This window comes from Cydia amplana, chromosome 27, assembly GCF_948474715.1.
Source record: "Cydia amplana chromosome 27, ilCydAmpl1.1, whole genome shotgun sequence".
NCBI classification, from domain to species: domain Eukaryota; kingdom Metazoa; phylum Arthropoda; class Insecta; order Lepidoptera; family Tortricidae; genus Cydia; species Cydia amplana.
The window spans coordinates 479,873-590,570 of NC_086095.1; the positions used below are offsets into that span (position 1 = coordinate 479,873).

General features: G+C 40.3%; 3 protein-coding genes and 1 long non-coding RNA gene across 6 annotated transcripts; all 4 read left to right on the forward strand.

Moving 5' to 3' along the window:
• The first annotated feature begins 33,606 nt into the window (after positions 1–33,606).
• Positions 33,607–45,241, forward strand: LOC134660576 (26S proteasome non-ATPase regulatory subunit 13). The gene is made up of 7 exons (XM_063516351.1): positions 33,607–33,762; positions 33,845–33,958; positions 35,292–35,427; positions 37,399–37,547; positions 39,708–39,867; positions 40,994–41,179; positions 45,078–45,241. The coding sequence occupies exons 1-7, from the start codon at positions 33,647–33,649 to the stop codon at positions 45,234–45,236; spliced, it is 1,020 nt and encodes a 339-aa protein (XP_063372421.1). The 5' UTR covers positions 33,607–33,646; the 3' UTR covers positions 45,237–45,241.
• A 9,499-nt stretch (positions 45,242–54,740) lies between these two features.
• On the forward strand, positions 54,741–61,833 carry LOC134660575 (uncharacterized). The gene is made up of 2 exons (XR_010097893.1): positions 54,741–54,843; positions 61,721–61,833. It is a non-coding gene; the product is annotated as an uncharacterized LOC134660575 (long non-coding RNA).
• LOC134660592 (uncharacterized) lies at positions 55,136–59,050 on the forward strand. The gene is made up of 2 exons (XM_063516370.1): positions 55,136–56,131; positions 58,942–59,050. Exons 1-2 carry the CDS (start codon positions 55,306–55,308, stop codon positions 58,953–58,955), a joined length of 840 nt encoding a protein of 279 aa, XP_063372440.1. The 5' UTR covers positions 55,136–55,305; the 3' UTR covers positions 58,956–59,050.
• A 2,524-nt stretch (positions 61,834–64,357) lies between the features above and the next one.
• LOC134660473 (protein bric-a-brac 2-like) lies at positions 64,358–104,088 on the forward strand. 3 transcript variants are annotated; one of them, XM_063516233.1, is made up of 12 exons: positions 64,358–64,569; positions 72,426–72,685; positions 73,370–73,542; positions 74,432–74,541; positions 75,507–75,632; positions 76,715–76,869; positions 78,196–78,241; positions 94,238–94,350; positions 99,110–99,211; positions 100,336–100,493; positions 103,167–103,224; positions 103,940–104,088. In XM_063516233.1, the coding sequence occupies exons 2-12, from the start codon at positions 72,614–72,616 to the stop codon at positions 104,039–104,041; spliced, it is 1,215 nt and encodes a 404-aa protein (XP_063372303.1). In that variant the 5' UTR covers positions 64,358–64,569; positions 72,426–72,613; the 3' UTR covers positions 104,042–104,088. The 3 variants fall into 3 exon arrangements, with proteins under 3 accessions (XP_063372303.1, XP_063372304.1, XP_063372302.1); XM_063516232.1 differs by lacking the exons at positions 94,238–94,350; positions 99,110–99,211; positions 100,336–100,493; positions 103,167–103,224; positions 103,940–104,088 and adding exons at positions 80,195–80,777; positions 81,371–81,699 and having other exon boundaries at positions 64,408–64,569; XM_063516234.1 differs by lacking the exons at positions 94,238–94,350; positions 99,110–99,211; positions 100,336–100,493; positions 103,167–103,224; positions 103,940–104,088 and adding an exon at positions 88,470–88,897 and having other exon boundaries at positions 64,364–64,569.
• Positions 104,089–110,698: the final 6,610 nt, after the last annotated feature.

The window sequence follows — 110,698 nt, forward strand, 5'->3', positions numbered from 1 at the left end:
AAAATAAAATCGAATATTCGTCTTTTTTGCACGTATAATTAGTAGTTTTGCTTATACAAGTAACTGTTACTGACCTTGAGTTCCTGTAGAATCTATTTTTTTAAATAAATAAATTGAAAGAGAATACAAAGTTTTTGAAGAAAAAACTTTGTATTTTTACAGTATTTTTAATTTTTAACAAGCAGAAACGTCTGCTATCGATGCTATTAAGCTTAAAATAAATTTAAAAGTGTTAGTAGTGATAATAGTGATATAGGTCAAGGGGACCCTTGACTCATATGATGGAAAGATTTTCTGGCTATGGATGAGGTCTTGGTGGCTCAGATGGCAGAGCGCTGGAGTATCGATCCAGAGGCCGTGAGTTCAAGTCTCACCTAAGACAGTAATTTTTCCCCTTAAATTTATTCTATGCTTAAAAATACAGTAGTCAATAGGATTATTTAAACTGTTATTAATTTTCCGTAAAACTAGTGCCCACGCCAATTACTGGGATTAGTTGCCAAGCGGACCCCAGGCTCCCATGAGCCGTGGCAAAATGCCGGGACAACGCGAGGAAGAAGATTAATTTTCCGTAAATCCACATTTGTTAAGGCGTTTAGAGTGCTCGTTCAGATATTGTGAACGCCTTGGCCGCTCCGATATATCTGATGGCGACTGTAACTACCACAAAAATGCAAGCTTGGTTAATTAAAACACGAAAAAACTAGGGTTTTCAAAGTAACCCAGGAGACCATAACCATGGCAACGAGTGACAAGAAAAAGTTGATTCACCCGTATTATGTTTGTAGGTTTAAAAATTATTTTTTTGTTCATGATAAAGTAAAATACATTTTACAAATTAGGTAGGGTTAGTTGTTGATCAATGAAACACTAAAAGTTTAAGCCTTCCTATCTCTGGTGTTTTTAAAGTTATGAGTGTGATATTTTGTATGAAGATAAACAATTTATTTAGCTATCATATGGCGTTCTTGGTTTCTACTTATTTCTAACAGTTTCTGTATTATAAAGCTTTTTTTGAAAAATGAGTTTTGTTTCATTGTGTACTTGTGCATGTTTTCAATGAAACACTCTAATTTTTACAGTGAAACAGATGTAATATATATAGTCTACCATGAAACATCCTTAATAAACATTGAAACGTTGTAATAAATAAGTTACATTAATACATACATCCTTTCAATCAATTAATGAGAAAGGAAAGGAGAAAATAGTGGTAGGCTGAAATTTGTTATTTAAAAGGTTTCCAAAATATGGAATCGTTATAAGATTGCTGAAATATCTAAAAGCGAAAGACTTGTTTCATTGTACGCACACCTAAGTTTCATTGTGAATCGAAAATCTGGTCGGCACTTACGGCATGCTGCGAGAAAGGCGCCTTTTATATCCACGGAGCATGATTGCCAGCTAGGTGGACGCGGGAGGGTTTTAAGCATCTCCATGCTTGATATCATACACTTTCTTGCAACATAGTGATTATAAACGACTGTTTCAATGTTAGACATGTGACCTTAACCTTGACCTCAATGAAACATTCAACATATAAACTATCCTATCTCAGCTATTTCTAAAGTTAAGTATCTTATATTTTGTCATATGATAGACAAATTATTATAAATTTTCATGGTATTTTAGTTTCACAAATTTCGCACATAGTCTTTAATTAATTAAAAAAATAATGAGTTTGTTTCATTGTATACTAATACTGGTGTTCAGTGAACATCATGTTTCATTGTTTACTACATAAATATGTTTCATTGTGAGACTAGGGGGTGTTTTTTGAAACAATTAAAAAAAATTGCACCAAAGAGTGAAAGAAATTTAAAAATATTTAGCTCCAAAGTAACTTTAATACACATAGTACACAACAAAAAATTAAATAACGCCAAACTAGACTCTATATCTTGGTAAAAAATTGCGAAACATAAATGAAAAATATTACTTTTGTCACACGAATTCACAATAACGCTCGTAGCAACGTGCTCCTTCTCCGAGGCGCGCTCGCGTATTGGGGAGGTGCTGGGGGTCCTTGAGCCTGCCCTTGTTTGACAGACGGCACTAGCTGATAACACCTAGTTTCCGAGATATCGCAAAGTTTCACTGTGTACGATTGTTTCAATGTTCGACAACTGACCCTACATAAAACTCGCCAAACTGTGGTTTGATGGCGAGGTACGCTCTTTTTTATGCTAATAACTTAACCTATTTGGGTCATACACATTTTAGAGTATAGTATATTACCTCGTCGCTCGCGTCTCTCCTGTAGACATCACAAGCTTAAGTAGGGTAATTCGTCAATAGCTGGCCACTGTTTAGTAACTGTACGGTTACCATCAGTTTTTCACTGACATAAACGCTGTCGAGAACGTAATTTACTTTCTATACATCCCGTTTGCACGAATATGCGAGTGCGAGCGAGATGTATAGAAAGTAAATTACGTTCTCGACGGCGTTTATGTCAGTGACAAACTGATGGTAACCGTACTGGCCGCCCTAAACTAAAAATGAATTCTATTCACCTATAAACAGAATTCAGTTTAGTATAAGGTGGCTAGTTATTGAAGGGTGGCCAGTTATTGAAACCTTAAAACGAATTATGTTTATATGTGACAGAATTCATTGTAGTATAAGGTGGCTAGTTATTGAAGGGTGGCCACTTGGCCAGTTATTGAAACCTTATTCTAAAATGAATTCTGTTTATAGGTGAACAGAATTCATTAGGGTTCCGTACCAAAAAGGTACAAAAGGAACCCTTATTATGGTGCGAGTCTGTCCGTCCGTCCGTCTGTCTGTCACATTGCTAAATATCTCGAGAACTACTGAAGCTATAGATCTGAAATTTGGAATAGTTATGAACAACGCAAACACATTGGAATTGGATTTATTTTATTTTATATTCATCAATTATGGAAAATGCCCATTATAAAGAGGGGGCAAAATTATAATTAATAGGTCGAGTGGGATATCATTTGAAAGAGCTATATGGATAGGTCTTCAAAAATGATATTGAGGTTTCTAATATCATTTTTTTCTAAACTGAATAGTTTGCGCGAGAGACACTTCCAAAGTGGTAAAATGTGTGTTCCCCCCCCCCCCTGTAACTTCTAAAATAAGAGAATGATAAAACTAAAAAAAATATATGATGTAGGTGCAAACTTCCACCGAAAATTGGTTTGAACGAGATCCAGTAAGTAGTTTTTTTTTAATACGTCATAAATCCCCTAAATACGGAACCCTTCATGGGCGAGTCCGACTCGCACTTGGCCGCTTTTTTTTCATAGAGAAAACGATTTACCCTAACCTACTAGTCAGTTAACAGCTGACTAACCTCGAACTTCGTAAATCAATAATGCACAATATAACGTACAGTGAACGGTCTGCTGACTCCTAGGTGCGCCTACGCCGTGGAACAGTCTATTTTCTAAAGGTGATAGTTTGTATGGAGGCCGTGTGGAGTTATGACCTTTTGGTTGGTGTGAAACGGTGCCGCTCTGTCTGGGGTACACAACGCAATAGACTTGTATAGATTGACTAATCTATAATACTTTTGTGCTGTCGGATAGTTTCCAAAATTGCGAAGTATAATATCTACATTGAAAATGTTTGGAATCATTATTTAATTTAATTTAACCCTTATAGGATCACTCGTGCGTCTGTCTGTCTGTCCGACCATTCCCCCCTTTATCTCCGAAACTACTGGGTCTAAAATTTTGAAAAAAAAATACACAAAATAGTTCTTTATTTATAGATGACAGGAAAACCTATTAGAAATGTGCAGTCAAGCGTGAGTCGGACTTAACTGGTTTTTGATCCGACCCCTACGGGGTTTTTAGAGACATTTCATTCACATTCCACATAAAAAATACGTTATTAACAATTGGATAATGTATGCAGAACCCTTGGAACGCGAGTCCGACTCGCACTTGGCCTGTTTTTTTTTTTGTAAATCAAAATCAGTCACTCAAAGAAATAAATCTTGAAAATTTGTCATGGATAACATTCATAACGTAAGGAAGGTTGACTTGATAAAGTTAGCTAGTATCATCTGATACATGTGACCTTGGCTCACGAGGAACAATAGTGAGCCTCGGGGTCAGTGAACCCCGTCGCTATGACATACGACCGCAAAATGGTCCGAGTATACGTCACGAGTACAGTTCGGCGCACAACTTGCAGAGAACGGTATATTATATGTACATAGGTAGTTTTGTACAGTCAGCAGCAATAGATGCTAATCGGGCATAGTGTAGGTAGGAACTCGAGCCCGTCGAGTTTGAATTTGAAGAACTCAGCTCGCTTTTACGAGACTCGGCGCTTAAAATACTTCTTTTTATATATTATAAATGGGCTTATTGCTCATGACCACAGACTAGCTGAGGCGAATACGTGGCCTACGATGGAGCGAGCCTGCCCAGAAGGTGCCTGTTCACCCTTGATTTGAAGGTTGCCGGGTTATATGAGCTCGGAAATATAGACGCCGGCAAGGAATTCCATTCCTTGGCAGTGCGCATAAGAAACGAGGAAGCAAAGCGCTTCGTGTGAATTGGTGGAATATCTACCAAGTAAGGATGGAAACTGGCCGTGCGTCTAAAAGTCCGCTGGTAGAGTCGATGGTACTTCTGAGTCTTTTAAGTCCCGAGTCCTTTGTTGGGTCTTTTTAAGAGCAACTCAAAAGGACTCGAGGAATACTAAAAGGTATAACGGTTCATATCCCGGTCTATATTAAGTCTAGTGAAACTAACGGTGAATCATTCAAAACTGTTAAAATAAGTTACCTACGTTCTCGATAGCGTTTATGTCAGTGCCAAACTAGTGGTAGTCACACTTAACCTTCCTCAAGAATCACTCTATTGATATGTGAAAACCGCATTAAAATCGGTTCAGTAGTTTTTGAGTTTATCGCGAACTTAAATAGACACAAAAATCTTCCTCAAAAATCAGTCTATTGGTATGTGAAAACCGCATGAAAATCCGTTCAGTAGTTTTTGAGTTTATCGCAAACACAAATAGACACAACAACCTTCCTCAAAAACCACTCTATTGATATGTGAAAACCGCATGAAAATCGGTTCAGTAGTTTTTGAGTTTATCGCGAACATAAATAGACACAAACTGACAGACGCGGCTGGGGACTATGTTTTATAAGGTGTAGAGATTAAATTAGGTAATTAAATTAACCAAAATGACGGCAATTTATGGCAACTTTCGTAATTTTCAACATTTTCCAAAAAAACGAAACGACATAAAAAATCTATCTAAATACCGAACCAGCTCACTAAATTTCACGAGAATCGGTTGAGATTGAGAAATGCAACCTGCAGAGGACATAGCATTTTTGCCCAAGCTGTAACGGAGACCTTCTCTAACGCTCGGTCAATAAACAGGACTCAAGACTTCTAACCGTTTATCGTACTGTCTGGACCGCAACGCAATTAAAACATTAATATGTATATAATTATTAATTAATATTTTCCTCACGCGTGGGGCCCCACAATCTGACGTTACAATACAACCTTGTCGCAGTAAGGTGGGCATAATATTTATGCTACAATGGTAACATTATTGCAGATTTATTCATGCGACATGGTACTATAATCGTACTATGGAGTACTAAATGTTTGATCATTTGTTTGCGATGCCAAATAATTGTTGAGTCCGGAGACCTTTAAAAGAATACAAGAATCCTTTATGTATTAGGGATTTTACCAGTACGTAACTGGCCACCGGCCAATAACTGGACACCCTAAACTAAAAATCAATTCACCTATAAACAAAATTCATTTTAGTATAAGGTTTCATTTCAATAACTAGCCACCTTATACTAAAATTAATTATGATAGAATTCATTTTTAGTTTAGGGTGGCCAGTTACTAAACTTACTAACAGGTGGTCAGTTACTGGTGAAATATATTCTACCCAGAATAGGGGACTATAATCATCATTTATTTTATCGAAAAACGGAAACATTGACAACAAAATTAAAATCACGCCTGTTCGGTATTAAAACCTTTAAGTACGCGTTTTTTTTATTTACTAAATTTTAAAGGTAGTCATGTAAAAAATAGGTCACATTTTGATTTAATCTTGTATTTTATATTTAACTAACGACCCGCCCCGGCTTCGCATGGAAATCGCTTGGAAACCGGATAGATCACAACTGAATGTCGCCATCATCGTGTAGACTTTGCGTTCCAACCATCGCATGGCAATCTCGCTGGCGATGGCGCAGCGCTGGGCCATCGTGTAGAGGAGCCAATACAAGACAGACAGACAGCGGGAAGCGACTTTGTTTTATACTATGTAGTGATAAAGAACCAGTGGAACATATTTGTGTTTGGTTAAATCGTCAAAATAATTATATAAGGTCAATGTGGCTAATTCCGTCATAGGGACTATTCCGTACACCAGCGTTTTTCTTGAACAACGAACAAAATCGATAATTTCATCGACAAAGCAGCGATTGCTTTTAGTTTCAGCAAAAGCAGATGGGTTTTCCTACGATTGGAAATCAAAGAAATATACGCTCGTGGACGGAATATACCCTATGACGGAAGTAGCCTCATTGACAAGACATAGGAAAAGTACACTCAGCTCTAAAATCTCAACAAAAAAGGTTTTTTTAACTGTTAATAAAATCGCGTCGCCGCCATTTTTTTACGTATTTTCTATCAATAGATGACAATTGCACATTTATTCGCTTCAGAGGGCGTTACTTTTTCATACAACAATAGTTTTTTTTTTTCTAAATTATCTTCCACCCTTTGCTATAACCCTAATTCCTTTTACAATAGATGTGGAATCAATAGAAACATCTATAAAATCAATATGGGGCATTATCTATGAAAAGGGACCTTATTGTCGATGGCGCTTACGCCGCACAGCGTCGCGCGGCATTGTATTTATATCGGACCATCGTTAACAAAGGCGTAAGCGCCATCGACAATAAGGTCCCTTTTCATAGATAACGTCACATATAAAAGCGATACGGTGTAAAAAGATCTAAAAAATTCAGCGCGTGGTGGCGCGTGACGTGTAGTCGATATAATGTAGTGGTTCCGTACCTATATATTAACTCTGAGATTTTTTTATATAATAGTAATTTGTGCAACAATATCGCTAAATTATATTTTGTTGGTAGTTCTGAGACTTCCTCTAGCAAGTTTTTAGATTAAGGATCTTGAGCGTAGTGAGTCTCTAAGCTGAACGTAAAAAGACAGGGTCACTAGTGTCACTACTCACTTCCCACTAGGCCAGACCGGTCGTCAACCAATATTATGACGAACAAAACCGCCAATTTAGAAATGAGTGAACAAACAAACCGTTGGTAGACATACCAACTGATAAAATTAACTTACCTATGTACAGTCACCTGCAAAATAATATTACATATATGTGACACAACGAAGACCGTTAAAATATCTGAAACGATCTTATATGTAGAGTCATAAGAGAGTATCAGATATTTTTGCGGCATTCGAAAAGTAACATATTATTGCAGGTACAGTCACCATCATATCATATCTATCAGAGCGGCCAAGGCACTCATAAATATCTGAACACGCCTCTATTGTCAAGGCGTTAGCGGTTAGAGTCGTGTTCAGATATTTTTGAGCACCTCGGCCGCTCCGATATATCTGATGGCGACTGTACAAATACAAATCTTGGTTTACTTACAAGAAAACGAAACCCTAAAACTGTTCTCTTTTGAATTTTCAACCTTATTTTACCGCAATAAAGTCGATTTTAGTAGTTCCCACTCGAAATAAGTTCCTCACAACAAAACTGCATTGCCGAACTGCAGTTTTTTACGAATCAGCTGCTCAGATGGATTTATTTTAAAAAGTCCTATGCCTCGAGGTGTTTCCGTTGAAATACGTCATAGTTTGTCAGAGACAAAAAATGGTACAAAGGAGTTTTTTTTTATTTTTTGCGAAAGGGATGCTTGGTACAATGGGATTTAAAAAAAGCTTTAAAGTGCAAAGTAAAGCTTGAAAACATTGATTAACCGACTGCGGAAGCAATGTTTCTGTTTTTTGTGAAAAGTTTTGAACCCTGACATTTGAGAGAACTGACGAACATTAACATTATTTGCAGCTGACTGTACATAATTGGGATGGATATAATTAAGATTATCATTATAAAACTTTGCCTTCTAACGTAACTTTGCCCACCGAATCACAGTTCAGTATAAACGAACTAACTTAAAAGTAGTTACAGTGTGGCTACCAGCAGTTTGGCACTAACATAAACGCCATCGAGAACGTAATTTACTTTCTATGCATCTCGCTCTAACTCCCATATTAGTGCACTAGTTGACCTTAGATGTCGACTACGAAATAACTCGCGTTTTGGTAAGAAAGCTGATGTATGGGTTACCACTTTTTCTTTACTTATATTTCTATATGGTCGTGGCGCAAACGATAGCCATCTTGGCTAGTCCCCCTGTCCGTGTCCAATGCGCGTTCACATAATTTTGAGCAATCTGTCCGCTTAGCAACAGTGACTCTACCGGCCACTGAGAAACCGTGGCGAAGTGGCAAAGCAGCAAGTCGGTAACCCGTCGTTCGATAGCAGGACACTCGGTCTACGGCACGAGAGGCAGCGATTAGATACAAGATAAGATTTTTATTCGTGACGATGACAAAACATGTACGGAGTACGGACTAGGGCTTGCAATCCGGATATCCGTTTTATCCGAATATCCGTTAAATATACTATCCGGATTTTGAGTAAGTTGATATCCGGATAAAACGAATAATTCGAATACTAATTTTTTTTAATAACTGCTTAATAAAACGTTGAAAGTTATAATGTAAATCACGTTGTCGGTTGACTTTATTTATTTGGATACATTTTTACGTTATAAAAATTGTTTATTTAAATTATTACTCCTTGATTGCCGATTACACCCTTATTTTTTTAATATTTGAGAATAATCTTATGCAGATCGACCTAAAGTGTAAAAATAGAACATGTGCTAAGTATGTAAACAAAAGTTTCAATTTTAGTATGGCAGTTTGTTTCTTACATAGTTAGCAAGTTCTATTGTATGACAGTTTAGCTCCGTAAAAGTAACTTTGAGTGTACTTGTACCGTGTTCCTGTCAAACTGGTGCGCTGTCATTATTGCATGTTAGCGTCCGAGTACATGATTAACAAAGTGCGAACAGAACTAAAGTGAGTCCAACGGAGGAGAACTTCGGTTGATATTGAACTGCCAAACGAAATGCAGTAGGATTTAGCGAGATATGATGAAGGTTTTAGCATTTTGTATTTGAATAAATCTGTAGTGAAAACCTCGATTGACTTTAAATGCAATGTAAAATCTCAACAAGAAGAGACCCTTCTAACAGGTAAAAGATCTTATTTGATTCTCTAAATATTAAGCTTAGAATAAATTTAAAAGTGGAAAAATTACTGTCTTGGGTGAGACTTGAACTCACGGCCTCTGGATCGATACTCCAGCGCTCTGCCATCTGAGCCACCAAGACCTCATCCATAGCCAGCAAATCTTTTCACCATATCTTTCTAAATATTATCAAAACCATTATCAAGAAAAGAATTTTGCAGCATAGACTACCAATATTAAATGGAGGGTTGAGGTGTCGCCGTCACCATAGCCTAGTAAATAATTGCAAATATAGTTTGTGTCAGCCGTTCGAAAAACCATATCTAATCAAGCTAAGAAATCTTTGCCGTACAATGATTTTAGTTTTTGGTGAGTATAATTTCATTTTGCCATTATCACGTCACGTGGCAACTGGCAACTCCAGATAATAATAATTCGTTCTACCTTAACTAACCTAACCTCACGGTTACACCAGCTGTATGTTTGTACTTACACATCAACTTAAAAGCATCGGCGAAAAGGTAAAACGTCAAAAAATAGCTTAATACTTGCTGTTACGCAGCCTAGTATACGTAAAATTGTATTATATTATACTTTTTATTAAATACAAAGTAAGTATTCGAATTATCCGTTTTATCCGGATATCCATATCCGGATAGTCAAATAATAAATATTCGAAATATCCGGATACGAAAAAGGGGCGGATATTGCAAGCCCTAGTACGGACATAACACTTTAATCTCTCGCGTTTTGTACACATATTTAATTACACAAACGGGTCTACCGCGATATAATTTTTAATTAAGTTAGTTAGCTGTAGCCTTAGCATAGTTGTAGTTTTCGCTCCAATATGTTTTCATGATGTGCATACATGCTTTGGATGGCATTCCCGACCAAAACCTGTACTGAAAATAATTATTTCATGTAACAAATGTTATCTGTTTTGTGTGCCTAATAAAAAAAAAAAAAAAAGATATACTTTCATTGTTTTTACCTTAAATTCCGACGTTTCAGCTGAGTTGCACCAGCTGTGGTCACGGAACTCACGGAAAGACTGACGTCCCAGCAAATGTCAACGGAGATATAAATAAAACAACACTGAACTATTACCCGAACGAAATTAGTAACTTTAATGGGTAGCTGCAATTTCTTTGTCTACCCCGAATATTTTAATAAACTAATCCGAAAATGCAAAGGTGGGGAAATACCGCGGTCTCAGTGCCAAATACAGATTTGGTCCTTTCGGCGTCGAGACCCTGGGTCCGTGGGGTCCTGGCGCACTGAGTCTCTTTGGAGACCTTTCAAAGAGACTCAGGGACGCAACTGGGGACCCAAGAGCTGGCAGTTACCTCGCTCAACGCTTGAGTCCGGCAGTTCAGCGTGATAACGCAGCCAGCATCTTGGGAACCTTGCCGCAGGGGCCTTTTTAGATTTAGTTTAGTTTTATTTTAGAGTAGTTTGTATTTAGTTTAATTGTAATTTTAAATTGTATTTATTTATTGTTTTTGTACCTTAATATGAATAAATAGTTTCAAAGAAAGTGTCTCATCACATATAGTGTCATTCAATAGAACTTGCTAACTATGTAAACAAAAGTTACTAGTAAATTGACGTTCAGTGTCAATTTTAGTATGGCGGTTTGTTTACATAGTTAGCAAGTTCTATTGAATGACACTTTACGTCCGCGATTTCTCGTGGCTTGTGCCATGAAACCGGTCGTGGCGGGCGCCGGCAAAAAATGTCTGCGGCCCGTCTGCGAAAGCTGCGACACGGGGCGAGCCTTACTTACTTACCTACACCATCGCCGTCAGATATATCGGCGCAACCGAGGTGTCCACAAATATCTGAACAAACCGTCAGTTGGTTTTTATCACGTTGGTTGGTCCGATATATCTGACGGCGACTGTACAATGCAGTCATGAGTATTTTTATTTATATCAGTAGGTAACCTATGTATGCCAATCAAATCTTTAAAAAAAACCTCCTGAAAACGCAAAGCGTGATGTAAAGCTACATTATTTAATTTAGTTAGACTCCCATAAGATTAGTAGGTATTAAAACATCTACTCGAAGTCAAAAGTTAGCTGGAAGAGATCCATTATAGGGATAAGTTCGCCTGCGTACCTCTATTTCTGTCAATTTCATGTAAACCTGTGTTGTGTACAATAAAGTGATTACTACTACTACATTCTAACACATTTAGGACCGAAAAATAAAATCCACGCAATTTTTAAAAGCTTCTTTACTCTTTAAATCAAAAGTTGGGCCGATACAGACAGACTACAACTTGTATAGTTCGTTTTTATTTTGAAAATATATTAGAATTATAAATAATAATATACGATCTATTACATTCTTCTAATTTTAAAGCGTTTTTCATGATGTTTTAAGTTGCAGTCCGTCTGTACCGGCCCTTATAATATATCAGCATGAGTGATTGTCAAGGTCGTATCAAAACGAAATCAAAACTTTCACAATTGGGTATTTGACTGTATTTAAAATAAATTATTTTACACCATGCATGAAATAGAGCACCAAAAGATTAATAGAGAAACGTAGACAGCAGGTATTTTTAGACACAGTTTCTATTTCAAAACCCGTATAACAATAATAATGAGTAGGTTATTTGATTGTGACGTCACATGCTAGTGTTTCATATAAATTCCATATAGGTAGTAGCAAAATCGTTTTGACAGTTAGAAAAAACCGGCCAAGTGCGAGTCGGACTCGCGCACGGAGGGTTCCGCACCATCAACAGAAAATAGAGCAAAACAAGCAAAAAAACGGTCACCCATCCAAGTACTGAGTTACTGACCCCGCCCGACGTTGCTTAACTTCGGTCAAAAATCACGTTTGTTGTATGGGAGCCCCACTTAAATCTTTATTTTATTCTGTTTTTAGTATTTGTTGTTATAGCGGCAACAGAAATACATCATCTGTGAAAATTTCAGCTGTCTAGCTATCACGGTTCGTGAGATACAGCCTGGTGACAGACGGACGGACGGACGGACGGACAGCGGAGTCTTAGTAATAGGGTCCCGTTTTTACCCTTTGGGTACGGAACCCTAAAAAGAAACTGACTTGACTAGTAGCCAAATACCCTATTCAATAAGAGTGCTGGCGTTATTATAAAGATATCGGCCTGTCAGTTAGAACAAAAAGTTGACAGTTCCGAACAACTATCAGGCCGATATCGTCCGGCGGACTAGTAATCAGTGGGCCCCTTAAGACTGTGTTTTGATAAGAATTTTCAATTGTTTCAGCACCTATACGTGTCGCTGAAACCTACGAGTACATACCTGTGCCTGAACATAGACAACGGGGCATCACCATTGCATTTACAGGTAAATAATGAATTATTGCCTATTTATCAACCAGCTTACCTATATAGGGTAATTCGCCAGTAACTGGCCACCGACCAATAACTGGCCATCTTAAACTAAAAATGAATTCTATTCACCTATAAACAGAATTCATTTTAGTATAAGGTTTCAATAACTGGCCACCCTTCAAAAACTAGCCACCTTATACTAGTACACTTAAACATTAAGTCAAAAAGTAGCCGAAGACATCTCGCATGATTTGTGCACATTCTTTTATAGCCTGGTGACAGACAGACGGACAGCGGAGTCTTAGTAATAGGGTCCCGTTTTTACCCTTTGTGTACGCAACCCTACTACCACGTCACAGCGTTATCAGTAGTAGCACGACGTCTGCTGGACATCCTGTGGGCGCGGCCTGACGTAGCTTATCATTATCACATACATACATACATACTAGTACCGGGAACGTATAGGTAGGTATATAATTCAGGGTTAATCCCAGAGACACAGGCACCGCGATACCAAAGCCATATATCACATCACTGTCACACTAATATGGAAGTGATATAAAGAAACAAAGCGATTCGATGGCGAAGCGATAGCGATTGTCACCTTGGCTAGGCCACCAGTACTCGTTTCGATTGGCATCTTCATAAAAGATTATATGACACAGGACAGGCGCACTTATCCCTTAAGGGATCTCTTTCAGTTAACCTTTGAGTAGATGGGAATCTATGAAGAACGGTAGACAAATATAGCACTGAGTACAAGTAATAGACTAGATTAAAGTCAACTTGTCTAGGCCCCAAGTCAAGAAAAACTAATCCCTGAAATTAACTATAATTCTTGTTGATTTCAGGGGTGAATGAATGAATTACACGTTGAAGGGATGCTAATACAACCAGATCTACCTACCAATAACGAAGTGTTTTTTCAAAGGTAGGTTTAAATTTTCAAAATATACGACAAATATATTTTGCGACTTATTAATTATTAGGTATAAATAAGCACCGATGTAAAGATGTACCTAGTGCATAATTGTTTTCCATCGTATTTTCTCGGAGTATTTGTGCTACTTCAGGCAACCTCAGTACTTTGTGTACCGAGACTGACTGAAATAGCAAGACACGTTCGTACGCTTCTGTGAAAATACGATGGAAAACAAATTATGCACTACATCTGTAGGTATTTATGCTTTTCAATGTCTACATTTGAAGGGATGTTTACAAAAATCGGTTGACACTTTTTAGGGTTCCGTAGCCAAATGGCAAAAAACGGAACCCTTATAGATTCATCATGTCTGTCTGTCTGTCTGTCTGTCCGTCTGTCCGTCCGTATGTCACAGCCACTTTTCTCCGAAACTATAAGAACTACACTGTTGAAACAATTAAATAGTTTGCGCGAGAGACACTTCTAAAGTGGTAAAATGTGTGTCCCCCTCCCCCTGTAACTTCTAAAATAAGAGAATGATAAAACTAAAAAAAATATATGATACGTACATTATCATGTAAACTTCCACCGAAAATTGGTTTGAACGAGATCTAGTAAGTAGTTTTTTTTTAATACGTCATAAATCGCCTAAATACGGAACCCTTCATGGGCGAGCCCGACTCGCACTTGGCCGCTTTTTTAAGAACATTGTTAATCGTTTCAGGTGTCAACCAGTGTAGTCAGTTATGTTGTTTTTGTAAACATCCCTTCATTTGACAATTACAAAATACGAGTAATCAGTAAAGGTATTAAGGTAGGCATTTCTATAAAAAAACTGGCCAAGTGCGAGTCAGACTCGCGAACGGAGGGTTCCGCACCATCAACAAAAAATAGAGCAAAAAAGCGGCCAAGTGCGAGTCGGACTCGCCCATGAAGGGTTCCGTATTTAGGCGATTTATGACGTATTAAAAAAAAACTACTTGCTAGATCTCGTTCAAACCAATTTTCGGTGGAAGTTTACATGGTAATGTACATCATATATTTTTTTTAGTTTTATCATTCTCTTATTTTAGAAGTTAGGGGGGGGGGGGACACACATTTTACCACTTCGGAAGTGTCTCTCGCGCAAACTATTCAGTTTAGAAAAAAATGATATTAGAAACCTCAATATCATTTTTGAAGACCTATCCATAGATACCCCACACGTATGGGTTTGATGAAAAAAAAAATTTTGAGTTTCAGTTCGAAGTATGGGGAACCCCAAAAATTTATTGTTTTTTTTCTATTTTTATGTGAAAATCTTAATGCGGTTCACAGAATACATCTACTTACCAAGTTTCAACAGTATAGTTCTTATAGTTTCGGAGAAAAGTGGCTGTGACATACGGACGGACAGACAGACGGACAGACAGACAGACATGACGAATCTATAAGGGTTCCGTTTTTTGCCATTTGGCTACGGAACCCTAAAAATCGTGTTTGTTGTATGGGAGTCCCCCTTAAATATTTATTTTATTTTATTTTCAGTATTTGTTGTTATAGCGGCAACAGAGATACATCATTTGTGAAAATTTCAACTGTCTAACTATCGCGGTTTATGAGATACAGCCTGGTGACAGACGGACGGACGGACGGACAGCGAAGTCTTAGTAATAGGGTCCCGTTTTTTACCCTTTGGGTACGGAACCCTAAAAACGTATGATTTTTGAAATGACAATGTTGATGATGATTGGTAAAAACCGGCCAAGTGCGAGTCGGACTCGCGCACGGAGGGTTCCGCACCATCAACAAAAAATAGAGCAAAACAAGCAAAAAAACGGTCACCCATCCAAGTACTGACCCCGCCCGACGTTGCTTAACTTCGGTCAAAAATCACGTTTGTTGTATGGGAGCCCCACTTAAATCTTTATTTTATTCTGTTTTTAGTATTTGTTGTTATAGCGGCAACAGAAATACATCATCTGTGAAAATTTCAACTGTCTAGCTATCACGGTTCGTGAGATACAGCCTGGTGACAGACGGACGGACAGCGGAGTCTTAGTAATAGGGTCCCGTTTTTACCCTTTGGGTACCTACGGAACCCTAAAAACTATCCTATATCCAATTATTAATGGTCGGACAGACAGACGCACGAGTGATCCTATAAGGGTTCCATTTTTTCCTTTTGAGTTACGAAACCCTGAAAAATAGAATTTATAGAGAGGTGCTTAAAATCTAAAGCTACAGACAGACAGACCTACTTTTCTGACAGATTTATAAAGAAACATCTACACTGTTATATAACTGGCGCCAACTTTAATTACGGTTATATATAACCACGTTATATAACATAACGGTCTCATACATATTCATTACGCGTATTTGCATATATTATGTGACTATTAGTTTTGAATTTCTTGTTCAAATGTGTCACTATGTATCAAATTATTTATCTACCATACTCCCTGTACCTCAATAAAATGACGTGTTAACAATATTAACCCTTCTAAAGCCTGACGGAATAAATGATCACGCGCCATGTTGCGGAATTTCACTGGAACTATTTTTTTCATACTATACTGAACTGTCACCCTATGTTTATAGGCCATTGGGGAATTTATATTTATATTGTACCCTAAACTTTTTTTAAATTGGGGAATTTTTAAGTTATTGAATGTTTCGTGATTAAGTATCTCAGAATCACGAGCTTTTCCAAAATTTCCGTAGATATTTTTTTATCCGTCCATTCCGCTACCCTACCGTCATATAAGTAAAGTCTATGAAAAATGGTAACGGAATGGAAATAAAAATCTCGGAACCCTTTCTCTCCTATTCCTCTTTCTATCACATCCAATCAAATATTACCACCCTTCATAAGTGTACAGCCACAGCCTCATAAGATCTGCCTCATTATTTCTAGTTCATCAATACAGTAGGGTCAATTTCTGAACACGATTTTTTTTCTGTCCGTGATGAAAATCGCGGGTTAGCATCAGATAATACTTACCATTTTTTTTTTACATAAAGAAGTCACACTTTCACACCGAGTTCCATATGAATTCACTGATTAGTTGGTTTTTAGAGTACACATAAAAATACCTAAAGGCTCAGTAATTTGAGACTCCCGTGCCCTGTCCGGAATCTACTTTTGAGCATAATGAAAAATCCTACGAAAAATTCTACATTAGTATCACTAATTTAGTGTCAAATACTTAAACTACTACTACTTAAACTATCACTGAGCACATATACTATTAACTTCATTGTGGTAAATAACTTGTGATCGATGTTTAAATTTTGTCCGAGCGCGCGAGTAAAATTTCGTCGGCAAAACTCAAAGGGCTCTGACAGCCGACGTTTGTATTTGAACCGCCTCGTGTCCCGCCTCACCTGTACTGGCAGTATTCGGCTGTCTCTCAAAGCAAGCGGATGTAAGTCAAGCCGCGGCGTGTTCGAGCAAATCGCGTAAGTATTTCGGAATCCGGGTGGGCGACAATATTTTTCTAATTTCGATGCCCCTTATAAATTTTATTTTCCACATAGCTTTTCAATGACAATTGTCATATTTAGGAGCCCTTTATGTATCTTTATGTAAGCGATAACATAACAGTTTGGTCAAACACGATTTAAATTTTTGGCGAATTTTTTTATTACGAATTCTAATTTCCGTGCCCTAATTCCCATAGCAAATTTACCTAAAACAGCTGATTAAGTGGCACGGGAATTAGAAAGTATTACATATATTGTCAACAAATCTTTTATTCCGGCACTGTAAGTTAATTGGCAATGTTTACGTCATATTATTATTACATATATATATTGGCATTGAATATATATTATATGTAATAATAATACGACGTATATCTGTCTATTTTACATTTAAGGAAATCTTAAAGAATGCACAAAAATCTGTGAATAGTTTTTTAGTATAAGTACTATAGTACATACAGGATGGACCCGAATAACCCGGGCAATTTTAATACGTAAGGAAAGGTGGGGTAAGACGACACCGGGGTAAGACTATCACTTGTATGGAATCCTTGTACTGTTAGTCTTACCCCACCTTACCTTATTCATTGATCATATTATAACATTAAAATATTATATAAACATAAAACTATTTCTGGAATTATTACATATTATAATACCTGTACCTAAGGTTACATGAAACAAAATGAATCACATTTGCAATGTTTTGTTTTTGTAAATTTGACAGCTGACAGCGTATGCCGTATAAAGTTTAAATATCTGGGAGACCGAGCTTTGCTTGGAAAACATATACCTACCTACCTAAAAACTCAAAAATGCGCGTTTTTCCAGAGATAACACCTACCTAGATCGATTTTTCACTCCAGAAAACCCTCATATATGATCAAATTTCATCGAAATCGTTAGAGCCGTTTCCGAGATCCCCGAAATATATACAAGAATTGCTCGTTTAATAGATTAGTTGTTATAAATTAAACCGTAATACTATTAGATACCTTATTAGGGTTCCGTAGCCAAATGGCAAAAAACGGAACCCTTATGGATTCGTCATGTCTGTCTGTCTGTGATAGTCTTACCCCGGTGATAGTCTTACCCCACCTTACCTCTCTCTCTCTTCTCTCTTTAGCCTTTTTCTACCCTTCGGGTGTCCTTACCTCATATGTGGTTAAACAATTTTTTGTGTTATGAATTTATGAAGGCAGCATATTCGATTTCTTCAGATTAACTTACACAATAACTTCTTCTCTCTGTGCCCCTATTTATATCTTAGTATCATTTCCTATACGGCCATATACCAGATCATACACCTTGTACCTATCTACATGCAGATACATAATGACACTTTTTAATGAATAGTTTTGTATGTAAGGCGGACATGTTTACGCTACTACTCAAAGTATTGTTTTGAAATATGTATATTTTACTAAGAAAGAGAGATTAGTTGCCATTAAAATCAAGGAAACGATTAGTCAAATACGTAGTTTTTAGTGTATCATACTTTCGTAGATTTGTCGTCCGAAACTAAAATTAAAGAAGATATTATGTTCGATGCCGCTTCAGTATGGTTGAAGTATATTATTGTAGATTAAAATATACATAAATAATAGTTTTAACTACCAAAATAAGCTAAGAAAACAATTCCTGTGCCATGTTCTAATTTCCGTGCTAGTAAAATCTAATTCCCATGGACACACTAACTCCCGTGCCCTGACCAAAATTTTAAATTGAAATAACTTTTATAGTTTTATGAATTTTTTTACCCCATAAGAAAATTAATGTTTATTATATTTTTTATCAAATTATCAGCATATTTTTTTTTGTGTAATGTTGGTATTTCAAAATTCCATGGGAATTAGACAAAAATGCTCGTTTGGTGAAATTGACCCAGTAAATCACTACACCTTTAAAACAAAGTCCCCCGCCGTGTCTATTTGTGTGTATGTAGGTATGTTCGCGATAAACACGAAAACTACTGAACGGATTTTCATGCGGTTTTCACCTATCAATAGAGTGATTCTTGAGGAAGGTTTAGGTGTATCATTTATTAACTTTTAAAACAAAGTCCCCCGCCGCGTCTGTTTGTGTGTATGTAGGTTTGTTCGCGATAAACTCGAAAACTACTTAACGGATTTTCATGCGGTTTTCACCTATTAACAGAGTGATTCTTGAGCAAGGTTTAGGTGTATAATTTATTAAGGTTTTTTGCAACGAAGCCGGGGCGGGTCGCTAAGTTCATATTAAAAGATCATCTAGAGTTATTTGCAGGTTACCATTACCTACAGAAAACAAGCTGAGCTCGACAATTAGTCTGTATAAAGTCGATCAGCTGTCTAGACTGGCTCCCCCCCCCCCCTCCTCTCCCCTCCCACTAACACCCCCTCGTCTAGACGGCGAGCAGACTACGTTTAGTGCTGTTTTGACTACGGGTCCCGGTGGAGAACTTATTTTGAGTAGAAACAATAATAGCTAACTATTACTTGTTTATTTGTGGGCCGATTTTGTAAAATTGTTTAGTTTCAAGAGCTTCTAGTTCGCGGAATAAATATGAAATCAAAACTATAGTTCTTTTTTTAGCATTAGAAAAAAGGTAAACAATCTTGACGTGTCTTTTTATTGACAAAACACTTTTGAAAACTAAGTATGTCACGGCAAAAATATTTAATTTCACAAAAGGGTCTAACGCGATATATTTTCATTGTTTTTTTTACCTTAAATTTCGACGTTTCAGCTGAGTTGTCTTTCCGTGACCACAGCTGGTGCAACTCAGCTGGAACGTCGGAATTTAAGGTAAAAATAAAAACAATGAAAATATATCGTGTTAGACCCGTTTGTGAAATTAAATATGTGTACAAAACGCGGGACTTTAAAGTGTTATACAATAAGTCACGGCAAATAAGTATGTAACAATTATGAATCATATACGATTATTTACATTATTTTGCTTTCATAAGTAATAGTTACTAATTTTTGAACAGCGTTTTTCTAATGCTAAAAAAATGCACGTAGTCCCAAAGAAATATGCAATTTTCGTTGATTTATGAAAGTATTTTTAGGACATATTTACTGTGAAGTATATTGTACAGAATATGGAACTCTATATATTTATCCACCATTTATCGAAACCTGATGTTTTTTTTAATAAAATATTAACTACTTAGGTTAGGGAACAGTTTGTAATTTCAAATTTGTCAAATCTAATTGTAAGTAATAAATATAAATAATAACACCAGAATTGGAACTATTTTAGGGGACTGCAAGAAAAAAACTTTTAATGTCAATCAAATACCATAAATTCATTAAATTTTTCAGACATAAGTTCGTATTTTTTTTTTCCTATTTTTTACTGCGAATAATTATTTGTTTAATTGAAAACATTGAAATTGAATTGATTGGTTCAATAATGAACCGTCGTTACAGAGCCGACCGTGTGCGCTTGTTTGCCACCGTCACAAAAAGCTGCGCCTGCGACCATCTGCCGCGTTTCTCACGCGTCGCTTTTTACACTTTTTAGCGAAAATCGCGAACACCTGTTGATACTAGTATTGAGGGGATGCGTCCTTTACTGTTGAAGACGAATACTTTTTTAATGAGGTTAAATGCACAGATTATACAGACTTTTTAGGGTTCCGTACCTCAAAAGGAAACGGAACCCTTATAGGTTCACTCGTGCGTCAGTCTGTCTGTCCAACCATTCTCCCCCTTTATCTCCGAAAGTACCGAGTCTAAAATTTTGACAAAAATACACAAAATAGTTCTGTGCCTATAATGGCTATAGATGTCAGGAAAAATCTTTTTAAAGACATTTCATTCACGTTTCCACACAAAAAAATACGTTATTGAAAATTGGGTAGGTAATGTAATTTTATCAAAATCTGACTTAAAAGTATACAACGAAATAAAGACCAACCCAAAAACCGTTTTGGATAAAGCGTTAAATGCATTGTCTTTTTTAATGCTGAATCATGTTTATTTTTAGGGTACCTACGTACCTACAAATGAAAAAAACGGAACCCTTATAGGATCACTCATGCGTCTGTATGTCAGCCTGTCCGACCTTTCCCCCCTTCTTTATCACTGAAACTACTGGGTCAAAAATTTTGAAAAAAATACACATAATAATTCTTTACCTACAGATGACAGGAAAACCTATTAGAAATGTGCAGTCAAGCGTGAGTCGGACTTAATGTACGGAGCCCTTGGAACGCGAGTACGACTCGCACTTAGCCGGTTTTTAGGGTTCCGTAGCCAAATGGCAAAAAACGGAACCCTTATAGATTCGTCATGTCTGTCTGTCTGTCCGTCTGTCCGTCTGTCCGTCTGTCTGTCCGTCCGTATGTCACAGCCACTTTTCTCCGAAACTATAAGAACTATACTGTTGAAACTTGGTAAGTAGATGTATTCTGTGAACCGCATTAAGATTTTCACACAAAAATAGAAAAGAAAAACAATAAATTTTTGGGGTTCCCCATACTTCGAACTGAAACTCAAAAATTTTTTTTTCATCAAACCCATACGTGTGGGGTATCTATGGATAGGTCTTCAAAAATGATATTGAGGTTTCTAATATCATTTTTTTCTAAACTGAATAGTTTGCGCGAGAGACACTTCCAAAGTGGTAAAATGTGTCCCCCCCCCCCCCCCTGTAACTTCTAAAATAAGAGAATGATAAAACTAAAAAAAATATATGATGTACATTACCATGTAAACTTCCACCGAAAATTGGTTTGAACGAGATCTAGTAAGTAGTTTTTTTTTATACGTCATAAATCGCCTAAATACGGAATCCTTCATGGGCGAGTCCGACTCGCACTTGGCCGCTTTTTAAGGATTATTTAGGGACGTCTCTACAGTCAGCAGCAGAAGTTGCTAAGCGGGCGAGTTGTTCAAAATGATCATAACGCGACTTTATTGTTAAGAGTATAAGAGCGCGTCAAGGTAATTTTGAACACCTCGCCCGCTTACCAACTTCTGCTGCTGGCTGTACAACGTTGCTAATTTTAAAAATATCACGTCCTCCCTATGTTACCTGCTGATCAAAGAAATCGGAAGCCATTAAACGAAGATACCGTAATCATTGCAAAATTCACTTCCTTTTTTGCAAAAAAATACAAAAAACATAAAACCGTTCACAATTTGTCTCTATTGAGCTTTTGTTATTTTTTGTTTTGCTCTCACACTTTTTGGCATTGTGTTTTCTGACAAAAATGTTTTTTTTTGTTTTCTAACGGATTTTGGACTCCATCACACCTAGTATTGTTACGAGTAGTGCGTAATGCGTATAGTTTTTTTTATACGTGATTCAGCGTAAAGCTCTCCTTATATCACGATGCATTTTATGTAGGTATGAGGTATGAGCAATAGGGAATATTACGCGAAACTTTGCGGAGGGGGCGCCACTTCCACAATTGAAGGGATGTAATTATACAAAAATAAAACAACATAACTGACTACACTGGTTGTGACCTGAAACGATTAACAATGTTCTTAAAAAAGTGTCAACCGCTCTAAGCAGTTATGTTGTTTTTGTAAACATCCCTTCAATTACTCACAATCTGAGGGTCTACCGCAAACGAGAGAATCGAAATTTTGTTACCTAACCTCTTTATCACTCTTGCATATTCGAGCTAAAAAGAGGCAGCGGAGTTTCGATTTTCGCGTTTCCCGGTAGGCCCTTTGTTAACAAACCGCCTTGGTGTATCAATGACATATATTATCTTTATATGGATTATTTTATAGGCATTTTTAGATAATAGGTATTAATTTAAAGTGTGACTTAAAATCTCATTATTTCATTTCAGGTGCGGCTAAGAAAACTACAGGTGGACAATCGCCACATCCCTGACACAATCGTGACGACCAAACGCACAGGCATACCTACTGGGTAGGGTCCACTAAGGTGCCTTGGGATAACTTCGAAACTTGAATAAGTTTTCGACAAAAAATCATTTTTGGTACAAGCTTTCATCGCTGACTGTACTTTTCTTTCCACAGGCAACTAATACTCATCGAGATTCTCAACCTCAAATACAATTATTTTGCGTTGTTTTATCACAAAGTTCCCATGGCCACCTCCATCCATCATCAGATCAGCGCCACGTCATCATAATATTGCATTGTCATCCGATTTACATATAAACTTGGTCAAGCAGATCTTGTCAATAGAAAAAGGCGGCAAATTTGAAAAATGTAGGCGCGAAGGGATATCGTCCCATAGAAAATTTGAATTTCGCGCCTTTTTTTTGGTGACAAGATTTGCTTGACCAGCTATGCATGTAAATATGATGTGGATGTTTTCTATGGGATAACGATAGTTTGTGTGAAAGCTCAAAATGCAATGTTTTTTTTTTTTCAGCATTCATCAACGTGCACAAATAATTTGTGTAAGGTCAATGCGGCTAATTTCGTCTTCCATCCACGAGCGTATATTTCTTTTCACACCACCTATTCGGAAAAGAGCTTTTTCGTCCCTGCTAGAAGGGATCAAAGTGGCACTTTTCCTCCCTGCTAGGAGGGATCAAAGTAACACTTTTCTGTTCTAGCACACTATTTTTAAATTTTTTTGCACATTATTTTTTTAGCTTAAATAATCTGTTTAAGCATCAGATTTTTTATTTTCCTCATAGTTGATGTGAAAAGCAGTATGTGTCACACGGTATCAAAATTATTTCGTCTTGGGCGTTAACACTTGAATCCCTCATTACGCTCAGGATTCTACTTTAGAATACCTCACTACGTTCGGGATTCTATTGTAGAATCCATCACTTCATTCAGAATGTACGCCCTTGACGGAAATATATCATTTTGATCCCTTGTAACACAAACTACTATCGATTTTAAATCGCAGGAACCCATCTGCTTTTAATTGCTGAAACTAAAAACAATCGCTGCTTTGTTGATGAAATTGACAATTTATGTTCGTAGTTCGAGAAAAACGCTAGTAGACGGGATAGCCCTTATGACGGAATTAGCCACATTGACCTGAGTTACTACATTCTTGATTAATTCCTCGTTGTTTTAGGTATTTTATGCACTTATCATTTTAGAATATGTGTCAATTCAAGCACTTTTTATTGTGTAATTAGTGAACCTACATATTTTGTTAACTTATTCCGAACTTTTTGAAAGGGAGCTGATTGTAGTCGACACTAGAGGGCGCTATCATTTAACGTAAAATATTACATAATAATCTGTGCCAATTTAAATTATTTTTATAGAATGTTTTTTCGTCAGGTTACGATAAAAATGTATGGATAGATAGAATTCCCTTTTCTATCATTTCTATGCAATATAATCGTCAATAAATATTTAGCTTAGATGAACTCTAGTTATAAATAAAATCAGATAGACTTGGCAAATTTCTGTGACTATTCAAATCTGAATCGAATCAGAACCATCTAGACAATTTGAATCCACTAGTACAGTCGCCATCAGATATATCGGGGCGGCCAAGGTGCTCAAAAATATCTGAACACGCAGTGTAACGCCTTGATAGAGCTAGGCTTGTTCAGATATTTGTGAGCGCCTTGGCCGCTCCGATATATCTGATGGCGACTGTATCTCCTAGGCCAATTCGTTTTTTAGTTTTAGTTATTCGATCTGTTTCCGATATTAAACTGCTCTGTCAGTGACAAAAAGTGACGTTTTGGGTTGAAGAAATGTCTGACGGTTTAGTATCGTATCGGGAACAGATCGAATAACTAAAACTCGAATTGGCCAGTCCGTTGGCCCTCCGAAATAATAGTACCTACATGTTTATAGTGATCTACGTTCAGCTCTCGATTTTATCTTTTTATTTGTATTGTAATTTTATTTTCTTACTCAGCTCGACTCTAGCTTTTTCACTGTATTAAATTAAACCTACGTTTGTATTAAACCTACATTACAATTTGACAGACTAAATAATTTTCATATAGGTATTATAAAATGCATTTTTTCGGGTATATTAAAATTTTTCCTCACCGAGCACAGATGGGAATATGTACAGTCACCTGCAATAATATCTTACGCAACGAAGGCCGCAAAAGTATCTGACACATCTTATTTGTAGAGCCATAAGAGCGTGTCACATATTTTTGCGGCCTTCGAAGAGTGACATATTATTGCAGGTGACTGTACATATATGAATCATTCCCAATATTCCCTTCTATCTCCGCCTCATGTATGGCGGCGGTCACGTGGAGCCCCCGGGACAAATGGAAATAAAATGGAAATAAACCTTTTTCCGCGATTAAAGCAAAATTCAATTATTAGGTATTTTAGTGAGTATTTTTTTAATATGTTAAACAATTTCGATCCGCTGAGTGATATATAAGTATGTAGTGATATATAGTCGCTAAATCTTGAGTTATAGTCGAGTGTTTTATTTTCTTTTTAGCCAGCACTTTGGCCCACTCAACTGAAACCCGTAGATCCGAACTTGTGCGCACCGTCGATGGGGCACGCCTGCGACTATAGTCCTGGCTATGACTATTATGACTATACCTACATATTTGACCTGACTTCGATGGTCTACTAAAAAAATGAGGACTATAAATTAGTGTCTATATTGTCATTCATCGTCATATTGACTAGTAAATCTGACCATGAGTAAACTGACATAAAACTATTTCACTTGAGCTTGATTTTAATATTTATAGTCATTATGTAAGCGTCCAATGTCGATTATACTCCACACATAGGAGTGTGACTAGATTATTTATTGTGATATTAATAGTGACTTTTACAATTATAGTCACCATTTACTAGTCCAGTGCCAATTCGGTTATAGTCTATGTACAGCAAGCTGCAAAAGTACATATCCACTTTATGAATGGAATTATTTCACTATTTGGGTATGCACTCTGGCAGCTATGTATACAAGCCTATGATTAGATGTTTCATTGAGACTATCCTAGTGACTGAACAGTAATAGTCCATGTATAGTCAACCTGATGTTTAATTGAGACTGATTGCGTTGACAATTATAGTCATGCAGTCTTATGTAGGGGTGATTGGCAGTTATAGTCGTGTGTCAGCTGGACTATATAGTCGGCAGCGCGTGCCCACACAAGTTTGGTATACGAGGCCACAGTTTTGGCGGGATGTCGACGTTTCTTCATTTGTTTTATCTTTTTTTCGTGTTCTTTCTTTTTATTATCTTTTATTTTATTGTGTTTTCTGTAGGGGAAACTGGGGAGGGTTGATCACCCCTTTTGTTTTTTGCATACATTTTCTTAACTATTTGTAGTATTGAAAAACTTTATAGACCATACGATTCAGAATTTATCTCTTCATTAATAGTTTGAATTAGAACAGATTTGTGCAATAAATTAGACCATTATTTAATGAAAACCCATACTGTTGACTTTTACCATGTGTCCCCTATGTAAGGGAGACTTGTTTACCCCTGGTCGGGAGCCTTGATCCTAGGGGGATCAAGTGACCCTGGTTCTTGGGACACATGGTAAACAGATTTTTACCATGTCTCCCCATACCAGATTCTCATTGATTATATAACTCGGATCGCTATTAGCAATGCATCTATAATTTGTAAAATACACAGCAAACATATATATATTGCATCTTCCATGCTTTGAAGTTGTATTTCCGGTAATCAGATATCTAAGCCGAAGGGATCAAGTCTTCCAGATTTGGGGACACTTGGTAAAAAGATTTTAAGCGGCAATGTCATATTTCGAGGGTAGTATCTACATTAATTTTTTCACTTTATCTACAGAAAATTAATATATGAACATATCAAACACATATTAATCCATAATCTTGTACTTTTAAAAAACAATGTAATCGTATTATCCATAAAACAACATAAAATAGGGAATCAATTTTTGAACCAAAAAAAAAGTTAAAAAAAAAAAACAAACATCTAAGTTATTAACATAAAATTTCTTGTAACAAGCTAATTTTTTTAAAGTTATTATGAAGGTATTTTTAGCGTCAGATACCTACAGCAATTTTAAATTTTTTACCCATCTCTGGTCGTTATTGTTTACTATAATAAATAAGTTTAGAAATTTACTGCTCACGTTTCGAGGACGGTGGTTGAGCTGCATAATCCTAAAATCCTTTCTATGGACCGTCGGTTCTATAGTACATAAGGTCGGAAAGCCATTGAAATAGCATTTCATCCATAAAAACAAATATCGCCGGTTGAAAACCAAATATCGTTATAAGTGTTGTTTGTCGACCGAGTAACATCCCCTGTGTGTAAAACGTTTAACTTGATAAACAAGACCATGTGCGGGTAGTTCGTAAAATGTTGATGTCTACTTTAGTTAGTCTTTTCAAAGGCCACGGGGATAATTCCGTTTTCGGAGTTCGGAGTCGGTTATATAATTAAAAACTGAATTATACGCCATTAAATCCCGTTTTAATAAACAATAATGAGTCAAAAACCTTGAAAGTTTAAATCAGTGTTTCTCTGGTCGTACTTTTGCGGCATGATTTACTAAAGAAAAGAAAATATTTATGATAGCTCTATGAATCATTTTGTAAGTAAATTTATTACAATGTATACTTGATCGCTTTGGGGGTGACATGATCCCGGAATCATATCTCCCCTGAAGAAAAAGACAAAGTCTCCCCATACATAGTAAGATTATAAAACGTGCCGTACTCGAAACGTGTGTTCGCGTATATCAATGTAATCCAAGTTAATCATCACTTCAATAAACAACAAATAAAATAAGCACACTTACTAACATCATTTCCATCTCATATTATAAAATAAATCCAGTTAAAGCTTACCGAAAATTGAATATAGTACGCAGAAAATCTTTCACCGTCCGCCATTTTTGAACCACTGACTTTTCTGATACAGTGCCATGACAGAACGTGAAGTTAGGAACGAATGAATGAGTGTTACCAGCGCAAAAAATTGTATCTCGTTTGGTTTGATTAAAAATGAAGTTTACCAAGTGTCCCCTAGGGATCGACCCTCCCCACCCTCACCTAAATGATATGTTTCAGTAGCACCTAGTTTAGATTACTTCATTAATATTTCGTCGGGTGACAAGCAAAAGTCACTAAGTACTATCAAAAAATTAAAGTAACAATGCACTTTATTACACTTGTAACACGGTTTATTGTCCAATAATTTCAATGGTGTTAATTAGTGCACCCGACGATTTATAGTCGGGTTCTAATTTTCTGTTATGTTATGTTATAGTAAACATTTTTAGATACTTATGGTACATATCGCTGAAAGTACTTATTGTGTTAACCTACTACTTAAAATCATTTTGATTTGGACAAACTGCCTTAGCCATTTTAAGTTTGTGGAATTCTTGTGTGTACCTATTCATTTACCCCCCTATCCATAAACGCGCTACAAACCTTAATTAGCTAATAATCGGTTGTCCTTATCTGTCATTTTGACTTATGTATTTGTAAGAAAGGGATAAAACATAATTTAACTAAATCAGGCCAGTAAGGTTTTATGAATAAGTGGGTTATACATTAATATTAAATATTACATTTTCTTAGACTCCTTCTACATTGTAGTAGAACAATTTTTAGATAGATCAATTATTTTAATTTATTTATTAGTCGTATAGGTACTATAAATTCTCAACCAAACCAGTGATATAAGAGGTAGGATAAAGTACCCAATGATTGGTCCTATAAAAAGTACAGTCAGCAGCAGAAGTTGCTAAGCGAGCGAGGTGTTCAAAATTACCTTGACACGCTTTTAAGTCGCGTCAAGATCATTTTGAACACCTGACCCGCTTAGCCACTTCTGCTGCTGACTGTACACTTACTAAATATTAGTATGTGGGGTTAAACAACTGGCCCCCTTGTGACAGAAATAACTATTAAGTCTATTTATTAAAAAAAACAGCAGAAGATTCCAGGATGCGTGAAGAGCCAGAACGCCGCCGCAACGGTGAGGTAGTAGGTTGTATAGTATGTATTACAACTATTAGTGGACTGTGCAGCCTGCTAGCTTTCCGGGGCGGCGGCAGAACGACTGAGAACGAGACAGAAGAAAGAAGAAAAAAGAAGATAATACATCAGGAGAAGTTAGTTTATATTTTTCTTCAGTATATTTTTAACCCTTTAGCATAAGAAAGCCAAATATATATTCCAATTTATCCAGCATTGATGAAGTACTTGAAGACTAGTCTGGAAAAGGGCTATAAGGGAATTTTGAAAATTTAACTCATATGGGGATGTAAATAGGGTTGAAAGTTGTTAATGTCTTCTACACTGGTGGCGCCAAATTTTTTATAAAATGTAGCGTTGTGTTATTTCATGCGTATGTGTGTATTAAACATTTCAAATTGTAAATTTATCGCATTTTTATTATTAGAACTGAACCCTGTCTCCGTATACTGGATACAGTATTTTTCAAACAGCGTGGTTATGGTGACATATGCCAAAGCTTGCATTGAGATGACTTCTGTGACAGGTAGGTATACAATCTAAAATATCTACATTACATATAAATTATAATTTTCAGTCGCCATCAGATGTATTGGAGCGGCTAAGGCGCTCACAAATATCTGAACACGCCTCTATTGTCAAGGTGTTAGAGTGCGTGTTCAGATATTGTGAACACCTTGGCCGCTCCGATATACCTGACTGTACCTACTTTTACAAAGAGTTTTTTTTTACTAGAATATCACACAATCGGAACTTTTAATTTTCAATTTCCTATAACACAATTCAGTGAATTCGCCCAGAAAATAGTTACGCGCTTTAGTAAAAAACACGGATTTCCTTTTTTTAAACCTACAAAAAATATAAAAATACAACTAATCATACCAGGTGCAGACTAACAATGGCTACCCGTTGCACCCTTGCGAAAAGGGTTTTTTTGTCAAACTTTTTAGTAAAAAGTAGGAAATTGGTGATATTGAATATCGCAAGGGTGAGATTTTAGGGGTCGGCGGAGAATGCACTTTTTGGCATGATGCGACGGCGGTGGGGTCGCGATTTTTTAACTTTTACCTATCATTTTATTAGCATTGTTGGTGTTGAAAGTAAAGTTACTACAATAGGTTTTTAGGGGTGCAAATCACACGTAAAAATTGCCACCTACTGGTACTTAGTGAGACATGGAGCATACATAGAATTAGTTTCTAGTTCGTTGGTTAGACCAAACTTCTATGAAATTATGACGGATTTTAAATAATACTTGCACTGCGTGTGCTATCAAAATCGTTGCAAACTTATATTGGTCTGACTCTACTTAGCATCATGCTTAGCAAAGTGCGTCAGTTATTTTTTTATTTTACCCCAGACTTATATTATTATATTATTATAACATAAAATAGTAGAAATTAAATAAAATGGAACTAATACCGTAAAATGGGGTGAGTAGGGTTCGCGGGGAGAGTTGGGTTATGAATGGGGAGAGAAGGGATGAAAGGGGGGTGAGATGGGTTTTTAAGGCTACTGCTACAAAAATAATGAATTCCAATTTAAAATTGAGCTATAGTAATACTCATAATAATAAAAAATCGATCCAATAATCTTCCAAAATCACATTTGTATGAAAACCCAACTCACCCCAAACACGAGGGACTACGGGGTGAGGTGGGTTTTCCTGTTTATCGTCAAAGCCAAACTAACTACTACCCACTACCACTAACTACCCAAAATAAAATAAAAACTAAAATACAAACGTCCGGAACACTTATTAATTATATACACCATTCAGTTTGCAAATGTAAAAATAAAATGTTGTCGAGGTTTGAATGTCAGTTTTGCACCTACTCACCCCATTTTACGGTACATTTCCATACTAAATTGTTGCCGTGTTTGAGCATTTACGTCAAAAATGTGACAGTTACGTAGGAAGTAGCGCCTACCTAACTTTACTCTTTGGTGGCGCCCCTCAATAATTGTCTACAATTTCTTGTCGTACTGTACCCCAGGCCATGACCACATGCCATGCCATATTACCCAAAAGTATGTTCAGGAACAATAAGTTCGTGCGGCGCCACAGCGAAAGTGAGGACGGACAACATACTATATAAATTATAAAATATAATTTTTCACCTCAGCAGCTCAAACAAGGGTACTTTGCTACTTAAAAACAGTGAGCAAAAACGCATTTTGCTCACTGAGTGAGACAAAATGAGCAAAATGCGATTTTGCTCACTGTTTTTAAGTAGGAAAATACCCTTGTTCGAGCTGCTGAGGTGAAAACTTAATTGTTGGTATATCTTAAGAAAACATGATTAGAATAGGTAAGTGATGAAGAAGGATTACATTTTTCGGGTTCTCTAATATGTTCTCACTGCTGAGGTGAAAAGTTTTGTGAAGTACACGAGATCAAAGTTATTTACATCTCGTGCGCTTTTGAGTCCCTTACTACGCTCAAGATTCTAAATTAGATTCACTCGCTACGCTCGTGAATCTAGTATAGAATCTTTCGCTTGCACGGGACTCAAAATAAGCACTCGAAGAAATATCAAACTTTGATCTCTTGTTGTACAAATAACTAATGTCACACTCTATTTTAAGTCTAGTAGTATCTACGCCAATTTGAAGAGAGCTTTACCAGGCCATTTTATTTAAAGTTGTCCCCTACACTTTTTGACGTGAAACGTTAGGTTAGGTTAGGTGTTGGACCAAAAACCAAGTGTAACGAAAAGTGTTATTGTGCGGTGGCTTCCAAGGTTTTTATTTCCATTCCGTTACCATTTTTCATAGACTTTGTATGGCGGTCACGGAATGGAAAGATCGCAAAATGTATGGAAAATTTGGGACACTTTTTTTCTCCTATTAGGATCAAAAGAACTCGTGATTCTGAGTAGAAGTAACATAAAAATCCCAAATTTGAAAAAAGGGGATAACTTTATATAAAATGGCCCTGTGCTAAAGTGAGAAGTTAGAACGACATCAAAAACAGGTACGTACAAAAATCTATCATAACAAATATAAATATTGGTAATCAAGCGATTCTTTGCCACTAGCCAAGGGGAAATGTTCACATGATGCATTATAATAAGGCTTTACCATAATCTCTAGTACGTTTTAAAACTAAGAGAACCTTTTTGGTTTTGCTGCGCTAGTAGAGCGAAAAATGATCACCTGAGATGACTAGATGAGCACAACAAATAATGTTTTCAAATGCTACTTTGCTTGTCTTTTACGGAACTTAGTCAACAAATTATCTTAAAAGAAAATATGCTCCTAATAAAATATTATATAACTTGGTCAACCAGATCTTGTCAGTAGAAAAAGGCGGCAAATTTCGCGCCTTTTTTACTGACAAGATTTGGTTGACCAGCTTATACATATTATCATGAGTATTATCTTGAAATCGTATCAAAAATGCCAAATGTTATCCAGCATCCGCTATACAATTCATACTTCAAAGAACTGTAATTATTTTATTAAATTATACAACGGGACTTAATCGCGTATCTAAGTTTTAAGATTTACCTCCGACGTATCTCTCCAGACAACCGGCATTTTTGCCGTATGTAAAAGGGGTAACCGATAAAGTTGGCACGGTACTTGGAAAGTACTCTATAAAGACGGTGTACACTCCTTTATTCAAAGTAGCAGGGAGCCTAAGGTCACCGAAGGATGTTATTCCGTATCAGTCACCTGGCGTTTACAAAATTGATTGCAGTTGTGGTAGTTCCCCGGAGAAACAAAGCGCACAATAGCAGAAAGAGTTAAGGAACATATTGCAGCTGTCAAAAATCGTCAGGTGAACAAGTCTGCCGTGGCTGAGCATTTACTGGAGTCAGGACCAAACCACTGGATTGAGCTGCATAACCCTAAAATCCTGTCCACGGATCGTCATTTCTACAGCAGGAAAGTACGGGAAGCCATTGAAATCAAAAAACATAGTAATTTCAATCGGGACGAGGGTTTCAAGATCTCATCCACATGGAATCCAGTCATTAGTAAATGTAAGCGTAAACGAATATCGACAGTCGATAAATCGAATATCGTTAGTGTTGTGTGTCGACAGAGTGTCATCCCTAGTGCGCAAAACGTTCAAGCGGATAAACAAGACCAAGTGCGGGTAGTTCGAAAAACTCGCGCGGTTAGACGATGCTGATGTCAACTTAAGCCAGTTTTCTCCGAGACCACGGGGACAACGCCGTCCTCGAAACGTCGGAGGTAAATCTTAAAACTTAGATACGCGATTAAGTCCCGTTGTATAATTTAATAATGTGTAAAAATCGTGAAAGTTTAAATCAGTGTTATGTAATTATTTTGCTCTACAAAACCATTTTGCAAACATGAGTAACTAGTGTCGCTATCTAGCGACAAGTAGAGTTAAAACGTATACAGCTATTCGATAACAGATGGCGTAGCGTTTGCTAACTTCAGATTAGAGTCTGTGGCAATAAAGATTCTATACACGTGTGGAGCCTATAGGGAATAAAATCTAAATAATATTACTACTTTACGCCACTTGAATTAGAAATATGCACATAATACAGAATAATTTATCTTAAATAACTGAAGCCTACGACTTAATTTATGTCAATATTCATTTTATCATTTTTAAAATTATATAAAGGTATGTATACCAGTGTAATACTGCCTTTAATAAGCTGTCAAACGATTTGGAGCTAACTTCATTTGCAATGACGTTACAATTTTGAAAGATGGCGTCCGTAAAGTTTGCAGTAATTGATGTAAACGATTTTTTGTCCAAAAAACAGGCTGCCGAGCCTGCTTTGGCAGCAGATTGGGCTAATTTAGAAGAACTTTACAATAAAAAGTAAGTACATAGCCTTTGTCTTACATATTTGTCCATAATATTGCTTGTAAACAACCATAGCCTCTATGCTTTGTTTTTTTAGATTATGGCACCAAATTACGTTAAAATTGCAAGAGTTCGTGAACCACCCGGCGCTACAGACCGGCGACTGCCTTATCCAACTGTACAACAACTTTTTAACGACCTTTGAGAACAAGTAAGTCAAAATGCAAGTCACTTTGTTCCTTGGAGGATACAAGCTTTGTTCTATATTGTTTCTTACAAATATCCCGTTATATTTTCGTATGTATTAAGAAATACTCTGAAAGTGAGGAATACTACGAGCTTTAAGTACAAAATCACATAACTTCTTCATAAAACGTATGAATCGACTACTGTTTCTTTATGAACCATTGAAGTCAAGTGTTCAAAAACAACATTGCAAGTCCCTGGGTAGTCGCGTAGTGTGAACTAATTTACTAAGGTCCTTTACAATGTGTATTCCCAAGGTAATAAAGCTTTACGAGGCCCCCATAAGTGCGCGGCCGTGGGCGAGGGCCCCATTCGCGCACGGTTAGCTACGCCACTGCCGGGGTTTCAAGGTGTTAATAAAATGACACTCGTGTGTCCACTTAAGTGCTCTTATTAACTTTACACCATGTTATGTATAGGGGCATTTTCATTTTAACTTGCACTTTAAAGCGCAACTCAAGTCGTGTTTCAGTAACGTCTAACCGTTACATTCCTAACAAAATGTATGGGATTTAACATTGACCATCAGTTTTGTAACGATTGCTAACCGGTCGTCAAAGGTGCACAGTTAAGTGAAAATGCCCATAGACAATGAGAAAAGACAGACTGTCAACGCGAACCTGGACCAGTGCACGTGCTTGGACCCTAAACTGTGAGTTATATCCAGAGATAGGACAGATTGGCGTCATTGCTCGCAATAACGTGGGCATGACTCCAAATTAAATTAAATAATTAATCATTTAATTATTTTAATTAATTTTTTACCTGATATTTAATTTTGTTCCCTAGTCAATAAACAGCACTTAAATATGTTTTTGATATAAAAAATGAGTACCTACAGAAACTTTGAAGAACATACTGATTATCTTTTTTAATAAATTTACATTATAAGAAATCTTTGTGTTATTTATTGATTAGGAATCAAAATTAAACCTCAGGTAAGAAATTAATTAAATGATTAATTGTTGAATCAATTTTGGAGTCATGTCCACATTATTGCGAGCAATGACGCAAATTTGTCCGATCTCTGGTTATGTCACACCACTGACAATCCAACCTCTAGACTGAGCTTAGGCCAATTCTTTCATGAAACCGATGCTGCCAAAAATACGGGGGTGCGGGGGGACGAGGTGAGCGAATCCCGTGCCGTGATTGGTCCGTTCAAAGACGCGGACCAATCACGGCACGGGATTGACTCGAAGATGGAGTAACGCTACCGTATGTGTGGCAGAGGGGGTAGCACGACTATGCTATGTCTAGAGGTTGGATTGTCTGTGTGTCACACCCGTATGTTCCAGAATCAACCCGCTCTCGCTGGTGGAGATCTCCTCGCATATTGTGAAACAGTTCGACAACAAGAAGGATGGCATCGCCTTCCTAGAAAAGGTGGAGTGTAAGGTTAAGATGAATGACGAGGCACTGGCTCTCTGCAAGGTACAACATTCTTTATTGGATATTTGACTGTATTTAATGGGTCATTACACGAAGTATCGTAAAAAATCGCCAAAAAGATACTGCGTGTATGCACAAATTCTTTTTTGGGGAATAGACTAAAGACTTGTCTTGACAACTATAACGTAGGGTTTTAAAGTTGTGTGCACGACCCTTTAAATGACTAATTAAAGTACGGGCGTAGAAAAAATAAATTATTTTACACCATGCATGAAATAAAGCACCAGAAGATTAATGTAGACAGCAGTTATTTTTAGACACAACCTCTATTTTAAAACCCGTATACAATTATAAAGAGTAGGTTATTTGATTGTGACGTCACATAGGTAATCATAATCATTTATTTGTGGCAATCCATGGTATTACTACAGATGTTAACTGTTTCCTATAAATTCCATAATAGCAAAATCGTTTTGTAGTTCGAAAAAAAAACTGATTTGACTAGTAGTCAAATACCCTATTCTGATTGAAGTTTTTGTCTGATACGTGATGTTCACGATATGACAAATTTCCGTTTTTTTTAATTAGCTTACTTTGATGTCCCACTGCTGGGCACATTTGTTTAAATTCTGATAACATTAACAGTCTTGTAAGTCATTCTAAGTCAAAATTCAAGTTGGTCCTAAATTTTATGAAGTATTATGAACCAGGGATGTTGCGAATATCCGCATCCGCAACCGCGGAACTTCCGCATTATTTTCAACATTCGCATCCGCATAAAATCGATGCGGATTTAATGCGGATGCGGATGTGGAACAGGTCGGTACAGGAACGTCTTAAGTGCTAGACTGCTAGGTAATTTAGTCATTAACCAAAAAAACCTATTAGAAATGAGCAGTCAAGCGTGAGTGGGACTTAATGTAGGGAACCCTTGGAACGCGAGTCCGACTCGCACTTGGCCGGTTTTTTGAAATAAAAATTACTAAAATGTAACATTTGACGTTTTTTATGGTACTATCTTGACATCCGCATCCGCGGATGTGAGCCTTTAAAAATCGGCATCCGCAACATCCCTGTTATGAACATACTTGACGTACTTTGACGACCGGTCTGGCCTAGTGGGTAGTGACCCTGCCTGTGAAGCCGCGGTCCTGGGTTCGAATCCCGGTAAGGGCATTTATTTGTGCGATGAGCACAGATATTTGTTCCTGAGTCATGGTTGTTTTCTATTTATTTAAGTATTTGTATATTATATATATCGTTGTCTGAGTACCCACAACACAAGCTTTCTTGAGCTTACCGTGGGGCTTAGTCAATTTGTGTAATAATGTCCTATAATATTTATTATTATTTGTATCTCCGTTATAAAACTCTCGGGTCTTTCGAGCCCGGTCATTTATAAGGCGTGCGTGGGGATATAGATCCAACACGTAGAGGCCATTTGGAGAGATTTGATGTCATGTAGAACGCCTGCTGGAACCCATTCACGGGTACATCAATAGATACCCATGAACCGGTTTCAGCAGGCATTGGAAGCTATTGTAGAGAATATGGACAGAGTGCTGGTCTATGTTTAAAGTTTGGGTGGAAAAAAGACTGGGCTATTGCTAAGAGTTCCGGACACCTGCCATAACATTGTGTTATAGCATAGAGAAAAAAATACATAGAGTGCTCACTCCATACATCAGTTTTAGTACCAAAAAGACTATTAGCATCTAGCATCGAGTAGCGGAACTATCAGTACTGCTACTTGACAATAGATGTAGCACCGACCGGAAAGTCTTATGCTGTTGAGATAAGACTTTCCGGTTGGTGCTACATCTATTGTCAAGTAGCAGTACTGATAGTTCCGCTACTCGATGTTAGATGTAGACACTGAAATTAATAGTCTGAACTGATGTATGGAGTGAGCACTCTTGTCTTACTATATTTCTCTATGGTTATACAATGTTATCGAGGCAGGCGGTGATTATTATTTATTATTATTAAATTATTATTTATTATTACTTACAGGTGCTTCAAGGCGAGATCTACCTGGAGCAGCTGAACGACCTGGACGCCACGGAGAAGATCATCGAGGAGTTGGAAGGCTCGCTGGAGGATGCTGACGGAGTCACTCCGGTGCACGGACGGTTCTACAAACTGGCTTCCGAGTACTACAGGTATTTTAACCCTTAAATGCATAGTGATGCATTTATACACACAACATAAACATCAAATGTTATGCATTATTAAACAAATTCTATTTGTTCCTGTATATTATTTCAATAGTAAAACTAATAAATTTTCCGAATTATTACATAAATTTACGCAGTATTTTAATTTATAAAAATTACATTTTTTTATAGAAAAAATGTCGGAAAACTTGGAAAAACCTGGAAGTTGATGATTTTTAGTATGTGATTTTGGGCAGATTTTTTGGGATTTGTAATTATTTTATATTTACAAAATTTATCATAGGAACATCATAAATAGTGTACCTTTCTGATGGCAGTTAAGATTTTTCCTATACCCGTTACTAATAGCTATTTCCAAAAATATGATTTAGCCTATGCAACTTTTAACACTGATTTCGCAGTGAAAATCGATGATATCATATTTTTACTATTTTTCCTAGAAACGGCAAACAATTATGTGATACATATATTAATTTCGGGCAAAAAGAAAAAATCATGCATTTAAGGGTTAACTTGTTACACAGATGAAAAGGCCTACTTTTGAAAATCTTATTCTGTAAATTTGTTTTTATTAAAACAATTGTTATTTGACTGTACTACTTAACATGTATATCTGTTTGATAATAGGGAATATTACGCGAACCTCTGCGTAAGGCGCCACTCCCACAATAAGTCACAATGTAAAGGTCTACCCCAAACGAGAGAGTCGAAATTTTGTTATCTTAGTTTAGTTTCTTTATTGGTAAAAAGTATTTTACAGGTAACACAGGTACAATTGAAATAAGATAGTTATTTACAGTTCTAGATAAAAATAATACATTGGTCAAAGTTTACAAATCTGTAAATAATGAATAATGATCGTGCAATAATTGTTAATATAGTAAAATTTACATATTCTCTTTCATAAAGTCATCAACAGAATAACATGCTTGGTCTAGAACAGGGATGTTGCGAACATCCGCATCCGCAACCGCGGAACTTCCGCATTATTTTCAACATCCGCATTATTTTCAACATCCGCATCTGCATCCGCATCCGCATAAAATCGCATAATATGCGGAGCTTATGCGGATGCGGATGTCGAACAAGTCGGTACAGAAACGTCTTAGCGGCGGCGTAAGTGCTAGGTAATTTCGTCATTACCTATAATGAAATCGTCTAGATCCAGTAAAGTCGGCCAAGTTACTGTTTATTAAATATAACGCACCTATATTCTTGCTCAAATACTAAACGGTTCGTTTTTTTTTAAATACAAAAATACTAAAAATTTAATATTTGACGTTTTCTCAGTACCTAATCTTGACATCCGCATCCGCGGATGTGAGCCTTTAAATATCCGCATCCGCGGATGTTAAAAAATCTGCATCCGCAACATCCCTGGTCTAGAAGTAGACATTTGAGTTTTTTATTGAATATTGAATATTCTCTATCACTCTTGCATATAGCCGAGTTTCGATTTCGCGTTTCCCGGCAGGCCCTTTGTAAACAAACTGCCTTGATGTATCAATGACATATTTAAATGTCTGTGAAAACTTGTCAAAAAACAGTTATGTATAAGTTACTCTATGGTATACTTAAGTTGCTAGTGCTGCTCACTGGCGGCAAAACATTGCAGTAATACTCCCTATTAGGAGTGTGTGGTGTTCGTCCTCTACAGGGTGGCATTCAGATCGGTCAGTATGGGAAAATCTGAAACTATAAGACATACGACGATCTCTTCTTAGGAACCATGTCATCGATTTTAGTAACAAGAAAAACTGCATTCATACATTTAAATTTTTTTTATGTAAAATGTATTGAAAAAAATGGTGGCCATTTCGAAAACATACTAAAATAAATTAAAGGATATGAAAACAATGCATTTTATTCATTTCAGACATCATGTTTCATAGTAACATTTACTGCTTAAGACCTACACAATCGATATCTAAATAGAAATAATTTTAGTTTTTTTTTTTCAAAACGTCCGGGTTCGATTCCCGAGCTGAGTACACATTTTTTTTAAATGTATGAATGCAGTTTTTCTTGTTACTAAAATCGATGACATGGTTCCTAAGAAGAGATCGTCGTATGTCTTATAGTTTCAGATTTTCCCATACTGACCGATCTGAATGCGCCACCCTGTATATGTGGGTTTGCCCGCAGGGTCCGCGGGCCCATGGCGCGCTACTACCGCGCGGCGCTGCGCTACGTGGGTTGCGCCGAGGGCGGAGCCTTGCTACCGCCGCACGAGCGCCGGGCGCTAGCGAGGTCCCTGGCCATAGCCGCTGTCGTCGCACCTAACGTGTACGATCTAGGGGAGCTGGTAAGTAAATACTGTAAAGATATACTCAAATATTTTATTTATTTATAATCTTTATTTATACAAGGAATTCCAACATATCATGTTGCTTTTCGGTGAAGGAAAACATCGTGCGGAAACCGGACTAATCCCAATACGGGCCTAGTTTACCCTCTGAGTTGGCAGGTCAGATGGCAGTCGCTTTCGTAAAAACTAGTGCCTACGTCAAATCCTGGGATTAGTTGTCAAGCGGACCCCAGGCTCCCATGAGCCGTGGCCAAAATGACGGGACAACGCGAGGAAGATGAAGATACAAGGAATTCCAACAGCAATGAAATATATGGGGCATTATCTATGAAAAGGGACCTTATTGTCGATGGCGCTTACGCCGCACAGCGTCGCGCGGCATTGTATTTATATCGGAGCATCGTTAATAATGGCGTAATCGCCATCGAAAATAAGGTCCCTTTTCATAGATAACGTCACAAACATTGTCAAATATAGCAAAGTGTGAGATATCATATGCATATCGTTATAACCAGTGTACTGTGTAATATGCCATTTGGCATTAAGTCCGCCATTTGTACATTGTTGTATATTTTTTGTGCAATAAAGTTTAAATAAAATAAATATAACGATATAATAACGGTCAGTCTGAGATCTTACTAGATAAAATGCTGTTCTCAAAAATTCTTCATAATTTTAGTATGGTTTTATATCTTGTTTTGTTGTATTTCGGTTTAAAGATGTTTATTTTTCTCAAAAGAATAACAATAATTCATTTACTTGAGAAAAGAGAACAACATGCATAATTTAGCTATGATATTATGGCTTTTCCAAATAAGTAAGATCTTGTAAATACTATATATCTATCGCAAATAAAATTTATGATTTATGTATTTATCTGTAATTTTGACTTATGTATTTGTAAGAAAGGGATAAAACATAATTTAACTAAATCTGGCCCGTAAAGTTTTACGAATAAGCGCCACTTGCACCATTTCACTAACCCGGGTTTAACCGGTTAAATCACGAGTTACCATGGTTACCGGTACAATTTGACACTGGGTTAACGGTTTATCGCTTAACCCCGGGTTAGTGGAATGGTGCAAGTGCGCCTAAGGGGGTAAATCGTTATGACGTGTTCCAGCTGGCCCACCCGATCCTGGAGTCCCTGGAGAACACCCCGGACGCGTGGGCCAAGGAACTCGTGCTAGCCGTGTCGCGCGGGGACGTGGCGGCTTTCGAGGCGCTGCGGGGCGCCGCCCCCGCCCCGGAGCTGCGCCGCGCCGACCTGAGCGTCAGGCAGAAGGTCGCCATAACCTGCCTCATGGAGGTAAATATCTATAGCTGGCTTTTTTATGTGTATATATAAAAAAAAAAAAAAAAAAAAAAAATTATAGGACATTATTACACAAATTGACTAAGCCCCACGGTAAGCTCAAGAAAACTTGTGTTGTGGGTACTCAGACAACGATATATATAATATACAAATACTTAAATACATAGAAAAAACCATGACTCAGGAACAAATATCTGTGCTCGTCGCACAAATAAATGCCCTTACCGGGATTCGAACCCAGGACCGCGGCTTCACAGGCAGGGTCACTACCCACTAGGCCAGACCGGTCGTCAATGGGAGGGGAGTCACCAGCTAGTATACCCTATCCCATAGACTAGGAATCCTCTAGACTACTATTATATTATATTTAGTAACTTTATTTTTGAGTATAATTACATGGACACATATTTTATTTTTACTATCATTTTCTTTAATTTAATAAATGTTTTAATTAGGTATACAGGATTTTGACTCTTGGAGACCCTATACATCTCTAAGGATAATTTGATTAACTACTATATATTGTAATCTTTTAGTTATGATGACACTTAGAGACATTTACATCTCTAAATAATTTTAGATTATAGTTTTTGTATCTTTGTTTTTTTTTTCATTCAATACTATTGTTATTGCGTTTTTTGTAATTCGACATTTAGAGGCTTTATACATCTCTATGTTAGTTTGATTTGATATTTACGGCTTAGTTGTATTTTATAATTATTGATGTGTTTTTTTTTTGCTGTATGTAAATTCCATATTGACGTGTAAAAGTGCCCTTGTGGCCTATTTGCTGAATAAATGTTGATATTTGACGGAGTTTAGAGCAATTATTTCATGAAACCGATACTGCCAAAAATACTGGGGTGCGGGGGACGAGGCGAGCGAGTCCCGTGCCGTGATTGGTCCGTTCAAAAACACGGACGTCACACAAAGACACTTTCACTCGAGAATGGAGTAAAACTACCGTATATTTGTGGCAGAGGGGGTAGCGCTACTATGCTCAGTCTGGAGGATGTCTTGTCTGTGCCCTATCTTATGACGACCGGTCTGGCCTGGTGGGTAGTGACCCTGCCTGTGAAGCCGATGGTCCCGGGTTCGATCCCGGTAAGTGAAGTAAACACAAAGACAGCTGGATATAGACTCATTTATTATTTTTAAAAACCTACCCACACCAATACATATTTGTGAATATACTACATCTCCCTCTTAATGAATTGATTAAGCTATCTAATTATTAACAAGTTTTAACAACTTAGAATACAGTGAGCATTACACAATATAATTATAGCTAGTACATTTCACGAAGAGACTTGATTTTCAATTTTATTATTATATTATCAAGATCTAATTTCACTAGCCACCTTATCTTCGTGAGATGCAGTATCTATAATCTTAATCTTACCTAGTGGCCGTACAGTTATATCACCCACAACTTATATATTTTTTTTAAATGTGTATCTATCCTATCCTTATATATATATATATGTATATATATTTATATTTATATGACTATGCCTAACTTAATAATAACACACTTGCGTTATAATTGAAACTGATATACAAACAAAACAAAAGCTACAGAATAGTAATGTTATGTTGTTATGTAAAACACTTGCCCTTAATAGGTTTTAACTGTTGGTTTTGATACTTTCACAAGGTCCAACATAATATTAAAATTATTTATTTAGGTAAGTAGGTACATACCTCAACTATCACATGCAATGCTTAATCGTTCTTATATGGACGTTTTTTATTCTCCTATACACGAGGTTTATTTTGGAATTGCCTATGTGTTGTATTTACGGTTTTATTTTTGCTAACATGAGAACTGCAATAAAATTACGATATACTTACCTACATGATTGCTACAGGTAAATATGTAATATACCTACCGGCATTTAACATTGGTTTTTATTGCTTTAACTTTTTCTTAGCCTCGATTGCAGCAGCCCGCGGTAAGCGCTGATTGCTGTTTTCATTAGGCCCTGAAAGAACAGGCTGACCGGTCTGCGAACGCGTGTCCTGCACCGCGGTGTCGGGGGCCGTATCGAGTGACTCTCCTACGTCGTCGTAAACACTGTCATCACTAGAACACCCTGCATCATCACCGTCCAATATCTCGTGATGAGATGATGTGGGAGACGCATCTTCGGGTTGCAGCTTGATCAGATGTCGCCTATTTCTTCGGTAACGCTTGCCAGAGGCATCCGTTACGAAGTACGATCGCGGCTGTGCTGCCCGGCCCGTCACCCGCGCCGCGCGCCGCCGACCGCCGCGGCCGTCCAGTGCGATGACGTCATCACCTGGCTGCAGCTCCGGCAGTGCTCGCGCCCGCTCGTCGTGCCATTGTTTACTCCGCGCCTGATTACGCACTATATTATCATAATCAACCGTGTTGTCCCTATCCGGTACTAATTTAGTCTCGTGAACTGGTAATCGCGTATTTAATCTCCTACCCATTAGGAGTTGTGCGGGACTTGCGATTCCATCCCGCGGCGTGGCTCTAAAATTCAATAAGCCTAAATAGAAGTCTGAACCCGAGTCCAATGATTTTTTTAAGGTCATTTTAATCGTCCTTACCGCTCGTTCGCTGCGACCGTTTGACTGAGCGTAGTTAGGTGACGACGTGGAGTGCCGGAAGTCCCAGACTTCGGCAAATTTCTTGAATTCCTTCGACGAATAGGCTGGGCCGTTATCTGAGATGAGCTCCACTGGAATTCCGTGTCGGGCAAATTGATCCTTTAGTGCTAGCACTACAGCGGTTGAATTTATAGACCTTAAGGGACATACCTCGACAAAGTTTGAAAAGTAGTCGACTAAGAGCAAGTAGTTTTTACTCTTGTACTCAAAAATGTCCGAACCAACCTTGGCCCATGGTAATCCCACCGCTGCCACCATGAAGTAAACACAAAGACAGCTGGATATAGACTCATTTATTATTTTTAAAAACCTACCCACACCAATACATATTTGTGAATATACTACAGTAAGGGCATTTTGTGTGATGAACACAAATATTTGTTCCTGAGTCATGGGTGTGTTCTATGTAAATAAGTATGTTTTTATCTATATAAGTATGTATATCATCGCCTAGCACCCATAGTACTTGCTTAGTTTGGGGCTAGGTTGATCTGTGTAAGATGTCCCCTAACATTTATTTATTATTTATCCTGAGGTCTCAAGATTATACTCACTAGGTTTTAGGAATTACCTATTGACATAGAGAAAAAATACATAGAGTGCTCACTCCATACATCAGTTTTAGTACCAAAAAGACTGTTAGCATCTAGCATCGAATAGCGGAACTATCAGTACTGCTACTTGACAATAGATGTAGCACCGACCGGAAAGTCTTATGCTGTTGAGATAATACTTTCCGGTCGGTGCTACATCTATTGTCAAGTAGCAGTACTGATAGTTCCGCTACTCGATGCTAGATGTAGACACTGAAATTAATAGTCTGAACTGATGTATGGAGTGAGCACTCTTGTCTTACAATATTTCTCTATGCTATTGATAATTATGATGATTAAATTTTTTAATCGCCAAAGACATCGACTGACGTGCGCGACGATAATTCGATATCACGCGTCGCACCCCATTAACGCCCACTTGCACCATCCGACTAACCCGGGGTTGAACGGTTAAACCGTTAACTTAGTGTCAAATTGTACTGGTAACCTTCGTAACTCCAGGTTTAACCGGTTGACCCCGGATTAGTGGAATGGTGCAAGTAGGCCTAAGCGTGGCATTTAATGGGTTAAGAATCTAGAGAAACTCTTCTAAGATAATTTTAACGTAACAGCAAGGGTCCTGGTACCTACCCTGAGTGCCCCATTTAATAAATACACTCTGTATAAATGGTTTTCATTAAATAAGTATTGTATTTCAGATGGCATTCAACCGCACATCAGCGACCCGCAAGCTGACATTCGCTGAGATCGCTCAGGAGGCGCGGGTGCCTCTTAACGAAGTGGAACTGCTGGTCATGAAGGCCCTAGCTGAGAAACTGATCCGGGGACATATCGACCAAGTTAGTGTTGTATTATGATATTACAGCACACTTATTATGTATAACACAACTGCTCAGGAGGCCCGGGTGCCTCTTAACGAATTGGAACTGCTGGTCATGAAGGCTAAACTGATCTGGGGACATATTGATCAAGTTAGTGTTGTATTATGATATAACAGCACACTTATTATGTATAACACAACTACTCAGGAGGCCCGGGTGCCTTTTAACGAAGTGGAACTGCAGTTTATGAAGGTTAAATTGATCGGGACATATCGATCAAGTTAGTGTTGTATTATAATTATAACAGCACACTTATTATGTATAACACAACTGCTGAGGAGGCCCGGGTGCCTTTTAACGAAGTGGAGCTGCTGGTTATGAAGGTTAAACTGATCTGGGGACATATTAATCAAGTTAGTGTTGTATTATGATTATAACAGCACACTTATTATGTATAACACAACTGCTCAGGAGGCCCGGGTGCCTCTTAACGAATTGGAACTGCTGGTCATGAAGGCTCTAGTTGAGAAACTGATCCGGGGACATATCAACCAAGTTAGTGTTGTATTATTGTATAATAACACACTTATTATGTATAACACAACTACTCAGGAGGCCCGGATGCCCCTTAACGAAGTGGACCTGCTGGTCATGGAGGCTAAATTGATCCGGGAACATATCGATCATATTTGGGAAAACGCGCAGTTTTATATGTTCCTAAATATTACTAATTATTGTTTTCAATTAGTTAATTGTGTGAGGGCCGATTTAGACGGCGCGCGATTGCGATGCGGCGAACTCGTATGCGATTTTAGTTACATTGCGGACTTGGTTACGTCCAATTCAACGGACCGATCAATACCCTTTACACTTAGGGCCATTTGCACCATTCCACTAACCCTGGGTTAGCAGAGTTTACCCTGGAGTTACCATGGTTACCAATACAATTTGACACTTAGTTAACGGTTTAACCGCTTAACCTTGGGTTAGTGGGATGGTGCAAGTGGCCCTAAGTGTAAGGCCTGAGTGGACGCTCGCTCGGCGACGCGTGCAGCGTGGCTGTGTGCTCGCGCGTGATGTGAGCAGCGTGCACTAAGGCCGCTCCTATACGTGCGCATTTGTTTGACATGCACGCCGCACGCCCCGCTCCGCTGCACGCACAACAAGACCGTCCACTCAGGCCTTAAGCCCTTGCTACACGGTCGCCGACAAGCTTTCTAACCGTCTGACCTTGGTCAGTTTCGGTCAAATTTTGTTGGAAACAACTGTCTACTCGGTCCGGGACGGACCAAGGCCACGCGGTCTGAAGGCTTGTCGGCGACCGTGTAGCAAGAGCTTTACACCAAATGGCGTAACAAATCCCGTGTGGTGACTATAACCGGTAACCCGGGGTAAAATTGTACCGGGAACCGTGGTAACTCCAGGTTTAATCCGTTAACCCCGGGTTAGTTAATGGTGCAAGTGGCCCTTATTTGTGTAACTATATGACCTCTCCTCGCAGGTGAGCTCCAAAATTGATTTGAATTGAATTTAATTGATTCATGTACCAAATGATTCTTGTTTACTACAAAATCTAGAACCGAAACGACAGTTCTCACTGCAAATGTTGAAAATGACTCCCAAGAAAACTCATTTATTTTAGGTTTAAAAAGAGAAAATGTCAACTTGAACGGTCTTACTTGCTAGTTTAAGAAATGATTATTTAAGTACATTATCAGTTTTTGAATGAATACTAATAGTTACGTCGTAATCTTGAATGAAAAAGGTAACAGATTCCAAAAAACGCTCGCATGTAGGAATAAGGACTCTTAAAACGAATCCTCAGCCAGCAAGTAGCTACTTCTGAACCTCGACAATAATGTACTATTGTTCCGCTCAGGTGAGCTCGACGGTGGCGGTGACGTGGGTGCGCCCTAGAGCCCTGCCCCGCGCCGCGGCCGCAGCCCTGGCGGCGCGCCTCGACACGTGGCGCGCGGCCGCCGGAGCGGCGGCTGACCTGCTCGGGGCACAACCCGACCTGCTCACGCTATAGGTGAGATACTAACTTTATACTCAGGTGAGCTCGACGGTGGCGGTGACGTGGGTGCGCCCTAGAGCCCTGCCCCGCGCCGCGGCCGCAGCCCTGGCGGCGCGCCTCGACACGTGGCGCGCGGCCGCCGGAGCGGCGGCTGACCTGCTCGGGGCACAACCCGACCTGCTCACGCTATAGGTGAGATACTAACTTTATACTCAGGTGAGCTCGACGGTGGCGGTGACGTGGGTGCGCCCTAGAGCCCTGCCCCGCGCCGCGGCCGCAGCCCTGGCGGCGCGCCTCGACACGTGGCGCGCGGCCGCCGGAGCGGCGGCTGACCTGCTCGGGGCACAACCCGACCTGCTCACGCTATAGGTGAGATACTAACTTTATACTCAGGTGAGCTCGACGGTGGCGGTGACGTGGGTGCGCCCTAGAGCCCTGCCCCGCGCCGCGGCCGCAGCCCTGGCGGCGCGCCTCGACACGTGGCGCGCGGCCGCCGGAGCGGCGGCTGACCTGCTCGGGGCACAACCCGACCTGCTCACGCTATAGGTGAGATACTAACTTTATACTCAGGTGAGCTCGACGGTGGCGGTGACGTGGGTGCGCCCTAGAGCCCTGCCCCGCGCCGCGGCCGCAGCCCTGGCGGCGCGCCTCGACACGTGGCGCGCGGCCGCCGGAGCGGCGGCTGACCTGCTCGGGGCACAACCCGACCTGCTCACGCTATAGGTGAGATACTAACTTTATACTCAGGTGAGCTCGACGGTGGCGGTGACGTGGGTGCGCCCTAGAGCCCTGCCCCGCGCCGCGGCCGCAGCCCTGGCGGCGCGCCTCGACACGTGGCGCGCGGCCGCCGGAGCGGCGGCTGACCTGCTCGGGGCACAACCCGACCTGCTCACGCTATAGGTGAGATACTAACTTTATACTCAGGTGAGCTCGACGGTGGCGGTGACGTGGGTGCGCCCTAGAGCCCTGCCCCGCGCCGCGGCCGCAGCCCTGGCGGCGCGCCTCGACACGTGGCGCGCGGCCGCCGGAGCGGCGGCTGACCTGCTCGGGGCACAACCCGACCTGCTCACGCTATAGGTGAGATACTAACTTTATACTCAGGTGAGCTCGACGGTGGCGGTGACGTGGGTGCGCCCTAGAGCCCTGCCCCGCGCCGCGGCCGCAGCCCTGGCGGCGCGCCTCGACACGTGGCGCGCGGCCGCCGGAGCGGCGGCTGACCTGCTCGGGGCACAACCCGACCTGCTCACGCTATAGGTGAGATACTAACTTTATACTCAGGTGAGCTCGACGGTGGCGGTGACGTGGGTGCGCCCTAGAGCCCTGCCCCGCGCCGCGGCCGCAGCCCTGGCGGCGCGCCTCGACACGTGGCGCGCGGCCGCCGGAGCGGCGGCTGACCTGCTCGGGGCACAACCCGACCTGCTCACGCTATAGGTGAGATACTAACTTTATACTCAGGTGAGCTCGACGGTGGCGGTGACGTGGGTGCGCCCTAGAGCCCTGCCCCGCGCCGCGGCCGCAGCCCTGGCGGCGCGCCTCGACACGTGGCGCGCGGCCGCCGGAGCGGCGGCTGACCTGCTCGGGGCACAACCCGACCTGCTCACGCTATAGGTGAGATACTAACTTTATACTCAGGTGAGCTCGACGGTGGCGGTGACGTGGGTGCGCCCTAGAGCCCTGCCCCGCGCCGCGGCCGCAGCCCTGGCGGCGCGCCTCGACACGTGGCGCGCGGCCGCCGGAGCGGCGGCTGACCTGCTCGGGGCACAACCCGACCTGCTCACGCTATAGGTGAGATACTAACTTTATACTCAGGTGAGCTCGACGGTGGCGGTGACGTGGGTGCGCCCTAGAGCCCTGCCCCGCGCCGCGGCCGCAGCCCTGGCGGCGCGCCTCGACACGTGGCGCGCGGCCGCCGGAGCGGCGGCTGACCTGCTCGGGGCACAACCCGACCTGCTCACGCTATAGGTGAGATACTAACTTTATACTCAGGTGAGCTCGACGGTGGCGGTGACGTGGGTGCGCCCTAGAGCCCTGCCCCGCGCCGCGGCCGCAGCCCTGGCGGCGCGCCTCGACACGTGGCGCGCGGCCGCCGGAGCGGCGGCTGACCTGCTCGGGGCACAACCCGACCTGCTCACGCTATAGGTGAGATACTAACTTTATACTCAGGTGAGCTCGACGGTGGCGGTGACGTGGGTGCGCCCTAGAGCCCTGCCCCGCGCCGCGGCCGCAGCCCTGGCGGCGCGCCTCGACACGTGGCGCGCGGCCGCCGGAGCGGCGGCTGACCTGCTCGGGGCACAACCCGACCTGCTCACGCTATAGGTGAGATACTAACTTTATACTCAGGTGAGCTCGACGGTGGCGGTGACGTGGGTGCGCCCTAGAGCCCTGCCCCGCGCCGCGGCCGCAGCCCTGGCGGCGCGCCTCGACACGTGGCGCGCGGCCGCCGGAGCGGCGGCTGACCTGCTCGGGGCACAACCCGACCTGCTCACGCTATAGGTGAGATACTAACTTTATACTCAGGTGAGCTCGACGGTGGCGGTGACGTGGGTGCGCCCTAGAGCCCTGCCCCGCGCCGCGGCCGCAGCCCTGGCGGCGCGCCTCGACACGTGGCGCGCGGCCGCCGGAGCGGCGGCTGACCTGCTCGGGGCACAACCCGACCTGCTCACGCTATAGGTGAGATACTAACTTTATACTCAGGTGAGCTCGACGGTGGCGGTGACGTGGGTGCGCCCTAGAGCCCTGCCCCGCGCCGCGGCCGCAGCCCTGGCGGCGCGCCTCGACACGTGGCGCGCGGCCGCCGGAGCGGCGGCTGACCTGCTCGGGGCACAACCCGACCTGCTCACGCTATAGGTGAGATACTAACTTTATACTCAGGTGAGCTCGACGGTGGCGGTGACGTGGGTGCGCCCTAGAGCCCTGCCCCGCGCCGCGGCCGCAGCCCTGGCGGCGCGCCTCGACACGTGGCGCGCGGCCGCCGGAGCGGCGGCTGACCTGCTCGGGGCACAACCCGACCTGCTCACGCTATAGGTGAGATACTAACTTTATACTCAGGTGAGCTCGACGGTGGCGGTGACGTGGGTGCGCCCTAGAGCCCTGCCCCGCGCCGCGGCCGCAGCCCTGGCGGCGCGCCTCGACACGTGGCGCGCGGCCGCCGGAGCGGCGGCTGACCTGCTCGGGGCACAACCCGACCTGCTCACGCTATAGGTGAGATACTAACTTTATACTCAGGTGAGCTCGACGGTGGCGGTGACGTGGGTGCGCCCTAGAGCCCTGCCCCGCGCCGCGGCCGCAGCCCTGGCGGCGCGCCTCGACACGTGGCGCGCGGCCGCCGGAGCGGCGGCTGACCTGCTCGGGGCACAACCCGACCTGCTCACGCTATAGGTGAGATACTAACTTTATACTCAGGTGAGCTCGACGGTGGCGGTGACGTGGGTGCGCCCTAGAGCCCTGCCCCGCGCCGCGGCCGCAGCCCTGGCGGCGCGCCTCGACACGTGGCGCGCGGCCGCCGGAGCGGCGGCTGACCTGCTCGGGGCACAACCCGACCTGCTCACGCTATAGGTGAGATACTAACTTTATACTCAGGTGAGCTCGACGGTGGCGGTGACGTGGGTGCGCCCTAGAGCCCTGCCCCGCGCCGCGGCCGCAGCCCTGGCGGCGCGCCTCGACACGTGGCGCGCGGCCGCCGGAGCGGCGGCTGACCTGCTCGGGGCACAACCCGACCTGCTCACGCTATAGGTGAGATACTAACTTTATACTCAGGTGAGCTCGACGGTGGCGGTGACGTGGGTGCGCCCTAGAGCCCTGCCCCGCGCCGCGGCCGCAGCCCTGGCGGCGCGCCTCGACACGTGGCGCGCGGCCGCCGGAGCGGCGGCTGACCTGCTCGGGGCACAACCCGACCTGCTCACGCTATAGGTGAGATACTAACTTTATACTCAGGTGAGCTCGACGGTGGCGGTGACGTGGGTGCGCCCTAGAGCCCTGCCCCGCGCCGCGGCCGCAGCCCTGGCGGCGCGCCTCGACACGTGGCGCGCGGCCGCCGGAGCGGCGGCTGACCTGCTCGGGGCACAACCCGACCTGCTCACGCTATAGGTGAGATACTAACTTTATACTCAGGTGAGCTCGACGGTGGCGGTGACGTGGGTGCGCCCTAGAGCCCTGCCCCGCGCCGCGGCCGCAGCCCTGGCGGCGCGCCTCGACACGTGGCGCGCGGCCGCCGGAGCGGCGGCTGACCTGCTCGGGGCACAACCCGACCTGCTCACGCTATAGGTGAGATACTAACTTTATACTCAGGTGAGCTCGACGGTGGCGGTGACGTGGGTGCGCCCTAGAGCCCTGCCCCGCGCCGCGGCCGCAGCCCTGGCGGCGCGCCTCGACACGTGGCGCGCGGCCGCCGGAGCGGCGGCTGACCTGCTCGGGGCACAACCCGACCTGCTCACGCTATAGGTGAGATACTAACTTTATACTCAGGTGAGCTCGACGGTGGCGGTGACGTGGGTGCGCCCTAGAGCCCTGCCCCGCGCCGCGGCCGCAGCCCTGGCGGCGCGCCTCGACACGTGGCGCGCGGCCGCCGGAGCGGCGGCTGACCTGCTCGGGGCACAACCCGACCTGCTCACGCTATAGGTGAGATACTAACTTTATACTCAGGTGAGCTCGACGGTGGCGGTGACGTGGGTGCGCCCTAGAGCCCTGCCCCGCGCCGCGGCCGCAGCCCTGGCGGCGCGCCTCGACACGTGGCGCGCGGCCGCCGGAGCGGCGGCTGACCTGCTCGGGGCACAACCCGACCTGCTCACGCTATAGGTGAGATACTAACTTTATACTCAGGTGAGCTCGACGGTGGCGGTGACGTGGGTGCGCCCTAGAGCCCTGCCCCGCGCCGCGGCCGCAGCCCTGGCGGCGCGCCTCGACACGTGGCGCGCGGCCGCCGGAGCGGCGGCTGACCTGCTCGGGGCACAACCCGACCTGCTCACGCTATAGGTGAGATACTAACTTTATACTCAGGTGAGCTCGACGGTGGCGGTGACGTGGGTGCGCCCTAGAGCCCTGCCCCGCGCCGCGGCCGCAGCCCTGGCGGCGCGCCTCGACACGTGGCGCGCGGCCGCCGGAGCGGCGGCTGACCTGCTCGGGGCACAACCCGACCTGCTCACGCTATAGGTGAGATACTAACTTTATACTCAGGTGAGCTCGACGGTGGCGGTGACGTGGGTGCGCCCTAGAGCCCTGCCCCGCGCCGCGGCCGCAGCCCTGGCGGCGCGCCTCGACACGTGGCGCGCGGCCGCCGGAGCGGCGGCTGACCTGCTCGGGGCACAACCCGACCTGCTCACGCTATAGGTGAGATACTAACTTTATACTCAGGTGAGCTCGACGGTGGCGGTGACGTGGGTGCGCCCTAGAGCCCTGCCCCGCGCCGCGGCCGCAGCCCTGGCGGCGCGCCTCGACACGTGGCGCGCGGCCGCCGGAGCGGCGGCTGACCTGCTCGGGGCACAACCCGACCTGCTCACGCTATAGGTGAGATACTAACTTTATACTCAGGTGAGCTCGACGGTGGCGGTGACGTGGGTGCGCCCTAGAGCCCTGCCCCGCGCCGCGGCCGCAGCCCTGGCGGCGCGCCTCGACACGTGGCGCGCGGCCGCCGGAGCGGCGGCTGACCTGCTCGGGGCACAACCCGACCTGCTCACGCTATAGGTGAGATACTAACTTTATACTCAGGTGAGCTCGACGGTGGCGGTGACGTGGGTGCGCCCTAGAGCCCTGCCCCGCGCCGCGGCCGCAGCCCTGGCGGCGCGCCTCGACACGTGGCGCGCGGCCGCCGGAGCGGCGGCTGACCTGCTCGGGGCACAACCCGACCTGCTCACGCTATAGGTGAGATACTAACTTTATACTCAGGTGAGCTCGACGGTGGCGGTGACGTGGGTGCGCCCTAGAGCCCTGCCCCGCGCCGCGGCCGCAGCCCTGGCGGCGCGCCTCGACACGTGGCGCGCGGCCGCCGGAGCGGCGGCTGACCTGCTCGGGGCACAACCCGACCTGCTCACGCTATAGGTGAGATACTAACTTTATACTCAGGTGAGCTCGACGGTGGCGGTGACGTGGGTGCGCCCTAGAGCCCTGCCCCGCGCCGCGGCCGCAGCCCTGGCGGCGCGCCTCGACACGTGGCGCGCGGCCGCCGGAGCGGCGGCTGACCTGCTCGGGGCACAACCCGACCTGCTCACGCTATAGGTGAGATACTAACTTTATACTCAGGTGAGCTCGACGGTGGCGGTGACGTGGGTGCGCCCTAGAGCCCTGCCCCGCGCCGCGGCCGCAGCCCTGGCGGCGCGCCTCGACACGTGGCGCGCGGCCGCCGGAGCGGCGGCTGACCTGCTCGGGGCACAACCCGACCTGCTCACGCTATAGGTGAGATACTAACTTTATACTCAGGTGAGCTCGACGGTGGCGGTGACGTGGGTGCGCCCTAGAGCCCTGCCCCGCGCCGCGGCCGCAGCCCTGGCGGCGCGCCTCGACACGTGGCGCGCGGCCGCCGGAGCGGCGGCTGACCTGCTCGGGGCACAACCCGACCTGCTCACGCTATAGGTGAGATACTAACTTTATACTCAGGTGAGCTCGACGGTGGCGGTGACGTGGGTGCGCCCTAGAGCCCTGCCCCGCGCCGCGGCCGCAGCCCTGGCGGCGCGCCTCGACACGTGGCGCGCGGCCGCCGGAGCGGCGGCTGACCTGCTCGGGGCACAACCCGACCTGCTCACGCTATAGGTGAGATACTAACTTTATACTCAGGTGAGCTCGACGGTGGCGGTGACGTGGGTGCGCCCTAGAGCCCTGCCCCGCGCCGCGGCCGCAGCCCTGGCGGCGCGCCTCGACACGTGGCGCGCGGCCGCCGGAGCGGCGGCTGACCTGCTCGGGGCACAACCCGACCTGCTCACGCTATAGGTGAGATACTAACTTTATACTCAGGTGAGCTCGACGGTGGCGGTGACGTGGGTGCGCCCTAGAGCCCTGCCCCGCGCCGCGGCCGCAGCCCTGGCGGCGCGCCTCGACACGTGGCGCGCGGCCGCCGGAGCGGCGGCTGACCTGCTCGGGGCACAACCCGACCTGCTCACGCTATAGGTGAGATACTAACTTTATACTCAGGTGAGCTCGACGGTGGCGGTGACGTGGGTGCGCCCTAGAGCCCTGCCCCGCGCCGCGGCCGCAGCCCTGGCGGCGCGCCTCGACACGTGGCGCGCGGCCGCCGGAGCGGCGGCTGACCTGCTCGGGGCACAACCCGACCTGCTCACGCTATAGGTGAGATACTAACTTTATACTCAGGTGAGCTCGACGGTGGCGGTGACGTGGGTGCGCCCTAGAGCCCTGCCCCGCGCCGCGGCCGCAGCCCTGGCGGCGCGCCTCGACACGTGGCGCGCGGCCGCCGGAGCGGCGGCTGACCTGCTCGGGGCACAACCCGACCTGCTCACGCTATAGGTGAGATACTAACTTTATACTCAGGTGAGCTCGACGGTGGCGGTGACGTGGGTGCGCCCTAGAGCCCTGCCCCGCGCCGCGGCCGCAGCCCTGGCGGCGCGCCTCGACACGTGGCGCGCGGCCGCCGGAGCGGCGGCTGACCTGCTCGGGGCACAACCCGACCTGCTCACGCTATAGGTGAGATACTAACTTTAATGGAGACGGGTCTGTTTAAGCTAACACGAATATATTTAGTAACTTTGTTTTTTAATTTAATTGCAGTGAGACGCCTCATTCGGTTCTCGTATGTTTTTTTTCTCGTAATGTGTTAATCATACAGGATTCTGACTCTTGGAGACCCTATACATCTCGAAGGATAATTTGATAAACTATGTTATTTTTTAGTTCTGACACTTAGAGACATTTACACCTCTAAATAAGTTTAAATTTTGTTTTCCATGTATCTGTTTTGTTTTTATTTTAATATTATTATTGATATATATACGTCTAGCGTATGCTTGCTTGTGTGCGTGGCTGCGCCCACCACGATACCCATACGTGAATAAACCAGTGCATAACTAGCTACCGGTTGTTTCACTTGTGTCCATATCTACGTATCTAACAGTGGCGACGAATACCCACATTTAAGCAAAAAGTAACATGTCGACTGGATTATTTGGTATTTTGACCAGTTTTGACCACAATGGACAGGAGTGGAAGACATACAAAAGCCGCCTGACACAGTGGTTTGTGGCAAACGACATCACCGATGCCACAGACGCGACTGGATCTAAGCGGAGAGCTATATTGCTAAGTGCACTCACGGAGGGTACGTACAGACTCGCTGCAGATTTGGTTTTGCCAAAGGATGTACAAACGGTGCCCTACGATGATATCATAAAGAGTTTGGATACCCATTTCAACCCTAAACGAGTTGGGTTCAGCGAGAGGCATAAGTTCTACGCAGCGGTACAACGAGAAGGCGAATCTCACTCACAGTGGGCCGCGAGACTTCGTGGTCTGACGTCGCTTTGTGCCTTCAATAATGTGGAAGAAACGCTACTCGATCGCTTTATTATGGGAATGAGGGCCTGTTATGAAAAAGAAAAGCTTTACGCGCAAGAATTGGCTGGCCTTACGCTTGGCAAAGCTGTGGAATATGCCGAGAATGTTAGCACCGCGCGCGCAGCTGCCGCCGCCAGCGCGAGCGGAGCGGGCGCGTCTGCCGCGGCCGCCGCGGCGCTGGACCCGCTATTAAAGGTTTCACGCAGTCCTAGTGCCAAGGGACCGGCCGCTACAAAAAATAGCCGTATAGGGAAGCCTAAGTGTACCATATGCGGGTATACCAACCACAAAACCGCGGAGTGTCAGTATAGTGATTATGTGTGTAAGAAGTGTAACGTTAAAGGCCATCTACGTAGGGTGTGTCCATCAAAAGTGAATTACGTAGACAATGGAGCCGGAGACGAGGACTTCGGAGACGATGGTGAGGTATTTACTATACGTTCGTTGCGGGGAGAGCCAATGGTAGGCACTGTAACTGTTCGCGGATCTAAATTAAATTTCGAGATAGATACCGGTGCTGCCGTAACTGTTATTTCAAATGATATTTATAAATTATACTTTAAAGATGTGCCATTGGGTCCGTTGCGAAGAAGGCTGGTTACTTATAATGGCGATAATATCGCATGTGTAGGCGTTGTGCGGTTGCCTGTGTGCTACGACGACTACACACATTCGTTAGACATACATGTCGTACGAGACGGCGGAGTGTCTCTTCTAGGTAGGGACTTTATATCAGCCTTTCAATTGGAACTTGTACGAGTTAATCACTGTCACCAATTGTCTTCAGTTGAACAGCTACATAAAAAATTTCCTAGATTGTTTTCAAATTCATTAGGCTGTTTTAATAAACACAAAGTCAGACTGAGGCTCAAAGATAACGCGAAACCGGTTTTTATTAAAGCGCGGCCGATCGCATTTGCACTGCGCGATAAGGTAAACAAAGAAATCGACCGGCTAGTACAATTAGGTATTTTAAAACCTGTAGACCATGCCGAGTATGCTTCGCCAATAGTCCCAGTGTTAAAACGGAATGGCAGTGTCCGACTGTGTGCAGATTATTCTGTTAGTTTAAATAAGCAATTGATAATCGACCAGTATCCCTTGCCAACAGCAAAAGAATTATTTGCAAAATTGTATGGTGGCATTAAATTCACTAAACTCGACTTATCAATGGCTTACAACCAATTTGTTTTAGATGATGAGTCACAGCCGTACACTTGCATAAATACATCTCGGGGACTGTATATGTATACTCGTTTGGTGTTCGGTCTCGCCAGCGCGCCGGCCGTGTTTCAGCGCGCCATGGAGGGCGTGCTGGCCGGCATGGAGGGCGTGCTGTGCCTGCTCGATGACGTGCTCGTCACGGGCCGCGACGACGCGGAGCACGCGCGCAGGTTAAACGCCGTGCTCGAAAGGTTACAAGACGCAGGATTGACGTTGCAACAAGAAAAATGTGATTTTTATAAAAATGAAGTTAGTTATTTGGGCTATGTTATAGATAAAAACGGCTTACATAAATCACCCGATAAGGTCGAGGCAATAGTAAAGGCTCCCGTTCCGAATAATGTTAGCGAGCTCCAATCATTTTTGGGGCTAGTAAATTATTACAGGAACTTTGTACCAAATGCGTCGTCAATCTTGTGTCCTCTATATGACCTTTTAAAAAAGGGGTCTAAATGGCAATGGAAGGATGCACACCATACCGCTTACATGCAGATAAAAAAATGTATAGCATCAGATCAGGTTTTGGCTCACTTCAATCCAGGGGCTAAGCTATTTTTGACAGTCGATGCCGGGCCCCGAGGCCTGGGTGCGATTTTATCGCAACTGGACCCCGGAGGCCTAGAGAGGCCGATTTCGTTTGCCTCGAGGACATTGTCGGTAGCCGAAACGCGATACTCTCAGCTACAAAAGGAAGCTACCGCTATTATTTTTGGTGTGCGTCGCTTCCACCAATATTTGTATGGAAGATCAGAGCCGTTCGTCCTTCGCACAGACCACAAACCCCTTGTATCGATTTTTGGTCCATATAAGGGTATCCCAGAAGTGACAGCCAATCGCCTCCAGAGATACGCAATATTTTTAAGCGCGTATAATTATTGCATTGAGTATGTGCGAAGTGCTGACAACAGCGCTGATTTTTTGTCGCGCGCCAGTCTCCCGGCGCCGGCACCTGCACCGACAGACGAGCGCGCGGCCTGCGCGGGCGCGCGGGGCGCGGCGCAGGAATGTGCTGACGGCGCGGAACCGTGCGATCGCGCTGCATACGTACATTTCGTTCTAAGTGGAAGTCTGCCTGTCACTTTTTCGGACGTATGCAAAGAAACCCGTAATGACGTTATTTTAGTTAAAGTACGTAAACATATAATGGAGGGTTGGCCAAACAAAGTTAACGATTTACAAATTAAACCTTACCACTTATGTCGAACACAACTGTCATACGAAAATGGGTGCATTATGAGGGGTCATAAGGTTGTAATTCCAGACACGTTACGTGAAAAAGTGTTGTCAGAGCTCCATAAATCGCATCTTGGTATAGTGAAGACTAAGGCGGAGGTTAGGTCTAGATTTTGGTTCCCGGGTGTGGACGAAGCTGTAGAACGAATGATAGGATCTTGCGATATTTGCATACAGATGCGACCAGCACCAGCCCGAGTCAAGCCCGTTCCGTGGACACCGCCTAAGGAGGCTTGTAGTCGTGTCCATGCCGACTTCCTTGGCCCAATAAATGGTCGAATGTACCTAGTGCTGGTGGATGCGTTTTCCAAGTGGCCAGAAGTGTATGACATGGCCAACACAACTACATCCACTGCCACTATCGATAAATTGTATGAATTTATGTCCAGATTCGGTATACCGCTAACCTTGGTAACGGACAATGGCACAGCTTTTTGTTCCCAAGAATTTCAATCTTTTTGTAATCTTAATGGAATAAAGCATGTTACGTCACCGCCGTACCATCCCGCAAGCAACGGTCAGGCCGAGTCGTATGTGAAAGTAGTTAAAAAGGGAATACGGTCTAGTCTTATGTCGAGCAGTAATGTTAAACAAGCGAAAATGGAACTTTTAAAATATTTGTTTGATTACCGTAATTCGAAACATACTACCACTGGATTTTCTCCCGCGCAATTAGTCTACGGCCGTAAAATGAGGTCACGTATAGATCTCTTATCCCCACCCTCGTCGTCGCCCTCGTCTGTGGCTCCAAAGTCTGATAAGTCCGAGGTTCAGTGCTCACAGGATAATAATAATGTAACTAACCGGAAACAATTCGCAATTGGCACCTTTGTACTCTATACAAAAAATGTAAACAATAATAAAATTATATGGGGTAAAGGAACGGTACAAAAACGAATAGGAAAAGTTATGTATTTAATTAAAGACTGGGATTCTCAAATAAGTTATCGTAAACATATAAACCAATTAGCATTGTATAAAGGTCACCTGGGAGATGCTAATGTATGGGACTATGACGATCACGATATACTTACGCACTCACCGCCTACGCCGACTTCTACGTCGTCGTCGCCGCCAACGCCGCCGCCGCCGCCGCCAACGCCGCCGCCGCCGCCGCCGCCGCCAACGCCGCCGCCGCCGCCGCCGCCGCCGCCGCCACCGCCGCCGCCGCCGCCGCCGCCGCCACCGCCGCTGCCACCACCGTCCGCGCCAGCGCCGCCGCCGCCTCAACCGATAATGTTGCCATCGCCTCACCAGAATGCGTCAGGCCATCTTACTCACCCCGTGGAGGAGGAAGAGAACAACGAAGATGAGGAGGAGTTTCATGAGGCAGAATCCGACAATAGGCCGCCTCCATGCGAGACACGGAGAGTGATGCGTCCCCGTCCCAAAATAGATTTTAAGAAATACTACTAATGTCTAGTTTGAAAATTAGGTTATAGGATTAATAGTTTAATAGGTGGAGGGATGATATATATACGTCTAGCGTATGCTTGCTTGTGTGCGTGGCTGCGCCCACCACGATACCCATACGTGAATAAACCAGTGCATAACTAGCTACCGGTTGTTTCACTTGTGTCCATATCTACGTATCTAACAATTATTATAGTTTTTTTTATGTAATTCAACATTAAGAGACCTTATACATCTCTAACTAATTGTATTACGTTAGTTTGATTTGGTAGTTGTAGTTGTATTTAATAATTGTTGATGTATTATTATTATTATTTTGCTTGTATGTAAATTCAATGTTGACGTGTAAAAGTGCCCTTGTGGCCTATTTGCTGAATAAATGTTGAAGTTGAAGTTAAACCCCCTATACCTGCCGATTGTACCGTGACCTAGATTTACTCCACAGAACAAGTAGAATGCAATGATTTATAACTCAAGATAGGTTATAGGCGTTCCAAAATTGAAGCGCTTACCTTGTGACAAATTGGACAAGTTGCCTTTAGTCGCGGCTGGACAAGCGAGAAATGTGCACGTGCTAACGAGCTCCCGCACACCGGAAGAGAAAGAGACAACCTTATGTTTAACGAGTGTGACAAAGATGAATGGAATGAGAAAATACATCAAAATAACAGATTTCTTTGTAGGCACAGAAGAAAATATGGAAGTATTTTTTGTGCTCCTCAAGTATGAGTATTAACCTATCTAGGTTATATAATATCATTGGTAGAATGGCGATGCGAGCAGGGTACGTGTCGCCGCCGGTTATGAGCAAACGCTCGCATGCTAGTACTCGCCCGCGCTGACCGAAAAACGTAAACATGCCTTTTGCGCCACAATAACGTTCAGATTCAGAAGCCAGACATCAAATCTGTCTAAAGGAGGCGTATCCATTCACCAGGCACACAAGTTTTTACTACCGTTGCGCGAGAAATGTGGAAAAGAACGAGCGGCGACACCGGTTCCGATACTAACTGCGCGCGATAGCCGTTCTAACCTCTTTAATATGTTCTGTGATTTACCCCCTTAGGTCTAAATAGACGGTGCGGGAACTCGTATACGATTTTAGTTACATTGCGGACCGTTGAGGTTACATCGATTCAGCCGACCGATCAAATGACGCAATGTAATGACACTCGCATGCGAGTTCCCGTCCCGTCTAAATGAGCCCTTAGGCCCGCTTGCACCGTCCCACTGACCTATGGTTAAGCGGTTAAACCGTTAACCTAATGTCAAATTGTACCAGTAACCATGGTAACTCCTGATCTAACCGGCTAACCCTGGGTTAGCAAAATAATGCTTCCCACTAACCCATGGTTAAGCGGTTAAACCGTTAACCAAATATCAAATTGTACCGGTAACCATGGTAACTCCTGATCTAACCGGTTAACCCTGGGTTAGCGAAATAATGCGTCCCACTAACCCATGGTTAAGCGGTTAAATCGTTAACCAAATGTCAAATTGTGCCGGTAACTATGGTAACTCCTAATCTAACCGGTTAACCCTGGGTTAGCGAAATAATGCGTCCCACTAACCCATGGTTAAGCGGTTAAACCGTTAACCTAATGTCAAATTGTACCGGTAACCATGGTAACTCCTGATCTAACCGGTTAACCCCGGGTTGGCGAAATAGTGCAAGTGGCACTTATTCATAAAACTTTACAAGGATCGATTGATTTATTAATGTTTTATCCCCTTCTCGCAAATACATAAGTCAAAATATAACAAATTACTAAAAACAAATCTCGTTTTGTAGCGCAATTGTAAAAAGTTGTGTGCCCAGATATTTGTATAATATATATCGTTGTCTGTGTACCCACTGAGCTTACTGTGAGACTTATTCAATCTGTGTAAAAATGTCCTATAATAATATTGATTTTATTGAAGTGAAAACTTCTTTAGCGGCGCTGTGCACTTTTTGTGATGGGGAAAAAGTGTCAAACTCGCGAGAGAAGACGTAAGATATATGTCATTGAGTTTTCACTTCTGTCGGCACTCCCGGAGTGCAACCCGTTGTTTTTTTATTTATTTATTTCCTTTTTTGTCATTAAAATAAACACGTATTAGTTGCAATTACATATTTAACATCAATATTTTGTTCCAGATTAGCAGCAGGTCTTCAAGAGTTCCCGCTATTAATATTACCCATAGATTAATGTATTTGTATCAAACCCGACTAATGTCATGTTGCTATAAAAATAAATAATAAATAAAACAACATATAACACCGGTATTTATTTAATTAACCTTTCATATTTGTGTGAAAGAAATCATGGGTTCAAACTTCAAACATCACGTTATGCTGAATAGAGCTGAAAAAATCATCCTCGAAAAAAATAACTAAAAATTAGGTAAAAATCCATACTAATATTATAAATGCGAAAGTCTGTCTGTCTGTTACGTCTTCACGCTTAAACCGCTGAACCGATTTAGTTGAAATTTAGTATGAAGATAGTTTGAGTCCCGGGAAGGACATAGGATACTTTTTATCTCAGAACTCACCCCTTAACCCTTCGTATGTACAAGCACTGATCAGTGCGAACGAATTTAAACCTATTGTATTCAACAATAGGGGGAGGGGGTGGAAATTTGTATGGGCAATCAATAACCGCTGAAATGATTTAGTTGAAATTTGGTATGGAAATAGTTTGAGTCCTGGGGAAGGACATAGGATAGCTTTTATCCCAAAAATCTCCCTTTAAGGGGGTGGAAGTTTGTATGGGGAATCGTTAAAAAGCAGATTGGGTAAAAATAAGCTACCCAAATTACTAACTCCACGCAGACGAAGTCGCGGGCAAAAGTTAGTCCTTAATAATTTTTCAGACACAACTCTTGTCTTAAACAACTACGTAACTCTTGGAGGATATAATCAAACGGAGACGCCATGTTTGTAATTTTCTGTACAAAACAGTCTGCCGATTTTTGCGGGGGAGGGGAACGTCAAATGTATGCGTAACGTAAAAATAGCCATGTCAGATAAACGTCAGTCCATACCAGGGATGTTGCGGATGCAGATTTTTTGACATCCGCGGATGCGGATGCGGATGCGGATTTTTAAAGGCTCACATCCGCGGATGCGGATGCGGATGCGGATGTCAAGATTAGGTACTTAGAAAACGTCAAATATTACATTTTTAGAATTTTTTTATTAAAAAAACCAAACGTTTAGTATTTGAGCAAGAATATAGGTGCGTTATATTTAATAAACAATAACTTCGCCGACTTTTCTGGATCTAGACGATTTCGTTATAGGTAATGACGAAATTACCTAGCACTTACGCCGCCGCTAAGACGTTCCTGTACCGACTTGTTCAACATCCGCATCCGCATAAGCTCCGCATCGATTTTATGCGGATGCGGATGCGGATGCGGATGTTGAAAATAACGCGGATGTTCCGCGGTTGCGGATGCGGATGCGGATGTTCGCAACATCCCTGGTCCATACATTGTGTATGACCGTTGGCCGCCTATTTTCGACAGAGGGGAAAGCCCGTTAATGGCTACTCCGTTTAGTTGTATCCTCCAAGACGTAACTACACCTGAGTGAAATGACAGCATTTTTTATTCTATCAAATTCTAATTTCGTCAAGTGGACGAAAACTAAGTAGAAGACATATACGACACTATGCTTAAAGCAATTGTGAGTCAGGTGCAATTTGCTCGTGATCTTCCTGCAGGCGCACAAGTGATTGTGTATTTTCATCACCTGGCACTACTTTTCCCCCAAATAAAACGCCTGGCATTGTTATATTTGAATTAAATACATAATTAGCTATTATATCACACCAAACTCAGAGCTCTATAAATTGCACACCTTCAATTGATTTTACAACCCCTTTGTTGTCCATCCACTCCCGCACCCACCGCTGAACAGCTGCCAGGCGCCCGAATTAATTAATAATGATAGTATGGCATACAAACTAGAGGGATTTCGTTGCTCTATAAATTGCATACCTATTTCCGTGGCTAGCTCTCCGGCTATCATTGGTATTACGACCGGGGTTCGAACCCGTGACCTCGGGATTGCAAGTCGCACGCTCTTACCGCTAGGCCACCAGCGCGCACAAGGAAGAAGTAAGTACTAATGGTTGAAATGTACTATCTAAAATCAAAAGATTCATGTAACTCGGGACGATGCCCCAGGCAACTTTAGGTTTTATTTTGTAATTTATTTTGTTGGAAAATTAAAAAACAAACATAGATGTTATTAAACTCTGGACTAAACTATGTATTAACCCCCTTATTCATAAACGTCTGCTAAGTTAATCAGCTGATGATCGTCGTTTGTCCCTCTCTATGGCATAACGACAGATAGGGACAAACTGATTAAATTAACAACCGTTTATTAATAACGCTATTAATGTTTATCTATAGTTTCTTTTCCCCGGTAAAAAATAGAACGTTACCAACACTAACTTCTTATTGTAAGCAGCGTTAAAAACGTTTATTTATAATTAATGAACAAAAGCCTAAAATTGCATTGGCTATAAGTAAACATGAATTCCAAAATCACTAAAGTACATATAACTAACATAATTTACCTTGATATTTTTATCCTCCATTTACAAAAATCCCGCCATAATGAATTCACGTGACGTTTAAAAATGTTGCCATATAGACGCCGCGTGCTAAAATCGAATAATCGATTCGAGTCAAATTTAAGTTTCTGAAGTAAATATTGTAATTTATTCGCTGTTCAGTTATTTATAACGTGATACAAAAAAATATAATAATTAAAGTAAACGTAATATTTATTGATAATTTGTCCATAAAAAGGCAATAATGTCGCTCAAGTATAGAGTAAAGTGCACGCCAGCAACAGCAAATTACAAATGGCGGCCGCGTGACGGATGAGGTAGACGGGAGGATGGATGCACTTGCAATGTTTTAATTAGTGTAAAATTGCAGTGTTTACGCACACTACACTAGCCAGGATTATGGTAAGTCTACAATGTTATTAAGCGATAATTATAATTACGTAATGCATTTTTGTTTTTGTTATAAGCTTCTCAAGTCGTCTCTTTCGTTTGTTATGATTCCTTGCTGTCATTATTTACAATTGGGGACATATATCTGTCTTTGTCGCTCGCGGTTTCCCCGCAATAGGTTTTCATTTTTACGGCCCCGCGCGACGGAGACGGAAAAGCGGGTCCGATGGAAAAATATGAACAATTTCGTGCTCTTAAAAATTATTGATTTTTCATCGTTAAAAAACATCAGAGTGGCTAATTGCATACGTGATGCGAGGTGGCGCGGACGGCGGCCGCTGTGAGTATTGCACCCATTTCAGTTGTTTTCCCTACAAGGTTGTGAAAAGTCACATTTTTCAGTGCAATACCACCATTTTTAGTACCTATTGCGTTGCTTGGTGCCTATTTGTAAATCTGATGTTAGGTACGTTTAAATATTGATTTTTGAAGGCCCGCGGAGTGAGTCAGGCCGAATGTTTATACCATTACTTGGGGCCTGCTATATACTATTTTGGGAACGGACAAATGTTCCAATGCTCATGTTTGAGCCATCATTAGGTTCCCGTCGGCTGTAAAAGCCAAAACTCTTGTGATTCCTTTATCTCACATAACCAGGTAAGTGCATAATTTTAATTTTCCCGTACTCCATTTTGAGTGATGTACTTTTTTATCGGTCGAATAACCAAACCTAATGTTTACTGCCTTGTGGAACGTGGTGTGATAAGATATAGCTCCTTGAGATTTTGAGGTCTTATGCCGTCGCTCTAAAAAGTTATACGCCGGCGTTATAATATTATATTTTGTCTTTTAGATACTTATTGTAATCTTATTGGAAATAAATTTCGAATGCTTTACTTTTAAAAACTTTTTAAACCTAAATAAATATTAAGTTAGTAGGTACTTATATAAAATTATTAAAAGACAATTTTCCTTTTGAAAAATTCACGACTTTATTTAGATAGTTGTCGCGATTGGTGGAACTTGAGCGTTATCACGATTCGTGATTCACATATCGGAGTCAAAACGTTTTATCTTGATTTCGCAACAGAAGACCCAAATAACTTACGTTTCCTGGAACTGAGGTCGTAAATAAACATGCGCAACATACAAGTGAACTGAATTTGAAATGGTCCACCACACTGAAAATGTGCTACATTACGTGCTAGTTTGACCTTTCGCAGGTACTAAAACAGAATCTTAACCTTCTGTGTGTCAATAATTTATTTTTATTTATTTAGGACCTTTACTTACTTAAGTGCTTGAGGATAAAATACACTAAAATATAAAAAAGAACATATTTTGTTGGAGATAACTTTCTCATACACAAACTAAGTTATCCAGTAAATATTTATCTACTCACGAAATGTATACTCATTAACGATTTATTAGGTATAAAATTTATAAATTACTATACATACTTAATAGAAGAGAAGAATGGAAGGTATAAGCTGGAAAGAGAGGAAAACAAATACGGAAGTATTGGATTTGGTAGGGGAAAAGAGATCCTTGCTGAAAACGATTGAAACCGAAGGGGAAGCATGTTGGGGCACCTGATACGGCACGATGCTTACATAAAGACTATAACTGAAGGAATAATAGAAAAAACGAGAGGCAGAGGAAGGCCGAGACGTGCGTTTTTGGACCAAGCCAAAGAGAAAATCAACGTAGTGACGTATCAGGAGCTCAAAACAGTGGCAGAGAGAAGAACAGAATGGAGATTACTGCACCGACAAGAGCCAGGCTCTTAAAATTGTGATGACGATGATACTTAATAGGTTAAACCCATCGATGATGCATTAGACTTGATTTGTTTTTTTTTTATTTTATTACCTAATATGTAACTATTTTTTATGAATCTATACAAAACAAAACAATTTAATACGAGAAAATACGACGAAATCCGAAATATTTTTTTCATCTGAAAATATCTCACCTCTCAACTCAATGGATTAATATGACTAAATCCATTATTGCTATTTATGAGACAACATTATCATTTCACTCGAGCACTTGTACAATTCGTCTCGCCGTAAAGACATGAAAACTTAAATCAAGCCCAATTAAAATTGAACATAGACGTCAACGTGTTCGCTAAGGTCCCGCCACTTGGGACCTTTTATAAAATGCATTATTTATTTTAGCAAATCTTCCGAATAACATAAATAGCATGGTGATTATTTAGGTCCGTTTGTAGGTCAGTAGTCTGCCCATTGGAAAACGAACTAAGATTTTGAAGCCAATTTATTAACTAGCAGTTTGATCAATGGGATTTACTATCCGATTTTAAATCTAATTTATTATCTAGCTGAATTTGATAAATGTGATTTCACAACATTCCGCAAAGATTTTTAAATTTCATATGTTCAAGTGGAAAATCTCTTTTTTGCATCTGGTTTCTAACACTAAACTTACTAAACATGTTGGGCTTCCTCTTCCTTCCTTGTCGGCATAGGATTTTATGTACTGATATGTAAACGGAAGTTCCCAAATACCCATTTTTTAACTTCGGCATAACTAAAGTCCATAAAAATTTGAGACTTTTAAAGTCCCTGTCTAACAAAAGCTGTCAAAAAGTGACACCCACTTGTATTACAAGTTACAAGCTTTTGAGAAACGGGCCCCAGGGCGTGATTATAAAAAATGACAACTTTCAATGCCAATTTATATTGTCTTCCAGCCAGTTAAATCACATATTTTCAAGATCTCTTGCCAATACGGCAGACGCCTACCTAGAGTTACAGATGTCATTGTCTCTTGTTTGTTTGTTAAATTATGTGTTTCGTCCATTACATTTGCTTAACGTTAAGCTGACTATTGTTTAGTCGTCTAATATCACACGTGACATCATTTGACGGTTCGTAATAATTACTACATAGTTCTGTAAGCAACGAGTAAACATCTTAATTCTCACAGCTGATAGATATCTATGTAATGGTTCTTAGTCCAGTAGAATTCATAATGTTTATATTATAAAAATAGTGGCTCCGTAAGCTATAGACCTTGCGGACCCACTAGGCCCTGCTGTTAAAAAAACCGGAATCCACAAAAAAAATTCTAACCTGTTCACAAAATTTCAAGAGAATTGCGACATGTAGAGGAGACAATCCGGACAGACAATATGAAAGCATTCTTGTCTAAGCTTAAACCCGTTTACTTAGCTTAAAGTTAAACCTTCACTCGCTCGGTAGGTAAAAAAAAAACTACGTACATGAAAATTAAAAAATGAAAAATTATTTATTTTGGTAAATGTTTCGTTTTAACAATACAGTTAATGGAGTCTCCTAGTAAGTAAAATATACCTGTGACAGGAGCCCAGCCAACATTTTCGTTCTAAATACATAAATCGTATCATCTCTATTAGGCCGCTTTTCATACTAACTATTTTAAATATTCCGATAGAGTCAGACCGAGAAAAGTCTGCAGCGATTTTGATAGCCCACGCAGTGCAAGTGTCATTTTAAACGTCAAACTTCTATGAATGTATGACGTGTAAATAACACTTTCACTGCGTAGGCTATCAAAATCGCTGCAGACTTTTCTTGGTCTAACTCTAACGTGTTAAACTATTATATAATCTGTGGTGTTAATAAAATAAAACTTTTCGTTATTAATTTCTAAAGTAACCATGCTATGTTTTCTGTAAATTGCTCAGCTAAAGTATTCAAATCGTAACTATTTAGGTCCATTAATTGTAAGGGACACGCAATTTACTGCGTTTTGTCAAATCGGCAGTTCGGCAGAAATTTGGCCTCGTTCGATTCAGCTCAAATATCTTACTCAGAAAATACGTAATTGGCAATACATACTTTAATTGCTTTAATTTATTTTAAAGGTATGTTATTGAATATATTGATTTGCTGTTTTGCCGCAGTCTAAAAAAAGGGGTTTTATAAAAGACATCGCTATTTATTTTCAAGGAGTATAAGTGTGCATATATTTTCTCTTCAATATCATATCACTTATCATGAGTTTGTCAAAAGCGTACCCATTAACCTAATGTCAATTTTGTTTTACTGATATGTAATTCCGATTTCAGATATGTCATCCATTTTCTGGTCTTTAAATCTATAAAGATGAGTATTAGGGGTTACGAAGAAAACCTTATGAGGTTAATAGATTTTTATGTTAAAAGTAAAATGGAAAAATTCGCCGCTTCCGCCAAGAAGTTAATAGATGAAGCCAAACTTATTACGTTTCTCTATATAACCGTAATACTAGCCAAAAAAAAATTAACTAAAATACCAATTTTTGAGTTACTACACTTTCCTACGGATTTGATTTTTTATGTCTACGCTGCAAGTAGAGTTCTGCGACCCTTCAAAAAAGGAACTCAAAAGTTAAGGGTGTACAGACGCGGTAGGGGGGTCCGGCCGTCGACCCTAGGGGCGCGCCCGAAATAGACCGCGCGGGGGTCTGACGCTATATCCGTACACGGCGAGGAACAGACAACGTTCAAGCTATAATCGGGATTTCATTTCTTGCTGAACTCATTAAAATTATAAGGTCTGTATATCTTAATACCAGGCTTACAAAATATGACGGCGATTTATATAGTTGGTCAAACCAATTTGTCAGTAAATAAGAACAAAAAAAACTATACTCATCCTTTTCTTTTGGGTGCTAGTACTAGTGTAAGAAAAAGATAGTATGATTATCTCTGCCTATGTTTGAAATGAGACAGTCCTTTGATAAACTGTATATGCTCGATGTTGGAAACGAATTGAAGGGCTTATAATTTTTATGTTTCAGTTTCATAATGCTGTCAAATCTTTTAACCACTTGTCTGTGTATGTCGTGAGATATGCTTTCACTGGTCGTGAGCGATTTATTCTGCTCTACACACCACTATATCCACTACCGACCTATGAGCTTCGAACCCAACATTTTTGACTACCACATACATGAATGGTTAATTCAACCACGTTTTTCAACATTTATTTACCTATAGTTTTTTTCTAAAATCAAAGATCCTCGCTTTTTCAGTTTAATTTGGTTTTATTTTTTTCGTAGGATAAATCAACTATACCTTAGCTTTTATCTGCCTTAGATCCCTTATTAAGTTTAAAATAATAAAGAATAATAATAAACACACGTAATTATTTATATGCAAAAAGTTTTCGTAAACTCGAGGAATCGTATTTATTCATTAAAATCGTACATTTCAATATAATTTGACTCTGGCCGGCGGCATTATGTAATTTTATCCACCTATAATGGTGAGTGACATAAATATTTATGTTATACTTACCATGCAGTGCAAAGTAGGTATTCGTTACAATCATATACCTACTGCAGAATTTTACGATCCCACTCAATTGATTCATACTCAGTACTGACCCATCAGGTATATGATAAACGCCCTTAGGCCCGGTTTGACATTTTTTGTTCTGTTGTCGATTTTTTTTATGAACTTTTCTTGTAGAAACTTAAGCCTGGGATAGACGCAGGCTGCTTACTTGCTTAGATTTTAAAACCTACTCCCTTGGGTGAGAAAGGGGAAACGCAACAGACCGGCGAAGCTGCGGGCACAACTCGTATACCTTTAAACAAATATAGCAATCAAAAACTCCTCTTTTGAGTATTTAAAATGTCGTAATTTATGAAAATTAATCAGTCAGAATATTGCAATTGTTGGTTTATACGCTTTCTGCAATAAGCGGCCTACGTAATTATATATATTACATTTTCCGTAGAAAAACGAAGACACTCGTGGGGTCAACGCACCGACGTAGGGTCACAGTGCCTATCGATTTTCCAGCTTTTTGTTTGTAACTTTTCCCTCCCTCTCTTTCGCTCACGAAAATTGTATTTATGGCTTCAAGCTTCGTTTTTTCTTTGGTTTATTTTAACAGATTCTGCGATGTTTTGTTATGGTCGACGTGTTGCCTTGTTTGAATCCTGGTTTTTAAAGTATATTGTACATAATTTTGAGATAATCCTTATATATTTAATCCTTATACATCGTTTGTTATGCTACTTTATTCGGCGCTAGATAAAAATTATACTTATTCATGATCACGATGACGATCATTATCTTTATTACCTAACAGTTCAACTGGGGCACTATATTTTAAGATTATAACAGGTGACATATGACAAATAGTGTATGTCTCTTGGGTATTCACGCTTTACACAAAAAAGAATCTGTTATAAAAATGTCAACTTACAGGAATTATCATCATCACAATATTTAAATGTATATGACATTTAAATATTGGCCCGTATTTACACAAATAACACACTGTATAGACTCTAACTTGTCCAAATAATCGATTAGGTAATCGAATATTTTTTCGTTATTTCGATCCAACTAGCAACATTACACCACGTTTTTTTTTTACAAATGTTGACACTTTGACAGATGACATCAATCAAATCGAGTTCTTGTTTGTTTTGAAATGGTTTTGAATTAATGTTTTGATTTTATCAGTTAACTGTTGGGCCAAAAATTTAACATGTAAAAACGCTTGTATCACTTGTATCTTACGTCCCAATAGGTATATTGGACTCGTCAAAACGAATCATTTGAGCCCACACTCAAAGTTTTTAAATTACCGAAAAGTTTCACTCCCCTCATGACCTCACCTTCTGACTCCATCATCATCATCCTGGCGTCAGTCCCAGCTGTGCCCCCGCGCGGGGCGCGAGGACCCGGGGTCCGCCTTCCGACTCCTTCGTGTCCACTTTGACCCATCTTCGGCGTCCCTGGTGGTGAGTCCGTTGGCACGCATGTCCTCCTTAACGACATCAAGCCATCGCTTCCTGGGCCGGCCTTTTCTTCCCGTACCGGGAGGAGGCGGCATGGCCAGGCATTTGTTACCCACGTAACTTGCCGGTCTGCGCGAGACGTGGCCATACCAACGAAGGCGGCACTCTTGCAGTTTGTCAGCGATGTCACGGACGCCAAGACTACCCCGGATGTGGGCGTTTCGGACGCGATCCTTGCGTGAAACTCCGCACTTCCACCGCAGCATCTTCATTTCCGTGACACGCAGTTCCTGCTTGTGCCGCTCTAGTAAAGGCCAAGTAGCAGGTTGTGGAAGTAAGAGCGCCATCTCTCCTTTACCGCGCGATCCTCGCATAGCAGGTTACCGTGAGGGTCATTTACGCAGCGGCACATGGAGATGCCCTGCGCCGCTTTGACCCTCGATCGTGCCAACTTATAAATGAACTTCTGTCCCTCAGACGACTCCAACTTATCGTACAGAGGGCGCAAGTGGTTTCGTCTGGCTCTGGCTACAGCTCGTTTAGTGGCACGTTTGGCATCCCTGTATGCCGCGTGGTCTTCTGGAGATCTGGACGCTTGCCACTTTTTAAAGAGCTTTTTTCTCCCTAGTCTCCCTCTGGACTGTGGCGTCCCACCACCAAGTCTGCTTGTCAAGCCTGCGACCCCCTTTAGACAGCCCCAGCACCGCCTTCGCCGCCCGTGTGATGGCTGCCTGAGTTCTATCCCAGATTTGCTGTACGGAATGGCCATCCGTCACAACACTGAGATCGTTGACAGCGGCAGCAAACTCATGGGACTTGGTTCCTTCGAGCAGCCACCACCGGGTTTGACTCCATCATCAGATATAAATCTTGATGGTGCCAATTTATTGTTTTGTCATCTATATCACATGTAATGTAACTGTGAAGTTTAATGTGTATAAGGCTATTAGAAATATATTAAAATTGATTTGCAATATTTTATTACATTGTAGTTAATAATAATTTATTATTATTTCCATTTTTTATCTTCAACTGTCTACAAAAAATACTGCTAACCTAAACTTCTAGCACATCCCAGTGTGTGTGTGTATTTAATAAACCTATAATTTTTCTTCCACAGGTATAAGTAAGCAGCAAGTGGCAGTATTCAAACAATATTTCTAGTCTAAAAAGTTTCTACGAAAAAAAGAGTGAAAAAGTATTAAAATTGTACTTAATTATATTTATATATTTTACAAAAATCTGTGCAATTTTTACAAGTGTTTGCCAAAGAGAATGGTGTTAGTTTTTAGTTTATGATTGTCTGTGGAGTTTCGTAAATGGAACAGAAGATGGCGCTGCCGCCGCAACAGTTCTGCGTCAGGTGGAACTCCTACCACACCAACTTACAGGTACACTATGTCACTATTAATTTGTCTATTGTTCCTGTTGATGTTCTGGGACTATAGACTTTAGAATATATTTAACCCTCAAAAAATATATACAACTCAACCGCAGTCCTAAAAAATCTTAATCACAAAATACAAAATTGTGATATTATACAAACAAAACAAAACATTAGGCAAACTTGAGAAGAAGAGCGAATCACAGTTTCAGGCATCAAAAAGGGCCATAAATGTTGATTTCAGTGGTCTAAGTACTCTAAGTGGCCAGTTTTTTTAGGGTTCCGTACCCAAAGGGTAAAAAACGGGACCCTATTACTAAGACTGCTGTCCGTCCGTCTGTCACCAGGCTGTATCCCATGAACCGCGATAGCTAGAGAGTTGAAATTTTCACAAATGATGTATCTCTGTTGCCGCTATAATAACAAATACTAAAAATAAAATAAATATTTAAGGGGGGCTCCCATACAACAAACACGATTTTTTGCTCTATTTTTTGTTGATGGTGCGGAACCCTCCGTGCGCGAGTCCGACTCGCACTTGGCCGGTTTTTTGGATGACTCAAAGACCGCCATTTTAACTTCAAAACGATACACAGCTTTTTATTTACAGCGGTATACCAACCACTGTTATAGGCTGGTTATTTTGGCCTTCTAATATATATTTCTTCACATTGACCATTTTTACCAACAGGCGGTATTCCCCCGACTGCTTCTCACCGAGCAATTCGCTGACGTCACGCTCGCGTGTGAATCCCGACAGCTGCGATGCCACAAGCTAGTGCTCTCCGCCTGCTCCGCCTACCTGGAGCGACTCCTGCTGAACAACCCCTGCAAGCACCCCATAGTGCTCATGAGGGATATGAGGTGAGGCCAGCCAGTTGTATTTTTTTTTTCCTTTTTGTTATTCCTTTTTTTTTTCCTTATTTTCTCGTAATGCATGTTAATTATAAGATGTAATTATTATTGAAAAGATGTGTCCCGCCGAGTTTGTTGCCGGTCCCATATTGGGATAACCTCCTCCAATTGAGGGGGGATTTAAATCTTCTCGGGGCAGAGGTGTAGGGTTGGAGCCGGTCTACCTAGCTTTATTTGACGTTCATAAGCGCATTGTAATTATTCCTACTTGAATAAACTATCTTTTATCTTATCTGTATATAGTCCAGCAAATATTAGGCTGCAGCGCCTAGCCACGGACGGAGCCGCGGCTGACATTCACCAGATAACAAAATTTCGACTCTCTTGTTTGTGGTAGACCCTTAGATTGTGACTTATTGTGGGAGTGGCGCCCCCTACGCAGACTTTCGCGTAATATCCCTATTGTAATTGTCAAAAACTGACGTTTGACATTCAATTGTCACAAAACTTATGGACGGCGCCGTATAGCGCCATCTAGTTTGGCTCTCAAACTCGGAGGTGCGATTTTTCTTAGATTGTACCTATTTTACAATCAATACCTCTTTTCCCCAATACCCAACTTAATTTTTGTATTTGTATCAGTTTTTGTATCTTTATGTTTTTTTTTTCAATACTATTGTTATTGCGTTTTTTGTAATTCGACATTTAGAGGCTTTATACATCTCTATGTTAGTTTGATTTGATATTTACGGCTTAGTTGTATTTTATAATTATTGATGTGTTTTTTTTGCTGTATGTAAATTCCATATTGACGTGTAAAAGTGCCCTTGTGGCCTATTTGCTGAATAAATGTTGATATTTGATATTTGATAATTATTATTGAGATTATTGGTTGCAGGTTCAGTGAAATGCAAGCCTTGGTGGACTTCATGTATAAGGGAGAGGTGAATGTGACCCAAGAGGAACTGCCGAGCCTTCTGAAGAGTGCAGAGGCGCTGCAGATCCGGGGTGAGTCTCTAAGGGCCACTTGCACCATCTCGCTAACACAGGGTTAAGCGTTTAAACCGTTAACCCAGTGTCAAATTGTACTGGTAATCATGGTAACTCCAGGTTTCACCGGTTAACCCCGGGTTAGTGGAATGGTGCAATTGAGCCTAAAGGTGCAACCACACCGCAGTTCTTGTAGAGCAACACTGTAAATCAATTTTTTAACAAGCAGATACGTCTGCGAGCGATATTCTAAATTTTATATGAAACGAAAAAATGGAAAAAGTTACGCTTCCGGCAGGACTTGAACCCGCCTCCACAATCCGTTAAAAGATGTAATCGTCTTTCGGTAGATGTCGCTATACGCCACCCCAAAGGCGTGTATGCATAAAGGAAGGAATGGAAAGATTTGCGATGTCCTGGTAGGCTTCACGGCATACGGATTGTGGAGGATGCGGGTTCAAGTCCTGCCGGAAGCGTAACTTTTTCCATTTTTTCCTTTAATATAAAATTTGCAACACTGTGTAATACGGTATCATTAGGTAACTTAGGCGAGTTACCTAGCCTACCTAAATAGCCTACTGTTGTCGTTTAAATCTTCTCGAGGCAGAGGTGTAGGGTTGGAGCCGGTGTAGCTTTATTTGACGTTCGTAAGCGCATTGTAATATGCCTACTTGAATAAACTATCTATTATCTTATCTTTATCTTTTACCTACCTAGTTATATACATTCCCCTACCGGGACATGTCCCCATTTGAAACTTGGTGTCCCGACCCGAAGGTCATTGAACATGTCTCAGGATTTTTTTAAGGAATCAGTTATATATTCTTCATATTTTCTTAGACTACTAGCGATGAATATTTACACCCCTCCTGGCAAATTTTAAAAAGTCAATATTTAAATTTAGGGTTGCCATAGCAACCCTGGTGTAGTTGATAGAAACGTGTTTTTATTTTGATTTATTGTAATGAGGTTTCCTTGTCCAGGCTTATGTTCGAGCGATAGCAGTGGCTTGGCATCCGAGCTGAACAAGCCAGAGCGAGACAGCAAAGACTACACCGTCGCCACCGAGGCCCTAGTCGCGCACGCGCAACGAGAAGCTACCACCAATGGTAAGGTTCTTTTAATTTTTAGGGTTCCGTACCTCAAAAGGAAAAAACGGAACCCTTAAGGGGCCCACTGATTAACAGTCCGCCGGACGATATTGGCCTGTCAGTTGTTCGGAGCTGTCAACTTTTTGTTCTAACTATACTTTATAGGATCACTCGTACGTCGTCTGTCTGTCTGTCTGTCCGACCATCCCTCGCCCCCTTTATCTCCGAAACTACTGAATCTAAAATTTTGAAAAATTGCTAGGTGAAAACTCCATGAAAATCCGTTCAGTAGTTTTTGAGTTTATCGCGAACAAACATACACACAAGTCACAACAGACAGACGCGGCGGGGTACTTGTTTTTATAAGGTGTAGTGAAGTATGTATAGTACAAAATGTTACAAACTAATTTCAAAACTTGACATTTAATTTACGAAATTTCTAAAATGTGTATATACGGCTATCTTTGCCCATAACGTCAACATTGCCCACCAACACTATGACATAGTATAACAGAGTACAACCACAGAATAAATAATAGTACTAAGTACAGAAGACCCACTCTCTAACAAAACGCGTCTGTTACGATCAGCACAGATATGGCCGCTAGGTGGCGACAGCGCCACGCGCGGCTTATGGCTTTCCCCAAAATTGGGGCCGAACGGATGTACTTTTAGCTACCTGTAGCAAAGCGACGAAATCGCGGAGTGAGACACGCCTGGTAAAAAAAAGGCAATACTAGCATACGACATGAAGCGGAGCGACTCCCAACCACCAGCAATCCCACGGGTGTCACATGCGTGTAACTAAACCTAATGCGATAAACCTATGCATGTGCTCAATGTCGCTTTGGAAGTGTCAAAAGTCGCATTGTTAAATCTTAGTGTAAGTTTGTATAGCATAAGTCTGTTTATTTAGTTCCGATCACAATGCTATCCTAAAACTATTGTCACACCTCCTAGTGGGAATTGTCTTAGGATGTAGGCTATATCTACCATTTTGTAATTTTCCCTGTAAATATTATTGGCCTGTATCTGTTTTTTTCCCCAATAATGAAAATAAATAAAATAAAATAAAACTGACAGTACATTTTGTCCCGCAGGTCCCCCCGCCCCCCCTCAGCCACAAACCCCCACCAACGGCCCGATCCACACCAAGAAACGCAAGCAAGATGAAACAGAAGTCAAAGAGGAAACTGTCGAAGAGGACGGGCTTTACTACGGCGAGTTGGACCACGAGAACATGGAATACAATGAGGTTAGTTCATTTGTCGCTAGATGGCGTTAGTAGTGACGTTTCTTACCCACCACGCTAGGTGGCGTTGGAAGAAACGCAAGCAAGATGAAACAGAAGTCAAAGAGGAAACGGTCGAAGAGGACGGGCTTTACTACGGCGAGTTAGATCACGAGAACATGGAATACAATGATGTTGGTATCGATAGATGGCGCTAGACTTAGTTTAAAGAATTAACAAGAAAGGTACTGCCCATTTTTCGAAATGTTCTACTAAATATCAAAGTTTAGAAATACTAATGGTTTGTTAACAATACTGCCTACATGTTTGTTAAGTCAGATAACACCAGGCCAACATTCTAATGTTGTTGTAGTTTACAAAGATTATTTTTTTAATATTTATTACGAATGGTAAATGGTAACATATACCACGTTGTTCCAGGTTTTTTCAGGGTTTTTTATGTCATGATTTATTACTGCCAGCTGCGATATAGTGAACCTTACGTTTGATGTCCTGAAGTACCATGTAGTAAAAAAAATTAAAAAATTTAATATTTAATCTGTTTATTTTCAATCAAGAGGTTAGTTGTACAATCAATCTCAGTTACAATCTCTATATTTGGAGATTATTTAAACTAAGCTTAGCCTTATATGTGAACTTATATTGTTTTGTTACAGTTAGTTAGTGCTTACATGTTAATACTAGTTATATCTTACATTAATTCATGTTAATCAGTGCTTTCTTAAGTGTACTCTTTGCTTTATCAGGATATTTTTCGAAAGTTTCTACTACTTGTTTGGGTAAGCTGTTCAGGATATTAGGTAGGTATATTGAACAGAGCCTTTTCCCATATTCATTGGTGCTATTAGGTATTTTAAAGTATGGTTCATTGGTTAGGGTCCGGAGGTGGGAGGGTCTTTTATACCTGTCCAGCTGCCCCAATAAGTGTTTATATTCACAGTATTCTACAGTATTTAAACAATTTATGATAATTATTTTTATATTGAAGTTTTATTTTTAGAGGAACTATTGTTTTTAGTAATCTTATTTGTATATTGTATATTTTTTGTAAGTATGTATTATATGTTCTTCCATAACTAGAGAAAGTAGTCACTAACCGTCATATGGCGTTAAAACGTGACTAGTAATTCCTAAATCGCGCTAACACAAAATTCAAACGCAAATGCTATAACTCAACAGTCAAAAGCACTAGAGGACGCCTATGCGGTATATGGTTGGATAGTGTATTTTAAATTTTAATACACTTATCTAATTCATATAATACATTAAACAATTTTTATAAATAATAGTTAGAATAAAATAATATAACTCAAAAACCTTTTGTTTCAGGACGAGGAATCAGGCAAACCCGGCAGCAGTTTAGGACAACCCTCAGGTAAGCTTACAACGTTTAAATTAAATTACTACAAAATTTATTTTAAGATCAGAGCACAAAAAAACGATACTATAGCTGGTCAAGCAAATCTTGTCAGTAAAAAAGGCGAATTCAAATTTTCTATGGGACGATTTACTATGCGAAGAAAAATATATTATGAAATACTCATAAAGGGAGAGGATTGTGAATAATTCGACATTGGTACAAAAAGTTACGTAACGTGTCTTTGCCCATATTACTGGTGGGCAAAGTTACCTACATGGGCAAAGATGGACTTATTTATTCACTTTAGCAATTTTGCCAATTCACTTCCGACATTTTGAAATTAGTTCGTTTTTTCGAAACATAAATAGAATGAATTGTAAGAATTTGTAATAACTTTTTTTTTTTTAATATAAGTACAAGGTATATTTCAACCATATTTTGAGTCATTTTTTGTGCTCTGATCTCTATCGTTGTTGAAATACAATTGTTAACGCAAAACAAATAATTATTATCAAAAAAAAATACATTATGAATGTTTCTTTCCATTTATTTTATTTTTAAACCAATGTTTATTTGCAATGTGACTCTGTCACTTGCTCAAAAAAAAAACCTTTTTATTTATTTTTTTAAACCGCGCGTGTAAAATGTCCGTAAAGTGTGTGAAGACTCATTGTGAATGGACATTGATAAAAAAAGAATGTCTGTAAGGTAGGCCAGTTTTATTATTACTAGTAGAGAAAAATGGGGCATTATCTATGAAAAGGGACCTTATTGTCGATGGCGCTAACGCCGCACAGCGTCGCGCGGCATTGCATTTATATCGGAGCATCGTTAGTAATGGCGTAAGCGCCATCGACAATAAGGTCCCTTTTCATAGATAACGTCACAAATAGTGATTGGTATTTAGTTGTGCGAACCATGAATGTGTTTATAATGGTTTAAGTTTAAATTTCTGACAGGGCTATCTTACAGACATGTCAGTCTTTGTGAAAGACATTCATGGTTCGGTATGAACAAGCTTTTATTCCGTGTTGGAGGTTAAAGTAATTTTTTTATAGTTACACTTTAGCGACCCGCCCCGGCTTCGCACGGGTTAACAAATTATACATAAACCTTCCTCTAGAATCACTCTATGTATTAAAAAACCGCATCAAAATCCGTTGCGTACCTAGTTTTAAAGATCTAAGCATACATAGGCACAGACAGCGGGAAGCGACTTTTGTTTTATACTATGTAGTGATGAAAACTTTTTATTGAAATTAGTTGACATAATATGTGCCTAATCAAACTTGCGTAAAAAATAAAAGCTTGTTTAACACTGATTTAAACTTTCACGATTTTTACACATTATTAAATTATACAACGGGACTTAATCGCGTATCTAAGTTTTAAGATCTAAAAACTTTGTTTTAATCTTAAAACTTAGATACGCGATTAAGTCCCGTTGTATAATTTAATAAAAGCTTGTTTATTTAAAACAGTAAAATTGGAGATTTTCTACCTTCTCTAAAATATCAAAGAAGGACTTTCGAATTACTTTAGTTTATTTTTATTACAGCTACTGACAACGCAACCTAACGTTAATAAAAAAAAATTAATTTGTTTTGTTTTTTTGGCTTAATTACAACAATTTCAAATGTATTTTGTAGCATTATTAGATATTATTGCATTGCGTAGTCGGTAGACGTGTGGCCGTTGCAGACTTATGGCGATACCTTCAAAAAGCTTCAAAAGGCTCTGAGCAAATATCTACCCTATTACCTTTTCTTAATACCAAAATTGAATAATCTGACAATGGATTTATCCGAGTTTGAAGTTTAGCGACACAATTCAGGTTGGAGTTCACCGGTTTGTGCGAAGATAGACACATTTTATTTTAAAATTAACCGTCTTTATAAAAGTTTTCGCCGCAGGTCTGTAAGGGCTCTATTCAAACTGCATCAACATTCACACTGCAATCTATTGTAGGTCGCCAAAACTACCTCCGCGTAAAACCCGAAAGCGAGCTATTCTTCCAAACGAAGCTCCAAAACCTAGCCAAAGCAAACTCAGAGTACATCAACAGACTCTCCAAAATGAACGCAACAGAAATACGACAGGAATTCACCAAATACGGCTTCCAAGAGGAACAGAAGGACAAAACCGAAAACGATTATTACAAGTCCTGGCTGGAGCAGAACGGGGAATTAGAAGTGTCTCTCCTCAAATGCGGCCAGAAAAAGCCGAAGCCAGATTTCAAAAACCAAAAATCTGAAGTGGAACTGATTCCTAAACCGAAAGAAGCGAAAGATTTCCCTAAGATTCTTGAGAAACAGATCCGCAGAAGAGGTCGGCCTCCGATTTTTAAAGACAGGAACGTTGATATAGGGGAGACTGTACTGAAGTCGGATTTGGATCAGTTTTTAGAAGGGAAAGAAATAAGTTCGTCCGGTTTGTCTCGGAAGGATTTGGAGAGGGTGATGATGGGAAAGTTTAATCCGAACCGGCGGTATTCGAATGAGGCCATGTGGGCTGCGCTTATGGATGTCAAGAAAGGAGGGAGTATTTATAGGTGAGTTGTTTTTACGTGCAAGTAAAAATATGCATTACTTTGGCCAGTTTAGACGAAATTGAGGTCTTAACCCCTTGAGTCCCATGGGATCAAAAATTTGCCAGCTGAGAAACCTTAAGATTTTAAATTGAGAAAAGAATTTTATCCTAATTGCGGATGCTATACAGCGTCCGTGGGTGTCAAGGGGTTTAGCTAACATCAACCGCCAAAATTGTTTGTAGTAATCTCTAAATTATTGCGTGAATTAAAGGTTTCGTTGGGCTCATAATCTTAAAATTTTTGATATCCTGATTTAAGGACATTTTAGACCTTTATCTTATATTAAATATTTTTTAGAGGATAGATAGAAAAATCTATATCGGGATTTAATAATAATTGTGGTGTTTTTCTTCTTCATAATAGCAGTATTAGTAGTGTAGTTGTTATTATCTCTCTCTGCACCAATTGTAGGTATCTCTGTTTGGCCCTATGGTTGACTGGTAGAGAATGCCATTTGGCATTAAGTCCGACATTTGTACAATGTTGTATATATTTTGTGCAATAGTTTAAATAAATAAATAAATATAGTGTAAACCCTTTTTTTTTTAATTCAGGGCCGCACAGACCCACAAAGTTCCCCGCAAGTCCCTCCGCAACTGGATGAAGCGGTGCCACATTAAGTCCTCCTTCCCCATGCCGCAGCAGCTCAAGCAGTTCGTGGAAAACAGCAAGAAGCAGAAGGAAGAAAAATTCGAGTTCCCTCTAGAAAAATTCGAAGAGGCGAAGAGTGGGGAGGAATATGAAGAGACGGATTTTGGAAAGCATTTTTTGAGCTTTCCAGGGGTCTCTAGTGATGATGATAGGGAGAAGAAAGATGATTCTGCTATTGACATGACGGTGCATGAGTAGGATAGCTATAGGCAGTCAAAATATTGCTAGATTCAATCAATCAATCAATCAATCAGATTGGATTTTTACAACGGTGAATACAGACAAAAGTCAAAGAAACCTGCTAAAACATTGAATTAAAGGCAGTTTGTTTTATTAATGACAAAATAATCTGTTTGTTTACTTGTTTGGAGCGTCACTAGCAAGTTTTGCTTTGTTAAAAGTCATGGGCAAAGTTACCATATAGTTTATAGGTAACTTTGCCCACCAAAATTTTTACTTAATTAGATTCAAGTTGTGCTGATGATGCTATCTAACATAAGGGGTTATATGCATGAGCATATATTTTTGAAAGCTTGCACTTGTCGGTAATTATTGCATATAAGCGGTCCAAATTGGGCATGGTTGGATAAGGTCTGAAAAATCAGACAATGTTTATAAAAAACTGCATGGCCATTTTAAAAGAATTGGATTAATATATAAACTGAGGTGTATACGACCTATTAAAATTATTAACTGCCAAAGAATAAGCAAAGATTTCATTATATTATTTTAAATAAATAAAAATTATATTCTTATTCCTAATTCCAAAGAATACATACTTATCCCGCAATATAAACCCAAAGAGTTATGTTTACCCAGTGAAGTTTCCTTTAAAGGGTAACTTTTGAAAAGGGTAAATCCGAGGCATATTTTATTTATTTTAATTTTAATATAACACTAAGCGCGCAATTTTATCAATTAAAAAACTATTTTTATTTGCTAAAATTGTGATTAGATATAATTAATTATACAATTTATATTTAAATTTAATGAAATTGGCCTTTGAGAAAAACTTAAAAGTGTGCTTGTTCGGACAACGTCCACTAACAATGAAAAGACTTAAAATGAAATTAGAATAGAGTTAAGGGACAGCCCTGGGACTGGTTTTAGGGTTGTCAAAAATATCTGAACATTCAGGAATGCCTTTTAAGGCATTTTTGCTGGATAGGGATAGAGACATGTTAAAAAAACGTTGCCTTATTAGTTTTGGTTATATTGGAATAAATAATCATTGTCTTTGAGTCAAATTGAAAGTGAGTAGGTAAATGTGATTTGAGTATAGTTTTGCCCAATTATAGCCTTTTTTTTTTAATTATTGCCTTAGTATTCAGTGAATGAATTGTATTTTTTTTTTATGGTTGTTAACCGAATCGGGATTTTTAACAACAAAACCATGAGGAATTTTGCTTATACGATTGTAATTATTATGCCAAATTGCATTACTGAATTATGACTTAATAATATATTTTTTGTAACCCTAAAATCATAAGAGTGTTTCAAAATTACGAACGGCTTAAAACTATTACAATATATAAATTGTAATTTATTTGTTTCAATAAATAATGTACTTAATATTATTCTTTCCATTGTGGCTTGAACGTTAGGTTTTAAACGAATATTTTCGGTAGGATATTTGTTTCTTTTACGTACAATATACTAAAAAAAAATTAAAAAAAAAACAGAAAAAAAGACAAGCATTTGGTCTTATCCTCGTTTTTTTATAGTCTATTTGGCAAAAAAAAGCTGAAGTATTTTAGATTTGTTACGGTCGTGTGTTGTACGTAAGAGAATGTTGCTACTTAGTGCAAACGTACTATGGCCAAATAAAATCACTACCAAAAACTATATTTTACTTCAGGGGCCCGTTTCTCAAAAGGTTGTAACTTGTAATACAAGTGGAAGTCCCTTTCTAACAAAAGCTGTCAAAAGTGACATCCGCTTGTATTACAAGTTACAAGCTTTTGAGAAACGGGCCCCAGACCTCCAATCTGAGTCATATTGTTATTTGCTAAATATCAGTCTTTCCTCTAGCGTTCCGCCGTTTTAATTCTAGTATTTCTAGTACGTACCTATCCTAATTACCTACAATGAATTTTAAATCATTATTCAATACACACAGAGTTGCTTTTTTTTTTTTTCATTCGATGATGAAATGAAACAAATTCAATTCTATTTTTAATAGTGTTGATTTTTCTTGTATTGTGGGCTGGGCCGCTAGAGATTTAAAAAAAATGCTAAAATATAAAGCCAATTATGATCTTTTCATGTTTTTAACTAGTGATTTTAGTGGCTTCAGTGCAATTTTATGTTCCTAATTTCCAGATAGTTATATTAAATATAATGCCTTAGTTTTGTTTCTGAATAATTTGTTTTATATGGACACTTTTATATTTGTAATATTAAGTAAATTTCGAAAATTATATACTTTACGAGTATTTATTACACCTATTAGCTCCAATTATGTTTGAGATCTGTGTATATTTATATCACAATGGCTTTATAAAACAATTTTTGTATCCACCGACTACCCTGAGGGCCTACTACGAAAATGGGAATCGTAATTTTATAATATGTCCCTGATCTATTCTATATTCGCTCTTCTTACAATCTCTTTTCTTACATCTTTCAGTTGACCTACAATCTTTTATACCTACAGATTATAATCTTATATTACAATGAAATAAGTAATCTCTGATCTGAATTTTACTTCTAATTAGGTACTATTTTCTATTCTGACGGACACTTAGGCATGACTGACATAAAAAGAATTAACTGTCGCTAATATATTGCAAATATAAAATTGTCCAAATCCATGAAGTGCCTACTAGTGTATAACTAAATATACATAATATATAGTGTGTAAGTGCTACTGTAGATATATACTATTATTGTATACTGAACTTAATAATAAATAGGAATCGTTTTGTCTTTAAAGTGAAATTATTTGTTGCTGGATAAAAAAATAAGGCCTAAAAATGAATATCTTCACATTATTGACTGATTTAATGGTATGGTCTATAACTGTTATTCTTTACTACAATTCTGATATTGGATTTATACGAGAGATTGACAGGGAAAAAACCTGCCAGTAAAAGATTATCACAGGTTGGGCAAAGTTGAAATTCGTAAGGAATGTGTACTTTTTGTACAAAATTTGTACAAACATTACATGCTTCCCATACCATACTGGTTGCATAATGTTCTAATCTAATAGTTACTCGTTTTCTATTGGGTACATACTGCAATTTAAGAAGAAAATAAATTTTATGTTTTCACTCGACAGTCTCCGAAACATGTCGCACGAGTGACAAAAAATACGATGTCTCACGATAGTTTATACTCTACTAGCTAGCGACCCGCCCCGGCTTCGCACGGGTTAACAAATTATACATAAACCTTCCTCTTGAATCGCTCTATCTATTAAAAAAACCGCATCAACATCCGTTGCGTAGTTTTAAAGATCTAAGCATACATAGGGACAGACAGACAGCGGGAAGCGACTTTGTTTTATACTATGTAGTGGTTAAGACACTTTTTCTTGCAACAAATTATCCATCTTTGAAGACTAATCGATTCCTTTTAAGATTATTATAATGACATGAATTTATATGAAAATAAACAGCCGTTTTGTTTATATAATATAATGTCATCATTAATCTAATGTTTTCTCATCGTATTAAATGTTGTAAGCAGTATTAGTTTCATTTTGTAAATGTTGCTGCTTGTTTGCTCGAGTGCAAAAGTATGTATACACTTATTAAATGTATCAAAATGGGTCACTCGCCTTTATAAAGTCGGAGAGTGTCGGTCAGCCGATGAGTGCGGCTCTTGTTGAAGCTCCTCGTTATAAATGAAACATGTCGAGCAATTTTCGACATAAAAAACGTCACTGACCCGTTTTAAAATATTAATTCCTGGGACCCGGTTCTCAAAAGCTTGTAACTTGTAATACAAGCGGATGTCACTTTTTGACAGCTTTTGTTAGTAAGGGACTTCCACTTGTATTACAAGTTACAAGCTTTTGAGAAACGGGCTCCTGGTGTGTGAAATAAATATCTTCATTTTTTTTAAATTAAAATACTAAATATTATATTATGTCTGAGTTAATAAGTTATTAAAATAGGAATGAACTTATACATGTAACTGACGAGGCAATGTGTATACATATTTTTGTTCTCGATTGTCCATTTTTTGACAGTGCGTACATTTTCCATGTATGATTGTGGTGTCGTTATGTTTTTGCTTAGTTGAGATTGTACTTAAACGGTGATTCGGACGCGGCTTTGGAAGTTAACAGTTATAAAAGAAATAATTGGTTTACCACGTCACAAAACACAAAATAGTTATTTACCTAAGACACAGAATAAATAATAGTACTAAGTACAGAAGACTCACTCTCTAACAAAACGCGTCTGTTACTATCAGCACAGATATGGCCGCTAGGTGGCGACAGCGCCACGCGCGGCTTATGGCTTTCCCCAAAATTGGGGCCGAACGGATGTACTTTTACCTACCTTTAGCAAAGCGACGAAATCGCGGAGTGAGCCACGCCTGCCTAAGATGACAGGAAAACCTACCAAGGCTCGGAACCGGTTTTTTCTTCATATAAAAAATTCTTTGGTTTATTATTTCATTTTTAATGGGACAATCTAATAATACGAAGGTGTTACCTAAATAGATGATTCATGCCTACGTAAAGAGCATAAAATAATAAAAAATACTGGGCTATTTTGGGTTTCGGTTCCGAGCCCTGAAACCTACACATCTAGAAATGAGCAGTCAAGCGTGAGTCGGACTTAATGTACGGAACCCTTTAATGGTTGGCCCTTGGCCGGTTTTTAATGAAATTTAAGTAGGTAGGTATACCCTCCTGCCGCCCACCATACAAAATTATAGCTAAGGAAGTTTGAATCTTGTATTTTCAATTGGGTTGAATTTCTTTTGTTCGAAAAATTTACGAGACAAATGAAATGCTACCTACTTTGTTTTTAATTAAGGTTGATATTCCATCGAAACTGAGTGTACATCCTAATGTACATTGGGCGGCACGAGGATACAACTTTTTGGTACCTATTTAACATTCGGCATTATTATAAACGTCTATCAAGTCCTAATATGCCGTTGATAATCTTTTATGCCAATCTCTCATTTTGAAATTTATTTTGTGTTGGTTAAAAAGATACACAGAAGATTAATATGTTGAATAAAAAGCTAATTAATTAATTTAGACTCTTTATTTCAATATATAATACAGAAGTTTGCGAAATTATTAAATAAAGGGATTATTATGTTAACTTCCACAACTGTGAACGTTTCACCTAATTCTCTATCTTATTATTGTTTTAATAAACGAGTGTTTAGATTATAGAGACGTATTGTTATTAAAAAATGATTTTCTGATATTTATGTTAATTAAAAAGATGCGTCAATCTCATGTGTCGTTTCGTTATCTCTGTATTTAATGAAAAACAATATGTCCGCCCGTTGAAATTATATTAATAAATAAATACAGACAAATTGGATAGGGTAGTCTGCTTTTAGTAAAGCTAAAGTATTAATAAAACTAAAGATTTTGAAAAAAAACCTAGTGAAAATAAAAGAATGAAGCTACATGAGAAATAAAATGTTTCGATTACCTAACCTTGGGTTTACTAAAAATGGGCCGTTTTATTCAATTTGCATGTGTAATATTCTTATTATTATATACTATCTATTATATGGAAATGATTGTACCAGTTTTGCTATATTACGGGAGTTATGAAATAAACTTATATAAAATTAAACAGCATTTTATTGATCAATTTTAACTACTTGATAATGACTACAGTTAGGTGTTTATTTCATTAATTTAATAAAATAAAGTAAGATTGTAAAATAACAATAGAAATAAATTTACGACCACATTTCACTTCTTCTTCTCATACATTTAAATAATTTAGTTAATGATTTATTTATTTACATAGAAAATTATATTAATTAGATGTAAAACGAATATTTACAGGGGAAAATCAAATTATGTACCAAAATATCATTATTCATTCATTTCTTTTTCGTTTACCTACATTTTATGTTAAAATATCCATGATATAAATACACTACCTATACCCACAAATTTAGTATTTGAATACCGAGAATCGACTTTAAATTTTATTATAAAAAAATGAACGTTAAATCTTCATATTTTGTAAGGTTTCTATATCTATATTATACAGGGTGGCGCATTCAGATCGGTCAGTATGGGAAAATCTGAAACTATAAGACATACGACGATCTCTTCTTAGGAACCATGTCATCGATTTTAGTAACAAGAAAAACTGCATTCATACATTTAATTTTTTTTTATGTAAAATGTATTGAAAAAAATGGTGGCCATTTCGAAAACATACTAAAATAAATTAAAGGCTATGAAAACAATGCATTTTATTCATTTCAGACATCATGTTTCATAGTAATATTTACTGCTTAAGACCTACACAATCGATATCTAAATAGAAATAATTTTAGATTTTTTTTTTCAAAACGTCCGGGTTCGATTCCCGAGCTGAGTACACATTTTTTTTAAATGTATGAATGCAGTTTTTCTTGTTACTAAAATCGATGACATGGTTCCTAAGAAGAGATCGTCGTATGTCTTATAGTTTCAGATTTTCCCATACTGACCGATCTGAATGCGCCACCCTGTATACTAGCGACCCGCCTCGGCTACGCACGGGTTAACAAATTATACATAAACCTTCCACTCGAATCACTCTTATCTATTAAAAAAAAACCGCATCAAAATCCGTTGCGTAGTTTTAAAGATCTAAGCATAGGTACATAGGCACAGTCATACAGCGGGAAGCGACTTTGTTTTATACTATGTAGTGATTAATATTATACATTTAATGTAATGTTGGTGCAACTTTTCCTCGCCCCGCCCTGTAGGAAGCCAGGAAAAGCCGCCCGTTTCTTTCAGCTCTCCCCAAACTAAACACTAATGGGCACTTTCCTGGCTTCTTCCAGGTGTACGGACCTCCACGGAAATCGTGACGCGGCACTTCATAGACATGGACCACGGGATACCCCTCAATATCCACGCCAGGCCCCGGATAGTCGGACGGAGGCCTAATGCTATAGTCAACATAGAAACGGACGTTTTCCAAGAGAAAAGCTACAAACAGTACTCGTCCCAGCATCTTCGAGACGCACTGATAGCTGTGAAGAAAGGATATAGTGTGTACGCTGCTTCTAACAAATACGGGGTACCGAGAAAAACTTTGAGGAATTGGATGGAAAAGTATGATATAAAAAGTCAGTTTTCTAAAGGCAGACGCGGCGCCAGGGCCACGCAGATATTGGACCCGCTCGATTTGATGACGGAGACTCGCTCGGAAAGGTTTGACGAAGCATTGTAAACTCCATTTCTTTTGATAACTTAAACACTATTTATTTAAAAGAAAGACAGAAAATAAATGTATTCAGGACGCTTACAATATTGCTTAAATCTGTTATTACACTTTTATTAATATAAAGCATACGTCACTGAAAAGGTCTCCCCTCAGCTTGATGTCAAGTTACCTTTAGGTATCTTGACGCTGGTCTTCCGTGGAGACCTGTCCAAGAGATCGCGTCATATTTCACAGGCCTTTATCCAAATAATATACCAAATATTCATACTGATTTTAATAAAATATTTAAAAGTTAATACCAAAGTCTCACAAACCGAAATATTTGATCTTTTTATTGAATTTTCGTGTCATATATTGCCAATTATTTATTACTTAATAAAATTCGAACTATCATAGTATTAAACAACGCTAATAATTAATACAAAAAAAAATATTATGTTAACGGTTTGAAAACGGTTACAATCATAGAGAAATATAGTAAGACAAGAGTGCTCACTCCATACATCAGTTCAGACTATTAATTTCAGTGTCTACATCTAACATCGAGTAGCGGAACTATCAGTACTGCTACTTGACAATAGATGTAGCACCAACCGGAAAGTCTTATCTCAACAGCATAAGACTTTCCGGTCGGTGCTACATCTATTGTCAAGTAGCAGTACTGATAGTTCCGCTACTCGATGCTAGATGCTAATAGTCTTTTTGGTACTAAGACTGATGTATGGAGTGAGCACTCTATGTATTTTTTTCTCTATGGTTACAATAAATAAAAAGTGACATTTTAAACTCATGCGTATGTGGGCAAAGTTGCCATTCGAATTGGTACCGTTAAAAATGTACTAAGTAGATTTTCCCAACACTAAATTTAAATGATCTTTGAAGAGAACAAAGTTTAATCTAAGTATTTAGTCACGAGTTGCAAGATTAAGGTTATTTTAAGAGTATTGCAGCGAACTTTGTTAAGAAATATATATCGATGTAAGTACTTAAATAATCTTGCCAAAAATAGATATATTATTGTAAAGTACTTACCTTAGTCGTACTTATTTTAAATGGATATAAAAATTGGTAGACATAAGTTTATGATGAATGAAATGAATACAGCTCAGCTCTGTATTAAGTGTATTATCGGTGGCGAAACATGAAAAATGGGAGAAATAACATAAATTCTGATAGGATAAAAGTAGGTATCTTTACCCCGACTGCTATATAATGTTCTATAACTAGTTTACAGCGAAAAATATATAATATTGCCCGGGTTATTCTACATAAACAATTAATTTTATTGAAATAATTTTAAACGTCAAAGTTCTATGAAATTACAACGTATAACTTGCACTGAGTGCAAAATCAAAATCGTTGCATACTTGTCTTGGTCTAACTCTACTTAGCTACTTTCGAATATTTCCATGGACTACTATAATAAATAAAGATTTTTTGTATAAAACTATTAATAGTATTAATATAAGCATAATTATTCAGGCAGCTCATTTAACATAAAACGTGTATTTATTTTATTTCAAAGGTATTATGCCAGGCAAAGACTTCTACTAAATATGTATTTACAGGGACAAAGTATATAAAATAGGAGCCAAAGTTAATTATTATAATGTAACCTAAGATTATATATGAATAGATAATATTGATATACATAATTATAAGTCGATGTAAGGTAATTATTATTTCTGAAAATAGGCATCTATTTTATTTATCTACTGGCAAAAAATAGGAATACACAAATAAATTTGCCCAAAACGTGAAATCGAGAAATCTGTAAGATTTCCCAACTTTACCTTCAACAAGTTTTTAAATCTTACTATTTAACGAAGTAAATACTGACTAAATTAATAGTAACAAAAAATGTTTTATTCAAAGTACTTTTTAAAGTCAGATTATTACCGTATTAAATGAATTACTATTACACATATGTTGAAACGGATAATGTATTAGTCACATCGTGTACTTAAAATATTTGTCTAGTCTAATCTAGGGTAAATTATATTAGGACTGAATTTCCTTTCGCCATATTTTTAACCGAGAGCAGCTATTTTAATTTTAGTGTTTATTAATTTGTGGTTAGTTAAATCAGTAAGCTATTTACTACTTACTTAAAATTTATTGTGAATTTTCAATTAAGTATTTCTATATAATCTATTTCCTATTTATTTTAATTTCACTGCTTAGTGTAAAAACATTTTTTACTTAGTCATATTCTAGGTTCTGGACTGGTAAAATTTAAAATTGTACAGTCGTCATCAGATATATCGGAGCTGCCAAGGTGCTCATAAATATCTGAAAACGCCCCTATTGTCAAGACGTTAGAATGCTTGTTCAGATATTTTTGAGCACCTTCGCAGCTCTGATATATCTGATGGCACTATGTGGGTGTTCTGTGTTCAAAAAAGGTTGATTTAATGACATTCAGATGTAAGTACTTAATCTTCATACATATAACAAGCATTCTAAGCGCCACTTGCACCATCCCACTAACCCGGGGTTAACCGGTTAAACCGTTAACCCAGTGTCAAATTGTACTTCACCATGGTAACTCCAGGTTTTATTTTTTGTGCTAGTAAATATTTCTTATTCTTAACCGGTTAACCCCGGGTTAGTGAATGGGGCCAGTGGCCCTTATTCGTTTAAACTAAAAATATACTAACCTTAAGTTATACATATTTAAGTAACTTCCTTTATACCTACAAATGAGAATAATATTCTTCTGTAAGGATACTTTTTACTGCGTTTTTTTCTTTGTACTCTTTAGTATTTGATTTCACTCTGACTGACCAAATAAAATTTATTTACCCATAGATTTACTAGATGTGTAAAGGTAAAATCTAAGACCAATAAAATTCTTGCTTCAAAATCGACAGCTAATATAGATGGTGCTGTGCGGCTCCGAAAATTTTGCGATAAGTTTTGATTACAAAACATATAATAACGCCATCTTCTTCATCTGATACGGGCACGATTTTAACTTAGACTACACATCTAGTGCAATATTTTTTTTTGTATTTACCAAATATTAAGTTCCTAGGAAGCCAAATAGAACATCCAAAGGATTATCCAACATAATATTATTTGTTGATTAGTTTTTAGTTTTTTATTTGTTGTCAACTTATAGTTTGATTTTATTGTATTTTAAGATATCTTTATTGACTATTTTAGTTTATTTTATTGTAATATTGTAATAAGGATCTACGTGTAATAAAGTATATGAATAAAATACAGTGGATTTATATTAAATAAATACAGTTAAATTGTGTTTAAGCAGTAATTGTTTCAATTTATTTTAAAGTATTTGACTTTCCAACAGTGTTATAGCTAAAACTGTTTTTGCACTGATAATTTTTGATCAACCAGCTTATATTTCTAACAACTAAAACTATCTTAACAATTTTATAATTTTTACATTTGTAAATATAAAAAGTTTTCTATATTTGTTTTCTGTGTCAAATCGGAGACCAGTAAAATAAACATTCAACACATAAAACTAGGAGAGCTCACTAGATGGCGTTACTTACGACTAAGTAAAATTTACCACGGTGGCGCCATCTAGTTGTACTCGTAATTAAAAGTTTTTATTATTTACTCGTCTCTTACTTTAAAACTTGTGTATGAAAATGAAATGTTTGAATAACACGTATTTGTATGGACTTAATTATTTATAAATGTATTTATTTATAGGAAATATCGAATTATCGCCATTTTAGGGTAAGGGGTGGCTGTAATCGGGGTAATAAAATGTTTTTGTCGTCTACTACTTGTTTTATTCTCTGTTTTTCTATTTTAGATAGCCCTGAATATCGTTCCGTAAAATTTTAGGACCTATTTGGGCACCGAGACGGGAATCGGAAATGACTATAGGGTCTGCCATCTTGTAGCCTGGATCGGAAACATAAACATGTACATTGCCATAGCAAGTGCTGCCATCTACCGTTCTCATCCGTTTTCTTGTGCATAGTAGCATAGATTAGTATATGTTATTACGCTCCTGCCATCATTGGAAGCATAAACTTTGTACGTAACACATTTTGGCAAAGGCATTTTTTTTTTGATGACCCAGGGGAAATCCCTTATGGATCCCACTGGCCGGGACATTTGTCGCCCAGTCTATCCTTGGCTTTAAATTGATATTTTCTGTCGTTTCGTAGAAATTGGCATAAAGGATGTAAGTGCCAATATCTATTCTATATGTGGCACCTGAGACCAGTGTGAGTTCGCTTTGATAATGAGTATAATGACTCAACGAAGTAAGTATTTTTTATTTTTACATTTTTTAAGCTTATCAGGAGCAGAGCCTATTATGCCTATAAATATATGTAGTATTAATATAGTTTGTCAAAGGACTGTCTCATTTCAATCATAGACAGAGAGAATCATACTGTCTTTGTCTTACACTAGTACTAGCACCTAAAAGAAAAGGATGAGTATCGTTTTTTTGTTCTTATTTACTGACAATTTGGTTTCACCAACTATACCTATGTTATCTATCGATGGATACCAGCCCCTTCTTAGGCAAAGGACTTCATTTAGAAACAGGACGTAATGGTAAGACATATTTTCTCCTTGGGTGAACTTTTGGATGACCAAATGATAGTCGTTTTCTTAAAAAGCAGCAAGCACTGGCTGCGCCAATTCATGGGTTAACACCACTTAGCGCCAATCGCACCATCCCCACTAACCTGAGGTTAAGAAGGTAAAGCTGGAGTTACCATGGTTACGAGTACAATTTGACACTGGCTGGGTTTCCGGTTTAACCGGTTAACCCCGGGTTATTTGTATGGTACAAGTGGCGTTTAGTCCTCTGTTTTAAGGGATTCCACCCTCCTTTAGCTGCAAAAAGCCAGAACGACAAATAATAGCTCAATCATCTCTTGAAATTAGCGGTTTAAGGCTGCTTGTCCACTGACGCGGAGCGGAGCGGAACCCGAATCAACCAATAGCATTGGTTGTAATTCCCACAGCACTGCATTCCGCCTCAGTGGACTGACAGCCTTAAGCCGGAGTCATAATCATTCGGTGACCCATGAAGACATACCTACCAGTGGTGGATGATAATATGGTTTGATTTTTTTTTATATCTTACTTACAGTTCACATTTTCTTCGGGTAGGTGTGGTGAAAAATGTTGTGTTTCACTCGGGGGCAAATTTTGTTTAACCCTGGTGCTTTGATACCCTCGCAACGCTCAAGATTCCATTTTTCAAACCACTTGCTATGCTTGTGGTTCAATTTTGGAATCTTTCGCTTGCTCGGGTATCAATATTAGCACGACCGGTTAAACAACAACTTTGCCCCCTTGTAAAACAAATAACTATTATCCCTCTAGGCTAGAGAAATAAACCTAACGTGCTATACGTTACGTCGTTATTTGTTCCAGATTTCCCGATCGCAAACGTGCAGTGCCAGTATGATTCCCCTGACGAGAGACCCGAGCAGACGGATCACACCTACGATACGCGAGACGAACCGCCAGCCTTCATCATACACCAGGTCAGTGACATCTAGTGAGGGCATGAGACCAACGTGCCACCAGTACCAGACGGACCACACCTACGACACGCGAGACGAACCGCCTAGCAAGAGATCTAAGGTCCACCACCTTGCATTTTGGAGACAAAGCAAACCGCTTGGAACAGGTGTTCCTGGGGGTGATCTGAGCTGATTAAGCCCGGTTGCCGAGAGGTCCCCCCCAGCAGGTGGGCAGGGGAGGGGGGGGAAAAGTGCCTCCGGCGCGCCTCACTCTAAATTTTATATCTGCATACATCTAGCAACTATATCAAGTTTGGTGTCTTTTTCGTATAATTCGAGGATGGAGAATTCATTTCTGTGACTAAACTTTCACTCACCCATACAAAAAAATCGAGAAATTCAAAATTCAAAAAAAATCTTTACACTTTTTTTTTCGAAAATCCTCTACAAAATTAAAACTACTAGGATTTGCTCTAGAAAAAAAATACCTGTCAATAGCCTAGTTATCCTTATATATAGAATAGTAAACTTCTCAATCATTTTTCTTTTATAACTCTGTAAAAAAATGATTTATGTCGCGCGGCGTACCTGCATTGTAAGAGCAGTATGCAGCTTTTTTTTAGGATTTTTAAGTATGTTTTGATGGTTTCTTATAAGTTTTTATGCTTCTTGTTGTAGATTACATTAATATATTACTTCTGGACGTGATATATATGCAAATATAAATGAAATATATAAATAATAATAATAAGTGGCAACACAATTCCAACAAGCCCTCGAGCTTGGTTCTCTCCCACCTTCCTTAACAACTTCCTGCTCTTCAAGTCCGGTAGTACCACGGAAGCAAAAAACTACAGACACATCACATGCTTGCCTACACTCTACAAGCTCCTTACATCCATTTTGAGAGCAAAAATCAATGCGCACATTGTCGCAAACAATATTTTGGCTTCCGCTCAAAATGGATGTAGGGTTGGGTCCCGTGGTACTAAACAGCTCCTCCTCATAGACATGCAGATGCAGCTTTGAGAGCCTTCCTAAGCGCGTGTATGAGGCAGTGGACCACAGTCCTTCGTCAACCAGGAGGCGGGGATGACCGTTCTGGCCCGCAGGATTTTATAAGGATTGAGCGAGGAATCTTTCAGGGTGACAGTCTGAGTCCCCTGTGGTTCTGCCTAGCTCTGAATCCCCTCATGAACCTCACCCTGCTGAAAGATTTGGGACTAGGTTGCCGGCTTCGGAGAGAGGGTGAAGTCATTTCTCACCTTTTGTACATGGATGACCTCAAATTATTTGCACCAAATAGCCAAGACTTGTTGGACCTACTGAAAACTACCGAAGTCTTCAGTAGTGCCATCAACATGGAGTTTGGTGTCGATAAATGTGCGGTTATACATGTAGAGCGGGGGAGGGTTGTAAATTCAACAAATTTACAACTCTCTGAGACAATGGCTTTCAGATCTATCTCTGAATCACAAACCTATAAATACCTTGTTAGTAACAGTCGTTGGGTATTGAGGACGAGGGTATTAGACGGTCGGTGAAGGAGCACTTTTTCAGTCGGCTCACAAAAGTCCTTAACAGTCTTTTGTCAGGAGGCAACAAAGTGCGCGCCTTCAACGCCTGGGTAATGCCCCTACTCACATACTTCTTTGGCATACTAAGGTGGACTCAGACCGAACTGGACGCCCTAGATCGGAGGGTCCGATCACTGCTCACCGCACATCGCATGCTACACCCACGCTTGTTAGTTATAAGATTGTACATCCCACGGAAGTGTGGAGGCCGAGGCTTCCTAAACGCCAAGGATCTCCACAACCGCGAGGTGTACAATCTCAGGAATTATTTCCTTAACAACGAGTGTGGGATGCATCGTGATGTGGTGGCAGTAGACAGGAACCTCACGCCGCTCTCCTTGGCAAACGAGAACTGGCGCAAACCTGTGGTACTTTATACTGCGGATCGCAAGGCGGCATGGGAGAGTAAGGTGCTACACGGGCGGTTCTACAAGGCCCTCACGGGACCCGATGTGGACCTGCTCGCGTCGGTGAACTGGTTACGATTCGGGGACCTCTTCGGAGAAACCGAGGGTTTTGCCTGTGCAATTGCGGACGAAGTAATGATGACGAACAACTATCGGAAATATATCCTGAGGGATGGTACGGTCGACATTTGTCGGGCATGCAGCCGTCCCGGAGAGTCACTCAGGCATATTATTTCCGGTTGCTCTCATCTTGCTAACGGCGAGTACTTGCACAGACATAATCTCGTAGCCAGGATTATTCACCAGCAGCTTGCTCTTCTATATGGTCTTGTGGACCGCGAAGTACCGTACTACAAGTATTTACCTGCGCCTGTTCTCGAGAATGGTCGTGCCACGCTCTATTGGGATCGATCTATCATCACTGACAGGACTATTGTAGCCAATAAGCCTGACATTGTGATAATAGATCGATCGCAACGCCGGGCCGTGCTCGTTGACATCACCATCCCCCATGATGAGAATCTCGTGAAGGCCGAGAAGGACAAGTCCAGTAAGTACCTAGACTTGGCTCACGAGATAACCGCCATGTGGGATGTTGATTCGACGATCATTGTCCCGATAGTCGTTTCAGTGAACGGTCTAATAGCGAAGAGTCTCGACCAACATCTTGAGAGACTCTCGCTAGGTGGTTGGATCAAGGGCCAGAAGGCGCCAGATGCAGAAGGCGGTGATCTTGGACACGGCGCGGATAGTCCGCCGGTTCCTCTCTCTGCGGCCCTGACCACCGGCAGCTTGGGCCTTGCCCCGCTGCTGGCGGCACCCTAGGTTAGGTTTTTTATAATGTGTTTATTATTTTTTATTGTTTTCTGTTTTTATATTTTACTTTTATATTCATATTATAAAATAAAAAAAACCTAACTTTTAAGATGAAAGATAAATAAAGTGAATAATAATAAAATGCTTTATTGCACACTACAAAAGAAATGTTACAAAAGTATGAACAGGTACAAAAATGTAGGTAACAACAGGCGGACTTATCGCTAAATAGCGATCTCTTCCAGACAACCTTCAGATACTGAGACGGCGGAAAAGATTCAAGTTAACGGAAGTTAAATAAAGATGTTGGGAACTAATACCAACGGTCCCTGAGCGCGAGCGCCGCTGCACTGCACCGCATTCACCTCCGTTTAGATACACTACACGCAAATTTATTATATTTTTTATGTATACATAGATAAGTATCTCAAAAGACGTAGAAGATAAGGTCACAATAACTAAATAAAAATTTGATCTGTCGTGAACTATCCAGTAGGTAGACAACTCATTCTGCATAGGATAATCCAATATTCAGTTATATCGTACTTATTTTAAATTCCTTTATTGTTTTAAATATTTACTTTCTGTACCTACTTGCGTTATGCTGAATAATGTTTTGAAGTGAATGCGTGTCTAAACTAAATGCGTGTAGGTATACCTACTTCAGCACGGTCCGCCGTGCGACACAAAACATTTTTTTAAATAAAATTGTTAGTCAAAAATGGTTGATAAGTTTATTATTCTATATAGTAGAATAACTGGGCTATTCACATGTATTTTTTTTTAGAGCAAATCCTCATAGTTTTAATTTTGTAGAGGATTTAAAAAAAAAAGTGGAAAGATTTTTTTTGAATTTTGAATTTCTCGATTTTTTTGGATGGGTGAGTGAATGTATAGTCACAGAAATGAATTCTCCATCCTCGAATTATACGAAAAAGACACCAAACTTGATATAGTTGCTAGATGTATGCAGATATAAAATTTAGAGTGAGGCGTGCCGGAGGCACTTTCCCCCCCCCCTCCCCTGCCCACCTGCTGGGGGGGACCTCTCGGCAACCGGGCGAAATCAGCTCAGATCACCCCCAGGAACACCTGTTTCAAGCGGTTTGCTTTGTCTCCAAAATGCAAGGTCCTCTTAGAAAACGGGATCTAAGATCTGGTACTAGCCAGCCTTCATCATACACCAGGTCAGTGACATCTAGTGAGGGAATGAGACCAACGTGCCACCAGTACCGGGGACCACACCTACGACACGCGAGACGAACCGCCAGCCTTCATCATACACCAGGTCAGTGACATCTAGTGAGGGAATGAGACCAACGTGCCACCAGTACCAGACGGACCACACCTACGACACGCGAGACGAACCGCCAGCCTTCATCATACACCAGGTCAGTGACATCTAGTGAGGGAATGAGACCAACGTGCCACCAGTACCAGACGGACCACACCTACGACACGCGAGACGAACCGCCAGCCTTCATCATACACCAAGTCAGTGACATCTAGTGAGGGAATGAGACCAACGTGCAGCCAGTACGAGGGACGAGAGACCGGAGCAGACGGATCACACCTACGACACGCGAGACGAACCGCCAGCCTTCATCATACAAGAGGTCAGTGACATCTAGTAAGGGTATGAGACCAACGTGCAGCCAGTACGAGGGAAGAGAGACCGAAGCAGACGGATCACACCTACGACACGCGAGACGAACCGCCAGCCTTCATCATACACCAGGTCAGTGACATCTGGTAAGGGAATGAGAGTGCGGACAGACAGACAGACACTAGGGATCCTATAAGGGTTCCGTTTTTTCCTTTTGAGGTACGGAATCCTAAAAAGATCTAACGTGAGATTAGTGGACGGAAAGGGGGTCGAGACAAATCTTATGACATCTCTCCGGGGGGTCAACGCCTCACGTAAATAATGGACGCCCGCTAAGGAATCATGGAATAACTGTGGAACGGTCTGTGTTGCAGCCAGTACAGATTCAGGCGTCGGCGGCGCCGTACGTGGAGGTGACTCCGAGCCAGAAGATATACCCCGCCGTCAACGTCATACACGTCGGGGAGAATAATAGGGTGAGTGGATCTAACATAGCCTAGGAAGCCTCTAGACTGAGTTTAGAGCAATTACTTCTTGAAACCGATGCTGCCAAAAATACGGGGGTGCGGGGGGACGAGGTGAGCTAATCCCGTGCCGTGATTGGTCCGTTCAAAGACACGGACCAATCACGGCACGGGATTGACTCGAAGATGGAGTAAAACTTACGTATGAGTGGCAGAGAGGGTAGCGTTACTATGCTCAGTTATTGTATAATAATCCAATATTATTATGGAATAATAACATCAATAAATTGCTCTGATAATTAGCTTAAGATAATTTATAAGTATGTTACGATTCATAAGTGCTTGTTGCTAGGCCTACATGAATAAAGATATTTTTGACTTTGACTTTGACTCAGTCTAGAGGATGTCTTGTCTGTGGGATCTAACTACCAGATATAACCACAGAATAAATAATAGTACTAAGTACAGAAGACTCACTCTCTAACAAAACGCGTCTGTTACGATCAGCACAGATATGGCCGCTAGGTGGCGACAGCGCCACGCACGGCTTATGGCTTTCCCCAAAATTGGGGCCGAACGGATGTACTTTTAGCTACCTGTAGCGACGAAATCGCGGAGTGAGACACGCCTGATATAAGTGGCATTATTCATACACGGCTGATAACTTAATCAGTTGATGAACTTGATGATCGTCATTATGCCATCATAGAGAGGGACAAACGACGATCATCAGCTGATTAATGTAGCAGACGTTTATGAATAACGCCGAAATCTATAACTGTTTAAGACAGCCTGTCCACTGGAGCGGAGCGCGTCAGCGGAGCGGTGAGCGAGGTAAAATTCCACCAATAGCGCAAAGGGAGATAATAAAAGAGTATTCTCATCTTAAAGGCCGGCTACGCACTTACAATCCCTCGGGTGTTGTAAGTGTCCATGGGCGGCAATCGCTTACCATCAGGCGATCCGTCTGCTCGTTTGCCTTCTATATCATAAAAAAATGCAATTCTATTGGTGGATATTTGTCTCGCTCGATCACCGCTCCACTGCCTCGTTCCGCTGCAGTGGAGAGGAAGCCTAATGCAATTGCCAAAAACTGGTAAATGCTAAATAAACAACCTGCTACCTTTTGTCCACAGCAACAACAACAACAAACACAACAGACTGAATACATGAACATCAACAAACGCATCCGCCGCAGCGAAGTGGTGCTGCGGCAGGCCGCGGACTGTGTCAGTCGCGGACTCACCTTCCAGACAGTGTCTCACCAGTTCAACATACCCATTTCTACTATACGGTATGTTTACTGAATACCACAACAACAACAACAGTTAAGTGTTGCGACACGCCGACTGCGTCAGTCGCGGACTCACCTTCCAGACAGTATCTCACCAGTTCAACATACCCATATCTACTATACGGTATGTTTACTGAATACAACAACAACAACAACAGTAAAGTGTTGCGACACGCCGACTGCGTCAGTCGCGGACTCACCTTCCAGACAGTCTCTCACCAGTTCAACATACCCATATCTACTATACGGTATGTTTACTGAATACAACAACAACAGTGAAGTGTTGCGACACGCCGACTGCGTCAGTCGCGGACTCACCTTCCAGACAGTGTCTCACCAGTTCAACATACCCATATCTACTATACGGTATGTTTACTGAATACCACAACAACAACAACAACAGTAAAGTGTTGCGACACGCCGACTGTGTCAGTCGCGGACTCACCTTCCAGACAGTCTCTCACCAGTTCAACATACCAATATCTACTATACGGTATGTTTACTGAATACCACAACAACAACAACAGTAAAGTGTTGCGACACGCCGACTGCGTCAGTCGCGGACTCACCTTCCAGACAGTGTCGCACCAGTTCAACATACCCATATCTACTATACGGTATGTTTACTGAATACAACAACAACAACAACAGTTAAGTGTTGCGACACGCCGACTGTGTCAGTCGCGGACTCACCTTCCAGACAGTGTCTCACCAGTTCAACATACCCATATCTACTATACGGTATGTTTACTGAATACAACCACAACAGTGAAGTGTTGCGACACGCCGACTGCGTCAGTCGCGGACTCACCTTCCAGACAGTGTCTCACCAGTTCAACATACCCATATCTACTATACGGTATGTTTACTGAATACAACAACAACAGTGAAGTGTTGCGACACGCCGACTGTGTCAGTCGCGGACTCACCTTCCAGACAGTGTCTCACCAGTTCAACATACCCATATCTACTATACGGTATGTTTACTGAATACAACAACAACAGTGAAGTGTTGCGACACGCCGACTGCGTCAGTCGCGGACTCACCTTCCAGACAGTGTCTCACCAGTTCAACATACCCATATCTACTATACGGTATGTTTACTGAATACCACAACAACAACAACAGTAAAGTGTTGCGACACGCCGACTGTGTCAGTCGCGGACTCACCTTCTAGACAGTGTCTCACCAGTTCAACATACCCATATCTACTATACGGTATGTTTGAATACAACAACAGTGAAGTGTTGCGACACGCCGACTGTGTCAGTCGCGGACTCACCTTCCAGACAGTGTCTCACCAGTTCAACATACCCATATCTACTATACGGTATGTTTACTGAATACAACAACAACAGTGAAGTGTTGCGACACGCCGACTGTGTCAGTCGCGGACTCACCTTCCAGACAGTCTCTCACCAGTTCAACATACCCATATCTACTATACGGTATGTTTACTGAATACAACAACAACAGTGAAGTGTTGCGACACGCCGACTGCGTCAGTCGCGGACTCACCTTCCAGACAGTGTCTCACCAGTTCAACATACCCATATCTACTATACGGTATGTTTACTGAATACCACAACAACAACAACAGTAAAGTGTTGCGACACGCCGACTGTGTCAGTCGCGGACTCACCTTCTAGACAGTGTCTCACCAGTTCAACATACCCATATCTACTATACGGTATGTTTGAATACAACAACAGTGAAGTGTTGCGACACGCCGACTGCGTCAGTCGCGAACTCACCTTCCAGACAGTGTCTCACCAGTTCAACATACCCATATCTACTATACGGTATGCTTACTGAATACAACAACAACAGTGAAGTGTTGCGACACGCCGACTGCGTCAGTCGCGGACTCACCTTCCAGACAGTCTCTCACCAGTTCAACATACCCATATCTACTATACGGTATGTTTACTGAATACCACAACAACAACAACAACAGTGAAGTGTTGCGACACGCCGACTGTGTCAGTCGCGGACTCACCTTCTAGACAGTGTCTCACCAGTTCAACATACCCATATCTACTATACGGTATGTTTACTGAACACCACAACCAAAACGCCAAACAAAACGCGAGTTATTTCGTAGTCGACATCTAACGTCAAGTAGTGAAACTATCAGTACCGCTACTTGTCACCAGATGTCACTAGTTTCGCTACTGACGAAAAATGTACTACTAAAACAGTTTACAACTTGACGTTAGATGTTGTACAAGTAAATTGCACATGCATCATATTGTTCATTTGCCCTACAACTGCGACTACAAAATAACTTGCGTTTTGGCATAGAGAAATATAGTAAGACAAGAGTGCTCACTCCATACATCAGTTCAGACTATTAATTTCAGTGTCTACATCTAGCACCGAGTAGCGGAACTATCAGTACTACTGCTACTTGTCAATAGATGTAGCACCGACCGGAAAGTCTTATCTCAATAGTTCCGCTACTGGATGCTAGATGCTAATAGTTTTTTTGGTACTAAAACTGATTTATGGAGTGAGCACTCTATGTATTTTTTTCTCTATGGTCTTGGTAAGAAAACTGATGTATGGAGTTATCAGTCTATCCTTACTTATTTCTCTATGCTTGGGTGTATAGGTCGGTAACTCGGTATCTCGGAATGGCATTCTTATTTATGAGCAAACTTTTCTTTCAGATTCTTTATGGCGAGAAAAGGGATCCTACCACAAAGGAGACGCGGACGTAGTACAGTGGTAAGGAACATAACATCAATAGTTTACTAAAAATTAATTGGTTGTATAAGTGTAGTGTCACAGAATAAATAATAGAACTAGGTACAGAAGATTCACTCTCTAACAAAACGCGTCTATTACGACAGATATGACCGCTAGGTGGCGCAAGGGCGAGCAGGCGTCCGTTCCGTAGTGGTGCGCGGCAGCTACTATGGCTAGACACCAAAATTGGTGTGGGCTGTATGTACTTCTAGTGACGCGACGAAATCGCGGAGCGAGCCACGCCTGGTAGTGTTTCAACTTTGTGCTTTGAATTTGACAGTCGGTGTAGATGGGACGTGGGACGTAGTGATTTAATTCTCTTTGGATGGGCCTGTGATGGCTCCGCACATTATGCGGTAGCGGGTTAGCGAAAAATAGTATGAGCGTTGCTATATGGCGCGAACGCCGCGGCGGATTTTACCTACAAGGAACCAGCGCGCGCGCTTGAGGGGCTACCGCGAATTTTGCAAATTACGGGGATCTGTCTCTTTTACTCCAATGAAGGCGTAATTAGAATGACAGAGAAAAATGCCCGCAATTTGCCAACTTCGATCTTCGCGGTTTATTATAGCCCTGCTCCGTGCACCGGCGCCAGCTAGCGGACACCATGAAACTAAACTTCTAATATCAATAACATTTTAATATCCTTAAGACCACTCATAGATGTCGTTAGTAACCAAACCCCATATTGCAGACTCCGCGCCCCTGCTCAAGCCCCGAGCCTCCATACCACATGCAGCACTACAAACTGCCCGACATGGTCGCGCTGCGGGACAGCGAGAACTCCAACGAGTAACGCCACTAGCCCAGAGATGGCGCTGTAGTAAAACTGCAGGTTCCAGCCGAAGCATAGAAAAAAAAATACATAGAGTGCTCACTCCATACATCAGTTTTAGTACCAAAAAGAATATTAGCATCGAGTAGCGGAACTATCAGTACTGCTACTTAACAATAGATGTAGCACCGACCGGAAAGTCTTACGCTGTTGAGATAAGACTTGCCGGTCGGTGCTACATCTATTGTCAAGTAGCAGTACTGATAGTTCCGCTACTCGATGCTAGATGTAGACACTGAAATTAATAGTCTGAACGGATGTATGGAGTGAGCACTCTTGTCTTACTATATTTCTCTATGGCCGAAGCGAGAACTCCCAAGGATTAACGTTACTTGTCCAGAGATGACGCCTTATTAAAAACTGCGCTGTAATAAACAATGCACTGCAGGTTACAAAAGCGTATGTAATATAGTAAAATCTCTGGCATTATGTATGCCGTGCATTAGGTGATTTAGATGCCATATACTACGGACGGTATTTCAGGAACTACGCTCCGACAGTTCGTAAAATTAATGTGGACTTGTCACCCCTTTGTCAAATTCCTATGAAAATGTGTCATTTATGATGGCACTACTACATTTAGACGCTTCGAAACCGGTGCACAGTCTAGTTAGACGGTCTCTTCACTCTAGTATCAATTAACTGCTGGGTAGTACCCAACAGAGATGATATATATCAGGGGTCACCAATTCGTTTCAGGGGTCCGGTTCTTAAAATGAAATTACCAATTGACCATTGCGTGTCCGTTTCTCCTTGAGTTTATTAAATAAGCAAAAAAATTAAGTAGGTCGGCGGCGGTCCGCCATTTGGTGACCCCTGGTATATATGGATCGAGTGTAGTCATAGCCTCGGCAAGCCTTCCATACAAATTTAACGGTTTGGAGAAATTTAAATCAACTTGTCCATGCATTTTTTTTTCTTTACCTACATTAATATTTACTGTATAAAGAAATGCACATAGGGCTAGGGTAGACAATGTAAGCATACGTACACAACTTATTCAGAGATGACGCTACCGAATAAACTAAATCGTGTTGATACTAATCAATAGATGGCGCTTTTATCAATTTTAGATGAAACAAAATGGAAACCGGAGATTAATAAAGTATAAATTGTATGTACATTATATTGTACATATTTAAAGTCATAGAAAAATATATAAGTGATGCCTAGTATTTTGAATATAACTAATCTAAAATTGTAAACTAGTAGTTATTTAGACGCCTATTAGGTAAGATGGAAAACCCTTTTGGAAGAGATTTTTAGATGACTTACGCAAGAAATCAAATTAGGTAATCAAAACAGGTTATGATTTATTTTTATCTTTATATATATGTATATGACTCAATAACATCAGTAACAGTATTATTAAACGGCTATTTTGAGTCAAACATACAGTTGTAATACTTTTTATAATTATTAAATCTGTATTCCTATTGCCTCGAAGTTTATTTATAAACAAATAGGACGACTTGTAAAAAAAACATATTTATGATAGAATACAGAAAATTAGATACAGTATTAAAGAGGTCTATGCTAGTTTCTCTTTCTAACAAGTAGGTGAGAGAGGGACAAATGAGGATAATATAATGGTGCTCTCACACTGGCTCTTATTTTATAACGTTATATAACAGCGCCGGTGTGGGAGCAACATAAATATGTATTTTTTTTTCATAGATAAGCACGCCATGAAACCATATGATAAGTAATTCTATAGTTATGTGGATATAGAATCTCAATATAAAATATAATCGTAGTATTAATTTAAGTTACAGGGTAAACTCGGCCAATTTCGTGATAAATAAGAAACAAGAAGCAAAAAGTTGTATAATTACTTATTACAATCGCGATCTACATTCTATAATATAGCATAGTTAAATTAAAACATTTCTACTGTAAATATACCATGCTGTCTGTTATTTCTAAAACTTGAAGTAAACCGCTGAACCGCCTTAGATGAAATTCATAGATAGTTTGAGTCCGGAAAGGATATAGGATAGTTTTCATCACGAAAATCGTCATTCCATGCAGACGAAGTCGGGGAAAAACGTATATTGTATAAAGAAATTGATTACTGATTAGTGCCACGAAATTGCCTGAGTTTACCCTAAAAAGTGTACAGAGAAATAAGTAAAGGATAGAGTGCTAACTCCAAACATCAGTTTTCTTACCAAAACGCGGGATATTTTCGTAGTCGCGAATTTATCAGTTGCTACTTGACAATAGATGTCGCGGCGAACGAAAAGTCTCAAGCTCAACAATTTTCTGCTAATTATAACCGTGTTAACCGTAACTCTGTTTTCAACTCATTCTGATTGTAATATCAGTTGTAAATTGTTTTAGCATTACATTTTTCGTTAGTCGCGATAACCGCGACATCTGGTGTCAGGTAGCGGTACTGATCAACTCACTACTTGACGCTAGATGTCGACTACGAAACAACTTGCGTTTTGGGAAGAAAACTGATGTACCTACTTATGGAGTTAGTACTCTATCTTTACTCTATGGCAAAGGAGGAAGGCAGTTATAGAGTTAATAGTTTCGCCTCTACAGAATTTCGTTTCGAAAGTACAACAGCTGCGTAAACCTTGAGAAAAATAGTATTTTTACACAATATTTTGATAGTAACCATGTAGATTTAAGCAGATCCGAAAAGCTAAATATTAAAAATGAAGCATTTGATAGTAAAGTGTCATTTTATGGACCTTGCTAATGTAAACAAACCGCCATATTGAAATCGTCTCTGAATTTCAATTTACTAGTGACTTTTGTTTACATAGTTAGCAAGTTCCATAGAATGACATTTTACGTACTTTGTACGATTGCATTTTTAAATGTTTTATTATATACATACATTCATTTATTTATTGCTTTTGTGGGTGATTTTGTTATGTCTAACCGTACTGAGGGGTGAATATGTAGATATACTATACTATACATATACTCATATACTGAATAACTTTTACTACAAATAATGTGATTTGCCGAAAGGGGTCATCCATTAATTACGTCACACGTTTAGGGGGAGGGAGAGGGTCAAGAAAATGTGACATGTTGTGACATGGGGGAGGGGGGAGTCACAAACATTGTGATGTCACTTTAACCATAGAGAAAAAAATACATAGAGTGCTCACTCCATACATCAGTTTTAGTACCAAAAAGACTATTAGCATCTAGCATCGAGTAGCGGAACTATCAGTACTGCTACTTGACAATAGATGTAGCCACCGACCGGAAAGTCTTATGCTGTTGAGATAACTCGATGCTCGATGTAGACACTGAAATTAATAGTCTGAACTGATGTATGGAGTGAGCACTCTATGTATTTTTTTCTCTATGCTTTAACTTCATCAGTAACCGAAAATTAATTTATATTTTTTTATTCGCTGTACAGTTAAATTTTGCATGTAACTTTCGATGTGTTATAAAATTACTAATATTTATATATCAAAAATATTTTTTTATTAAAAAAATAATGCCGATTTAATATTGTCGATTTCGTTGAAAACAAAATTGCCTAAAATGTGACGTCACACCAGGGGGGAGGGGTTTGCAAAATGTGACCAAGTGTGACAAGGAGGGGGGGAGGGGTAAAAAAACCTAGAAATTCGTGTGACGAAATTAATGGATGATCCCAAATGTATGAGACAGCGGTTTTTTTGTATGGCCAGATATAACAAAATCACTATTTATAGCATAGAGAAATATAAGTAAAGAAAGAGTGGTAAATCCATACATCAATTTTCTTACTAAATCGCGAGTTATTTCTTTGACGACATCTAACGTTACCACTCTTTCTTTACTTATATTTCTTTATGGTTTATAACTTTATAGTGATAATTATTGTGTATTAATTTGTTTAAAATTATTATTGTTAAGTTACGTTTTATACCTATTTTAATTTGGCACTCGTTGGCCGCGCAATATAGAGTAATGTTCCTAGAACTATTCTTTATAAGGCAGCTGTTATGAAACAGTATTATTTTGAAAGAACAACTAGTTTTTTAATGTGTTTATTGTTTAAATGAACTGGCGTGACATAACATGTTGTTAATTGGACGGCTAAGTTTACAACAATATATTTTAAGTCATTTTCTACAAAAGATAGATCGATTTTTTTGCACACCTCAATAGAAGAAACAATTAAAAAAAAAAAACAATTGATTAAAGGTAAAGGTAGGCAGGTAACATGCGATAATAAACGATTCCATTAATGGTTATTATCTATCTAATACCTTTAAACGAGCAATTCATGTTTATTTATATATACACCGTGTTTTTATTGAATTCCGTTAACTTCGGGCTATGGTTAAGTACGTTTAAGTTAAGAGAACTAAATGGCATAGTTAATTTAAAAAAAAAAATTAAGTTTAAAAGCTAATTAAATGTAGCATATATAGCGTTGTTGTAACACGGGCATTACATTTAACTCAACCAAATAATTGAAATCTGTGACATATCAATGTCATTTCGAACATCGATCGACCGATATTGTACTTATAAGTTTAGTAGCAAATGTATGAACTCATTCTAAATACTAATCAATATGTAAACCGGTCCTAAGGCAAGTGTACACGCTTGTAGAGGCCTTATAGGAAAAAAATAAATTATTGCTTATCTCCGAAATGGAGTTAATTAGAATATCGGTGTCTTTGAGAAAGTTACTTGATTTAAGCTCAGGAATGCACCCTCGAAATTAACGGAAATAAAAAAAAACACGGTGTATAGGTATATTTCGGGGACCTCGGAAACGGCTCTAACGATTTCGATGAAATTTGGTATATGGGGGTTTTCGGGGGGCAAAAAATCGATCTAGCTAGGTCTTATCTCTGGGAAAACGCTAATTTTTGAGATTTTATATGTTTGCCGAGCAAAGCTCAGTCTCCCAGATATTAGGTACCTATAATATATGTCAATGAACCCATGGCCTTACAGCCTATCTGAGTTTTCTGCCATCCGTACCTACTGCTACTGTTAAAGAAATGTGAAATATATCAAAGTACTACGCGACTACGGAATGTTTTCATCGACTATAATAAACTACAGTGTTGTTAAATACCTACCTAAAGTCTCTTTTTTTATTCGGTAGACTGAAATGACAGTTCATAGTATGAACATAAAATGTCATTTCATACTATGAAATGTCATTTTAGTCTACCGAATAAAAAAATAGACTTTATATATAATATTTAAAACTTTCGCGTTATGAACATATATCAACTCACTCTTTTTTATTGACCAGTGAAACCCGTGTCGAAACGTCGGTAAATAAAGGTAATAGAATAAATTTCGCGATAAACCCGTCTATAAATATGAGTTAATATACAAAGTTGTTGTTCAGCTATAATAATTCAGTTTCCAAAATTGCGAAATTTCCACATGAAATTTCTTTGGAAACTTCTGATTAATATATTGTTCCCTGTATGAACAGATCTATAAAGAGTCTCAAATGCTAAGCTGATTATGATGTAGTACTGCGATTGTATAGTAGCTGTGAGCGTGTGTAGATACAGATCTAATAAAAGTATTTTTGTGTATGTTTGTCTTTTTATTCAACCCTATTTTTATCTACAGTGACATGACATGATATAACCCCGACTTTGTCTACAAGAAGGCCCAAAAAGACGACGAAAAATAGGTAGGTAGTACGAAGAATATTTTTCCTACTGTACAAGTATTTTATAAAAAGTCATTAAATTAAATACTATGTACAATAATTTATCTAAAGCGTACTTAATTTAAAAAACGTATTGTCTTAAAAATACTCTCTTATAAACAATATCATACAGCAGAAAAAAAAATGTCAACGCATCCTGTATAACTATTTTTTTTTTACTATACATACATGGGTGTAAAGTTTCGTTGATAATCGTTTGTCCATAGCCGAATTCTTTTTAGGGTTCCGTACCCAAAGGGTAAAAACGGGACCCTATTACTAAGACTCCGCTGTCCGTCCGTCCGTCCATCCGTCTGTCACCAGGCTGTATCTCACGAACCGTGATAGCTAGACAGTTGAAATTTTCACAGATGATGTATTTCTGTTGCCGCTATAACAACAAATACTAAAAACAGAATAAAATAAAGATTTAAGTGGGGCTCCCATACAACAAACGTGATTTTTGACCGAAGTTAAGCAACGTCGGGCGGGGTCAGTACTTGGATGGGTGACCGTTTTTTTGCTGGTTTTGCTCTATTTTTTGTTGATGGTGCGGAACCCTCCGTGCGCGAGTCCGACTCGCACTTGGCCGGTTTTTTATTTTGAAACAGAAAACACACGACTGCAGTCCATACAAGACACACTATAATATTAAATGTGTTTTAAAATTTCGACTTTATTTTGCTTGCATCAAGGTAGAAAATCAAAAGTTAAACAAAAACATTAATTCTAGTTTCAAAGTAAAACAGAAATAAACCTACCCTACCAGTAAAATACTGATGTAGGTTTGTAAATAACAAACTTATTAAGCGTTCAATAACTTACGTTTATTAAATAATTTGTATTTACAACCTATTCCATAAAAAACTTAATATTATAATAATATGCGTCATGTTTGCTTATAAGTATTTTAATACATTTTTATAATTTTATAGTAGTACAGTAGAGTGTTTAAAGATTTA

Bases quoted from the DNA above. Each gene is read 5' to 3' on its own strand.
- LOC134660592 (XM_063516370.1), top strand. From the start codon at position 55,306: ATGTCGACTGGATTATTTGGTATTTTGACCAGTTTTGACCACAATGGA.
- LOC134660576 (XM_063516351.1), top strand. From the start codon at position 33,647: ATGGCGTCCGTAAAGTTTGCAGTAATTGATGTAAACGATTTTTTGTCC. The intron at 39,868-40,993 runs GTAAGTAAATAC...GACGTGTTCCAG, and splicing joins TGTACGATCTAGGGGAGCTG to CTGGCCCACCCGATCCTGGA. The intron at 41,180-45,077 runs GTAAATATCTAT...ATTGTATTTCAG, and splicing joins CCATAACCTGCCTCATGGAG to ATGGCATTCAACCGCACATC.
- LOC134660473 (XM_063516232.1), top strand. From the start codon at position 72,614: ATGGAACAGAAGATGGCGCTGCCGCCGCAACAGTTCTGCGTCAGGTGG. The intron at 75,633-76,714 runs GTAAGGTTCTTT...TTTGTCCCGCAG, and splicing joins ACGAGAAGCTACCACCAATG to GTCCCCCCGCCCCCCCTCAG. The intron at 78,242-80,194 runs GTAAGCTTACAA...AATCTATTGTAG, and splicing joins CAGTTTAGGACAACCCTCAG to GTCGCCAAAACTACCTCCGC.